We start from the raw sequence: 129,091 nt of genomic DNA, 5'->3' as shown, positions 1-129,091 counted from the left end.
TTTTGAGCTCTGTTATATTTGATTATTATACAACTGTTACTTTTATATTTGTTAAATAAATAGTGTTCAGGTACTTTTAAGCTGAGGAAAAATTTGAGGTTTTCTATATATAAAAATTTTATTAAAGAGGATATAAAGCAGAAAATTCTGGATATTATTTTCAGATGGAATTTTTCAGATTTAGATTTAAAATAAAATTTACTTCACTTTATAATATGATTAAAAATAATTTAATTTATTTAATTTGTTAATTTATCAAATTATCGTTTTTTAATTTCGTCCATTTTTACATTTGGTTAAGATCTTTTGCTTGTATTTGTTTCGACTTTTATTGATAATAATGATATTTCCTGATATTTTAAAAATAAGCTCCTAAGGCTTATCAAAATTTGATCTTATTTCATAAAGAACAAAAAAAATTAAATTCTATATAGTAAATATAGAAGAAAAACAAAAAATCAAACAGGAAACTTTCACCATTTTTCATTGAAAATTTTATTGTATTTTTTTTTCTGTTTTCTTTTTTGCTTTTTATGCTTCCGGGATTTTCTTTATGTCAATGTAACGCATGTTTTTAGTCTTACACTGATGCCATCTTAATTTATTAACAATTCAGGAAAATTTTCCTAAAATTTTATGGTATATTTTCCATTGTCTTTATTTTAATAAGGAAAGGAATGAAAGGAAGAAAGGAAGAAAAAAAAACAAATGTGTATAGCAAGGCGATATTAAAGCAAAAAAGAATGAGAAATATTTCGCAATTTTTTGTGTGTAATATTATATGGACCAGAAAAATAGATGGGAAAATATCAACATGTTTTTTTTTTCTTAATATGCTTTAAACATTTATTTATTTTTCTTTTAACCTATGGTGACCCGATTGAAAACTGTATGGTATTTCAAATTTAATTTCATGTTCGTCATTTTATCACAATTAAGGTCATGTTTATATAAAGCTCATTTTATTCAATCATCGGTATGAGAAATATGTTTGGTATCGCAAAGTTTAAGGAGTTATTAATATTGTCCATGGGTATTTTGAGAAATATTTGTAAATTAATAGTTAAAATAACGATTAAGTAGTAAATTTGATCAGTTCATAACAGAAGAGTCAAAAATTTTGTAATGAATTGATCAAATACATTATTTCTTAAAATTTCAAATTCAGTATTTATTAATAGATGTAGTGGAAAGTAAATGTGACAAAAGTTATTAAACGGATTGTAATTATATAAGAACTATTTTTTACTCTAATCTTAAATTTTTTTATACGTTTTACCGAGTGCATTCTGGGTACGAATATTTCACATTTATCATATAACTCCAATTACCTCAATTAGCAAAGGTTTGTATACACATTTGATTCAACTTGGTACATATATCACATTATACAAATCAAGCATGGTATATAATCCCAAATTCAAAGTATGATAGAATGAATTTCAGGATCACTCGAGCACAACACTTACACTTCTTAGTTGCTATTGCTATCAATATTGAGATGGTATGATTCGTAGCAACAAAATTTTTGATGTTAAAAACATTTTCATGTTAAAATTCATTCACTGATTTTTTTATTTTATTATTCCTTAAATTTTTATACTGTTATGAATGATTCATATCTCCTTCAGGAGTATAGCGAAAACTACATTTTTCTATTTTTTCTTTTTGTGTTTTTTTTTATGTTGCTACATGGTTCCTGTTTTGTGTTGTATTTCGCGTTTTTCAGGTGAAATGTTTTGAATAAAATTGGCACGATTATCATAGCACCATAAGATAGGCAAAAAAAAAACATGTTATATCAAATCATATTGTACACCCAGCATGGAAGAAGAAACGTGAGAACCCTAAAATATTACGCATATAAAACCAAATATAAAAACGATAAAAATAAAAATAGAAAAAATAAACAAGATGAGATAAAAGTATAAAAGAAATAAAATAAAATTCACTTGCTAAAAATGTAAGAACATTAAAATGGAAAATTAAAAAAGAAAATAAAACAAAAAAAGAAAAAAATACGCATTTTTCCTTATTGTAATAAATTTTAGAGTCATAGCATACTGAAATAGAAAAAAAAAAACAAAATTTGAGAGGGAAAAAAGACAAAGGAAACAGAAAATCCATAAAAAATAATATGAAATTTCCCTCTCGAGGATCGTTTCGCATTCTGTTGCAATGTATGACAATATATAATTTTTATTAAAATTTTGAAGAAGGATAAAAACAAAATGTCCGTCCAAGTACTATTTCATTCGAATTAAATCTAATATTTTAGCATATCAGTGGTGTACAGCTATGTGCAAGATACCAAGCTTACAAGGTATGAAATTCAAATTCTTCAAAACATACACGACTGTATTCGAAATTTTCTGCAAAGTTGATTGGTTCTTTTTGTACTTTAGTATAAAAGTGAATTTGGTAAGTCTTTTGCAAATAAGTGATATATGAAATGATTTGGTTAAAATGGCATCCGGTAATTCTGAAATACTTTCAACTGATTTCTTTTAGTTTGAAAAAAATATTATAATAAAATTTTTCCATAGAGTCTTCTTCAAACAGGATTCTTATACGATTTTCAAATAGATTCCGTGCAGAATTTTCCATCTACCGTTGTACGTTTACAACACCTGTATCAAAAGGAAATTGTTCAGATTAACAAATTTTTCTGGTAATTTACCAAAATGTAATTCGGCAAATTTTAAATAATAACTCCTTGAAATTTTTAGAAAAGAAAACACTTTCCAAAGAGCTTATAAAAAATTTCGGTAGAAAATTGCTCTGATTAGATTAAAAATTGTGTAGTACACGATACGGATTCATATTAGTTTACGAATTCCTAACAATATTTAAAATTGAAAAAGTTAAATACGAATCTGGGTCTATAAAAGATATAAGAAAAAAGTTAGGGAAACAAATTAAAATAAAAAAATAGAAATAAAACTTAAAAATTCCCTATAAAATTGAGTTGGAACACTTTATTTTTTTAATTACTCAATTATTTTTCTCATTATTACGGACAAAAAACTTGTTGAAAACATTAATTATATTTTTAATGAAAATTGCATATGTTAAGGGGCAGAATATTTTTTTTCTCACCTAATAGGCAATTAAATTAGGTTTTTAAATTTTTCGCTCATTCGGTAATATTTTTGTTTCCTTCTGTTATTCGTTTTATTATCATACAATTTTTTCACCCTTATTCTATTTCTTTTTTATTGTTATTATGCCAATATACAATAGTCTTATTTTGCATACGCCACATACACAGTTTCTAAATAAGAAACATACACATATATGAATATACGTGAAAACAATAACAATTGTTTCCACTCCCCTAACAGGAAAAAAACAACAGAAAAATACAAATAGAAAACAAAAAAAAAGAAAATGTTAAATATTTATTAAGCTATAAGGCGGAAAACACGAAAAACCAAGTAGGAAAATTTATGTATTTTTATTTCTTTTGTATATATATATATATGTAGAATTAAGTGGCAATATTATTGACTTTTTAATACTACACTGCATGCATTTTTATACGGAAACCTCATTCGAGACGTGGTCGTGAAGAATTTATGTCTGAAAAAACAAATAAACAACATAACAAATAAAATTATTAAAAAAAGCAACTTGTTCTCATTCGCTTCTTAACCATAATTTTAAAATTCTGTAATTCGTGTTTAGTATGAATAACTCACATTTAAATTTTTTTTTTTTTATAAGTTGTTGTTTTTTATTTGAATTGTCGTCATTGTTTTAAATATTCATATATCGTTAAAATGGGGAGGGAGAAAATTTTATTTTCTATTTTGTTTTCCCAACTCGTAATTATTATACAGCTACTATGCATTATGTTGTTGGGAATGATGAAGTATAAAAGGACAAATTTTTCGAATTCCTATTGTACAGAGTGTATGAGGGGAATGTAAGGGCAATGAATGTGGTCTACTTTAACAACAAATATAACATTTTGTATATTTAAATTATTAGATTTTTTTTCATATGTATTTGTTTATTGTATTACCTGTAGATTTGCGATATATTTAAAAAGAGGCAAAAAAAAAAAATAACAATAAAAAAAAATGTGTAAACTCATAAGTGATTAAGGAGATTTATGAAGCGTTAAGCGAAGTATTTAAAAGCTGGTAAAACCGGTTATTTATATTATAATTTTTATTTAGGTTTTATTTTTTTAATTCTTTTTGTTGTTTTTTGTAAAATGGTTTATGTGTGGAAAATAAAATATGTCAAGGTGATTAGCGTGAGTTGTTGACTCAAATAAGGTGTGATTCTTAATTGAATAATTAGTACTCAATATAATAAAACGATAATAAAAATCCGTTGAGAAAAATCATTAAAATGGAAGTGAAATTATTGTAATAAAAAAGTGTTGTGAAAGGCAAAATGAGAGAAAAATAATATGTAAAATATCTCTATTAGTTATATTATGGGGAAAATAAAAAAAAAGGACATAAAATGTAAAAATTTTAATTATTCGGCAAACATTAAAAATATTTTAATTTGATATTCGTGAGACAATATTTTTTGTAAAGTTCAAATTAATTTCCATGGAAATTGGAATAGGTTAATAGTTTTCGAGTTATTTTCATTTAAAAAAAATTATTCACATTAATATGGGTTTTTAGTCAACATGATTAAGGTATTAAATGAATATTTTAGAATAGACAGCACTGTAGGAAATAAAATCAGGAAATGTAAAAAGGATACAAAATTACACATAATCAGAGGATTATTATTCGATTCTTTCGAAAATCAAATCATAAAATGGTAATCAAAAAGTTTGTTTTGGGAAAGCTTATTTTTTTTTTAAAGAAATCAAGGGGAGTAAATTTTTAGAAACAAAATGCAAGTCTATAACGATAAAAGATAGTATTACAACCATAAAACCCATGAAAATGAGTACTACTTCATTTGAAAGAAAGAATCAAATAAATGCCATAAATTCAAATAGGAGCTCCAATGCAATTCATATAGAACTATAAAAAAAACTATAAAAAATATTATGAGCACTCGTAATAATTGTAATCGAATTGCCCACTTTCTATCATTAATCTTTAGAATTGAATTTAAATTTCAATTGATTGTTTTTAAACAGAACTTATTTTTAAGCATTATTAGACTATAGAATTGTTGGTAGAATCAAAATTATTAGACACGTTTTAAATGGTGAAAATTTGAAATAACAACTTCTTTGTTGATTGAAAATCATATTTGATTTCTGTATTAATTTCTTGATAAAAATATGATTCTTCTTGGGATTAGAATTTATCCAAATGTAGAATCAACTTCCTATATACAGAATGCTTAACATTCGTTTATATTATTTTCTTATCTAATTTGTTTATTACATTAACAGTTAACAACTTGGCATTGTAAAAATAATTTCAAATCTATGCGACAGTCTCAACAAAAATAAAAATTTTTTTTTTATACTACAACATTAAGGATATTTACTTTTTGTTAATAAAATATTTTTCTTTCAATAATTTGCCCAGAATATTTGCGAATTTTCAGATTCATAAACTATTTCAATTGTTTTAAAAACTTTACTCAAAATATTAATGTTATTTACATTGTCTACAATAATTATTTACATTTATAAAATATTAATAAAATTTCAAAATTACAAAACTTTCCAACTAAATATTCTTATTTATTTGAATATATAGACTATTAATTAAATTGGAAAATGCCGTCTTAGACACTTTTAAAAATGCTAATTTTTAAATATAAGGCGCCTTTTATTTTATGATTCGAAAATTATTTCACTTCAAATCTTTATTTATGTAAATAACCATTTAGTAATATTAAAAAAAAAAATAGTAAAAAAATAAAAAACAGACAAACTTCAATAATGAACTAAGGATTCATCAAAAACACTCTAAGAGGAAAATATATTTTATCCCCCACTAACTGAATTGGGAATGAATGAAAAGGAACTGAAAAATAAAGAGATATCGAAGAACTAAAATATTCCTTAAACGGGCAGGAGGGGCAGATGGAGGCGTGTAATTTTACCACAAATATTTTTTTTACCGAAATATTACGGTTGAATTTCTTCACAAAGACGTAAGTCTTTGGTAAATATTTAATTTTCTAATAGAAAATCTTTTTACATAAAGAGAGTCGAGAGAGAAAAACAAAAAAAAAAATAAAAGACATAAAACAATTTTTTTTTATTGCGGAAATAAAAACAAGAAAATTTTTGGTGGATTTTTTTTTTCCTTCTCTGAGTTTAGATTTCGTTTTATCTTTTTCTTTGTTTTTCTCTTAAAGTTTTATTTGTCAGAAAATTTTCAAGTTCTTTTATTTTATTTTCTTTTTATGAAATTTATATGCCATGATGATTATTAGATTGCAACAACTAACGAACTAAAATAGCAAAAGGTATAAGAGAATTGTCCGTTCAATACCACAACTTTTGCGAAATTATAAAGGCTGACGGAATATAAAGGTATGATCATAAAAATATACATAACAGGACCGAATAAAGCGTTTCAAATAAATATCTACTCCTCTAATGAGAACATTATAGTTTAATCCTCTACTTTCGCTCGACTCTAAAAAAAAACTTAATTTATAATTGCTCCCATAAGTTTTTCATCTCAATTTTAATTAAAAATTTTCTTTAATATCTAAAAATCTTATAAAAAACATATTAATTACAATAATATTTAATATTAGTAAATAACATTTAAAATCTCATCAACAGTTTTAAGGCAATTTAAGGATTAATTTTGACATTAATAAATTCAAAAAATTTATTTAGCTGAATATTATTCGATATTAATCCACAAGATTAAAATTTTAATATTTCTAATTTATCTAGAGAAAAAATTGAAAAATTTTATTATAATTTTCGTAATTAAAGAATTACGCTCGTGTACACAGTTCCTCTTAATATACTTGTACTATGAGATGTAGAATAATAATTATACAAAAAAAAAGTATTTTATTTTACCTTGCATGCCGTAGATTAGAAGTATTTAATTTAATCTCTATTCTTTTTACATATTAAGAAATAATATTTAATCCTTTTTTCTCATATTAATTAAAATTATATTAATTATATTTTAAGACAAGTGCAAGAAATATTAATGTATTTAGTGAAATACGTTGTAACAGAATCTGATATTGTGTTGAATCTAATTGGGAATAATGTAAAAACCATAATTTTTGTATTTTTATTTCACTATACATGGTTGAGGACTCCTACATACAACATATAAAAGCAAATAACTATTTCACATATACATACATATAAATTACACATAAATTATATTTAAAATTTTAAGCCTAATCACTGCTTAAATTCTTATAGGAAATACAAAATCAGTAACTATAATCTCAAAAAAAAAAAAATCTGATGTGGTCAGCACATAACTAACCTCAATGTGTATTGCCCAGTTTAGTGAAAGTATTACACGAAGTTATGAAAATGCCTTTTGAACGCTTCCAAAAAATTTAAAATGAAGTTAGCAAGGTTTTAGTTAACATACCTGGAAAAGTGTAAATTTAGCTCTTAGGCGAATTTTGTTTTGTACCACCCAAATTCCCTGAAAAGCTTCATATACTAAATTTCAAGAAATTCCACTTCTCTGCTCCGTAGATATAGATTAAAATGTAAAATCAGCCTTCCAGTTTGGTTTCCGTGACCTTATACTCCCAAAAAATTTATAAGTTCATAGTTTTCATTCTTTGAATTCAAATATTAAGTTCAAAAAAATCACTTTCTCGTTATATGCGTAAAAATGTAAATTTGGCCTTGTAGTAAAAATGCAAATCAGTTGCAAGCTTCCGGTTCCTTCCAAAAATTAGGTGATTTCGTGTACTTTCACACAAAACTTATATATAAAATTTCAAGAAAATCTATTGAATAATTTTTAAAAAATCGTCCCGGAAAAAATCATATTCCAAAGACTTGACGTGTTCCAAAAGAGTTTCAACTGAATTTTAGATACACGCGTGCATGCAAAAATCGACAGACCGACATTTTTCTAAAAGTAGTTTATTTACGCTGCGCCACTATGGAGAGGTGTGTTTCTAAATAAAAAACTAAAAATTGATATGCGAAATTTGGTGTGATCCCATAATCTCCCTTATTGTATGAAATGCGGTCAATACAAAACCAAAGAAGGAAGGGAACCAAAATGCATTTTCAAAAAAACCAATTAATTTTGGTAAATCGAAATGTCACTAAAACCGTACAATTAATAGAAAAATTTCTATTCGAAATTCAATTTGTTGTTTAAATGTTTACACTCCCGCATGAGTACAAAAACCATGTGAATAAATTATTTAATTGCAATTAATTTAATCGAAAATTTAATGTTAATGTAGAAAAATTGTTATATAATTTATTATTTATATTCTTTTTCAATAATTATTATTTTATACAGAATTAATAAACATGAAAAAAAATATTTCTAAATACATACAAACTGAATATATGAGTACATAAAATATTAGCAACAACAACAATTATTGTACAAAATTTAAGAATAAAATTTTCATTTAACTTTTCTTTCCTTAATTCATTGTACATGCCACTACACCCCATCCTATATACAAATAACATAATATCGACTTAACATTTTCGATTTGTTAATAAAAAGACTTTTCTGGTGTTTTTTTCTGTTTTCTTTCTTATTTCCTTGTCTCCTTTTTATTTTATCATTATTTTAGTTCAAGGATATTCACAATAAGAGTATGTGAATAATGAAATCCTTTTTCCAATGAAATACTTACTCATACTTAAGTTAAAGAAAGCATAAAATCAATTACATTAATATTATGCTGAAACTTAAAACTGATGAAATGAAAGGTTTTTCGTTTCCATATACCCACCATCACTATTTTATTTCCGTATCACATTTATAAAATTAAAAATAAAATAATATATTATTATGTAGTAATGCAAATATATAGCATAATATATACGTTAATATGTTATACATTAAAAAAAAAATAATGTAAAGGAATATAGAAAGGAAAATTTTATGTACGAGGACAATTTGATACTGAGTTATGACTTAAAAAGAGTTGACACTCCAATTCAATTCATTACTATTATTTACAAAAACATTCCTAATATTTGGAGATGCCCTTTTGGGTATATGCAAATATAATAGATGCAGAAAAATTTTTGCCGCCAAACTGACTTGACGAATGTTCCTACAAATCTATTTTATTTTGTCAGAAGACCATTGCATGACATGTGTCTATGAAAATGACCCATATGAACCACAATTGAACTTAAAAATATTTACTATGAAACTACTGCCTTGATTTTCAGATTAATATAAAAATATATTAAATTTAAACTCAATTTTTTTTTTCATATGTCAATATTAGCACCAGATTTAAAGCTTTTGGATTACTTTTTCGAAGCAGTTTTGTTTCTCATTGAAATCTGGAAAAAAAAAACTGGAATTTAGTGGAAAAAAATTTTTCAACAGCACAGCAACTTCTTCATTGGTTCAATTATCCGTTTACGTTCTACAGACGGTTGATTCATTTTATTTCCCTCACTGCGTTCTCAGCTTACTTATAAATTAATACAAATTAATAACTTTAAATAAAAAATGGAATAAGATTCGCAGCGAAAATATTTTTCCTTTAAAATCTGAGAACATTTGTTTCAGAAATTATTATTTTGACAAGTTTTACGCATTGTAAACTTATGAGACGATTGAAAAACGTAGATGGAAGAAATTATAGCGTATGATGAATGCGGTAATTAACTAAAATGCATTTTGAAATTTCTTTTGTTTTTTTTTCGTTTAACAACCAAGTACTTATCAAACTTCCTACGTACATATATTATTATAAAGGATCGTATATAAAACAGAATTCTAAAATAAATTCACTCATATACAAAAGTATAATATAATTTATATATACAAATACATGTAAACATTTAATTATATATATTGATTCATATGATTCTAGAATTTATAAGCGAAAGTAATGCAATTAGCGAAATTGTTTTAAGTTGTGGAAAATAGCATTGCCTCATCGTCATTTTGTCATCTGTAATAATATTATAAATTATAAGTATGTAAGTATGTATTTTTGTTGTAATAATGTAACGTGTAACTAAGTATATTTGCACAATCATTATATTTTCTGTTCCTTTGGCAATTTAATTTTTTTTTTCCTTACTTTTCACTCATCTCATTCTTTTCATTTTTAAAGGCAGAATTTAGAGTTTTTTGTTAATATTATTTAGGGATGCGAAATGTTTCGCCATTCAACAATATAATATTAAAAATAAAAAAACAAACAATAATACTGACAATATCATCAGTAGCGGCAGCCGGCAATATAACAAATTAAAAGTTTAACAGAAAGAGAAAAATTTAGGGAGAAGAGAAGTAGGAAAACAAAAATTATATCAAAAAATTTGGAAAAAATAAATAGAAGACTTAAATTTTTGTAAATAGAAATGGAAACAAAAACAAAAAATGAGTAAATATGTGTGTATAAAAGGATATACGAAAAAGGATATACTCGCTAGTACTCATGGAGTTTCATAAATTTTTATTTGTATTATAAAATGTTGTGTTGTGATGAGCTTGAAAATTTTTTGTCTTCTTTTTCCATCTTTTTTGTTCTCTTAATCTTAAAAAGAGATTTAAATGGATTTTAACTTTCAGCACATTTAAAAAAAAAAAATTTTTTTTTTGTTTTTTAGGATATTTTTTCTAATGTATCTAGAAATATTTTTATGTATACGAATTAAATTTCTATGTAAATAATAAATTTTTCGTTTAAAGAAATATCTTGTTAAAATTGCTGAAGGCTGTCTATTAATACTTTTTAGTATACATATAAAAAGGAAACAAATTTCTTATTAATGTCTATTTTAAGAAAACGAATCAAGAAAAAAGGAAAAACAATTCTCTTTCTCTTTTTCTCTGTCTGTTTCTCTCGTTTGCTCTACTAGAAAAACACGTCCATGAAATGACTGATTTTTTTTTTCATTTTTCATCACGGTTGAGAAATCATGTAGGATTCACATACTTATTGTATACCTATTATTACCTTTAAACAAGAAAGGTATGAAATATAAAAATAATTTTTTTTTATTTACTAAATTATTCATAATATTACATTTATACTTTCTTTTCTGTTATTACGTCAACTTGCTACAACTATAGTAATAGTTGTACAAATGTATGGACATATTTAAGGTTTTTAAAAGTTTTGTTTATATAAGAATGCTCGAGCTCTATAATCATATTAATTTAAAATTTATATTTTGATGGCACTTGTTTTAATAATTCTATATTTAATTTGAGTTCATAGTCGTGTAATTTTGTACTATTATCATAGATCGTATACAGTATAGGTTCAAATTTATATTAGTTAGGTGAAGTTGCCCATAAAATGAGATGTGTGTGTGTAAAATGGACAAATATAACATTAATTACGCCCTTTTTTTACCAAAATGAAATTTATTAGCAGTATTATATGCATGTCTATATCACAAACTGTTTTTGATGTGTTATAAAAGAAGTGACGAATCCATAAAACCTCTTACGAATATGTGTTCACGCGGAACTATCAGTTGCCGTGTATTACCATATTATACCTTAAGAATTTCTAACATATGACAAAATAACTACTGAAGTTGCATCGTAGCTAATACAAGAAATCAATAAATTCCAATGATATTTATCTCACATAACAGTCCAAAAAATATATTTGCTTGTACGAAATTGTGATATTATAGCTTCTAATAATTTCTAAGAAAATTACCACTGTCTTGATCAAATCCAATTTAAATAGGATACCATCATTTCTATGATAAATTATTTGTGAAAATTTTGGTAAGATTTTAGCTCATTTTTTAGCACTTTTCCAAAAAATTTTTTGAAAAAAGTGCTTATTAGTTTCACTCTGTCCGTCCGTCCGTCCATCCGTCCGTCCGTGTGTTTGTTTACAAAACTTCTACACCCTTGAAGATAGAAAGCTGAAATTTTATATAGATTTTACATAGATCTTTACTGGAAACTTATTTTCGTAGAACAAAATTTTTACCTATCTCCCCCCCTCTAGAAGTTATACCCCCCAAAAACCCTAAAAATGGCCTTTTTTAAATATTTGTTGCAATGAAACCATAAGTATTTTTGAAATTTTGCAAACGCAGAAAGGCAGCGGCTTGCTTCCCCTAGCGCGATATACTATAGTTAAACTTTAGAAAAACAAAATGGCCGTTGAAATTTACCGTTATCTAAAGTCCTTTTTTTCCAAATTTTTGATGTCGTTTTTCTTCTAGATCCTATATTCTAGAACTTTGAAATTTTAGGGGCTTTTAGACATTAACAAATAGTTCATTTCGTTACAAGAAATTTTTTTTCCATCTCCACCCCCTCTCAAGTTATCACCTCTTGAAAATCGTAAAATTTGAATTTTTGACACCCTATATTTCCGAAACCGCAAGCTTTTCCAAATTTTTATAAACGCAAAAAGCTAACGGTAAATTTCGTGACACTAAAAAATATAATTATTTTTCTTAACTCACACAATTAACCCTTAAAATCGAGCATTATGTTAACCCCTCTTTATATTAATTTTTGCTTTATTTCAAAGACTGCATGTATGCATCATCCTAAATATATGCAATCCTAGTAATAGTTTTGTATACGAATGAAAATAATTTTTATAGTGTGATAGGTATACATAGACTGTATTTAAAAGCAGAATTTTCACTTGTTGAAGGGAAAAGTGCTACAATACAAACCATTGGTTTGACCCAACTTTATTTCAATTAAGCTCACCGATATAATTAAACCGACCCGGAATTCGACGCTGACCAAAAACATACGTTTATGACCATATCTGACACTATTATTACGGCTTGCAAGTGTAATATTATTTGAAAATCAATCAGTTTAGCATTTCAATTACTTTTTGATACGACTGGTCTACAATATACTTATATTAACATAATTCGGTTATACGAACCCCTTCTGAAAATGTGACAGAAATATGACAGTGAAAATAATTTTTTCAAGAAATTTTAAGAAAAAGATTATGAAACCGTAATAGCGTTCTTATTCATAAACAACAAGTTTAAAATTATCGAAAACTAAAAATTTTTGTATCATTGTTTTCTCCTAAACATTGTGGTAAACAAGATGCATGTAATAGCACATTTATTTGAAGAGCCATTTCACCGAAGTGGTTTGTGCCAACTGTCAGATAGCAAAGAAAATATTAAAAATCTCGGTAACAAACGGGTTTTTCAAACAAAAGTTTGAAGACATATTCTTCAAAAAGTATTAAAATAGCAGGAGAAGAACCCGTCACTAATATTAAAGAATAATATGTGAATTATTAAAATATCACTTTAAGGTACAAATTTTACGTATTAAACAAATATTTGAGTTGCCTCTGTCAATTCCCTCATGCTATGGGAAATATTACCTGACAAAAAGTCCTTTTCTACTTAATATGACAATATATTTATGTATGTATCAAGAAATTATCAAAATAGAATAATAATTTTAGAAAATTACTCCCACCTTTTCAATGTTATCATGAAATTATGTCCGAGCTATGAATATTAAAAAAAATAAAAAATAAAAACAAAAAATCAATAAAATTTAATATTCAATTTTTCCTTCTTTTCTTTTTCATTAATCTGAAAGGTTTATTTTTGTCTTCAATTCCTTCATTTATCCTCATATGTGTATTCTTAGAACTAAAAGTTATTATTAGAAATGGTAATAATTGTAAATATTTTTTTATGCATATTCACAACAAAACATAAATGTATTGTCAAAAGAATTACTCATGTTATATATTATGTAGGTAGAATACATATAAACATTTAAATAGATAATAATAAAAAAAAACCTAATCTTTATACATAAAAATGTCCTGTTTCTGAAAATAGAAGCAAATTTAATAAATTAAGTAGAAAAATATTATGAAGGTATAATAAACGCTTGGATAAGGTGTTTTTTTTCCTAAGAAAAGGTAAAATTTAGTTTTACATAAAATGATGAAGAAATTGACAGTTAAATAGAATTTTTTTTTGTCAAATACAATTTGTTATCATTTTTGTTCTGAAGTTGTAAACTTTTAATTTGGAATGTCACGTTCAAAGTAATTCCTGAATATAATTTGGATGTAGATGCTTAAACCTAAAGTGTACGGAATATTTATTTAAATTGGCAATATGACTGCTGATAGCAACAAAATGTGTTCATATGGAAACAAAAAGTAAAGTAACTTTGCCATAGGTTTGGGCTATTTAAATCTTTGGCAAATTACCAAAAACTGTTGGTAAGAATGCTTCTAAATTTCCTGCAAAATTATAAAAGAAAAAATATGTTATGAACACATATCAACGCAAATGATATTTCTTTACAAGCAAAAATTTTATCTTACTTTTCCCTCGACGAGTTATTAAAACGCAAGTTTAGGCATTGTCAATATTGTGTCAAATTTAATGCTAATTTTAAATTTTTTAAAAGCAAAAATATCAGGAACCATTTACTAGTTCAGAAAATATTATAAACAAACTTAAGTTGCTTTCGTGTTGTTCACTTAAATTACCCATTATTTCAAAACAGTAAATACCGCGAAAAATAACAGCTTTAAATTTCAATGGTTTTCTACCAAATTTCTTCTCATTTTCGAACTATTGCCGTACAAAATTTGAAAAAAGTAAAATTTTTCAATTAAAACAACATTGTCACCTCCATCAAACTCAATTAATTAGTAGAACAATTCAATTTTTATACATTTACTTGATATAACTAACATTTATGAAAAATATTATTACTCTAAGGTTTCCCCTAAATTTATGCAAATTTATTAAATGGTTCGACCCAAAAACTAAATGTAATATTAACGCCAATTATTTGATATAAATATTTTAAAAACACCCTGTACATCGATAAAATATTCATAAGGAACCACAAAACTTTTAAAACCATACAATTATGTATATAAAAATGACATTTTCAATAAACTCATTTAGATTATATAAATTCCTATCTACTTAGCTATATACTTTGTATGTAGGTGTCCTTAAATAGAATTAAAATAATAAAATAAAATTTGTATACTTTTGTACAGGTAATTTAGTTAACTACATGCAGGTGTTTTATTTATTTACAATAACTATAGGCACTGTACTTTTATGTATATATTTTATTGACATGCAACTAGATATGTCATATTTTATAGGCATGTAGTCTACATAGTATTATTAATGGAAATATTCATTTATCTGAGTCGATCAATTACTTTATTTATATTTCAAATTGACATGTTTTTGCTTTATTGTATGATTATTGGCTCTAATTAATACTTTCAAAGTTGTAAAGGACTTCAATTTAAAAATGGTTATACTTTTAAAGTTATAGTTTTGTTTAATTTTCAATAATTTCATTAGTAATAGTAAGTAGTTTTTTATGTATAGGTATATGCAATTTACCTTTTCAATTTAGCCATTTTGAATTTATAATTTTATATTCAATGCTTTTAATTTGATTCTATTGTTATATATGTTTGTTCAAATATATGCACATAACACTAAATATGTATAGGAAGACAAATATCATTTTAAAATAAATTAATTTTTTCAATTTAAAACCATCACGATTTAAAATGTTGGCCATTCTATGGTTGACTTATATTATGGTCAGTAACATAATTATGATATCTAAATTTTTGATATAAAGTTATTTTAGAAAGATAAAAATATTTGACATAATAAAATTAAAATAATTTTACAGTTTATTCAAAAAAAAAGACAAAACACAGAAAGCATGTCACATTTAATGGAATTTATTTAATTTAAAAATTATTCAACTATTTTTTTTTACTTATATAATTATAGTTATGGAAAATATTAGCGATAAAAATAATTGCGGTTCGGCAATCAGCAATTGATATTGTGGTATACGATTGGTATAATTTCCATAACATATTTCGTTGTACAGGAAAGAAATTAGATCTTTAGATGAAATCTATGGTTTATTAATTGTAAATCTTCCTTAAACAACTATTTGAGTCTCTAAGTTGTACGTGATGTATTCACACAACTGTACTATTACTTGTACGAAAATTTTGCATAATTTTAGGAGAAACAATATTGTTAATACATTTTTGTAATATTATTACGATTTATCGAATAAGAAGACGATTATTGCTATAGAGTTGTTTTTCTTTTTACAGGGATTTGATAAAACTTGCGCCGCTTAAGAAATGGGTGTCCAAAAAATACTACCAATTTGCAAAAAATTCTCGGAGAAATAATTCGCAAAGAAATGTCAATTAATTTAAAGGATTTATTTATTTACTTTGTATTTTCTACGAAATTTTTAATTTGCTTGAAATAACAATCAAACAAATAGTAATTGGTTCTGCTTAAAAAATAAATTAGTATACTAGGATCTTTAAAATGTTAAACTATGTTTATATTTCTTGCTGTCGGAATTAAGAACTGACAGTTTGTAATTTTAATATTAAAAATAGGAATACTAAAATAGGAATACTAAAACTCAAGGATAATTTCCTTTAAGCTACTAGCTATTTATTTTGCTCTTGCAAAGATTGAAACTTACGCCAAATTTCATTTAATATTTTCGTCAATTTTAAAGTTTTCGCCATTTTAAACAAAGTAAAATTTTGAAAAGAAAGTTCTTAATCTAATTTCATGTTGAAACTAAAATTAAATAATTGGGTATACTAAATTTTGCTTTTAAGTACTTCTTTTTTATTATTTTATAAATGAGGAAGAGTCATAAACTGCTTTTCGTTTTTACTTCCTGAAAGTCGTTTAAGATTTATGAAGTGTTTAAAAGCTATTTTCCATTGATATAATTTTTAAACTTTATTTACACAAAATCTCAAATTTTTCTTCTTTTTTTTTACCATAACTCAATTTATATTCTTTGGTTTACACGCATATCCTTTTTCATTTATGAATAATATTGTAAAGCATCGCTGATGGAATTCTAAAAGAAATATTTTTATTTTTTTTTTCTATTTAAATTTTTGTTATTTTGTATTTTTTGTTTTGTTTTTACAGCCTTTAAAATTTTGGAATCATAAAATTTTCTTTTATAATTTTTTTTTTCTTTTTTATTTTTTATTATATTATTTTGTGTAAATTTGTTAGCTGAGTATATCTTTTAACGCGATATTATTTCAAATCATTAAATTGTCTCCGAAAGGACCTTCAAATATTATATCGTTGAATTTTTATTGAATAAAATATTATTTTTCGTTGGTTTGTGTTTTTGTTTTTCAAAGAAAATGTTACTAGAAAATAAATATTTTTATATACACATTATTAAAAAAAAAAATAAAAGGAAACAAACACCTAAAATCCTATTTTAAAATAAATTATATTTTTTTTCCATTAAAGGATGTTACATAACTAAGTACAGTGCAGTGCAATATTAATTTATCTTGTGTTCAAAGTCTTGTATTTTGTAATAATATAATTTTTAAATACTCAGTTAATCGCATATCTAAAACACATATTTTAGTCCTTTTTTCCAAGTATTTAAATGCTCTTAATATTTATCTATATTAAATTATATCCTCTAAAATTTTTGAAAAAACTATGATTTTTGTCTATATGTTGTTATTTTTACAGCAAACGGATATTAGTTAGATAAGTTACTTATATAACTAACCCACATACTCGCCATGTCGACGATATAAAGTATAATTCTTCAAATTTTGTACCCCTGATACATTTACGTTATTTATCCCGCAGGGAATGCTATTCCGCTGCAAGAGTGTGAGACATGAGAAACCCTCTTCTACTTTGGATCAATGCTGCACATATACCCAGAACATCCATCAAACGGAATATTTTCCTATTCTTTATTATGTGCATTTAATTATTTTACAGAAATTTATTTGATTTCGATTTTCTAAAATTTCTTAATTTTCTTGCTTATATATGTTTTATTGAAAAGAGGAAATATTTATGTATATAATATAAGTCATTTAATTCCATATATAAATCATATAATTTTAAAGAAACGGCGTTAATTCATTTAAATCACAAAGTTATACTACATATCCTGTCGGTCTAGAATTATTTAGTCTCCAATTTGTGACTTCTTCATGAATTAATCAAATTGTTACTGATTCATAATTTATAAATATAAATAACAAGCAAATCTTTTTAAATTCTTTGGAAGAAATTTTAACTAATGTGAAACTTTAATTTTTAAAATCACTGTGCACAAAATTTTTAATATATTATAAGGCGCGTATTTTATACATTCACCTCTATTAAATGAATAAAAATATAGGTTTATATTATTCGTTTTCTTAATATTTTCGTTTTTTTTTTTTTAAATTTGATTTCAGTAAAAAATTTGGGAGCCTTATAAACTTAAAGGTCTAAAAAAATGTGGTTATGAAACCACAAAATTTCTTACATTTGTAATTTTTTTATTGCCCTAGCAAAATAAGAAATAAAAATATTGCAAAAAAAAAAAAAGAAAATTGTTATATTAAAAAAAAAATAAACAAGATAAAAAAATAAATTTTTTTCGTTTTATCCTATTTTAGTATTTTTACGGCACAAAAAAAAATAAAATGAGAAAAAAAAAAATTTTAAGTGCTTTCATTTTTATATTGTATATGGACGGTTATGGTTGACGGCGAGTTGATGATGACGATGATGGCAATAGTGGTAGTAACAATGGTTGTATACGAATAGTAATGGTATTGGTTATTATGCTCTAACTTACTTTGCTATACAATCGAAGCAAATATTATTCAATCTTATTCACATAGATTTCATATAGTTTGTCCCATAATTTCTATATATTTTATGTTACGTATATTTCTATAGGTACGGTTCTCATACAGAGTAATGTTTAACTTATAGTTCATATTTTTTTTTCTTGCTTATTTTAACATTATTCAAAAGAGTGTTATTTTAGGTTCAGTTTATGTATTTTTGTTATATGAAGTTTTTTTTTTTATTCCTTTTCAATGTGGTTTTACCTTATAAATTTCAAAGAACTTTTGTTTTTGTTTAGATAGATGTAGGTATCTTATTATATATTTTAATATCTATATAATAGAGTGAATGTATATGTATATTTAAAAGTAAATAAAGTTTAAAATATAAGTATGTATTCGGTTTTGTTATAAACAGTGGCAAAATTTCTATTGAGGTTTATTTTGCAAACCTATAAAATTTTAAATATAATAATATACCTAATTCTATGTTCAATAAATATATAGATGAAAATAAATATTATATACATTAATATATAAGAATATATGGGTTTATTTTTAAAGGATAACATATAATAACCTTTATCAATATGATATTTTGTATAACAACATTAAATTTTTTTTTTCCTCCTAAAACTCGAAATTTTTTTTTCTTTTCCTTTATTCTATTTTCGAAAATAATGTACATTACAATCATATATTTGAAGTATCTATAAGTGAAATATTAATATATACATACACAGTATATCTATACATAAACATAATAATCAAAAGAAACAAAGAGAAAGAAAGAGAGAGAATGAGAGAAAAAAAGGATCTATTTTGTGGTTTTCGGTCGAAAGATTTTTTGATATTTTGTGAAAACATTTTTAATGAAAATACAAAATATAAAAAAAAGAAAAATAATAATAATAATAAAAATAATAAATATACACAATGTGTGTATGTACAACCTCATATACATAGTATATATGTATGTATCTAATATCAAATAAGAGAAACCAATTCACTAGATCAAAAGATTTTCTTAATTTTCTTCCATATTTAATGTTTTATTAACCGAAACCTATATATAAAGCCCAAAATCTCTAAGATTTAATAAAAATTTGGAAAAAAAAAATGAAAACATAGAAAAAAAAAATTAAATAAATATAAAAAGGAAAAAAAAATATAGGTCTATGTATATTTGAGGTTAGGGTAGTCCTTTAATTTGTAGTTGGCGTCACAAAATGATGAAATGAAAATATTTTTGTTTTTAAACTAAGTAAACACCCAGAACCGATCCATATATTTAAGTGTATTTGAACGCAGATACATACAAACATAAATAAGTACATATTATATTTTATATATATACAGTTGAATATAAAAATTAAGGATCCTACACAAATAAAACAAAAAAAAATTAACATCAAAATCATGTAGAAACTACAAAAAATTTATTTGAGTTTCTTACTTGCGTATATTCATGTACGAGTACGTAGATAGAAATTTTGCTTACTGATCTTTTTCTTGTAAAATTCTTAAAATCTAATATGAAAATACAAAGGTAACATATTGTAAAAAATTTTCACTTTTATAATATTTAACACAGTTGTATACAGGTACTGGCAGTTAGATCTTGTGATTCCTAAATTAAGAGTTGATTGTTAAGAGCTATGAAACGTAAAAAAAATCCAAAAGGTTTTAAACAAGTTTTAGCAATCCCTGTGCATTTTTTTATTAAAGGTCAATTTTATAAAGTACAATAAAATTATTTATACAAGGAAGCTTGTAAGAGTAGCGTTATAGAGCTATAAAATTTTGACCTAAAATAAAACAAACAATCCACTTTCGAGATACAATATAGTTAAAGTCAAATTAATGCGAAACACAATATATAATAGTATGGCTATTATGCATTCAGATCGGAAATTTTATTTTTTGACTTCTGTCGTCGTTGTTCTCTCAATGAATAAATACAAAATAATTGTATGAAATATTAATAAGTATTTGTTTGTATGTAGATATTTTATTTTGCTTTCTTTTGTTTTAATATACAATTTTGGATTAAGTCTGGAAGTGATGGACTAAAAAAGAACCTAAAATTATAAAATAGAGAAGATTTTTATTTCATTCATTTTTCTCTTAGTTTTTCTTCAGTTTCTTCTCAAAGTTTTTTATTTCAAAGGATATTTTTTATTACCGCAAAGAAATTTCTTAAGACATAAGGCTCTCAATACATTCATGGTCCATGATTTAATATGTACACACATGATATATACATTATATATAAAGAGATATACACATATAAGTATACAAATATTTTTGATTAATTTGTTTTTATGGTCAAAATTAAATTTCTTATAAAATAAAAACAAGAAAAAATCAAAAATAAAAATAAATTTTTCTCTATTAAACAGAATCAGCGGGAAAATATACAAGTATAGATTGAAGAATACAAAAAACAAATACAAGAGGATATTGAAGAAAATGAAATTCTTTGATTGCTCTCTACTATTATTTTTATGATTATTGTTATATAATTTTAATATTTTGCTAAAAAATATATATACGTATAACAAGGTTTTTATGTACGTGCGAAAAAGTAAATTGAGGGTAAATTTTCAATTGTGTATTGCAATTTAGTTGTACGTGCCTAAGAATATTATGAAATGATAAATAAGATAAAGAACAATAAAAATAAAAAATGAAAAAAAAAAAACCAATTCCTTTTTCCTTTGTAAACTAAACTAATTTTTAAGGAGAATAAATTTTAAAGTTTTTTTTTTGGTTGTTTTTCTTTATTCTAAGAATCCTGTTCTCATTCCAGCGAAATTAAATGAGGAAAAACAAAACGAATTCTTAAAGGACATCATATTTATTTCTTGTTGTTTTTTTATTTTATTTTTTGAGCATTTTAATTATAAAATTTTACTTATTTTTTTTCGGAATTCTCTTGTTGAATTTGTTCCTTCTTTTTATTTTATTCTGTTATTTAATTAAAGGTTGGGACCGCATTTTGAAAACTGGGTTATTTTCTATTTATTTTTGATTTTATTTTTATATTATTTTACATAGAAAAGTTTTTAGAGAATAACATAGGAAAAATCAAGAAAATATTGTGTATAAAATTAATTAGGTGAAAATTTTACGGCACCATTTTTGTATGTCGAATATAACAGTATTTTATATACATACTTATAATGTAATATTTATTTTTAGAATAACAAGAGATTATTTTAAAGATATAGAAATAAAATAATTGAAATCAGAAAATTCTTTAATAGAAAAACAAAAACAAATAAAAAAGGACTAATAAAATAAAAAGAAAACAATTAAATGGTTTTTACTTATCTAAATTATTGTAATGAGGGGTCATCATTATGGTTTTTTAAGAGATTCAAAGCGTTTTAAATGGAATTTTAAATATAGAAATTATAAATTTTTTTTTATTACATTAGAAAAATTGCTATTCCATTTAAATTAAAATTTGAAATTTATTAGGATTTGAAATTTAAATTTATAATTGAAAAGAATTTGTTATTTTGTATATTTTTTTACAAATAAGTTAATTATTGTAGAAATATGCAATAATATTTATGAAGGATTTGAAGGCTTTGATAGAAATTTTGAAAAATTTTGAATATCTGAAATTTCAAATGTTAATCAAACCTTTGGTAGAGACAAATCTCAATACATGCAGGAAAATTAAACAAATGGATAATTTTGTTATAAAATTATTTTCATTTTATATTTTTTGTATAATTTTTAACATTATTGGCTACTAAATTAATTATGTATAATTTCTTGTTATATCAAAAGATTTGAACGCATTTTTTTCTAGTATACATAACAAACTGCGGAAAGTAAGAAGATTTTGAAGAGATTTTTAAAAAATTTCACTGAAATTGCTATACAGAGTTGTTTTAATATGCAAAAGGAATATGTTAATAATAAATATTAAAAATGTTAAAACGTAAAAAGCATGTTAACGAAAACTTTCAAATATAGTTTGATAAGCAATTTTAATACAAACACCTTATGAACTTTGATGAGACAATAGTTCAACGGTATACCATATAATACTCGTACCTTAAATACAAAATTATCTCAAATTATTTTTAAGCACGAAAAACCTTATTAAGTAAAAATTGATATTTTAACAATTTTCTGGTGTTACAGTCATATAATATTAAGCTAATAGAGTGCCCAAATTTTCTAAAAATAAATGCGGAACATTAAATTATTTGTTTCTTAATAAAAAAAGTTCGCATAGAAGAAATAAGTATATCGATTTAAATTAAAGAAAATTCAAGATATCAAAAATTTGTGTGATTATAAAAAACAAAAATATGAAATGAATGTCAAACTACCCATGGAAATTAGTTTTCAAGAACGGTTTTTGTAAGAAAAACCAAAATTTTTAATAAGAATATGAAAATTTTAGTATAATAAAAAATAAGGCTATCATAATATTAAAAAAAGCTTACGCTAACAAACCCTCTAATTTTATGCATATTTTACTTGCATGACTTTGAGATTACTCAAGATTTTGAAAACTAAACCAATATTACTGCGATAATTTTCATGAGAATTTATCAAGATTTAGAAATTCCTTTCTGAAATTTTGCTTAAGAGACCTTATAGTATATGACTGTTTTAGTAATTTGTAGTAGAACCGAGAAGACTTACATAGAATTTATCATCCGAATCAGCCTACGAATGTTGCTGTCTATTCAAACTCCTTTCAAATAGCTATAAAAATCATTTTTTAAACTTTATTCAAGTTATATTACTTAGAACCAAAAAAAAATTTCTAAAAACTGAAAAATGTTTCCAATAAACGGCCTTTTTAAAATGTTGAAAACAAAGGTCATAGATTACTTTAAAATTGAAGCACTCCATCAACACATTTTCAATTGTCTTAATACACTATACAAAGTCATAGTAAGAAGTGTTATAAATTATTATGTACCCATACTTGTAATTTCTTCATTAAATTAAAAAACTTTAATCTTATTCTAAATTAAACGAAGTAAATAATTTTAATATTGACAATATTTTCTTTTTGTACACGGAATACTAAATTGTCCTTCGAAAACTCAATTCAAATGTATAACAGTTTATATTTTGAAGTATAAAAATGTTTTCTGAAGTATATATAGAAAACTCCCACTAAAACTTGTTTGTCTCGAAATGATAAAATCTCAATATGAAATTTAAAAAGTTTTTCGATTTCAAAAATGAAAAATAGAACCATAAACAGAAATGAAGAAAAAATGCATTAAAGAAAAACTTTTCAGGTTGCATTCCAAAAATGAAATTTTTTAAATAAAAAAAAAAATTCTCATTTATCCACAAAAATATTATCTTCGTCCTTCCTATCTCTAAAATTATCTATGTATATATGAAACTTAGTTGTTGTTGTTGCTGTAGCAGCAAAATAAAATGAAATTAAAGTGAAAAAGCGAGTTCACTAACCTTAATACCTTATATAGTTTTATTGAATGGCAGGAGACGGTTGAATTTTGTAATAAAATGTTTTCATTTTATCACTCTAATCCTTGTTCCAAAAAATTTTTCCTTCTTTGGGTTTATCAGAAAATTTATCTATATTCATAAGGAAATTTTAGATTTTTAGTTTAAGGGATGGGTTAAGAAAATTTCAGTTTTTATCTATTTTCCACTTTTATTTTATTATTTAATTTTCTATAGATTCGGAGACTTATGAGAATGTGTGCCCGCCCGAATAAATTGAATTGTTTATGGTTGTGGTATTTTGTGATATGTGATGTCTTATTTTCTTTCTAATTTTTTTTTTAAACTACACTACATTGAGCCATTTAGAAAAGAAATTTTATCTAACGCCACAACGTATGCAAAAAAAAAATAGATTATTTTAATTGAATTGGTATAAATTAAAATGACAAATAAAATTTAGTTCAATTTCTAAAAAAAATAAAATGTAGAAAAAACAAATGTCAAACTTTATATTGACTTCGTTTTCTAACAAGAAAAAATTTTTAGTTATTTAGAAATTTAAAAAATTTTCTTCAACCTTGTGGAAAAACTTAAAACAGAAGTAAGGACAAATTCAGAAAATAAAAGAGAAAAATAAAATTGTTATGCTTATGTAATTCATTGGTTACTGGCATCCTGGTATATTGGTATTAAATTTCTAGTATAAAGTACAACATGCAATACCTACATATACGTTTACGTTATTTCAACAAATTTATTGTTTAGTTTGCAATTTTTATTTCCGAATTCTTGATTTTTGTGTTTTCTTTAATTTTATGCTTCTAGACAAAATAATATTGTGTGGCACACACCAATATATAAAATTACTTTGCATACAAATATTTCAGATCGGTGGAAAATGAAAGAAAGCAACTTTAATTTACATATATATATATATTTGGGTATAGATGATTTTATGTTTGTTATATAGATCTCATCTGCAACACATACTTGTAATACGTTTCTCTATTTATATACGGGTATATAAGTACATAAACAAATATATTCTGTAGCTCTAACTATATATAAAATAAGAAAATATAGAACTTTTAAAATTTATTTTATATTCGTTTTCAAATTAAGCCATAAATAGAGAGGAGTACACAAAATATAGATGAAAAAAGAAAAGAATAAATATCAAAAACGAAAATAAGAAAAAATATATTGAATTCGGTTATTTTGGGAGAGAAAACTCTGAGAAAATTTATTTTTAGAAGAAAATAATGGGGAAGGAACAAAAAAAAATTGTTTCATGTCATTCTAAGTTTATTGTTTTGTATTTGAAAAAATGAAAATGAAAAAAAAAATTTTTCTTCTTCTTTTTACCAGTTTTCAAAGAAAATGCTTTTAATTTCAATCTGCCAGTCTGTTAGTTCGACCGTGTGCCTGTTTACAAAACTTTTCCACTCTTTAAGATAGAAACCCGAAATTTTGTATAAAACGAGAGATTTTTTCTCTATAACAAAAAATTGTTACCTATCTCTTCCACCTCTAAAAGTTATAGCACCTCGAAGTTTTAAAAATGTAATTTTTTAACTCTTTACTCTTTACTCTTAAATTTTCTAAACGCTGAAAAGTTGTGACTCTCTTTTTCTACCAAGGCACGCAATGGTTAACTATGGAAATAAAAAAAATTCTGCTGAAATTAACCGTTGTCTAAATTCGTTTTTTTTTCAAATTTTTGATATCGTTTTTCTTCTTAACAATAAGTTGTAGCACTCTGAAATTTAAGAAAGCTTTAAATATTAGTAAATAGTTTATTTCGGCAAAAGAAAATTTTTTTCTATCTTCAACTTTTTCCAAATTAACACCTTACAAAATTCGCAAAATTTGAATATTCAGTGCCTCCCGAAACTGGAAACTTTTCCAAATTTCTAGATAAAAAAAGATAAAAAAATGTAAATACTTATAGTAACTCATTTACTTAACCGTTGATTTCGACCATTACGTTAAAGCACGCTTTTTTCGATAATATTTTATTTTGCTAATCCTAAATATATGCAATCATTTGAAACACATATTTTAGGTTACAAAAGAGAAGTAATCTAGTAGATTGTGCTTAAAAATAGTATTTTCTCTTATGAAAAAACAAAAGGTGCTACTTTACAAATCATTGGTTTGATTCAACTTTATTTTTAATTTTAAATTTTTTAAGTTTTTTTCCAAAGCAGATATTGTAACAAAACAAAATAAATTTGTATTACATATATATAAAATGAATATTTCAAATAAAGATTAAATTACAAAATATTTGTGAATACTTGAAAATAATTAAATTGTTTAATTGAATTAATTGGATACTTATTAAGAGACCAAGAATAAAAGACAGCATTGCAGAGAATTTTATAATATTAACTATAGTTGAAATATTATTGCAGACTTGAAATAGAAGCATTTAAAAGATTTTTTAAAGTTCCAGACAGTTTTGAATTCTACCTTTACTATATAATTCCAATTTTTTGTTTAAGTCAACGCCATTTATGTGTTTGACTTAATCTTTACTCTAATAATTATATAACCTTCTATTGGTCATTTCTACAATTTAGTCAGACATTAAACGAATTTAATTTGCCATTAATTTTTTCTCAAAAAAAGTATTACCATACAAATTTTATTAAATCGTGCAATCCAACAACTTACAATTTAAGCTGTTTATCTGAAAATATCTTCAGTTGTTACAAAGAGAACATTCGAAGCTTCGAAGTTTTTAAATTTAACTTTTCAAAATTTTCTTCATTCCTATTCCATTTTATTAGAGTACAATTAACATTTTTTTAAAATTTGGTAAACGTACCCTAACATTTTCCGAATAAATTTAAATGTTCATTGTACCAGTTCTAAAATGCAATTTATTTTGTAAATATTTTTGTTACAGGTCATTTGTTAATATAATATCGCGTTTCTTTAACTAGTTATCTAAGTAAGATTCCTACAAGACTACAAGAAATTTCTTTTGCAACCTAATATGAAAAAAAAAACGTTCACTCTTGTATTAAAACCAAAATCCCTACTCCAATATTTATTTTTAATTAAAATCATTGAAGAAGAAAATAAAATTGACAAATATTTGATATTTTAAAATAAAAAATTAATTTTATTACTTGAAAAATTCATTAAAATTTCCAAATTAATAAAATTTTAAAAATTTCATTTAAAATAATATTACCCAAATTACATTATGCTCGTATTTTATGTCCCAATTTTGATTCACTAAACGTTATTAAATTTTAATTAAGTGTAGGGAAATAAGAAAAAGAAATTATTTTAATAATTTCGAAAATAAATTTTCATTTTCATTAAATTTTAAAAATTGTATAGCGAATTCGTATTTTATTTCTCACCTGGCAATTTTTCTTTAACTATTCATCATGAATAAACTCTCAAGAATCTTAATAAAATTTCGATTTTTTCGAAAATGTGGGAAGATGTTTTTCCAATTTTTTTTATTTTTTTTCATTTTTAATAACTTTTTGTTGTATTCATTTTATTTTGCCCTGAAAAAAGAAAAAACTCATAATTTCTTGACCCAATTTTTAATGTTGAAAATCTTTTGATCAGTTTTATATTGAATGATCTTTGTATCCGATTTTATATCCAAGGAAATATTTGGTATTAAGTAAATTTGAGAGATGAAATTTATAGAAATTAAAAAATAAAGTAACAACAACTCATAATAACTTTCTTTTTAAAGTTTTTAATAAAAAAAAAACACATAAATTTGAAATTAAAAACTTATAAACACATTATTGACATATTTTTTATTAATTTATATTCAAAATTATATTTAAGTAGATTTCAAAGTTTTGATTTTAAAAATTATTGGTTCTGAAAATAGGTTAGTGTTAAGAAGATGTATTCAAAGAAAGTTTGTACAACAAATCTATGTTTAAGAAAATTAAAAATTGTATATATTGCAGTAAATATTAATATAAGAGTTTTTAATGTAGTTCAACATAATATACGGTATCCAATTAGCTCCAATTGTCCCATTGTAGCTAAAATTTTTAAGGATATCCCACTATAACAATATGTTGCAATGGAATTCATGAATTTTCGCTAGTATACTGAATACGTGAAAAAAAATTGTGCAAATAATGCAAAATTACATAAATTTTTCACCACAACTTTACAATGACAAAGTATTCTTAATGGCCTATATAATATTATTCTTTTCTTACACTTTCAATTCGTTTCTTCCAAATTTCTTTATTATATACCTACGGTATTCCTGATTACAGACGGAAGAAACTACTTTATTTACTGAAAGAATATGTCAAAAAATAAATATTTTCACGGATAATTATATTGAGTTTATTCAATATAGTGAATCAAGTTATTGCCCCATTTTCGTAAATTTTAGACGTACGCAAAATTAAATTGTTAATTAATATACGCCTACTTGAATATTTATTCGTAAATGACAAAATTTTGCCAGCAGTTATTTGTTTAATGGCCATAAAATATTAAATAAAAACTTACATTTTTTTGTTATCATTGCCATTCAAGCTAAACACGCAAGCTCAAAATTTAGTGTGCACAATTTTTACAATTTTTTCAACGCGCGTAAAGCGTTTTACATTTACGAAGTCTCATTTGACAGCTGGTTGATAACCTGTTCATTGAATGTAGATTCGTAACAGAAAATTGTGCACATTTTAAATTTACGAAATCGGAGCTTTACTTTCGATCATATTTTGAATATATTTTGAAATATACGACAATCAAAAAAATTTTGATTGTCGTTCTTAATTACATTATACAAAAATCGAATTCGTTGAGAAGTACTCGAATTTGAAATCACATCTTCATAAACGTCTAGACAGGTACTAGGTGCATCGATTCCAGATAAAATTACAAATCCAACTCGTTAAATCAAAAAACGCCTACAATATTAATTTTTTGACTAGAATGTTGCATGGCGTAGTTTAAATTTTAATTCTTATTTTTTTTGTGGAGGCAACTATTTTTTCTTCCAAAAAGGTGTAACCAACAATGCATTTTCATTCAATAAAATTCTCCCTTTTCCAATAAATATTTATTATGCATAGAAATTTCATAATATAACTAAATTCCATATGAATAAAATATCTAATTATAAAAATTCCAATTTGATGAAATTTGAAACCCATAACACCCACATAGCATCAATATTTTAATTTAATGAGTTCTCTTTGTATATAAATTAGGTAACGAATGAAATACTTCTTATTATTAAAATTACTTAGTATTCAAATAACAATATTGAAGAAAGATTATATTTCAAGAAAACTATAAATAAAAATACATTATGTTAACATGCATCCCCACTTTTTTGGTATTACGCTGCGGTATTATACAATTTTAATTAAATTTAATTTGATTTTAGCTTATTAGAATGCACCTTTTTCGTTAATTTCAACTTAATGAGCATGAACATGAACAAATGGTTCATGCTTATACGAAATAATTCCTTAAACAATTCTTCAGTTTATCCAAATTGATTCTGTCATACTCGAAGTATCCGTTTCTATTCATTATATGTTTTTAAATATGAAAGAATGTATTAGCTTCTTTCACAAAGACCAAAGCAATAATAATAAAGTTTCGTATATTGAGCAGACGACCGCATTCACCATTTTACCAAATATAATAGTCTGCAATATTATTGTTGAGCTTATGATCTTGTATAGTGCTCTTTCGTCTTTAGACTAACAAAAGACCTTCACAGAACTTTTCGTATTTTCATTTTCGAGAAAATTATTAAAATGGTGAATCAGTAATTAAGATATTTTCAAGTTTGTTAAGTAGCCCAAGTTAACTTTGACCAAAAGGTTGTTAGTTTAATATACAAATTCAATAAACGTAAGTGGAGAAACAAATTTGTAAATTAATCACATTCACAGGTCAAACTCACATACAAAACTTCATAAAAATGTCTTTGATCAAAACTGAGACGTATATAGAATTTCCAGGAGGGACAAACATTGAACTCTTGCCAAAGTGGTTTATTTCCTTCATTCTAATACAGAAAAATACAATTTTGATAGGAAAGCAATTCCTTGCTTATTGCTTCAAATATTTTGATTTTTCACAAATGAAAATTTTGTAAACGAGGGTCCAATTACAAAAGTTTGTTGTAAATCACCATAATTAAGGCATTAAGGAATTTCAAATCTGTTTGTACTTTCGTACTAAAATTTACGCTCTAATTATTTACATAATAATTGTATTCTAACCTCAAAAGGTAAAAATTTTAACAACATTTGATTAAATATAATATTAACCTATCGTAAATAAGAAATTTACAGAGATTTAATTTAAAATTTGTAAAATTAAATATAATTATTTTGGTACAAAATAGATAATATTAAATATAATTAAAGAATTTAAATTAAGAACAATTTCAAATTATTGCTTAATTGTGGTATAATCAAATTTAAAAATGAAATAAAAAAAAATACCTGTGGTAATTTTTAATTTACAATTCTTTAAAACTATTAAATTTTATAGTCTCCTTAATAATAAAAAAATTAATTTTAATACAGCAATATAAAATAAGGTCTTTAACCTTTTAATCAGATTGTTTACCATTTATTATTATAGAAAATATTTATTACACATATAGGAATTAAACTGTCACCATTTTATTCCATAAAATGATAATAAAATTAAAAATTAAATAGTATTAATTTTTATTATTTTTTTAATAAAAAAAAAGGGGAACTACAATAATTTTGAGTGATATTAAAAATAAAAATATTACTATACTTAAACTTACAGACTTATTTAGTTATAATTTTACCTTTATATCACCTTATTGTTAGCAACCCAATGATCCTTTAAATCATGTACATTGGTAGGTTATTTAAAATTTGTTCACCAGCTTGTGATTTTGTATTGCGTTAAGTGACAATATTGTTAGAAACTTGAGTCAGAATTTTTATCACATAACACTAATAAATTAGTTCTTTCACAATAATATTGCATGGTATAGTTCAAATTCTAATTTTTAAATATACTTTCAGTATAGATGCCATTATTGGTAGAATTGGTTTTCTAACAGGAATATCTGTACTGAGCCTATCGAATTGGAAAGACTCCGATGTAAAACTGAAACACAAAAATAGACTATATTTTAATGAAAAATTTGTGAATCTTACAGAGAACAGAAAGAAAGATAAAGTTCAACGAACACACAACACTATTATCTTCGTTCTTGTACTACACCCTTTAGTCGAATAATATATTTTTCATCATTCATTTTTCGTATGTCATATTAGGAGTATGAAATCCCTTGATAAAATGTCTAATATTGGATATTAATTTTGAAGTACCTACATTCTGAAAAATTTAATATTGCAAACATACCAATAATTTCAAGTCAACAATTTGTATTTAAGTTTGAGTATTTTAATATTGTGTCAAAAAAAAATTACATACGTATATAAAATTTAAAAATTTTTATGATTAATTAAATATTTTTTCCCTATGCATTATGTTTTATGACGTTATGGTCCAAAAATGAAAATAAACAAAATATAAGTAATATTTTTAAATTAAAAAAGCAATTTTGTGAAAAAACATGTTTTTAAAACAAATAAAACCATAATGCAATAATAATTTGTATGTATGTATGTGCTGTACCTTTATCATAACAGATGAAAATAAAAAAATAAACAAATCCACTACCGAAAGTCTGTAATAAATTTTAATCCTTTTCAAAAATGACAGATTTTTGACATTATTAAATGATACAAAATACGTATGTGTGTACCTACCCACCATACAATAAAAAAAAATACTTAATAAAATTTAAAAAATAAGTTTTAATTAAATTCAGCGAAATTAAATTTTATAAATTTAATATGTAAATTAAATTTTTCAATTTGTATTATTGGGGAATATATAGTATTACAATTTTTTGAAACTCAAAGTTGATATTATTCGGAACACTGTACAGGAGTGTAGTTCCAGGAAAACTATGAGCAATACGCTCACTTTATAAAAAAATAAAAGTCTTCTCATGAGCAAAAGATAGGAAAACACTTTAAAAATAACTTTTGAATTCGCATAAAACTTCTCAAGCGCAGTACAGCGGAACGTTATTTTTATTTCTCTATTATTATTATCTGACATTACTTTTTCTGATATAATGTAAGTAGGATTATCTTACTTGATTTTAATAGCCTTTAGAGATCATCTTGTTGACTCTTGTTGTAGTCGCATTTTAATAATATGTTGAAAAATATTTCATGATCCAGTAGCGTAAATTTATTTAAAAATTTTAAAAAACGAGAAAAAATAGAGTTTCTAAGATTTAGCTAAATAAGTTTTGAAGTTTGACGGCAGCTTCCATAAGGAGCCAAGTAATTTCAACGACTTTTAATAAACACATTGGTCCTACTAATATATTCGCTTGTACCCAATTTCAATATCACAGCTTTTATAGTTTCTAAGATATAGTCAAATAAATTTTGAAGTTGTATGGCAGCTACCCGAACCGTACTCCGTCCAGTATAATTTTAACTGCTGAATAAATTGTTAATTACAAATCAATTTGCATTTAGGCGAATAGCAGTAGTCTAAACAAAATTATTTATTAAATACTTTTGAAAAGAGATTTACTCCAATTGAATGTTGAACGCGTGTTTTAACATGGCAACAATCAAATAATCTATAAATTTTTTTCTGTAAACTTTACTATAGTTAATAATTTTAGTTTCATTCTCTATCCCAAATTTCTATGATTTGATTTGCTAACAGAAGTATACCAATTTAAATGAAAAGTTACACAAATTGCTCAAATTAGTTTTGCTTATAATCTTTAATAATATTTAATAAAAATTATTTACATAAAAAAGAAATCCGGAAATTTGGATTTAAAATGAGTTTTCTCAATATGCTATGAATATTATAGAAATTTTGTTGCACAAAATCTAAGAAACTAGATATTAGATACACATAAAATGATATAAAATTTATTCTACTCTTATTCAAAAATTAATTTCATATAAAATTTTTAATTCACTCAAATATTTACTTATGGTTACACGAATTTATTTTTCATATTCACAAACAATCTTATGCGTTATTCTTCTAATATTTCTTGATACCATCATTGGTTAAATATAATAAGCAAATAAAGTGTAAATTAATCGAGTTAGTCAAATTTATTCGACAATCTGTCAAATATTTCTCAACGATTAACATAAATTTTATTTTCCGAATTTAAAATGAATTCTTAATAAAAAATTTCCGCAAAAATGAAAATACATATTAAATTATATTAATACGAAAAAAATTGTGTTTTTAAATTTCATTTAAAATTAAATTTATTTCAAAGCTCAAAATAAAATTTCTTAAAATGTTACGAGTGCCATGCTACAATAGGGAATACTCCCATCCTCTTCTGTTCAATTCCATTTACTGTATAGGTAATAAAATAGAAAAAAGATTGACATTTCTTTGACATATCACAACTATGATGACAACGGCAGAAATTTTTTGCAAATTTAATTTGGATTTTTTCTAAAAAAAAAATTGTGACATTCTCTTATTCCTGTATACAATATACATAAATCGGCTTAATATTCTTGCAAGAAAAAAATCTTAGGTGTTTGCAAAATTTTATTTTCTAAAATTATTTTTATTAGATTTTTTGATATTATAATTTAACAAGCATAATACATTCAATCCATTTTTCCTCTACAGAATAATTAGATTTAAATAATTCCAGTCATTGATTTTGTTATTGAAGATTTTTTGACAGGGAAACAAAAAGTAACAGATAAAATGTTATGGAAATTTCAAAATATTCATTAAAAAGATTTCAAAGATGAAATAACAAAATTTTTCTAGTACAAGAAATAAAATTATAAGAAATTCAAAAACTACATGAAAATATAAGGAAAATTCGATTATTAATCGTTAATATCCTTAATTGTAGTCTTAAAATTGTATTATAGTCCAAGAGTTTTACATTATACAAATGTCATTATTGTTTCATTATTGATTCATTTGATCAGTTGTTGTAAGAAGTCTTAAATAGAAAGTTAATGAAGAGCAGTTGACAACCCTCCGCGCCCTCAAAATCTATTAAATTTGTTAAGAAAATTTTAACACCAAATTTTTAATCGACCCTATTAACAAGACAATATTAATAAAATGAAAAACAAAAAAATTTAACAAATTGCTATTTAATTTAAGAAGAAATTCTTGAAAATATGTTTATGTAATATTTCCTTCTACATTTCATTATAAAAAAGAAATTGCATTACTGAAATAAATTATTTGGTCAAAAAACTGAAATGGACTTTTTACTCCCTTCGCTCTTCATTCAGTCTACATAGAAGAAAGAAGATAGATATTCATAAAAACTTCGCTCTCAGGCAAAAATAGTATTTACTTGGCACAAAATTATATAACCAACCCAAAAAAAAAAGAATGTAATATGTTATAATAAAATGAAACCGATAAAAATAGCCAAGCATAGATCAAAATGTAATAATATTAAGTCCTTATAAACATTGTGTACATATGTATAGGATATGCGAGATAAATGAATGAAATTTTATGGGAAATTATGTTTTCCTGTCTTACAAAAAGTAATTTCTTAGATTTGTTATTATCTTCTCCATTTCATTCCAATTGTTTGTGTATTCCTTTTGGAAACAAAAGACTAATGGAAAAAAGAAAATATATTTTCTTATTACCAAATGTTTTGAATAAAATAAGGAAGGTATTGTATTCATTTTCTTCAAGGTATTAATTCGACTAAACCAATTTTAATCAAAATTTTTATTTGACTTTACTTTCGTGTTGTTATAAAGTGATCAACGACCGTATTTAAAGGAAATAACGGAATTCTTGAAATTTAAAACTCCAACTGATCATAACTAATTTTGTGGAAAAAGAGCTTCCAAATGAAGATGATCCTCTACAAAAAACCAAATTAACACACTTTCGGGAAAGTTAACATCATGTTAAGAGGCTAATAATTTTCTTAAAATTTGAAAGAAGAATTGAATACGACGTGTTTTCACAAATATGTGAAAACTTTTCGTTAAAGTAATAAAGAGCTGCACATTCTTGTCATTTATGTGCTGACCCATTAAATCCTTTTCATAATAGGAACAAAAGAACATATAATATTTATTGTAAAGGATGGACGAAGAGTAAAAAAGCTAAATGCAAAAAATAACCAAAAATATTTCCAATTACTTAGACCATAAAAATACAATCACTGTTCAGCGAAATTAATTTTATAAATACAAAAACAAAAATATTAAAATAAATTCTTTTAAAAACATAAAAATTTAATTATCAATAAAGTATTAAAAGTCAAACGACTATCAAATCAAACACACAAATCCATAATATACCATGTGAAATAATTTAAATATTGTGGAATTTTACCCAGATCTCAAAATTTCTAATTAAATTGTTAATAAGTTCAAATATATTTATTCCATATTCTAAAGATGAAAAACTCTTGATATCCTTTTAAAATCCTTTCGTATCATTTTAGTATATAATTTATAAAATCGCTTGCAGCTACTCTTTATTTTTATCTATTTACTATAAGAATGTAAATATATCCACCCCACACATCTTATATAATATGATTCTGTGTGCATACATAAAATATTATATTATTATAATTATTAATATTCCATATAATTACATACATACACATTTTATTATTATTTAAGAAATTCTAATAAAAGTTTGTTCTATACCCAGCAGCTATTAACATTATCATATGTATACAGATATTATTACACAGAACTGATATTAGTATTGTCAACTGTAGCTGTCAAAATGTTTTTGATTTTGGGTTTCAAATTATTATCCTTATTATATAACATACATATAATGTCCTGCTTCTTGCTTTATTATAATGATTTTGCTAAAAGTAATAAAATTTCATTTTACTTTATACAATATTGCTATAATATATAGCATGCATATATATAGGATATGTACGTATGTATGTGTCTCATGTTTCTTTCAATTATAATACACTTTTTATTTTACACTGTTCTAGATATTTTAGTGCTTTATGCCACCTCAGCTTTTATGTCATACAAATTTACTTCTTCATCTGTTTTCTATTTTCTGATTTTTATTTTTATGATTTTATTTTCACCATTCATAATATTATAATATCCTTTTTCAAAATTCAAAAATTTTATGTACTTACAGAAGCTAAAATTACTATGTAATATTGTAAAGGATATGTGGATATTAAATATTTTCCCAGTTATGTTTTGAGTACAAAGTTCAATATAGGTTACGTCAATAATTTTGTTTTTGCTTTCTTTTATTAGGTTTTTGACTTTAAACTGTATATGCTAGAATTATAAAAGTTATTAAATTTTTTAAGTTTGTAAATTTTTTAAGTAATAATTTAAAGAATTAGATTTTGAGTAAAAAGTACTACTTGTATTAGGCACCATTTAAAGTTTTCAATAAGAAAATTTCAATAGCTAGCCCAAGTTTAAACAAAAAACCTTTTAAATTTCTACAAAGGGGTTAACTTATATTTGCATTGTGGCATTTTTTCATTAACAAATTGTAAAACTATTAATTTTTTCTTACTTATCTCCTATGTGCACTGTCAATCTCGTCTTATATTAAGTTTCTAGCTATAAGAGTATAATCACGGTTGAAAATATATAAAAAATTAATGATGTTCTATCCGAAAAGCTCAATTTTCGTCAAAATGTTAGTTAAGCCCTTTGTGCACTTACGTCTTCAATTTCAAAATTTGAGTACATTAAATTGATATTTGTGTTACAATTAAATATAGAGAACAATAAATTTTCTTCTCAACTTAATCTTGTAAAATTTTGTTGACAGAAAAGTAAGGTACGAGGGTCACTATTTATATTTCGGGTCTAGCAATAAAAAACAAACATTTATCATTGGAAATGGTTTATTGTTTTCCAAAATATTCCCCATGAAGATCAATACACTTTTGCATGCGCTGAAACCAATTTTCGTAGCACTTTTTCCACTCCGATTGAGACACCTCCAAAACATGGTTTTTGAACGCATCGACTGCTTCTACAGGTGTTGAAAATCGTTGTCCACGCATTTTGTTTTTGATGTAAGGGAATAAGAAGAAGTCATTGAGTGCTAAATCAGGACTGTACGGCGGATGACCCATCAATTCGACATTTTGAGTGCTCAAATAGTCCATTGTTTCAGCTGATTTGTGAGAGCTTGCATTGTCATGATGAAGAATGATTCGCCGGCGCTTGTTTGTTTTCCTTATTTCTTCGAAAACTTTCGGCAAACAGATGGTGGTGTACCATTCAGAATTGACCGTCCTACGTTCCACTAAAGGTACTGTGGCCACATGACCGGTTATACCAAAAAAAAACGCGATCATTTGCTTCGATGTGCTTCTTCCACGAACAACTTTTGTTGGATTTGGCTCGTCTTGGAACACCCATACGGTCGATTGCTGTTTCGTTTCGGGCTCATATGCATAGATCCATGATTCATCACCTGTGACTATCTTATAAACGTCTTTTGACGCACCGCGATTGAATTTTTTCAACATTTCTTTGCTCCAATCGACACGAGCCTTCTTTTGTGCAATCGTCAAATTTTTTGGGATCCATCGACAACACACCTTTTTCACGGCAAGATGTTCATGCAATATCTTATGTACGCTGGTGGAACTAATGCCCAAGGATGCCTCAATCTCACAGTATGTCACATGCCGGTCCATCATTATCTTTTCGCGCACAGCATCGATGGTTTCCGGCAAAACGACCGAAATTGGCCGACCTTCACGAAATTCATCCTGGAGCGAACGGCGTCCGAAACCAAACTCTTGGTACCAGCGATTTACAGTGGTTTTTGATGACACTCTTGTCTCGATAATCCGCGCCGAAAATCGTAAAAAATCATCGCACGAAAATTTTCACGGGACAATTCCATTTTTTGACCGAGATGAATTTTTCAAGTCACTGTAAACAAAACAATTCGCGCTCGAATGACAAAACGTTCTGAGTGAAGTTGTCCTAAAGAATGTCAAACTTTCCAATGGAAGTGTCAGATTGCACCTGGCAGCACTAGTATTGCCAGGACCCGAAATATAAATAGTGACCCTCGTATTATATGCCACAACAATATGTCTGCCTAACAGTAGACTGGTTCAAATTTAGATTTTTATACCCTGCACTTCGTGAAGGGTATATTAACTTTGGTATGGAGTTTGTAACTACTTGAAGGAGTCATCTGCGGTATGGACATATATATATATTCTTGCTCAGCGTAAAATTCTGCGTCGATTTAGACATGTCCGTCTGTCCGTCCGTCCGTCCGTCCGTCCGTCCGTCCGTCCGTCCGTCCGTTCGCACGATAACTCAAAAACGAATAATGCAATCGACACCAAACTTTCACAAGTTTTTTCTTTTGTGCCAAGGACGAGCCCTATTGTTATTGGACTAATTCGGACAACGGGTTCGGGTAGCTGCCATACAACTCAAAGAGTTTATTTTAAATATTTCAAAAACTAATAAAGCTATAAATATAAAACTTTGTATACATGTGTCCAATTATATTCTACACATGCTCTAAAAATTATAATGGGATAGCTGCACCGGTTCGGGTGGCTGCCATACAACTCCAACAGCAAATTTTTTATATTCGGCAAAATAATAAAGTCAGATTCATGAAACTTGGCAGTCATGTGTCCAATTATAGGTCAAATATACTTCTGAAGTTTTAGAGGAATTGCTTTACAGGTTCGGGTACCTGCCATACAACTCCAGAAGCTAATTTTAAATATTTGGAAAAATAATAAAGTCAGATTCATGAAACTTGGCAGTTGGATGTCCGATTATAGATCAGATATATTTGTGAAGTTTTAGAGGAATTGCTTGACAGGTTCGGGTACCTGCCATACAACTCCAGAAGCTAATTTTAAATATTTGGAAAAATAATAAAGTCAGATTGATGAAACTTGGCAGTTGTGTGTCCAATTATAGGTCAGACATATTTCTAAAGTTTTAATGGGATTGCTTGACAGGTTCGAGTAGCTCCCATACAAGTCTTAAAGCTTATTCTTAATATTTGGAAAAATAATAAAGTCAGATCCATGAAACTTGGCAGTTGTGTGTCCGATTATAGATCATATATATTTGTGAAGTTTTAGTGGAATTGCTTGACAGGTTCGGGGACTTGCCAAACAACTCCAAAAGCATATTTTAAATATTTGGAAAAATAATAAAGTCAGATTCATGATACTTGGCAGTTGTGTGTCCGATTGTAGATCAGATATATTTGTGAAGTTTTGATTTAATTGTTTGACAGGTTCAGGTACTTGCCATACAACCCCAAAAGCTAATTTTAAATATTTGGAAAAATTATAAAGTCAGATTCATGAAACTTGGCAGTCGGATGTCCAATTATAGGTCAAACATATCCGTGAAGTTTCTATAGAATGACTTCACAGGTTCGAGTAATTGCTACACAATAACGAAAGGTGCAGGGTATTATTCAATCGGTTTATACCGACTGAAACGTTTTTACTTGTTTCAATTCATATGGGTTTTGACCCATTAAATAGTAATAACTTCAGAACTACGATCTTAATCAGAGAATTAATTACATTTAGGTGACCAGACCACAAAGGCAATAACTAGAAAATGAATAACGCGATTACACAAATATACGCCAGAGTTATCATTATAACGTATCAAAATAAACTTATACCTATATGTATCAAAATAAATATCGAAGTAACTGAATCATGACAAAATTTTACAACAGAATTTTGTAAGAATACTGAGATAATTGATAAAAACCGATTGAATAATTTAAGAAATTGCCAAAGGTCAAATAATGATATAAAAAAATTTATATTTTTCAGCTCTTATTATTCTTACATTCAATTTCTGTAAGTGGGTTTTTTTTAAATATAAACATTATCTTAAAATTGCATTATGTCAGGGGTGGACTGATAAATAAATAATTTTTGCGATTCGCGTTTACATGTATAGTTACCTAAAATACTATATATAGTAAGTATATAGGTCTGATAAATAAGTTTCAAACAATTTACTGAGCACAAATTTAAACATTGAACCAAATTTTGTACAGTGGATCAAAGTTACATGTATAAATACTCGTATGTCAATACTGTTTGATATATCCACATGACCGCGGTGTATATACTTCTCAATTCTTTGCCGACTTCTGTATGTTTTACCAATTTCTGATATTCTTTTTCTTCCACAAAATTGTAGGAATAGGAAATTTTCAAGTAGTGGTTAGTGAAACTTAAAAATAGCTGAGTGTGTTAGCAAATATTTGTATTCGAGTTAGCATTAGCACACCCCTGCAAAAATATTACAATATTATAAAGTCATTCAAAAACATAAAATAAAAATTTTTTCCTCCGAATTCGAATTGTATCTGGTTTGGTACGTATAATATGACATGATCTTTTATGATAACCGGATTTAAAATGCATTTATTTACAATTTACAGAGAAAAAAGATTTCTGTTTTTTTTTTTTCAAAAAAAAAAACACGTAAAATTTTTTTGGCTTGAGGAAAAAGTCAGGACGAGTATTAATATTATTATTGTATTTCGTAATTAAATACTATAAGGACGAAATGTAATGTTGACATTTTTGTGTGTGTTTTTCTTTGTTTTTATTTCTTGTTCTTGTTTTCGCTGTCTTTCGCTTTGCAAATGACGAATTTAAACAACGAATTTCGAGAAATGAATAATTTATGGTTCCCATTATAATATATATATATGTATATGTATGTGTATGAAAAGGACAAAATAAATTTCCAACAAAATAAAAAATTAAGTAAAGGAAAAGTATAAAAAATTGTATAAAAATGAAGTATGTACATGATATGAAAGATGTGAATGTAGAATATATGATCCTGGATGCAATAAATATTTACTCTTACATAAACTCATTTAATTATCTTCTATATATTATACACATCATATATATAGCAACATATTTAACACAAATATACTCTTATATGCAATATGCACATAGATTTGAAAGATGAAATAATTTACTACCATGGGCTAAATTAAAGCAGGAAGGACTAAAGGATATTAAATTTCAAAATGAAAATTTACGTTGCATCGGTTCATACATACACTGGTTCGGGTGAAATAAAATATTGGATAAGTATATATAGATTTGTTTATGTGTATATTTATAGGTTTAATTTAAAAGGTTTATTATCACATATAGGATAATGTTTGGAAATGTCCTAAAAGAGAAAATAAATTTTTTTTCCACAGTATTTTATGCTTTCGAGCAGAGTGATGGCGATTTTCTAAAAATTTAAGGGAAAGGAAAAATAAAAACAAAAAAAAACATTTTTTTTGTAACATTTTTAAATAGATTTTGGATTTTTTTTTTTTTTGAATTGCGATTCAAAGATTTAGTACAGCTATTTGTTTTTTGGTTTTTTAATATTAGTATAACATATTCAAAGTTACTGTTGCACAAAATGCAAACTGCCTAAGTCAACTTAAAGCAAATTTTAGGTGCTATAACATTTGAATAATCTGGAATAATATTTTTAATGTGACGAGATTTAGTTTAATTGCGTGAGTGGGAGTACAAAACAAATTATATTACTTTTTACGGAAAACTGACATTAAATTTTAGGGATATTTAAAAAAATATGCAATAAAATGTTATACTTAACTTTGATCTTGATCTTTCCGAACCTTAACGGAAAACTTGAATGAGATCGTATATATAAGTAGTGTTAAAATCATTCATTAGTCGTAGAGCTTTCTTTTAACTAAAATATACTTTTGCATTATGAGTTTAGAAATTTTCAATAATTTCTTCAAATACCAAATATTGTAACCGATTTTTTATATTAATTGAATAAATGTTATGTAGGTGAACTTATATGCAAAAAGCAGAAGTTAGAAACCAAACATCTTATAAAATATCTCAGATGACGGAAGAAAAATTAATACAAGAAACCGTATTCCCTATAAAATAATTAAATGATGAATAAGAACTCCTTAAAACTGAGATCAGTTTTTATTTTATTATGAAAACTGTTAAATATTTTAGACTTAACACTTTCACTGTCAGATCAGCAACAAAGGCAACAAAGAAAATGATTAAAATGATTCCCGCTACTGCGATGATTTTTTGTAGTTGCCGCTAGTAAGATAAAACAAAATTAAAAGCACACCATTTTAATAATAATATAAAAATTAGAAACGTCCTATTCCGGCTTCAAAGTATTTCTAGATCTTTCTATAATAATAGCCAGTTTCTCAAAATAATAAAAATATATGCAAAAATTGACTTAATAACTCTTTGTTATGTCTGCCAAAACAATTTTGTAGCTTACTTTTGTGGGACATTTTCGATTCATTTTCGTGTGGTAAAGCTTCGTGGCAGTAAGAGTCTTAATTCATCAAACTCATTTATTAAATAAATTTTTCAATTTGTTGTACGGTCGAACAAAATTGTGTTTTCTCCCTTAGTTTAAGCTCGAATATGAAATGAAAATATTTACATGATGATAATTAATGTACTATATTTATTTTCGAGTTCAAATCTTAAACATGCACCTTATAGCAATTATATATGTTGAAAAAGTGCAATTTTAGTTTTAAATTTTAAGGTAAAAAGAATAGAGTCAATCTTATATTTCATAAAATTTAAATAAACTCTAAACCTTAACATAATTTTTAGTATTTAACAGATATCTAATTTGTACAATACACTTACATTCTTTGAATCGAAAGGACGAAATATAATATCAAAATGTTTAATTCACAAGAGTGGAAAATTAATAATTTATAATTTTCCACTCTTGTGAATTAAACATAAATTAATTAAATCGAATAAAAAAAAAACTTGACATTGATTTCAAAAAGTTTTATACAATTTTTTTTTTTCTTCTTCTTCTTTTGAAAATGAAACAACGTTTCTAATGAACTTTCATTTAAATTAAAAGTCCTTAATTTAATATTTATACTCATGAACATTTTATGTATGATGTCTGCTTGTGTTGTGTGTTTTATATATGTATATAATGTAAATATATATATGGATTTACCTTTCATTTGAGAAAATAAAATATTTACAGAACAATTAATCAAAATGAATTCATTTTGCCCACTTTAATCAATTTTATTTTATTTTTTTATGAAAGGATTTTGTGGTAGAGAGTAGACAGTCTGATATTCCAAGAATTTCGAAAATTTTCATATTTTTTGTTTTTTTTATTTTTTGAGTCATATTTTCATTTAGGTATTTATACGATAACGAACACCATTTTGAATTGTTGAACCCTTTTCAGATGAAAATCAACTATTTATTTATTCATTTTTTCTTCTGATTGTTTTTTCTTTCTAAATATAATTTTATTATTTTGTAATTCCATTGAAATCTCCTGGAAATCTATTAAAAATAAAGTTAAGTTAAATATAAGCGGTTGTTATTTAAACAACAAGTGTCTTAATATTTAAATCTCTTTTTAGAAAGAAACGAGAAGCTTAGACTGCTTAAAATATTATTGTTACAGTAGGTGGGGGTCTTTATACTATAAGATTCTGTCTATCTATTACAATCAATTACACTCCTTCAACGTAATTTTTTGCTTAGAGCCCTCATTTGATTTTATGTGTGTATTTTATATCTGTAGAGAATTTTTTATAATATCACCGTGCTATATTTTTAGTACTTACAGGATATTTACATTAAAATATTAAAATAGATCTAAGTCCATGTCTCTGTACCTTCAAATTTATTCTGAATTTCTAAATAAATTCAAAGATATTTTTTTTTTGCTAATTCCATTTAAAAAGAAATAATGTTATCATTTTCTCAAAAAATACACAAACAAATAAATTGCACCCCAAAACAGGACCCTTTTATTTTTTTTTAAAGTACATAATTTCCGCCGAGCCAAATTGAAATTTTTTTTTTTTTTTGTTTTGAACAGAAAAAAAGACAAATAAAAAATTCTCCCCTTATTATTGGAAACATTTATGACCAGTCGCTTTTAATGAAGGCAGACAGAACTCTTTTTTTTTCAGAAATATTAAAAAAAATTTGCTTAAATAAATGATATGTCCGTTCATTCGTCTCTTGTTTTTCAAAAGAAAATTTTTGATATATCAATGATAAGCTTGCCTCAGTATACTGCACTGAGGGCCAAGAAAACATCGGTAGCTTAATTATTAAATGTGAAATGAATATGAAATAATTTTAGTAGTTAAAGCGGCTCGTTTAATTGAAAGAAGATGTGACAATGCTCTTTAGCTTATATCAAAAATTACGATTGCCATCATGGTACATTTTGCTTTAGTCAAAAGTTGATAAGTGATTAAATGTTATCCTTTGTGGCTCCTGCAGTTTAATCAAGCACAAACCTCTACCAAATGGGCACATAGGCGGAATTTAAATTCCTAACGAAACTCTTTATCAAATATTAACATATTACTTTTCTGAATCAGCTTCTAGTACTATCACTTTACTGTTATCGTTTTTGTAGTAAACTGCAAAGATTAAATTGTATATGTCATTCAAAAAACTTGGTTATGCGTCTTATCCTTTAACCTTTTGTGCTTTTAAAATTACGCGTCGTTTTCTAATTATGAACTAGGCTTTTTTTAAGATGTTTTTGATAAATTAAACTTGATTTTCCATCGTCCTAGAATTTCTTGAAGTATAAGAAATTCTATTTTGTGCATTAAATTTTGCACATTTGATATTGAACTGTGAGAAATGAACACTTAACTTCGTTTTTTTTCTCTCCCAGTGAGAAATGAAGAAAACGTTTAATATGAAATCCGAAATGAGCTACTTTACAAACCATGAATTTTCTCAAAACTTATATAAACCTACAATAACAGGAATAATAAGATAAGAAAAACGAAAAATGAAAAAGGAAAGTGGTAATGTGACGCTATTATCCCACATACTAAATTTATACATTTATCTAATATGAAAACTCTGGCAGTAAAAAAAAAGCAAAATGAAAAAATAGAGCGACATATTCAAAAATTTATTATGGTTTCAATTTCACACTCTAAATCACACTTTCATTTCGCAGGCTATGCCTTTTACATTCATAAAAGACTGGTCCATTTAGTTTTTTTTTTCTTCTCATTTTTGTTACCATTGCTCTTATTCAATTCCGACGTTTTATAACAATAATGAAAACAGAAAAGAAAAAAAAAATAAATAGGATAAAACGCTAAAACTGTTTAGCCATTATACCCTTCGTTTTATGATCTAGCTGACATTTAGTGTTTAAATGATACATTGAATAAGAGGGGTGTAAAATAAAGATATTTTATAGTAATAAATAAAACCGTTATTAAATGTTCTAAGAATTACTATGGCATGATAAAAACCAAATTACATTCAGTTAACAATGAACTTATTTTTTTTTACATTCAAAAAAAAAAATAAAAACTTTAGACCTTCTTTTTATTTGTATATGGGTTCATTGTTATTACTGAAAGAAAAAGAAAAAGGTGTGGAGCATACATAAATGTGAATATATGAAAAAATGGCTGCAAGTCCCTTAAAATTTTATTTTCTTCTGTTAGGCTTATGCTTTATGTGACAAAAATCCATAGCCATGACGGTTTTTAAAAGTCTCTACGTTTAATATTTCATATTTCTATCTTAAATTTTCAAATCAATATAGGAACTATATTCGTGCAATATTATAAATTTGCCACTCAATTTATAATGCTGAGAAATGAAGATCTGTAAGAAATAAAAGGCTTATATGTACGTACCATAACGACCGGAACCATTTGCATTTATATAAAAAACAGTGCTATAAATCGATTGAGATTATGCTTTGATATTTTTATTTTTCTTTTATATTCATTTCATTTCATTACCAAGAAAGATTCATAAAACAAGAAGAAATCTCGGAATTGGCATGTTACACAATAATTACTCGCACCTTGAAAATTGCAGCTATGTAGTTTTAGTTTCTATAATTTTTGACAGAAGACAAACTGCAATTATATGCGCTTTTCTATAATAATTTGCCTCAGGAACTATTATTATCGGTATTGCCGAAATATTAACGAACAAGTTCTAGTTTTCCTTAACAAAATTGCTATGTTTAATGTTTTCTTATTCATATTTCTCCAGTAACTTAGGCAGTATAATCGGGAAAACTTATGTCACAGTAGAGCCAAATCTGAAAAAATCTAATTAATCTTTCAATAAAATATGAAAATAAAGGGAAAAATGGAGTTTTATGCAAAGGAGCCAACTTTTATACTAAACTTTAGAGATGATAAGGGGACTTGCTTTGGTTTTCTGCTTCTAGAGTTATGCAATTTACAATGCACAACCAATTTAATGAAAAAAGCAGGACTTATATAATATATAAACCCTTAATATATAAAAATCTTAACACGTTACATAAGGAAAGTTAAGTAGTTTGGTGGTAATCTCAAAAATATTTTATTGAAGTTGAGTGAATTTCTTCACTAGCTTAATACAATGCCTCAATTTATTTTGTTACTGTTTCGATTTTACAGACTTGTCACCATTTAATTTTAAAATAAGTACTTTAAAAACAAAAACTGTAGTTTTCTATCTTTCTTTAAATGTATAGAAATTGAATATAATATACAGGGTGATTCTAAAAGGTATACAACAATATAATATACTATTGGTTAGAGAATCGAAAATGGGTAAAACTTTTGCTCCGGACTGGCTGTCAAATCTTAAAGATTTCGGAGTTCCAGGGATTTTAACGAATTTCCATGAAATTTTTATTTGTCAAGTTTTTTTAATTACAACTTTGGTGCTGAAAAAGATAGGAACTTCAAACAAACAATTTCAGAAAGGCTTAGTAAAGGACTTAAAATAGAAATGCTGCTTGATTCTGTATTTTATGTACCTTTGGAATACCAAACATTCGAACTTTCGAAAAAACAAAGTTGACATTTTTAAGAACCGTTATCTTGATAACAAATCCGAATTTTAATGTTTTATTGAAATGTAACAAGTAATAATGAAATTGAAACGAAATTTTATACAAACTTTTAATTTTAAAAACAAAAATTGATTTTAAAAAATTTGAAATTTTTTTAAAAAAAAAATAGATTTTTGTATTACAAAAAAAGATCTAGTAATCAAAAAAATTTTTTTCGAAACTTTTCTTGGTAAAGAAAATTGATAGGTTTTTTATTTTTGCCAATTTTTGTAAGAAATGGGACCTATATGGTTTGAAATTTTTAAATGCATTTTTCTGAGATTGGGTGCAATTTAAAAATTTGAAAAAAATATTTTCGAAATGTAGACACCATTTGGCATCTGTTGTTATTAAAATTATCCACCTGGAGCGAATTTTTAAAGATATGCCATACAAATTTTGACATTTATTTTAATTGAAAATAAAAAATTTTTAATAGGAAAATTTACCTTTTTTAAACAAAATGGAGTTTGTACATAATAAGATATTAGCCTTATGAAGTTAATAAATAATTAATAAATAATTTGATGGGATTAATAAATTTTAAACTAATTTCTACAAAAACTTAAATTGATTATTGATGCAACTAAAGAGGTGTTCCAGTAAAGCAATTAGTTTAAAATATGCAATTTAATAGAAGTAGATTTCAAAGAAGAAAAACATAAATTTTTTTCAGAATTTCGTGAATTTCATAGAATTGAGTGTTTGTTTTTAGAAATCTGTAAAATTAAAACAAAAGAATATTAAATTGATAAAGAAATATTAAATTAAATTTAATTTTAGTTTCGTCAATATCAGGTTTGATTTAAATTGAATTTGTTGCTCACAATATTTGTGGTTGTTGTGCTATATCTTCTGTACCGTAAAAAAATTTTGAATGTTTGAGGACTTAAATTAAAGCTTAAACAGATAGTTGGTTTTAAACTGGATTTTTATTTATTCGTCTCACAATTTTCTCATTTTTATTTTTTTTAAATCAAAATAATCCCGAAAATTCTTGAATAATGTAAAACTTCTTTCCATTTTTTTTTTATTTTATGTGAAAATTTTCTCTACAACAGTTGCGTTTTTATAAATTTAAATATTGTATATACATATATACTTTTTTATTATCAAAATGAATTTATTGAGAAAATTCGATTTAAAAAATTGCTTGTTATATTTAATAGTGATAGATTCGCCCCACATCGGGCGCCAGTAAAAAATTTATATAATTCATTGAGATTAAATTACAATAATGAATTGTCGTGAATTCTTTTCGATCAACACAATTGCTCTTGAAATAGCTTCTACTTAATATTTTTGTAGGCGTTTGGATGGAACCTAAAATAATCTTTGAAAATTTCAATTTCGTGTCATACATAGTATAAGTAAATGAAATTCCTGTGCGATTTATTACGAGTATAAAAATTTAAAATGGAATGATTAGTTGTTAAATAACGTAAAGAAATTAGTCATTTAAAGTTACTAAAATAATTTTGATTGAAATTTTTTGTAATCCATATTAAACTAAATAATGTTGAAATTTTAAAGAAATGTTAATTTTTATATATTACAGCCCACCCTCGTCAAAAACTTTATATTGATTAGAATTCTCATTTAAAAGCCCAATTTTTCTTTAGAATCCATTAAGTATTAAATAAAAAAAAAAAATTTTTTTTTTAAAATTTAAGCACATGTATTTAGATACAATGTCATCTTAAGGGATTTATTTTTTCATTTTTCTTTTCGAAAATGAAAGAGAGAGAGGAAGAAAGAAAAAAATAATTGAAACTTCTAAGAAAATATCAAAACGATTATTCCAAGTAAATTTTAAATTACTATGGTAAACTTCCAATTTTATTTTAAATTTATTTTTAAATTTTTGATTGAACTTCTATAAAATATACAAAAAGAAATTCAAGGGCATAAGATTCTCATGTTTTATATAGAAGCATATATTTCCACTTTTAATACATATTTTTTGTGTATCAATGCCTATACCTTAAGATTTATTATCATACATTAAGTATAAAGATACTACTAAAGGTGCTCATGTTAACCTAGGTGGTATTTTTTATTCACGCACCAAAGAACATCAATAAGAATATTGCTTATGATGAAACGTTTTGTGACAAGTTTTTAAGGAAATCATTGAATATCAAACAGAATTATTTTATATTTATTTATTGGAAATTATGATTTTTAATTATAAAGTATATTTTATATTATAAAGTATAATATAAAATTTATTTAAATAGTAAAAATTTTGAGTCAATAATGAAGAAATTTTATGTATATTTTATCGCCATTACAGCAAAATTTTGTTATTACTGAAATATATACTGGAAGGGCTCCAGCTGTTCAACCATTTCTACAAAACCATGCATAGAACCGTATTGAAACAGCAGTGGAATATTGGTTTACGTCAAATACAACACGGTAAAATGCTTTAACAACTATACTATAACCAGTTTTCGGCTTCTCGAGGGTACTATAAAATATTTGTATTATGTGATATTTTATTAAAATCTCACTTAATTTCCAGATATTATAATTTTCAGGGAAAGCAACAAATATTAAAGAATTTGAAATTGAACTAAAAGTTGTTTAAAATTGTAAACAAAACTGTTGTTTTCAATTAAATTTACAATTCTACTTACCTATCTGAAGGTCAATTTGTGATAAATAACGCAAGAAATATTTGAATATTTTTGATTACTCACCTGAAATGAAAAAAAGAAAATTACTTTTTAGAAATTTAATTAAAGTTTAAAATTAATTTTATTGAATTTTTAAAAATATTTTCAATTTTAAAGAAAAACGAGAGAGAAACTCATCAAAAAACATAAGAAGCAAAATTTTAATTAATTGCTATGAATTGAACTAGGACAAAAATAGATGAATGTAATTTTACTTATATGTATGTATTTTGTTTTGAACGCATTTAATGATGAATTACATTCAAGAAAAAGTTTTTGATATCCAATTGAATATTTCAATTTTCAATTATACGCTGGGAAATCATACCGAAAATTTGCGAAAATAAAGTAGAAACTATTAAACAATTAAAAACAAATCATGTAAAATGCTTGGGTTACAACAAAATCCAAAGTTACTTTTAGCATAAACACAATAAATTTTACTAATACACAAACATTTTTTTATTAAAGTGCTTTATTGTAACTCGTATACTATAAGGTAGAATTTTCCTATGAATAACTATGTACAATACACAAATCTTGTATTTATTCTAAATATAAATATATACGCACATACAAATGTTTCACTTATTTAATATTTGAACAAGCACACGTAAATTCATTAAATAAAAATTATTTTCATTTCCGGTCAAATTGAATTCGCAGACATTTTGTCACAAGACTTCTAAATTATAAACATTGAAAAATTTTTTTAAAAATAATGTTCATATTAAACAAATTAAAAATATAAAATAAAATACAAAAAATTTGTTGTGGCCAGCATAAGACCGACCAAGAAGTAATTATACCGCTATTTCCTGAATATTATATACACAACAGTGAATTTTCTAAAGCAAAACTAAGGAAATAATTACAGGAAATTGTAAATATATATAATAAAGTTATAAAGTTAATTTGAACAGAGCACTCTTGATTTCCGAGTTGGAATCGTCTGGGGATAATTTTGGAGTGTTAAAGAAAATCGGATTGAAAAAAATCTTCCAGCTTCAAAGCTGTTAAGGGTACAACAATGTTTTGTTCAAAAGATTTTTTTTCAATTGGTATAGGCCTACACAACGGTATGACAATAGCCAGTGTGAGGCGAGTTGTAGTCGAGTTATAGTCGTATATAAAATTTTGGGTTTTGCAAAAACATTAATTAAACAAAAATACCGTACATTTTTGACATAATTAATACAGAATTCAAAAACTCTACAGAATTCAATACCATCCAAAGGTTAACTTTAAATAAAAACCATTAGGTAAATGAAATTTCAATAAAGTTCTGTTATTATAAAAGCTAAAAGTATAAATGAAAATCAATTTAACGAAAATTGATGACTCACAAACAACCAGATCGACATCTCGCTACAAATATTTTATTTACGTTCTTCAACTAAAAATGTACTTTTGTTAAAAATTTAAGATACACAACTTGATACGATCACAATGCCTCCTTTATTACATGCATTGCGATCAGTAAAAAATGATTTGAAGTCGTAAAGTGTAGCCCTGTAAGAATAACCCGTAATTAATTAAAATGTTACAAGAGGAAAGGTAAGACTGCGAAGACAAGTAAACATTTCAAAAATTTTATCACGTCCAAAAATCAATTTAGATTCTCCTATTTTTTTTCCCATTCTTGGTCTTGTATACATCTAGCTTTACGCAGAATAAGAAAAGGTGGAAAAAGTAATAAATTTTCTAAATTTCAACAATAAAAATTTTCCTGAGAGAAAAAAAAATATTTTTTTTTTCTATTTTTTTTTTTCTATTTTCTATTTCCTTTTAATACATGAAATCTTTTCAAAATGCTTTTATTGATTTTTAAGGAAAATTAAATTTTTATATGGCAAATAAAAAACAAAACAAATTTACACAATGCCCACCTTTTCCATTCTTCTAGAATTTGTGTAATTTGAAGCAAAAATTTTAAAATGATTTTAACCACTAATATAAGTACAATACGCTTAAATTATTTTAGAACAATACACGCTATTCTAACAATTCAAAAATAATTTTCAATTGAAAATAAATAAATGGTTTTTCTATTGATTTCTCTTGATTATTTCAAAAAACAAAAAAAAAGCTCTTATAGCAATTAATTAGGAAACCTGATTAACCAAAAAGTAAAAACCACATAAAATCAAATTCTTAATATTGAATTAATGTTATACAAAAGTATATAAATTAAAAAAATTTCATTAGAATCCTTTATTCTAAAAGACTTAAATAATTATTACAACGAAATTGTAACATTGAAAAAGCTATATAGGAATTGTAACCATTAAAATTGTAATTTCAAAAAGATATTTTTTTTATTTTGATTTTTTTTTGTATAGAAAGAAAGTACTCGTAATTAAACCAGAAATCATTGTTAAAAATTTTCAATGAGATTTTGGTTAATGTGATTCGCCATAATTACTTTTGATATTTTATGCGATGTAATTAATTCTCAAGTTGACTTACTTAATATTTTAGGGTTATTAATTGCGAACTGTAGCTGCAGATGTATATTTTTAGTTAATTAACTTATAAATTATAAATTGGAAATTGGAGTTATTAAAAGAATCTCATTAAAATTTTTAAAGTTAGGTACTTATTGAATTTTGAATTAATAACATAATAGAACAATAAAAACTATGTTTTTAGCTTAAAAATTTAGATTTCGGTATTTTAGAGTATTTTATAACCTTATTTTTAATAAATTAAAACCACTTATTACTTTAATGAAATATTCAGTTTAATTGTTTTTTTTAATGGAATAAAATATTAAATGCTATTTATAATATCGTGCTTACTAGCTATATAACTAATGACCTAAACAATATAGTTCTATAGTTCTGGCCCTGCCATGGTTAGTACACTAAACAAAGCAATGGTCCTATACATTCTCAGGCAATGTGATCCATTAAATTGCCAATTTTTCTAATTTATTTTATCAATCGTTGTTCATAATAAGTGATCATAATTGTTATCATCTACTAACTGAGTTATTCATCATTTGATTTTTATGATATTACATTACAGTATTAAAATAAGATGATAAGATGATAATAGAAATATCGTACATTATGTATGTTATAGGAATTTCAACTAAAAAGACCACACAAAACGTAAAAAACTTTGCATTTTTAAAAATATTTAATAACAAATTTACAATTTTCATAAAAAAGTCTAAAACAATATTAAATTTTTGTATATTTTAACGTTGTATTCCTGAAGTAAATTAAAATTTCAATAACCTTAAATAATATCACAAAATTTTTCTAACTCAGCAAAATAAAAGCTTCCTTTTTTCACTGCGGCATTGCATAGTTAAGAATTTTTCAAATTTTTGATATCTTTTTTTCTTCTAGCCCGTAAAATACATAAGTTTAAAATTTTAGCAACATTTAGAAACTCATAAAGAGTTTACTTTGTTAGAAGAAAATTTTTTTCTACCGCAACCCCCTTTTGAGATATTGTCATTCGTAATTTTTAATACAATTCAATTCCTGAAATTTCAATTTTCGGTGCTCTATATTTGCAAAATTGCCAGTTTTTAGGAAATTCAATTTAAGCAGAAATGTAACGGTAAATATTATGAAATTATAAAATATAATTATTTTACTCAACTCACTTACTGTACCGTTATATTAACGGGTTCACTCATAATCTTAACGCTTTTTCAATATTTTTTTGTTCCCTCATCCTAAATGTATGCAATATTTTTTTATGATTTTGTATATCAATGAAAGTAACTTAAAAAATTTGAAAACAGTATTTTTTTAAGAGAAAAGTGCTACTTTACAAACTATTGGTTGAACCCCACTTTACTTGAAAATATTCCTTTCCATAATGTTATATAGAATCGACTTTATTAATTTTCAATAATATTTTATGGATGAACTCATAAAATTTCATATTCCCTCTTTAATTTTTAAAAATAAAAATTGTCTAAAAATAAATAAGTGTGAAGGTGCTATAAAAATGCAATTTTTAAAAATTTAAATATTGAATTTTAAAAGTTCATTAACATAAAATTTTCAATCATATTTCTGCTATTTTTGGACCAGCATGTTTTTTTTTTTTCATTTTGTTTTTTTAACTTTTAATTTAATTTAAAGGCTGATAACTCTTGTAATTTTATAATTTAATTTTGAAACCCTTCATATCAATGAATTGCCCATATTATATTTTGTATATTCATTTATGCATATACGTATACGAGGCTGGTGAATGGTTAATGTTTTATAATAAACCGCAACTACCTATTTAATGTCTTTTAATAAGGTGTTGGTAATTAAAGTAATGAAAAAAATAATTAAACACCAAAAACGAAAAAAAAGCATAAAATTAATAATACGTTCACCACGAATTGTGGTATTTTTGGAAAAACACCACGAAAAAAAATCTCATTAAAAATCCCCTTCTTTTATTTCAAAATTAAAACCTTAGAAAGAAAAAATCATGTCAACTCATCAATCACATCGTTCATCAATGGCATTACAAAAAAAAAAAGATTTTTTTTTTAATTTTCAAATCTAATTATTGTTGGTTTTAATTTAGCGGTTTTCATTTTTCTTTTCTTTTTTTTTCTTTTCGTATATCTATATTACGTTACTTTTCATGCTTTATATTTAATTTTAGATAGAAAAACATTAAAACGAAATCCTTTAATATTAAATCTATAGCATGACGAAGAAAGAGCAAGAAACACTATGGTATTTTTTAATAAATATAGCATGAATATCATACAAGCACACATACATACATCAAAAATAGAAAAGCAAAACTGTCACTGTCAATGCACTATAATGGAATTCATGACGATTTCTTTTTTTTTTTTAGTTGGAAATCATTACCTATTAATCTAGAAGTTTGTTTAACGCATAGTAATTTAATATGTCTGGCAAAAAGAAATTGAAGAAGAGGGTGTTATACTATTCACAATTTTTATGTAATTATATATATACCAAATGTGTAGCACATGTAACACTTAGCTCAGTAAGATGTATACTTACACATTTACTCCTTATATAAATATTTATATTCGACATGTAAATGTCATGTTTTACATTAATTAAAGAAAACTAAATCAACAATTTTTGAATAAAATGCATGAATATACGAAAGAAACAAAATGAAAGTAACAATGCGATTAATTGAAAAAATTAAAAAAGAAACCACTAAGCTTCATTTGAATAAATAAAATTTGACACATTTATTGTAGGATTGATTAAATGAAACACATGAGGAAAATAAGAAAATCATGCTGAATTAAAAATTTTAAAATGCATAAATACGACAGAGTGAACAAATTCCGATTAATAAAGGAAAATGAAGAAGAGAATGAATATTTTTTAAGAATGAAAATAGCCCGAAGTAAATTAGTAATCACTTCTTAAAAAAATCACTTCTTATTGGTATTCTAGCAACAAATAAAAGTATCTGAGATCTGAAATATCTGAGCTTCTTTCTTTTTGAAATATTTACAATCGAAAGAAACTTTGAATTTCATAACTGCAAATTTCATAACTTATGTTTGTTTAAGACAAGTCCGGAGAGTTTATTTGGTTATCTAAGATGAATGTTGTGTTTTTAAAAACAAGAAAACAATCGTTAAGAACAACCGGTGTAATAAAATTTTATCTTCGATTTTGCTTTATAGTAAAACTATATGTTCTAGAAAAGATTTTCGTAATAAGCCAAAAAACATAACATTTATTTACGAACTACTGATTGCGTTATAGAAATGGAATTGAAAAAAATTTGAGAATATTGTGCTTTTCCGTCAAATATTAAATTTTAACTTAGATTGAATTTGGCAAAAATTTTGAATTTTTAGATTAGTTGTCCAACAATTTTAACAGTTATTTTGAAGAAGCACTTATTATGAATAAAACAGGACATTTTTCATAATTTTTTCAACAGGACTTTTTTGTTTATATTTTGGTTTTTGTACTTTTTCCCAATTTATTTTTTTTTATGAAAATTAAAATTCGCGATGTATGTAGATATATATATCTGTATACAGAATGCATTTTAGTAATTTTAACATTTTTTTTATTTCCCAGTTTTCTCATTAACAATCAAATTAAAAAAAAAAGTTTTTCCAATATTTTCAATTCAATTTTTGTGATTAACTGCCTTTGGCAATTTTAAAAAGTTTTTTTTTTTAAAATTAATTTGAATGTGAATTTTTGTAAATTAATTTGTACATTACGTCATATGCATCTATATACATAATGAAAGTACGTAAATAGGTAGCAGTTTTGTTTTGTTTTTTTGTGGGTATTAATTAATAATTTTATATTTATTTATTAAATAAATTTTTGTTAATTATGTTTTTTTTTTAATTTATTTTTTAAAATATGTAATCCTAATTAGGTTCAATGTTTTTTTTTATTTTTAATTTATAAAATATAATATTTTAAGTTTTAATCTATTCATGAATCTATGATTTATATACTGAAGTTAAAAATTAAAACAGAGTAAGTCGAAATTTTGCAAATTTGCAAATTTATTTTAAAATTGAATTTATATTACTTCTATCTTCATGTTATATTCTGTCAAATTTTTGATTAAGATCGTGTTTCGATTAATTTGAAAGTTACAGTTAAGGAAATAAAAAGTTACGATTTTTTTTTTAAATTAAATTCAACAATTCAAATTTAATTTGTTATGAACTAATAAACTGAAGAAACAAAATTTTGCAAAGGATTCTCTTACTACATAATAAAAGAAACCAAATTGAATGAGGTGAAATAAACACAAAGCGTTATTTTCGTTAAAGACTCATTTCTTTCCATATGAATATGGCGAATCAAAAAATTCTAATATAGTTTGTAATTTTTTTCCTTTAATAAAATTTACCATAGCGTTATAACTTTGTTTTTCCAGTTTCAATAGAACCAACCCAAGATTTATCTTTATCTTGAAATAATAATTGTTATATTAATTGTTTAATTATAAGTGAAATGCTAGTATTGAGCGACAGTTTATTGCAATATTGGAATATTTTCTACTTTCAAATTTTGCCGGTTGATTATAGATTTTGTGTTCACAATTGAGGGCATAGAACTTCATTGAGTAATTTGAACAAAATTTGACACATTTAAAAATTTTTGTTTAGTAGGATTTAAAATTATTCTCGTATAAGTAAATGAAAATTTTTGAACTTAAAATTGTAAAAAATAAGAAAAATTTCATTTATTTAAGAATAATATTCCATGATATTGAACAAAAATTTGTTTTTTTTTAATTGCAAAAAAGTTACATCATTAAACCAATAAAATAAATCAATGTGGAATCATTTGTAATTACTTTAATTTTAATAAATTACAATAAATTTTTTTTTTATTTTTGCATTCTTCTTTATTTCACATAAAATAATTTATTCAATTAATTTGAATTTTATTATTATAATTTTATATATTTATTTTTATTTGATTTTTAACTAAGTAAATGTATGATGGCTATATAACGCTATATACTTATATAAAATGAAATTGCGGTTTCACATTGTTGTTGACATTTAATAAATTTTTAATTACCATTATCCTCCTCCGTCAAATTGAATTTAAATTATATAGAATTAATTTTTTTTTTTGTTTTGGTATTTTCTATTTGCTTTTCTATAATATTTTAATGTTTAATATAGAACATTATTAAATTACAATTTATTGTTATGTATATGTAAGTATGTTTACATATATATAACTTCTATAAACTATAATTTGTATACTATGTTTAGATGTGTGATTTTAACAAAAATTTCAAAATGTATTTTATTTAATTTATTATTATTATATAAATAAAATATATTAGATGTGAGTAACAAAAATTTTTAATAAATATTCAAATATTAAAGATAGGAAATTTTAATTAATCAAAATTATTGATTGTCTTAATTTTATTTTTAAGTTTTATTTAAATATGCAACAGTATAAACAAAGAGATATTGGTAGTTAATTTTTTTGGTAAGTTAATTACGTTAATTACACGAGCTAAATTATACATATAAAATAGATAGACATAAGTTTGTATACATAAATAATATTTTATATTCTAGAAACTTCAAGCAAGTCTGGTTAATTAGTGTTTTTCACAGATTCTTATTTCTTTAAAAATAACATTAAAGATATTTGCCGTCATCGTTATTGAAGAAAATCAAATTTAGAGATTTGTCATGGAAAAGAATGCAGTTTTCCATCAATTAGCTAATAGTATAAAATCTTGTATACGTATATCTGATTTATATAAAATCATCAGCTTATATACCTATAATCATAACATAAAAACAAATAGGGAAGGAGTAAAAATCAATATCGAAATCCTATACAAAATTCAAAAGAATATTCTATAAAATTTTAAGGCAATCTACATATACTTAAGAATTATAAATAAAATATCTTGAAGTTGTAGGTAATAAAAAATACATAATTTGTCTGGAATAATAAAGTTGAAAAATTTTTTGTACAATAAAATATTTGTATATAGGCACTCTTATAACACAATGAGTTTCTACGAGTATAACAATCACATTAAAACTCTTAAAATTCTCCAAAAAAAAAAAGAAATATTCTAAAATTACCGAACCATCTTTATATATCCTATACTATTTTACTATTTTAAACTTAAGCGGTTTTAACGTTATAGGCAAAAGCAGACATGAATTTTCATTTCGTGTCCTCGGTATTAAAAATTTAAATAAATTGGCAATAAATTCTTTTTTTTTCTCTTGTATTTTTTTCCAATTTTAATAACCTTTTCATGTTCATATATAAGTAGAAATTGGAGTGAAAAATGATTATATAGTACACTCTTAAATTTATTATGATGGTTGCTATTTTATTTAGTTGTTACTTAATGCCCTTTTTAACATAAACTATGTCTTTATGTACGTATGTATATTTGTATGTGTTCCATAAACTGCCTAAAATGACAAGTAACAATTCATAAAATATGAACCCCTTTCTTAAAATATGGCTATGTAGAAAATTTTAGTACTCGAAAAAGGATACTTTGTTATAAATACCAAATATATATATATATACATTTTTTTTTTTGTTCCCCTATTTTGAACTTCATTCCAATGCCATGAGTACAAATTTTTTGTATATAAAAATTATTTACAGCACCATAACGAATAACAAAAATAATTTTCAGATGAAAAACATTTCATTTATGTGCTTGTTTTTTTTTTTTGTTTTAATTTTTTTTCTATTTTCTTAAAAAAAAATTCCATTTTTTAACAAGAAATAACAGAATAACCCAAACAACATATTTCATTTTTTATTTTCCTTTTATTTTATTTTTTCAACTTAAAAAGTTTCAAGTGATATTTTGCGTCCTGTTTTTTCCATTTTTTATTTTTACTTTTTATTATTTCAAAATGGTTTTGTTTTTTTCTTTTTTTTTAATTTTGACATTCGTTACAATTAAAAATCACCATCTAAAATATCCAAAATCTCTTACCCATAGTACTTTTTCTCTTCTTCTCTATATTCGAATATTAACTTTTAAAAATTCTAATCCTTTTTTTTTCGAAAATTGCTGTACATACATATTTAATGTGTATGTGTATTTGAAGTTGTTATACCACTAATACTTTTCATATACTCGTTAGTTAAAATGAGATGAAGGAATTTAAAAGTTTTTGCATTAAAAATTGCAAAAAAAAGGATTTTAGTTAATCAGTTTAACTATAAACAAAAATTTTATGCTATAATCAAATTTATAAAAATTTGAATCAATGAATATAAGTACAAAAATCGGCAATTTCAGAAAATTACACTGTTGAGCTAATAGAGCTAGGGTATTGGAATGAAACTGAAATTAAATTGTTTATGTTGAAATTTTTCAAAATTCGTCAATAAACTCTGTAATTGGACATTATACCTAATATTAAAAAATATTTATTTATTAAATAAATCTATGATAATAACGATTTGAATACCTTAAAAATCGATTGGAATACGTAATTTGAATGCCTTAGAATTAACTGCCGCAACTAAGCCAAATTTATTCAACATTTCGTAATAGAATTTTGTTAAAAATTTGTTTAGATCAATCGCGAACAATGAACTAGAGAAAAAAACAAGATTATTGCAAATTATTAACTAAAAAATAATCGAAACTTATCTCCGGCAAAAGAAGTATTACAAATGAACAGCAAATTCTGACAATACATTTCAAAAAAATTCTATTTAATCCGGTTTAGATGCATACTTCATGGCTTTTATGTAACATAAAAAATGTATAATGTTTTAATAATAAATCGTTATCCTGCCAAATAAACAAAAAGCAAATAGAAAAATTTGACAAATAAAAATGTTAGTCTTAACGTGTAAATCGTCCTTTATTTTCCCTATTTTCATTTATTTTCATTACTTACATAAATAAAACTTGAAATTATTGCAAATTTTTCTTATTTTTATTTTTCTAATGGTCATTTTATAGAAAACTTTTATAATTTTTGCTTTCATTGTTTTCAATTCTTGATTTTTTCTTTTTTTTTTGTATTTTTTTAAATTTTATTTTTTTTAACAATATACAAGGATATAGAAAAAAAAAATATTTTGTTTTTCATACTAAAAAATGTGTACTAAAAAACTTTTTTGCCTTTTCTGTTTTTTTTTTACTTTATAATCTCATACATTTCGAAAATTGTGAAAATCCCAATGAAAGTCGCACTTTATTTTGCTATAAAAACTGCGTCCCGTAGCGTACATACATCTGTGTATTATATATGCAAGCGGTTCCATTAAATTTAGCGTTCAATAAAATGTGCACCATCACAAATTGAACGTTCCCTTATGGCAATAAATAATAACTTTTTACCGTATTGTTTTGGGGTTGATTTTTTTGCTCCTGTTTTTCATCGTTATTTTTCATCCATTTTGAAAAAAAAATTTTTTGTTGTTTGCTCTTTTTTTTTGCATTCCATGTTATATGTGAATTCATACATACCATTATAAATGAACAGAACTGTGTATAAAAAGAGAAAATATAACAAATAAAAAAAAAACAGAAAATATTGTGGCTGAATGCAATTTTTCAAAAAATAAACGAACGGACTCCAAACTTATGGAAATTTTTATTTGTTTTTCCAACAATTTTTTATATTTTTGTTTGTATTGCCTTTTTTTGTGTGAGATGGCATAAAAAATATGCTTAAAGCCACTTAAAATCTTTTTGTAACTTTTATCATTTTGTGCATTTTTGCATCCTAAAATATTAATATTCTTGGTGTTTTAAACATAATAACGATTTGGGAAATTTTAACAAAACTTTTTTCATAAAAGTTCAAAATTGAGAAGACTAAATTTACGTTTATAATGTTGTTCTGCATTTTGTAAAAATTAAATTGTGTCTTAATGTAACTACAGTATAGAATTTAAGCTATACTGCATGTCCTGTGCTGAATGTGATCACATTGTTCTGTATATGACATAGTGCATGAATGAAGAAATAAACAAATATTTGCTAATAGTTATAGTCTGATTCAAAATCTGATTTCTTACATTTAAGACACAGCAGCAAATTTAACTCGCGCTATATCGGCGTTTTTTCGCAATAATTATTTTTTGGCAATAAAATTACATTTAGTTCACGGTTTCTATAGAAAGACTCAAATTTCTTTGTAATTGGTTGTAAAATTGTAGTCAAAATTCCTAAAACTTATTGAACTTATAGAATATAAAGAAACTGTTCTTTTAGAGAGAGTGACATTGTTAAAAAAGACAAAGAGTCTGGGAAGATAATTTCATTAACACCAAATATTCATTTTATTTAGGTTAACCTGCCTTTGTTTATGTGTATCTATATATATATATATATATATATATATATATATATATATATATATATATATATAATACATTACATACATATTATGGGTATTATACAATTTTGTACTGAAGCTTATTGTTAATGCAGGTGCAGGAAATTTTATAATTTTCATTTTTATGGACAAATATGAAAACATATTATTCATCATGAAATTTTCAAATTTTATAATATTAAATTTAAAATATACTCACATTACACATATTTGTACATTCATTCGTTAACGAATAATATTATATATTTGGTATTCCATAGTAAAAATAAGAAAAAAATACAATAACTTATTAAAATTACACAAATTAACCAATTAAATAATTTTTCAAATTTCATTATTCCAGTTTTAATTGATCACGTTTACCCTATATAATTTAAATTAATTCCAAATATATTATTCCACTTTTATTTATTTGTGCCAGGGAATAAGCTTTCAATATAAGATTGTATGAACGAACATTGTTTAAAATTTTCACAATTTCTACGTTATTCAAATTCATTTTTTGGCCCATAAAAATATGCAAATAAATTTAAAAATAAATATGATTGAATGCAAATTGAAACTTAATTATTAAAACACAGAATAAATCTGTTACATAAATCAGCTTGGCAGAAAATCAAAATTGTTACAATTTTGATTCTGCGCATTCAAATCTTAGCAAAATTATGTTCTATTGCGAAAATTCTAAAGTGGTAAAATCAAATTGAAAAAGTCTCTCTTAAAAAGTTTAAACAATGTAGTTTATAGAAACCGGCGGCATTGTGTTGCCTTACTTTCCTTTGTATCTTGCGGTAGCCGCGTTAACCTAACCTAGCCTATTTAAATTTAAAAAATATTTTGATAATACTTAGGAGCGAAACCAGACCAAAAAAGAAAAAATATAAAAATATTTTTCTAAAGTTTACGAGCTCCCTAAGAGCTTAATAAGAGTTCAAATTTTGCTAAAAATTACTGAAAATTACCATAATTACTTAAAACTTGATTTACACGAAGCTACTTATTCTAACTTAGGCAGTTTTTACTTAGTACCACAGATATTATTTTAATTCCAAGAAAAAGAAACTGTTTTAGCTAAGTTAAAAATAACTTTTGCAATTTTAATTTTAGCATTTTCACTACCATTTTAAACTGAGTAATCGTACGTTTATAGTGAAGTAGATTTAGAGCTTAACCAATTATAAAGAATTTGTAATGATTAAGAATGTACTTGACTTATAAATTTTTATGGTCATTATTCACTTCTAAAAAAATAAAATATGAATCAAGTTTTAAAAAACTTTAAAACTTTAGTACTTATATAAAAGTATAAAATTCTTAAGTTTCTTTTATTACGCTCAGTTAAATGCAAATGTGTACCTACACACACATATATAAAGATTTAGTTTAGAAAATTCCTTCAAGTCACTTGAATAAATACTATTTTTCTTTTACTTTTTTGCTCAATTCTAGAATAAATTTATTATTTTTATCATCATTGCATCACCATCATCAAAATCAAATACATTGTTTTTGATGGTCCATTAAAATAAGAGTGGCTTTCAAAATACATAGTTGATCATATAATGGAGAGTATGTTTATGTGTACATTTGTTAAAATTATACTTATGAGTTATATTCAAAGAATTTTCATTTAGCTTTAGACAAATATTGTTATAATATTACTGGAAGTTTATGTTTTATTACTTCCGCTGGTTTTTGATATACGTACATAAGTATATACTTATGTTTTGTTTTATCCATGGTTATCAAAATTTCTTGATTTTAAATTGGATTGCAGATTTATAACTTAATATCTATATTGTTGATTTTAATTTGTTTCTTTCCGAAGTTCTGTTTAAAACTTTATGTAGTTACTTCATATGTGCAAGAATTTAGAATAAAAATTTTTCTTTTATTTCTAGAAATAGCGCAAGAGAAATATAAAGATGTTAAAGAAAATTATTTGAACTCATCTAAAATATTTAATTGAGATAAAATGAAATTAAAATAATTTACCGAATATTCCATGTTGCCACGAATTGCCAGATAATCATGAACACCAGTTTGTTACATCAATGAGTTTTACTAGGCAGGTGACGAGCCTATCGTAGTTTTATGTTAAATATTTAAGGTTATTGATATTTACTATTTTATTTTTCTGGTATTTTTAATATTGGATATTATTGAAATATGGCAATTAGTTAATATTGAATATAATTTTTATAGTGACCTAACTGGGCTTTGAACCCGAGACTTTTCTGTTAAAGGACCAGTGCAATAACCACTGCACCATTGGCCAGGCACCACGAAATTAAGAGCAACAAATAGATGCAGCCTTAAGTAATTGCACATTCAAAATTAATTCAAAAGAATTCGAAATGATAGGGCACTAAATTTAATTGAAAACTTTTACTTGTAACAAAAATTTTCATTAATTGTCGTATTAACCCTATTGCAATAATAATTATCACTATTGCAAGGCACTATGCTCATCTCCCATTATACTAATTTATTCATGTATATCACCATATAAAGAAATTTATTACAAGTTTTAGTATCAGCTGATTTCATACAATAATTTTTGAAAAAGTGAGTATGATAATTTAATATAAATGTGGGTATTACCCACAAAATTTTCATTTACAATTTTTTTTTGCTTTTTTAATATAACATTATTCATTACGTTGAATGTCTAATAGATGATGCATAATATATACATAAATATTATAACAAAGACATTTTACACAATTATCTAAAGGTTTCAAATATCGATGGTAACTATTATCATACTAATTATCATGATTATACTATAAATAAATAATTACAAATTCATAAATTACTATAAATAATAAAAAAAATCTTATATTTGTGTATTTGTACACAATTTTTCTTTATGTTTGAATGCATGATACATGGTGTGGTGTATGTATGGTACATGAAAAAGAAAAATTAAAATAATTCAAAACAAGAATACCTTCAATTTATACTAAAGATTTTTTCTTATACTTTTCCTCCAGCTTACTATGTATACAAAACTTCTTAAAACAAAGTGCTATTTTCGCATTTCAAACATCATATTATTATTAGTAAAATACCTGCTGGAATAATTAATTATCTTAATCTAGTAATTTGTCAAGGAATTTTTTCTCTCATTTTCATTTTATGATATACATATAATAAATATACACATACAATGTAATTTCATATAAAGAAAATGTTGATAGTTAGGTATGTATGTATGTAAATGTTTGAAAATACTCGTATGTTCTCTATATTTAAATATAATTTTTACATGCTTGTATTCTTGTATTAAATTCATAATATGTGCGTAATAAAATCAAAAGGAAGTAAAAAAAAATACAACAAAGAAAAATAAACTTTTTTTTTACCTCCTCCAAAAAAAAACCCTTATCTCACCTAATTTCTCATGCTTTTCTTTTATATTCCTTATCACCGAAATTATGGTTTAATACACAGAAAAAAAAAAATATAATTATATTATGTAGATAGATAAAAGTATCAGTATGTAAAGTAATAATATTTCCACACACACACTCAAACGCACATAGTATATAATTTTTACAAGGAAACAAACTTACATACAAAGTATAATAAGAAAATAGTGTAGCTAATTAATGAAAATTCCCTCTGACTGATGAGAAAAACTTTATTTTTTTCGTCTTAAAGGCAAAAAGAAAAACAATTTTTTCTAAACAATTTTTCTTTTCCATATTTCCATTTAGTTTGTAAGTATTATAGCATGCACACATACATACATCAAATATAAAAAATATGCAGAAATTTATTAAGTGAAACTGTGGAAATGATTCAAGTTTTAAAGATTAATCACAAAGAAAAGAAGGAAGTAAAAAGAAAAAAAAGAAATTTTTACCAATTTCCTAACAATATTGTAAGACATTTTTGTGACTTTCGTAATTTTTTACATCATTATATTATATCTAACTTACACAATACACAATTACATACGTTTATATGAGCTTATTTACCATTACGATGCTTTTCATACTTTCTACTATAAATGTAGAAAAGTTGTCAAAAAACATTATGAATTTTACTTTCCCTTTGTTAATGCAATATTTAAGATACAGGTCTTTATCTTCCCAATTGTGTGGATCGAAATTTTTTGAGACACGTTAACCACAAACATTACTTAATAATTTAACGCCTTAACAATAGTAAACTATATATAGTTTACATAAAAACAGCATTAACGTCTAGCAGACCAAATTGTTAGAATTTCCAATTAGATTCTGCATAAAATTTTGAATATAGTGAACTTGTACTTCAAATTACAAAAATGCATCTGATTTTTCAAATAAATATTGCTTTGATTTTTTCGTACAAGATGCATTTTCAGAGAAATTCATCAAAAATTTCCGAGAATAAAATAAACTATTATGATTACATTTTGGATTATTTGTTACATTGTCTAGTCAAACCTTGAATTGATTTAGAAACCAAGTATTTTATCTGGATAAAAAATAATATGCTAGAAACAGAAATTGATTTCTTAAAATAAATTTTTAACGAAATTTCGGAAATGAATTGGTGAAATTTTAATTAAACTGTATGTAAGCTTAGGAAATCTATCAAATTCTTTAATTTTTTTAATGTACTTATGTAAATATGTGATAAGACACTAAAGAATTGAGTGAAGCTTGAAATCCGAAATCAAATAAGTTTTGTTCATAACGCAGAAGCCCGTCAGAACCACAAACAGAAAAAACTACTGCCAAAGAATTAATCGCGAATTTTCATTGCTATTTATTTTTACGTTATGTCACTTTGTTTTTTAAAATGATTGTTTAGACTTTAACAATGTTTGATCTAAAATTGAGAAGAACAACTATATAAACTTCTTAATTATGAATAGTTTTTCTTAAATAAAAACACGAAACTTCTGCCATTATACATACATCACTTTTATATAACATTATTTTTGTACGCACCCACACTGTGCTATAAGATTATTCTCTTATATTATACAGTTGGCAAAATAATATTTTTATATTTTATATACAATATTATATTTATAATATACGAGTAATATAAAAATACGAAAAAGCATATGAGCGTATTATTATGGTTAAACTATTTTTCAATTAAACGATGTTTATCACTCGAAATAAAGTTACACGCCACTGAACACTAAATGTGTTGTTAACATAAAAAAATAAGGAAAAATGAAAAAAAAAATTATGTAATATTTTTATACATATACAAAACATAAAAACAAATAGCAGTAAAAAATTCTTATACAATGTATTTTCACGATCAAATTGTTATACGTTTTCATTTATGGTATGTACGCATAAGTATATACAAAGTGATTTGGTATTAAGATATAAAATTTGATACACAACATTGAATACATTTTTATATTGTTTTTGAAATGAAAAATACTATATAAAATTTCTTGTAAATAAAGAAATAAAATGTAATCGTCAACATAAAAATTGAATTTTCATTTTTATAATCATATGCACTTTTGAATGAATATTTTTTGTTTTTTTTAGAAAATATCCTTTATTCCTGTTATATTGAACAATGGAATGTTAAAAATTTTCATAAAATTTATAAAATCAAATAGGACAATAGAAATACTTAAATAATTATTGCTCAATTTTTAAATGAAACGCAAATAAAGCTCCAAAACCATTATTTTTACTTCAGAAATATTTGAGCAAAATTTTCTTTTTCTTCTTGTTCTAGGCAGAATTGCGCTCTTTGCGAATGTTTAAATCCAGCACTCTCGCCGTCTTTTAGGCTGTCTCCCCTATGGTATTTTAGTATCGGGCCTATCTTAAGAATATTTTATACTAAAATTTTTTGATATTGATAGTATTCTATCTAACTACTTACAATGTAGAAAAATGTCATACAGTTGTATCGCCCAATATTCAGTATGATAAATTCAAAATAAAGCATGTCTTAAAACAAATTTTACTCTAACAATTCAGAATTTTTCAAAAATTATGAAAAATTTACCAATATCACACTTTAAAAATTTTTCTTTTAAATTACTCTGTATCCATAACATTATTAAATTTCATGAAGCATGTTACAATAACTACAGGACTCAGGAGTAACATTGTTAAAAAAAAGTAAGAATAAAAATAAAACAAAAACACATTGGCGTATATAAACGATATTATGTTGATGTCTCAAGTTTATTAAAACATAAAAATGTGCAAAAATTAATTTAATAATCTTATAAAATGAGAAAAACAGAGAAAAAAAACGTTAAAGTTCATTTTTCCATAATTTCGTTGTTCTTTTTTCCTCAAAAATAAAGGAAGAAAAAAAAAACCCCGTAACGTCAATTTGTTTTATTCCTTCTTCCATTTTTAAAACAGACATACTCGCATTACAGGTAAATGTATATATATAAATTTGTTAAATATACTTGTGTGTATCGATATCATTAAACGTAAAATAATAAAAGGAAATAACAAACTTAGCAGTTTTCGCTAACATTTTCCCATAACATCATAATATTTTGCGCCACATATACACATACATATACAAAATCCGATTGTTATAATATTATATACATAAGTGCATATAGTTAAGATTATAAAATTATAAATTATTATTCGCGATGCTAAATGTATAGTCGTTTTTATATATCGAAAAATACCTGCACATAATGTAGACTAACATGTATTTAATAAAGTACGAAAATTTTTAATATATTATAATATAAAGTTTGAGGTAAATTGTGCGGTATACTGAAAAGCCTGCAACATATTCGATTGCGGATAAAAATATTATATGAAACGGAGAGAAAAATTACGTGTGTATATACTCCTATTATATTTTAATACACAAACAATATTACGTTTATACATTTAGAATGCCATATATTATATATTCTAACTACCCTTATAAATATGTATCAAAACACCTCAAATTTACATAGGGAGTGAATATCCTTTTAGAACATTATATAAGTACTAATATACTTATTATATATATATTGTTACTAACAACATCAGTATGTACCTATTATATAATATGAAATAAAAACCACAAAAATTTATGTATGGATATATAGGTAGGTATGTATGGGTGAGTATACATACATACAATATTAAGTGTATTAAATTAAAAATATTTTCATAACTGCAGGAGATCTTTATGTATATACACATATAAATTTAATATAAATTCAAATACCTCTATCGTATCGTATGTATGGGTATATCAACATATCATATTATATTGAAATATCGTAATACAAAATTCAGTAAAATCAAATCATTACTCTGCTCATGTGGAAACTATTTTTTCATAAAATTTTCAGTTTTTAGTGATGCCTGTACATTGTACCATTAAGTCAAGTAAAGATTTAATATAATAAAAAAAGAACAAAAAATTAAAATCAAAATAGAAATAAAAATACAATTTAAGAACAACTAGTCTAGAAAAATTTTGGGTTCCCCCCGAATACAAAAATTTATTATTCTATATGAGTTTGTAGCAAAAAAAAAAAAAATCAAATCGATATGAAAATTTAAATTTTTCGATATTTTTAATAAAAATTTTCAATTTCAATACACTCATATAGCTAATACAAAGTAATATTTAAATTTTTAAGACTTTGCCTACATATACATACATCTATACTTATAAATAATAAAGAATATATTCAATTGCATAATTATTTAAATTTAAATCTGAAAAATTTAAAAGAAGGGGGCCCTTCTGTTCCAAAATTTCATATTCTAAATTTTATTTTCATGATTGCTAATTCACAACTGAGTTTATTTGCAATACATACCTCCAAACTTGTATACTTGATAAGGTATAGTAATACATAATAAATAATAATATTATTGTATTGGAAAGAAAGTATTATTTGAAATAGAATTTCTAAAGAATCTAAATTATACAAAAGCAAATATTTACGATATATGTATATTCGAAGGGTTTAGATTTTTTTATAAAAAATTAAAAATTTAATTGTGACCGCAAATATATGTACAATATGTATCCAATCTTGTAAATTTTTTAAATTTTAAGTATGTGATCGAAAGTAAATTCATCACATTGTTTCGGAAACTACAACAAAATTGCATGTCCTTTTAGATGCTTTTAAAATTATAAATTACTTGTTATTTTTCAAAAACTTTATTTAAATTACAATATTCGAATTTAACTGTTCAAACTAGTTTAGTAACATATTTTAGCTTCATGCAACTTTAAGTTGTGCACCTGTTTGCTTATTTGTGTTATCAGCGCATGCAATTCAGCAATAAAACAATTTGCATGTTTTACAAACAGATTGCAATTTTTAAAAAACGCAATTGATTTGAATTGACGCAATAAATGTCTGCCAGAACCCTAATATATCATAAAATTATAAAAGGCGATTCCATCACTTCCACTAAACAGAATATATATTGCTATATCTATGTAGAAAGTCATATATATAAGAACACATAATTCTTGTTAACATCATGTGAAAAATACTACTACAATATTTTTATCAAAATTAAATGAAAATTTAAGAAAATTTATTGACCTTCAATGATCGCTCTTTACTCGTTCATGGCATTAAAATTTCCATTCTTCTTTTAATTTTTTTTATTTCCTATACTAAAAATGTCATTAATTTGTGTAATTAATTTTGATTATTTGACAGAATTTGTATTCCTCTTATTTTATATTGATTTATAAAACAATAATGTAAAATAAATAAAAAATATTAAACAAATAATCTGTTATATTCATATATGAACATTGGCAAACGTCAAATTAATTACTTATTGCATTTCAAAAGTTCATTTGGGATTTTGATTTTTTTTTCTCATATTCAATTTATTTTTTTTTTTTCGTCAAAAACTGCAATTAATCAAAATAAAAATGCTTAAATAAATAATTTAATATCATAATGGTAATTTAAAAAGCCAGTTAATTATTTTAAATTGTATTTTGGGTACATTTTTAAATAAAAAAGAAAATAACAAAAAATATAAAAATTATTTTAGTGACCAAATGTGTACTTTTTGGATTTTCCACCTAATTAATTATTTTCCATTAATAATTTAAATAAAAAAACCATTAGTAATTTTATTTATTTATTCATTTACGATCAATCAAATTTTTATAATTTTTCAAAAAAAAAATCACTTTTTGTAAACAAACACCAAGCTGTCGTGAAGCATGGTATAAAAATTAAAATCAAAATCAAAAAATTTATTTATTTTTTTTTTGCCATTTTTGCATTTAATTATAATTAAATCATGCGAAAACTGTATAATTTACAAATTCTATGAAATGCATATAGCTAATGACAACAATTTAAAATATTGCAAAAAGTATTATAGTAGAACATAAAAAAGTATAAACGTCCAAAATTAAAGCAAATTTTTAGGGAAGCTCAATGCAATCAAAGCAAATTATATGTGAAATTAAAAATGAACACAAAAGAGGTAATCAAACAATTAACTAAGGCATTATATGTGTATTGGCCTTCTGTATAGCTTTTTCACAGATAATTAGAAAAAGAAAATTTCGGCGAAATCTGAATAGTAGTAGTTATCGTAGCAGTTGCAGTAAAAGTATATACTAGTAGTAGCACTAGTAGTAGTAGTGGTAGCGGTAGTAAAAGTATTCTTAGCAATAATAGTAGTAGTATATTATAATTTTAGTAATATTAGTAGCAGTAATAGCAGTAGTATTAGCAGTTAGTAGCAGTAGCGGTAATAGCAGTAGTACATATATTTTTTCCGATAAACTTTTATATTTTGAAAATTTCAGTAATTTGAAGTTCAAAAATCGAAGCAAAACCAAATAAAAATTTTATGGAGCAAATATTATTTCTTTACAACTACAATTACTTCTTTACGTCTTTTAAGTAATATCATTTATGTTAATTGAAGAACACAATTCCAATCAAAAAAATATATCACTAACTAGCAATCATCTAAACTTGTTAGAACTTGATTTAATGATGATATTCCTTTTAAAAAACCTTAATAAATTTTCATTTTAACTGCACGTACACACTATTATTTTAAATTACATTACTATTAAAATATCTAATTGGATATTACAATGATTTATTTTCTATTTATTTACATACATATTTATGTTAATGATGTATGATATTGGGCATAAAATTCAAAAATAATATGCAAATTTGATAGATTAAGAAAAAATATTCAAAAAAAAAATACAAAATTTATTGAAATGGCGGATTAAATAATTAATCCTAGGAATAAAGGAAAACAATGAGCTCAGGATTTTTCAGATAATTTTTTTATATATATACGCATATATATACATCTCGATGTATGTAAAGTGAAATTTAAATTATATATTATGTATACTATATGGGTTTACGTGTTAGCACTTAAAATTTATGTTAATTTCCATAGCTAATAATTATTTGTGAATTAATTGCAATAAATAGGATTAAAATATTTACAGTGATTTTTATTTCCACAATTAAAGCAAAATACAAAAACAACTCTGCTCTTTATTTATCAAAGTTAAACAAACAAATGATGTTAAAGGGAAATGTTGAAAAGTATAGCTTTATTTAAACGGAATATAGCTTTATTTAAAATGTGATAATTGATATATGTAGTAATAATTACAGCCGTAACAATATTGCTTACTTGTTAAAATTTATTAAAAATTAAAACTGCAGTAATATTCTTAATAAATCGCATCTTAACTAAACAATTGAGTAGCCAAAAAAATGTCACTAAATGACTTAGAACCTCGAGCAAGTATAAATATTATAAATGCACACTATTCGATATTGTAACTGAGTATTATAAATGCAAATGACAACTGGGACAAAAAAATCGAATATTGTTATCATTCTACCTATAAATGATCTGCTTCTATTTTCAATTCAATCTGTTTTTTTAAAGGTATATCTAACTATATACTTCACTTTTTTTCCCAATTTTAAAATCCCATATTTTTCTATACTTTTCCTTTTTTTTTCATTTCCTATCAATTTTTTTTTTTTGTTTTTTCAAATGCATTTTCTGTTTGTGACCTATTTAAAATGAAAAATGACATGAATTTTTGATAGAAAATTTTTATGAATTATGTATTCACATAGATAGAAAACACAGGAGATATGATTAATAATGACAATGAAGGGTTTGTTTGATACTTTTGTGTCATAACAGAACAGAAGATTAAAACAACATGCACTTTAACAGTAAATAGATATAACAAAATATTCCTGTAAAAATCAAAATTGAAAAAAATGCAGAGAGAAAAAGTACAGAGAAATTAAAATTCCAAAACAAACATAAATTGACCTTTTGTTTTTACGTAAGAGTATTTTTTTTTTTGACAGAAATTGGGACATGAGCACCAGAGATTGAAATGAATTTTTAAGTTCTTTCATTGTAAAGTTGTTTTATTTATATATATGAAAATGAAACTATAAAAAAGTTAAAATGACACAATCGTAAAGAATAATGTTCTTCTATACTTTTTTAAAATTTAAAATCCCCTAAGATTTTTTAACATAATTTTTAACAGTTTTATAACTATTTTTATATAAATAATTGTAATAGGAGTCATTGAAACCATTTATACACAATTTAGCAACTGCAAATTTTAATAAAACTAAATTTATATAAGCATTTTTGATTTAAAATTATTTTCGCCGTAAAATATGCAATATGTATTTACTGAAAAATGTAGACTGCAACAAATACTGATTAGATAATTTTCAATATAGAATAAATTTCGTCTATTTTACAATAAAATGATTCCAAAATAGTTTTCCTAAAAATATGCAATTTTTATACCTTGTTTCAAAACTAAGATGATAACGATCCTTCAGCTAATAGATTTTTTCTTTCAATTTAAATGTTTCTCATTCCTTTTGTTTAAATATATCTAAGTAATCACTTCGATAGTAATGTTAACTGTTAAACAAAAAGTCCATCAAATTTTACTGAGAAAACAATTATTGATAATTGGATTTATTATAGAATTCGAAAATCTTTCAAAATTGCAAAACATAAAATATTTTGTTTAGATAAATAAAACTGTCAGGTTTTACCATAAAGAGATATAGACCTGTGGGAAAAGACCCTTATACAAATATTAATACGATTTTTTTGGAATCGTTTCTTAAAAAAGAACAATTCAATAGAATTAAGTATTGCTGATATCAAATTTATGTTTTGATAAATTGGAAGTTTGATTACGACCACACACTTAAATTTGGTTTAATTTAAGAAAGACTACTGTATGAATACTTATATAATCATCCAAATTTGGTCTTCATTATTTAATGGAATTTGCTTCCATATTCTAAGATATCAGTGGCATGAAAATCAAAAATTTACAAAATTAAATTTATTTTATTTACGAATTCCTGTTTCCTACGCAATTCGTCTGTTTTATAAATATTTTAAAATTTTAAATCACAAACAATTGAATAAAATTTTCCTCTAGAGTATTTTTGTTAGGAATACTTACTGAAATAATTTAGTTAAAGCTCTCGAGAGTACATACTTTTATGATTCAAATCAAGTCAATCAACTTTTCATACATGAATATTGTGATGGGTTCTTTTTTTTTCCATGGTTTCTTTACTTTTGTTATTGTTTTTTTTTTGGTAAATTAATAAAAATTTTATGGAAATTTTTAAGTAAATTATGGTTTATTTCGTTATCCTTAAAATTTTTATTAAACACGATGATATTAATGCTTTTATAATCTTAAACACGAATATATGCTAGTGTACACATACACATTTACATAAATTTATAAATGTTATCATGTCTACTATAGTGATGGTGTTATTTTTATTTATTTTATTTTTATTCTCATTGGAATTATATGCTAATAATAACATTACAGATTTCTTAATTTATTTCCTCATTATACCAAACTGGAAAAATATTTAAAAAGAATACAAAATAAATACGACGCAATCCAAAAAAAAAAAAAACGAACCAAGAAAGAAAAAATAATAAATAATATTTTGTATTTTAGTATTTTTACAAAAAAAAATATTTATCCTTAAAATATCCTTTTGGACTTTATTGAAAAGCAACAATAATAACAAGAATCGCATGAATAAATAAATATTCTAGACCATTTCTTTTTTTTTCTCTCTCTCTCTTCTCTTGTTTATTTTATTTATTTTTATTTTTTTTTTATTCAGATGTACATTTTATCGTTCATGTTAGAACCTTTCCAAAAGAATATTACCTTAATCCTGTGGGAATATCGTAAAAAAAAATATATAAATTTTTTTTTTAAAGAAAAATGTATAAAAAAATAAAAAGCACCAAAAAATGTACATTTTGTTCTTTTTGCAGACCATATTGAATACAATGTGAGAAGTATTGTTTACAAACCAAATTCTTATCTGCGGAATTTCCAGCAGAAATGTCTACATTTGTCCTATGTTACAGAAATTGAACACAACATTTTTGTTGAAAAGACTTGTGTTTGGTTCATGGTATCCGTTTCTTTTAATATGTTTCAAACTTAGTAAGTGGATGTGCATGTGCTTTTCATCACAGACTTTAACTTAGAACCAAATTTACAGAAATATGCGAATATATAACAGTGTTGGCGTATAAATAACGAATTTACCTTAAATTTTCAATTTAAACATTGTAAAATGAGCAAGACAATTTACTAGTAAAATTGTATAATTGAAACGAGACGTTTACTAAGATAACTTTTAATTTTTTGGATTTTTGGAATTTAAAGATTTTATATTTGAAATTTCTTTATTAAGTAAACGAATTAACAAAAAGAATTCGAATCCCAGAAATTGACCTTTTTTAAAACCTAATTTTATATTTTAATTGAGTAACACTTAATTTATTGAAACTTGAAATAAGACACAAAAAAACTTTGATCTTAAACATTTAAGATGATTTTATGAACTCATACAAATATTTGTTAGAAAAATCAGGCAGATAGTGTGACGCAAAATAATCGAATCTGTGTTGTTCCCATCATATAACATTTCCTTTATTTTTTTGTTGAGTATCTTTTGTTTATGTCTATTGGAATAATAAGTAGGTATATATGCATAAATATATAGAATTTTCATGTTTCTTAATGATATGTGAATATTATGGGTGGAAGTGATGATCTATCTAGGTTCAATATGAATGTTATACTGCATATATATATATTTATACTTATTATCATAATATTAGGTTTAATAACATAGAAGAGAAGATACAATTTATGGGTGTTATTGCGTAAAAATAAAAAAAAGAGAAGAAAGCCGCATATTTTTGTTATCAGATCCATTTTGGTTTTTATAATATAGAAACCATTTTTATGACATTATATACAATATACAACATTGTTGTTATTATTCTTGTTTATTTTTTCCTTTAATTTTTAAGAGAAAATAAAACTGGTTGATGTAGGTACACATAAGAAAACATTATTATTAAAAATTTTTCTTTTTATTTATTTTCGTTTATGAACTAAATAATCCTAATAAGGAAATATTATTCTTGATTTTTTTTTTACCATTTTCTTAAGGATATAATAAAGAAGGGTATGGGTATATATATCTATATTTATATAAGAATAATATATCCTTTAAATATTATGCGTATGTCTACGTAACATTGTAGATTAATTTTTTTTAAAGCTATTGTATTTTCTTGTTATTCCTTTCTGTTATTCCTTTTTTTTTTATTAAGATGAAAAGTTGCAAGGTGAAAATGCTATAAAATGAATTCTTAGAAAAGACTTTTAATAAGATTTTTCTTTTTTGTTCATTTTTTTTTTCTTAAAATTTATAGTCATAGAATAACGTAAATGTATACTCATAATTATACACAATGTATAAAATATTCATTAATATTATAATATTATATAATAAAGAAAATCTAATACCACACCTAGAGACACACCACACTCTGTATATTTTATAGACATAAAAGAAAATGCCAATATTGAAAAAAAACGCATACAGCGTGTAGAAAATTAATAAAAATGTTTTTAAATTTTTTTATTTTGTATTTATTGACAAAGATTATAGAAAAACATTGAAAATTTTGAATATGTTTTTGGTATATAAAAATATAAGTGAAAATCTCGGCTTTAGTAGCATCAATATTTTATTGAATTTTAAAAAAAAAACAAAAAATTTTTAATATTAATGAAAATAATCTTATTTATACATACACTAGTGACGCTATTATATAAGTGAGTGAATAATATTTTAATATTAATAAGATATTAGTGTCGTATATATAGAAAAGAAACAATGAAGGTTATATCAAGAAAGGATAAATATTATGTATTCTCATTAAAGGATATGAAAATCAAACCACATGTATCGTTTTTATCAAAGGCACGTTTATTGTATAAATTTTTATTAAAAGATTTTGTTTTTTGCAAATTTTTCTTAGATTGACAATTTTAATTTCCTTTTTATTTCTATTGTATCTAAAATTTGATCTTTCATTTCAAACTATTGAAATTTTTTATTATATTTTCCATTATGTACGATATTTTGAAGGTAGAATTAATATATAATATAGTTTTGAACTTGTCATTGATTTCCCAATGACAATTTATTAATGATTTCTTTATTTTTATTTTAAGCAAAATTGTTAAAAATTGGTTTGAAATTTAATAGTCTATAACATAAGTCTATATATTAGCTCGAATTGGCCATTCTTATTCATAATTGAATGATATATTTCACTTTCATTGAAGTAGCCGTAAGTGAAGTAAAAACTGTTTCTAGTTGTAAAAATATTAATCTTTTTGTTACTTAACTCATATGTGCACTGTCAATCTCGTCTTATATTAAGTTTCTAGCTGTAAGAGTAATAAAAGTTGAAAATATACGAAATTTAATGATGTTCTATCCGAGCAGCTCGATTTTCGTCAAAATGTTAGTTAGCCTTTTTCTCCATGTAAAAACCGATTTTAGAGATCTACTTGATTGTTAAATTTCATTAAAAGCCAAAAAAAAAATTAAATTTGTATTTAATTTAAAATTCACAATTCTGACAAATTGGAATAGAATTTTTTGCAATTTTTTGTTTTTCTCTTTTGCCCATACAATTTTAATTTTCAATATCCAAAATAAAATAAAATGTACTCTCTTTAGAACCATACACTTTGATCAGCAATATTTTTAATATTTTCATATTATTTATTATTGAGTTCTTTCAATAATATGCTAACCATAAATTTTCTCAACCAATTTAGACTCTATTTTAATATAAATATATTTGAAATAGATTCATAAATCAAAATTTTATTACAGAAACTTAAGCATTACTTAAATGTAAAAATTCTTTTATTAAATTTTACTTAAATACTTTTAGAATATTTTCTGTCGAACATTTAATAATATCTACACTTACACTTGTTTATTGAATTTTTAAAATTGAAAAGTAACATAACTATATAGTTAAGAAAACATCATGTCCTTCACAGAATAGTACATAATATACAACCTCCTGCACATTCACATTTTATACGTTTTAATATTGCATTTTACAAGTCATCAAAAAAAAACAAATATCGTCAAATATTCTATATATTTTCATCATTCATTTCCGATTTTCTTATCATGATGACTAAAAATGCGGGAATTCCCAATAACATTTAATATTATATGTACATAATATTATATATGTAAAAATATTGTGTATCTATTAAGGTATATAAGTTATACATAATCCTCTATACACAAATGTAAATACAAAATATATATATATATACATATATGTATATATATACATATTCACAGCAGAAAGATTTATATTTACATGCAATATTAACGTTATTTCTAAAGTATTATATTTCTTTATTAGATTAGCCAGAATAAATTGTGAATTTTCATAAAGAATGATGATAGTTGAAAAAAAAAGAATATAAGAAGAAAAAGAAAAACGATAACGAAAAAATTTAGAAGAATTAGAAGACAAGAATTTCAAAATCAGCAATGAAAATTGTGAAAAATAAAATTCAAAAATCATCATTTTTATCGCATACCAGTAGTATTCGATGATGACATAAAAATAAATAAAAGAAAACAAATATTAAGTAAAAAATAAAAAAAAAAAAATGAAGTAAAATCTAATAAAGGAAAAACGTAAAAACAACATATAAAGAGGAGCCATTTTCCCGCGAAATATGGTTTTGGCAATATTTTACCATTATGAATATCCGATTTTTATTTCTCATTTTTGCTTTTTTTTCTACAAAATGATAGAGAAAGAATTATTTAAAATATATTTACATGTATAAAATAAGGATGTAAAATGTTTATATAGGTATATTAATATTTTTGTATATATACATTAATGGTTGTATACCCAATATAACGTTATTTGAAATTTATACATAAAATAGTGTGTATTATAAATTTGATCTCATAGACAGGATCTGAATATAAGGATCTTTTTTTCAAAGGATATATTAGATTTTATTCCTTATTATTATTCTATATGTTTTCTATAATAGTGTAGCTATTATGTATGTATACTAATAAATAGATAAGCATATAATATATCCGTATGGTATATACCATGTATATGTACATTTATAAATTTAGAATATATGTGTAAATTTCATATATACATATTTATATTCTCTTTTTTTGTATTTTTTTCTCAAATTTTTCTCTTGCTCTTTTTTTTCGGATGGATAAATTTAATGTTGATGTATATTGAGTTTTTATCTTCATGTAAATTTATGATAATCTTGTATTATTGATCCCTTTAGGCTTATAAATAAAAAAAATGTATAATATGAAATGTAAATACCGTTGTGTGTTGTACACCGTTAGAAAAAAAAAAGAGAACCAAATGAAAACCAACACCATCATAACAAAAAATAAAAAGAAAAATACAAAAAATTTCGTTTCTTCATCACAGTATTTCATATTTTGTGATTCCTTTTTCTTTTCTTTTATGGGCAATCATATTCGATTATATTAAGGTGTCCTCAAGGAGTAATTAGTTGAAAAAAATAATTCGAGTCCAAAAACAACATTTTTTTTTAAATGTTTTTCCATAAGTTTTACAAATTTATCATGGTAAAGTTAAAATTCCAAAATTTTTGTTGATAATGAGTGTGTAACTCGGCTATTTTTATAGGCTATATACAATATATAATCAGAAACTATGCTACACTCAAATTAATAAAACTTGCAGTTGCATTAAGCTCTTTTATAAACGAAATTTGAATAAACAGAAATTCTGTAGTTTTAACAGGTGAATTACAGATGAATTTTGAATTTTGTATAGCAAATATTTTTGCTATTATGTGGATTTTTAAAATTACTTAAATGAAATTATCGTAACACTATTATGATTAGTTAGAAAAATAATTTAAAATTAAATGAAAAATCATTGATTTTTTTTTATTCACAGTTTACTAGTTATTCGCAATTTAATGAGAATTTTACTTTTATTCATGAACGGTTAAAATTAAATTGAAAAGATTTCGAAAAAAATGTACGGTATATAAAAATTAATTAAGAAAACAAAACTTTTTTGACATTTTTGGAAAACTGCGTTTTAAATGTTGTTTCAAATTTTAAAATGCAAATAAAATAAGCATCCTATTATAGTATGTTATCCACATTGATTAAAAACAATGCATGCTTCAGTAAATATAGTAATAAATTCATACTTGCAAGGATTCGAATTTGTATAAGGATCTACTGATGTATAAGCCATATTATTGATTCATCATAAACTAAAGCATTTTCAAATTACAGAAAATACATAAAATTTTTGTATATAAACTATAGAAATTGTAAAAAATTACAGAAAAGTATATTAATTATACAAAGCCATTTTAAATATGATAGTCGTTCTAAATTTAATATGCAACGAAATAAAACGATTGCTGTTTGTAAAAATACTCTCAAAATATTTAAATTTTTTAATTAATTTTGTAACCCCTATTAATACGCATGATTTTTTTTTAGTGCAACTGAATTTTCTTTGCAATGCTTATATTTTTACTAAGTGGACACACAAAATTACAAATTAAACGAAAAATTCTAACGGAAATATACATTATTATTTATTTCAACTAATTCCTTTTATAAATTGGTGCGGTTGGTGATATTATACGGCTGTGGCGCTATAAGCTTGAAACGAACCTAAGCAATGTTTCAAAATCGCAAGCAATTAAATAAATTCTGATTCAATTACTCCTGTATTAGAATTTTTCGGTTAATATAATCCTAAAACTATTTTCAAATTAGCGAGATCGCTCCTCTCTCCACTTATATAAAAAAAAGTAAAAAGAAACTAAAAATAGAATGAGAGCAACAGAGCAAAAAAAAATTTTTTTATATTTTTTTACTCCTTTTCTTTATTTTCATACATTATTCCTTACTCGTATCTCTTCCAATATATTTTTGGTATTAGCCAGTATTTGGAAATTTTCCTTATTTTCATTATTACCGACCGTATTGTGTAAACAATAGGTAGGTTATGTGATGGCAACAAATTTTGCATATCGAGTTTTCGGTGGGAACGTACTTCTCCATAGTATTGAAGTGTAAATAAACTATTTTTAGCAACCTGTCGGTCTGTCGGTCTGTGTGTGCACTCGTGTATCTCAAGTTCGGCTGAACCGATTTTGATGAAATTTTATATGTAAGTTTATTTCCACCATGGCACGGATTGATCAACTTTTGGTATATACCAGGCCTCGGGAACTGCACTTTTTAGCGGGCCTGTTTTACATTTTTGAACATTTTGAAGAAAATATTCAACCGAACTTGAAATTTCATATATAAGCTCAACTCGACCGTCCGCGAAAATTCATATGTTTTGGAAGAAATCAGGCATCGGCAACTAGACGTTTACTACGGGCCAAATATACACTTTTGTGTGTATAAAGAGAAATAATCAACCGATTTCATTGAAATTTAATATATGAATTCCTCATATTAAAGCAATGAACATATAACTTTTTTGGAAAGATCAGGGCTCGAGAACTGATTTGCGGGCCGATTTTACATTTTTCACCATATCCACAGAACAAATTGATGGAATTTCTTGAAATTTGATATTTGAGTTCTGGTTGTTACCGAAACTAACTGGCGAGCATTTCAGGGAATTCGGGTAGCACAAAGCGAAACTCTACTAAGAGCCAAATTTACATTTTTCTAAGTATGTTAACTATAAGCTTACTAATGTCCTAAAAATTGGAAAGAAGTATTTGACAGACATTTTTATAATATTCTGTAACACTTTCATTTAACTAGACAATACACAATGCGGTCGGTTATGTGCTGACCACATCAGATTTTTTTTTTTTATACTTTCTTATATTAGAATTACGTTGGATATGTTGAACATAAAGATTATACAATTGTTATTTTATAATAGTATATATAAGGAAAATAAAAATTCCTGCGAGATTGAAAAATTAGAATATTGATAATAAATATGTATTGTTAAAAAAATAAAACGAGTAAAAAGGATGCATAGAAATTCAGGAAGGGAAACGAAGAAAAAATTAAATTAAAAAAAAAAGGATTTTGAAAGAAAAAGAGTTTTTTTCTTATATTCTTATACTACTACTAAGTATACTGTTCTAAGGATAAGAAGAAGAAAAAAAATCTTCTTTATTATAAAATAAATATGAAGAATTTTTTATTCGAATAATTTTCAAAAAGTTACTATATTGAAAGGTTTCCTTTAACAAAAAAAAAGAGAAATAAATAAATAAAAATTCATGAATATGATAGAAAATCTGGTGGTAAATATTTAAATTAAATATTAATATTTAATTAGATATTCTAAGATCAGAAAAAAAAAAGAATTCATATTGATTTCAAGAAAATTCAATTTAAAAATTTTGATGAAGGATCTATAAATTTTCGTTTAGTGTTATAATTTTATTAAAATAGAGGAAAAAGGAAAATTTGTAATTTTAAAATTTATATAAGAAAAAGGGTGAAATATTCCTATTAAATATGTATGTATATTATGAAACAATGTGATAAACATTGATGAATAACAATATGTAAATATGGAAATGTATATTTTCTTGTTATTCTAAGTCATGTAAATTTATATAAAAATATGTTGATTATTTTAAATCTTTTCAAATTAAATTTAAGAAATTATTTCTATGGTGGAATAGACTAAGATATACTTAAGGAAAATTAAGAAATAATATGCTTAATATTATTTAATAATATTATTAGTTTTAAATTTACAAAATATTCAGTTCCAAATGATAGAAATGCAAGAGCTAAAAAGCTTCCATATGAGCTAAAGATGAAAATTTTAGAAAATTATTCAATGCATCTTTTACAAATAATTGAAATTCCTTAAAAACGAGCTATATTAAACAAGTGTATGTTATATTATATGTTAATTTTAATAATTAATATTATTGACTAATATTAATAATGGGGCGGAAAACCATATAGTAAAATGAACATTTTTTTATATGTAAAACTATACATGGAATTCGGGATAAAATTATAAAACTTAATATTGAGAAACATAATTAATATGTTAAATTCATATTTCATATGGTTTCCAAATGCTATCGACTAATTATATTTTGTGAAAAAAAAAAGAAAATGAAATTAACCAGTTTAAACTACATAATGTCTTATTAAATAATTTTATGAATTGCGTACAAAAATGTAACGAACTGCAAACTGCGGCCTGAGACACTGATTTTGAGAATATAGATACTTGCATCCAACAAATTTTTCACATTATGCAAATGTTATGTAATATTTGTTAACACATATTCATGTAACTTATTCTGCACACTATAATGTAATTTGATTATATGGTTAATTTTTTCATTGTAGCTGAATATTAATATTATAATTATGTATACTTGATTAATATCATTAAAATTTTGATGGTACATTTTAATTTTAATAACAAAATTAAATTACCGTATGTTGTGAGTAAATAATTTATTATATATAAGTATAACAGACAAAAATTTTAAATTAGATGGGATGGGAATATTTTGTTGAATATACGAAATCGAGTAATAAAATGTAGATACATAATTTGCCAGCAATTAAAATGTAACCTTGAAAATAATAGAATTTATTAAATTTCCAAAAAAATATACTTTAATTTTCATTTTTCTTCAATGACAAAAAAACAAAATTTAAAAGAGCTTTAATAAAATATTTCTGACAAATTAAAATTTGAACCCAAAAAATGACTTGTAGATCTTTAACATTTTATTAATAATGAAATATGCTAACCCGCTTCTTCCTAATCCAAATCTATATATATTTGAGAAAAAAATTTTCCACAATAGTAACAAGTTTCCATCCATTTCGAAAAATTCTAAAAGAAAACAAGAAAGAAAAGAAGTATAAATTGACAGCTGATATTTTTATTCTTAATTCCCACAAGCCTCTTAAAACGGAAACGAGGCTAAAATAAGAAACTTTTCAACATTTATTTTTACTTCCTCTTTCCCTACAATTTTCTTAATTTAGAAAAATGAGAAAAAATTACTGCTGAATCATTCCCACTTCCATTCTAATAAAAAGCAAAACAAAAAAATAAAGAAAAAAATAACCGCCAAAAAACAAATAACCATACGCAAAAACTTTCACATTTACATCTACACATATTTATGTACATATAGTTATAAAATAATAAGTTTATACCTAAATATTATAAAAATTTCTAATGTATATTTGTATGTATTAATATTTTTAAACACAGTGAAGTATATTATGTATTTTTTCACCTCTTTCAAATTGAATTTGCTTTCACTATATAGACATTCCACAAAATTTCCATTAACCGGGTTATGTATATAATGTCGGTGCACCCAAGGAAATCCTAAAAATTATATATTATGTATACAAGTATAAGTAAAGGCAGCAAAGAAAATAAAAAGATTTCGTCAATTTATTTGATCCCTTGAGAAAGGATAAAAAATTATATGTGACATTTACCTTATACACAAACAAACACAAAATATACATAATTATGTACATGTTTGGTAAATATAAAATTCCTTTTCTTAGTCAACATTAAGTGTTAAAATATATGCAAAGGGTTTTAAGAAAAGACAGGGTGAAAATTTTTCTTCATTTCGTTTTTTCCTTTTCTAGTTATTTTTTGTGTTTTTGGGCAAAGAAACAAATTTTAACACATACTTTATGTAATTATATACAAATATACATACATATTTTTAAGACAGTATAACATTTTTAAAAATTATGAACCTTGTGAACTTGGACCGTACATTTAAAAATTTTGTTATTTTTGCTGTTTTGTTACAATGATCGCATTAAAGCTTTTCATGTGATCTTGAAAACAATAGAAATTTTTTAAAATTTGTAAATGAAGTAGGTACTGTGGAAATCAACATATATTATACAAAAAATATTAAATGAACAAGCATGCATACATTTAAAAAATTTTTACATTTAGTCTCTACTTTTGCTTTTGCATATTGTTAGGGTAATATTAAAAATTAATATATTACAATATTAACTGTCCAAAAATTTTTTTACAATAGGTGAGATTGTTCAAGATTTAGTAGTCACTCACTATTATAAACTTAATTAAAATAAAATACTTGGAATATTTCACCATCATTCCCAACACACTTTACAGAATATGGGCTGCATTTTAACAGATACTTTATCTTTACGTCTTGAATCCTACTGCAATGAAAAAAACTATTTTAGAATTAACTGAATTTTCGTGTAAAATTTTCTTTTTTTCTTTTCATGTGTACATTATTTCTTTCGAGAGCTTTATGAACCAACAAACAAATCAACTTTCCCAAACGGTAACTGTATATGATGTTTTACATATGTAACAATATTATAGTAAATTTAACAATAACAAAGTATATTACGGTATCAAAGTAAATATCCTTTTCTTGTGCGAATAATTTTTTATTTTATTTTTCATTTTTTCTTTTCCATTATAAATGCTCCTTTTTTGGCCTTTATTTTAGATTTTTTCTCTTGTTATATATTTTCATTGTTTGCATTATTATGTTATTTGGAATTCGTATGTGCGTGTACGTAAGTGTATCACAAGGATATCAGTTTATAAAGAAGAGAGTAATATAGCGATAGATTTTGTTTTTTTGTTTTTGTTCTGTTTTGTTTTTATTATTAATCTTGAAAAATTATAAGGAGATTCGTAGCATACTGTATAGTGTGTGCCAAGAGCTTTTTTTCTCTGTTTTATTTTTCTTATATTCTTCTCGTTTTTGGGGCCAAATGCCGGGAGGTGAAACTTTTTACGATTAAAAATTTCTCCATCATATGAGAGGTGTTCGTATATGTAATAATATTTATATGTATATATGAAAAAGTATATATTCGTATACAGTGTGAGAAAGAGGTAAAATGGTATGTGATATAAGAGAAGCGTGCAAACAGTATTTATTTTGTGGTATTTATTATTACTTTTTATTGTGATTTTAAGGAGAAAGAGAGAAAGAATGAAAAAAGTTTTGTTCATTTTATTTTTAGTCATATTAGGTTACTGCTCTGCTCTGAGGGTTTCAGTTCAGTTAATAGTGGTTTTTTCTTTTGGAAAATTGTGTTTTATGGTGTGCAATGTATTATAGTTTAACTTAATTTATTTTTTTTCTATCTTTTTTTTGTTGTTATTTATTTTATGATTTTTTTCTACAAAAAGAAACCTCCCTTATGGGATTCTTGGTATACGAAAAAATTCATGTATGCAAAGACATTGCAAAAGGATCTAAAAGTTCAACCATAATATGCGGTATTTTATTTAATATTTTGTTTATTTTCTTTTCTATTTTATTTTTTGGTTTTAACTTTAACATCATATGAGACAAAGTTTATTATACAGATTGTTGTATGTATATAATTTTTTTATAAAAAGAAAAAAGAATGAAGAATTTTAGCAAATTAATTGAATTAGGATAATAATTTTTCTTTCCGTTTCTCTTTCTATTTACATTCTTACACTCACACGCACACTTATTCTTAGCCCTATTAAATTTTCTACGATTTATAAGGAATTCTATACAGAGTGAGTTATTTTCTCTATTATAATATATTTTATTTCATTTTATAATGTAGATAGAAAATCTTAAAACATACGACATTCATATTTATTTATATTAATCAGGGAGTTCGACTCCTCAAGTAAAAGATAATAAGACAAAATAAAAAAATATTAAAGTAAAAGTGAAATATTAAGAAAAACAATAAAGTTTTCATTATTTTTCTTTAATTTTTTTTTGTTGTTATATTTTTAGAAATGCGAAAAATAACAAAAACAGAAATTATCACCCACCTCTTTAACACCAAAAAAAAAAAATGAATAAAAATTACATTAACAAGAAGATAAAATCAAAATAAAAAATAAAAGTTTGAGGGTGTTAAAGGGATCAGCCTCTGAATTTTAATGTTATCTACACAAAAGAAGAAAAAAATGCTTGATCATTATTGGCGTTAACAGAAAAAATGTTTAAAAGAGTCAATCGCGCGGAAAGTGTTACATTCTTTTCTCTTGTATGTTGTAAACAAATAATTTATGTTGCGGTTGTAAATTTTCCTCAAAATATTTATGATAATTGTCATGTGGTGTAGGAAAATTTTTCTTAAAAAATATTATGATAAATGGTATTTTCTCCAAATTTTGTTTGGTTTATTAAAAAAAAAAAAAAAGAGAAAATATAAAAGGAATTCGAGTAAATTTAAAAATTATTTTTTAATATTTTTTAAAATAAATCTAAAAAATTAAAATAAATTTAAAATATTAAAATAAATTTAACTTTAAAGAAATGTTAAATAAATCAATGGGAACAACTTAGATATGTTATTGAACTGGGAAATACAAAATTAATTCATATTTGTGTAAGTGTTTGTGTTGTTTATATTAGTCGGACAATATTATTCTAAGAAATAGTTATGGCCTTGCAACAAACTCTGTTTATTTTTAATTTATTATTAAAATTTTTAATAGTCTTTATAATCACTTATGATTTTATCAGTCAAACTTTGCCTATCTCAAATTTAGTACATGAATTTAGCAATGTATAATAATTTGAGCTTTATATCGGCACTTTATCATATTCTAAAGTCTTAGCAAATTGTGAAATTTAAATATTCAGAATAGAAGGTTTATCTACTTAAAATAAATTAAATTCTTTAATATAATGTAGATATTTTCTTTGAATGTATTCTTTAATTTCAAGATTATTTGAATATTAATGGTGACGTTATTTTTACAACCGTCAAACGTAAAACGCGAATTGAGAAATTTGAAACATATATTCTTTAATATTTAAAGCTATATTACATCTCTATTACCGACGACATTGCATACAATGTATATGAGGTTATGTGATAACACCAAATTTCACATGTTGAGATATTTTTCGGTATGCCTGCCTATCTGTCTATCTTTTAGTCTGACCATGCAGATAAGTATCTCAAGTTCAACTGCACTGATTTTCACGAAAATTAATATCTGAATTTTAATCGAGGATGAAATAGTTTAATTAACGCTTGGGATATGTCACGTCTCGGGAACTGGACATTTATTACGAGCTGATTTTACGTTTTTGCCTCTATCTAAGGAAATAATCAGCGTATTTTTCTGAAATTTTATATAATATAAGCTTACTCTGAAAGCACAGAAACTATCAAAATTTTGTTGAAATTTAATATTTACATTCTGTTCGCTATCGGCAATAACTGACGAATTTTTCAGGGAATAAAGAAAGGCATGTTAGCTAAAAGATTACTAGTGTCCCCAAAATTTTGACGAAACATTTAAAGGAAATTTTCGTAATATTTTTTAGAGTTTTCTGTACACTAAGCAATACACCTTGATGATTGGTCACGTGCTTACCACATCAGGTTTTTTCAAACCAATTTAAACTTAAATTTTTATACATAATAATCTTGAAAATTTCCACAGTTTTGTATTTTAAATGAATTTTTTTCGAATATCAGCAACATTCATAAAGAGTAAATATAAATTAAGAATTTAATATTTAAATACCTAATATTTGCTTTTCTAATTCCAAATTTAATTTTAAACAAATTTAAGTTTTTTTTTCTATTCGATATTATAGTCAATGCATATAATATGAAAAATAATTTATTCCATATTTTCTATTTCAAAAAATTTCAATTACCTACATGTCTACATGTGATTTTTTTACTTTCTCTTGCATGTAGATCCTAATTTTAAATTTCATTTCTATTGACAAATCTAATATGTATTGAAAAGGAAACAAAAAGAATTTTTATCACTAATATTTTTTCTTATTTTTTATGAAATTAGAGCTGAAAATCAACAAAAATGTAGGTGGCAGAATTCTAGAGGATGAAAAATTTTCAGATTATTCAATTTATGATTTTTTTTTTTGTAGAAATTTTTTCTTTCCCTTAAAAATAAAACAAGAAAAATGACTAAAATTCTATTTAATAAAGCAACGTAAATCCTTTGCGAAAAAATCAAACCTCGTAATGCGACTAAGAAATACTAATACGAATTACGTATATTTGTATTTGCGTACATAGTCGACTATGTGTATATTGTTCAGTTATATAATTAATCTCACCTTAAAAATAGCAAAAAATGAAATAGCAAATGAGTTGGGTTTGTTAATTTTAGGATATTCATAATTCAATTCCATATTCAAAATTGTCTTTCACTAGTATATTTTATTGCATACACCTTGGAGGACCATTAAGAATAACTCGGAATGAAAGTTTACAGAAAAAAGTTTACTTAATTTTTGAGTTTTTTCAGGCTGCAATCGAAGATGGAAATGAGCTTAAGATAAGTATTGATATGTAGGTTCATGTTAGGATACATGAACCTACATATTACTTGAAATAAAGGAATGAAACGTCACCTTTTTGCTTTTATGAAACTTCTAAAAGCCTAACAACGTGTATAAAATGCGTTTCTGACGAGCTTGATGCAATAGATTGTAAAATTAGTTCATATTCCTAAAAGTATAACAATCTGCAATAATACACCAATTATAAATTGAAAAATTTCATCGATGGAATGAAAATTTTATAACATTAATTTTAAAATACATATGTATACGAATAACACAGAAAGTCTTAAAAATAGAAGAAAATTCCATGTCCTAGGAAAATATTTGGTATAAAAATAAAAAGTCAAAACTGAGAAAAGGTAGAATTTTCACATCATCATTATTCAATCATCAAATATGGTGCGTAGGTAGACTAATTTTTCATTCCACTATCCTCAAAGATTTTGTTTTTTACTTTTTATGTTATACAGCTATCTGAAATTCTAGACATTTTTTTCAAAGGATAAGATTTGCCTCTTCATTCCTTTTTCTATTCATGTTATACAGCAACGATTTTTCTGTACTAAGAAAATCTGAGAAAAATACTACAAATGTGATTCGAATATTAGAATTTACGATAATGTATGTTGATTTGGGATCCGTTACAAATAAATGAAGAACGAAACGTTACCAAGAATAATTTCCTTTACCAAGAGTTTGTATAACTCTTTCTGAATAAATAATTAGTTTGTAATTCATTCCAAAAAATTGGGAGTCCAACTCAAATATTTCATTTGGAGTTCAAAAAAATAAATTTGATTATTTGATGTTGATATGTTTAAATTTATTTTTAATATTTTTGGTTGGTTAAACTGCATTAGAGCTGCCTAAGTATAAAATGGATAATACTTCAAAAAATTTTAACCAGTAATTAATAAAAATCGAAAACTTAATATATATTTAACCACAACCGCGTTATAAATGAGAATCTGCCGGGTTGAAGCTTGGAATATCACCAGGATTTTTAGTTATGAATTCAGAAAAAAATTTCAGAAAAACTCTAAATGAATAATTGATTCACAATAAACCAATTTAAGTAATCCAAATAAAGGTGATCTCAATAAGCCTTTACAGATTCAATATTAAATATTGTAATTGCTAGTTTGCATCAAAAATTTCTCCATGAAACACATTTTGAAAGTAATCTTATCTTATGATATCAGTTGTCAGCTAGAGATTTCTTTTTTTCATTTCATTGCACGTATAAGTATTTTTTTGTGCGTAAATTTCCAAATTTTCTTTCGCACCTACTCAACATTTCTTTCGTTCCCTATGTTGAAACATGACAATCTGAAATGATGAAAGCAATAAACAAGGAAGACGGAAAAAGAGAAATAAGAACATATAAAAGGATATTCACGTACATGGAAATCCTTGTATTTATCAAGTTTCAAGGATATTATTTTTTTTCTGATTCAGACTGAATATGTTGTATTCAGAATATGTAAAAAATTCAGGTGAATTAGCTTTGATCAACTTAAGATTTCAATCAATTCTTCAAGAACAATAAAAGTATATATTTTAGAAGTTGTTACAGTTTGATGTTTTATAAACGAATAGATGAATTCATACCAAAACTAATCGAATATTTAAAATTTACGATCCCAATAATTTGCCAACGGTATTATTTTTTAAGATGCTTTTGCTAACTTAAGTTTTTCTATATAGTAAACACTTAAATAAACTTCTGAAATAAAGTATACTTTTATTATAATAAACTTTAAATTAAATTCAACAATCAAATCAACCTAAATTATTTCACTAAAAATGGGTGGGAAACCATGTATGTTTAGTTGATAGAATCCTTTTAACAGCAAACTTTTGACATTGGCAACAAGATGAGTTAGATAGTGATTCCTTTCTTCTTAATTTAACAAAATAATTCAATTAATAAATTACGTTGGTAAATTTAAAGAAATCAAAAAGAAAAAATGTTAAAATCCTTGACAAAATTTATGATGGCCAAGTCGTTGGTATTATAAGTCTATTTAATAAATTATCTTATAAGTAATTAAAAAGATTTCAAAAGGGAAAATTTTGTTTGAACAATGAAGAAATGTTATCCCGTAAACATTGTTTAACCTCTGCAATCACTGTCTATTCCAAGTTGTAATTCCAAAAAATCTTCAAATTTAATTTTCGATTTAATTTAAAATTTTGAAATTGAAACTTTAAATTCCTTGAATTTATAGAAAAAGTTTTTCAATTTTAACTCATTTAATGAATTTTATTTTCCTTTCTTTGCATTTTGACTTTTTCTAGATTTGCTTTATTTGCAATCCAGGTTATTTTCACATGCCTTAAATTTGTTTCTGAAAATTGGAAAAAATTGAGCGATAGGTTGAAATCGTTCATTCCCCTTCTAAGTGTTTTATAAAATTGTTTTTCAATTTTTGTGATACACTTCGGTTTCCTATATACTTTTAATAATTGTTGAAAGCGGTGGCTATTATTTTTAATGGTATTTGGAAAAGTGATATGAGTGTAAGGTTTAGAGTCTATGTACACTAGTAAGCGAACCTGTTTTGTAAGCGAGTAATTTGATTCCTCCTAACTCTTTGATTTTTACAATTATTGTATGAAAAAATCTTTCCTTAAATGATATTATAAAAGTACAACACAAATTCAAATATCCTATATAGTTCATTTGATCAACGATAAAATTTCTCAGTCTTGTTATAATTAGTTTTCAATATACGTATTCCAATATTTTCGATTGATTTACACAAAAACTTTCATTTTGTTAATAATACATTCAGATTGCAAAACAAAGAAGAAGAAAAAACAAGAATTTTGAATTTTTGCTTTAAATTCTGATGAATCCTTTAGAATAGAAAAAAAATCGCCTTTAGTTCTCTAACCAAATACTGTTTACAAAATATTACATGAATAACACATAAACACAAAGAATTAAAAAAGCACTAGCAAAACACACAAAAGATTACAAATAAAGGGTAGATATGGGTCAGAAGTCCTCTATACATCGTTAGAAATAATTTCTAGTGAATTATTGAAAAGCAATATTTATGAAGGATATTTTAATAGAATTTTCTGTTTATTTTAAAACCAATATTAAATAAATACTGATACGAGTGTATATAAATACATTGTATATGTAAGGAATTCGATTGAAATCGATTTTCCCTGTTTTTTTTTGGTTTTGGAAAAAAAGATGAATATTTTGTTAAAACACTTTTGGTATATAGTTTTTGGTTTTCAATATTATTATTCAGTGAGATAAAAAAAAATATTTGAAGAGAATTTTGTTTATTTTTATCCTGGAAAAATTTTTTGGGTTCGACTGATACATTTTGATAAGCTTATAAAAATTGTAAAACAATTTTTGCTATCGTGTACAAATTGCATGTATATATATACATTTATTTCGTTATTTTTGTACAGGGTGGTCCCATTTAAGTGTTATAGCTTTCGGGAGGTGATTCGCTGGAGTTTTTAAAACAAAAAAACCCGCATGAATGGGAGGGGGGGCGATTTGATTTGACGAACTAAATTTAGGTGCTTTTATATCGTTGCAGCTCGCATTCAGGTAAAAATCAGACTCAAGACCCATTTATTTATGCATCAGACCCATTTACTTGTATTTTTCAATTGGTATAATCATCTTTTTTAAAAGTATCGAAAAAATTTTTTACATTACTCATTAATTCGCCGGTGAAACGGCTGGTGCACCATGAAGTTTATGTATTGAAAACATTTAAAGGATAATGTAGCTCATCGAGAAAAAAAAATGCTGGCCTTTTTTGAGATAATTAGCGTTTTTTAAAAATCTTTCAATTTTCAATTGGAAATTTTCAGTTTGCGGTGCTATTACTTGATTACTTGATGAGTCTGACATCGAACAGGAAAACATGAGTCTGAAAAAATCTTTTAACATCTTTAAAGCTATAATGAATATTTGCTGGACAGAACCAGCCCGATTTTTTAACTCTCCGAAACTATCCCCAGATGACATAATACGGGAATTAACCCCGCATAAGGTGGTCAATAACACTCTTATGCGATAACTCCATATGACATGAATTTAGAGTTTCAGTCAAATATGAATAAAAAAAATAAACAGTAAGTAATAGAGTAAATAAAAAATGGGAAAATTACTAAGGATATGCTTCAATTAAAATTCAAGAAATTAAAATAAACAAGCTTACAATGGTATCGCAACATTATTAAAAACTTATTATCAAAAAGGGTCTTCAAATTGACAACTACAATTAATAATAATTTTAATGGGATCAAAAGATTACCTACGATCCTGTGACTACCCAAAAATCACACAATTGAGAGGAAGCTTTTTCTGTAACTTTTCTCATATGACGAAATTTAAAAATTGCATATTCTTTTTTCATAGCCATGAAAACTTACTGAAAAATCAAGAAATTCAATTTGTGAAAGCATTGTAATTGATTTCAGGAAATTTTGGTTGGAAAACTAAAAATGATGTATGAAAAAATAAGGTAATCCTGGTTGATGGTTGCCACGATTAAGAATTTAAAACTCAAGTATAGTATATTACACAACTATGACAACTAAAAATTACATTGTATTAATGGTGCATAATGACTATACATTGTAAACAAAATAAAACTTTACTGAACGTAAGTAGCAGCCCGCCACAACCCCAAAACAAATGTCAACTAATTCAAAAATTCTATAACTCAGTAAAATTTATTTTCATTCAGCTATGTCTGAACTAATTTCAAGCATATATGCATATTTAAGAAATATGTTTACATATTATTGCAAAAACGCCTTCCTTTTTCCATAATTTAAAATTCCCCTGAAGAGCTAGAATAATTTTTATTACTTATTGTCAGCGGCGAATCTACAAACATTGCAAAACAAAAAGCTGAAAATTCTAGGCTTTAAGTATATGAGTAATCTTGCACTCAGTTGAGTAGAATCGGTTTTTTGGAAACCGTGTAGGGCACTGAATAAGTCAGAATCGAGTCTACTTATTGTTTCACTATCAAAAGTTGTTAGTTGGAAATTAAATTGTTTTGAAACCATACTAATGTACTTCAACCAATCTACTTTTACAAACTAATCATATATATACTTAAATCGATTTAAAATAAACTTTCAGATTTCTATTAAATTGAAAATTATTTGAAAATTTTTAATTACCCACTTTGAAATCGTGGTACGTACCGATAGAAATTATATGTTATATAGCAAGTTAATGTCAATAAAAGGATAAATGTAAAATTTACTTTGAAATTTAAATATTTAAATTCTCACTTTAAATATTTATAAAAACTAAATAAAAACAAAAATGAAAAACTATTAATTAGTTTTCGGATTTAACGGAAAAAGTATAAAAAAACTCCTACATAAAAATTACATTACATGACAAATTGAAAGCGAACGTTATTTATTTTATTTAATTAATCAGATATTCGAAAAGCCCCAAAGGCATTAAAAAATTGCACTGTATCAAGCGACATTACTATAGCTATATTTACATACGCACTAACAACATTTATTTTTATATTTAAAAATAAAAAAATACTCAATTCCTCCTATTCGAAATGGTGTTTTCATGCACAAAAAAAAATTTATAAAATAAAAATACTGACCAAAGAAAAGTTTTGCTAAAAAGCTAAAAGGCTTTGATATCCTTTGAACTAACAAACTACAACTATACATACTCAACAACTTTTTTTTAATTAATTACATCGAAATGAAAATTGTAAAAAAGAAAAACACAAACATAGTTGAGTTTTTTTCCCTCATTTTCACTAGGATATTCCGTTCTGACCTTTTCCCCATTGAAACTTTTCCATAGTAAATAATTCAAAAAGTTTGAAATTTCACATTTTCACATATACAAATATGTGAACATTGCGAATATCCTATTACAAAAATGTGGGAAAAAATTTGTTGTGGACTGCCATTATCCATTGCCGTTTTAAAAATAAAACGATAAAAAAAATTCCGAGCAATACTAACGATAAAATTGAAAATGATAGTTAAAATGGTTTTCTTCGTATTTATTTTTTTTTTTGTGTGTATTCCTAAAAGAGTTTCCACTGCTTTAAATGAAATATAAAACAAATTGATTGATTTTAATTTAATTATTTACCATTTGAGATCGTTAAATTTTCCTCCTGCATTCCTCCTATATAGAATGTACTTATATTTGTATTATAATTGAGGATTCCATTTGAATTTTTATATTTGCTTAACATTATGATGCTTTGTAAATATTTTTGTTATCTTAGTGCTGCATTGCAAAAATTAATTTACCTTTTAAACTCATTTATGCATTATTCTATGCGTGTGTAATAGGAAAAAAGGTTAAAGCTCATTAGTGATTCATATTGCAACACTACAATCAAATTCAGAAAGTAAAAGTAAATAATGAATCGCCGAATCGAAAAGAATAGTCTTAAATTATTTTGAAAAAGGACTCATTGTTTTAATAATATATTTTCATAGTTCAAAAATGGAAAATATAAATTCATGAATTGATTGTGAGAAAACAATAAAAACCAAAGCGATGTTTTGGGTTTTAATGTTTTTCTAACATGCCAAAAATCTATTTTAAAAATTGTTTCAGCACATTTTACAATATTATTTATACGCAACCCATTATAAATTTAGACTTAACTGTAAAGGTTAATCACAGGGTGATTCAAAAAGGTATAGAACAACATATACCATTGAACAGCATCGAAAATGGGTAAAATTTTTGTGCCGAGCTATGTGCGAAATCTCAAGGGTTTTCGATTTATAGGGATTTTCACGAAATTTTTACTTATCCAAGTTTTTTTTTATTATGACTTGCATTCTAAATAGGATAGGGATTTCAAACAAACAGTTTTTCAAAGGCCTAGCAAAAGGGTTTAAAATAAATAGGTTACTCGATTCTGTATTTTATGTACCTGTGCAATACCAAGCATTCGAACTTTAGAGAAAATCAAGTTTTTCACTTGTTTTATTTTTTTAGTTTTTTCTAACCAGATAACTTCGTAAGGTATTTTATGAACCTTGAAATTTTTTTTATAGAATGTTGCCCTGCTGCTTAAACTTTAATTTAAGTCCTCAAATATTAAAAAATTCCTTTTGGTATCTTCTAAAGACCCAAAATTCTGTAAGCCACAAATTCAATTAAAATCAAACCAGATGTTGCTAAAACTAAAATTAAATTCAATTTAATATTCCTTTATTCAATAATTTTACAAATTTCTCAAAACAAACACAAAAAATTTTTTATGAAATTTACCTATGTAATTCGGCAAATATTTATGTTTTCCTTCTATCAAATCCATTTCTATTCAATCGCATATTTGAATTTTTTGCTTACATGGAACACCTCTTTAATTGGATTAACCGTATACCAATTTTTTTAGAATCAAGATAGCTTTTGTAGAAATATGTTTGAAATTTATTAATTCCATTAAACTATTTATTAATAATTCATTAGCTTCATAATGTTAATATCATATTATTTACAAACTCCATTTTGCTAAAAAAAGTCAATTTTCCTATTAAAAAAAATTTCTTTTCAATTAAAATAAATGTCAAAATTTGTATGGCATGTCTTTAAAAATTCGCTCCAGGTGGATAATTTTAATAACAACAGATGCCAAATGGTGTGTACATTTCGAAAGTATTTTTTTCAAATTTTTAAATTGCACCCAATCTCAGAAAAATGCATTTAAAAATTTCAAACCATATAGGTACCATTTCTTACAAAAATTGGCAAAAATAAAAAACCTATCAATTTTCTTTACCAAGAAAAGTTTCGAAAAAAATTTTTTTGATTACTAGATTTTTTTTGTAATTCAAAATTCTAGTTTTTCTTTTCAAAAATTTCAAATTTTTTTAAATCAATTTTTATTCTTCAAATTAAAAGTTTGTATAAAATTTTCGTTTCAATTTTATTTTTATTTGTTCTTTTTGATAAAAACATTAAAATTCGAATTTTTTTTGTCAAAATAACGGTTCTTAAAAATCTCAAGTGTGTTTTTTCGAGTGACTCTTGTCATCAAAGATTAATTATAGTCGATAATTATAGAGCTTAAAATCAATAAAAATACTGCCTCTAAAATCTTAACATAGAAATGGTTTTTTGTGCAACATCTTCTGTACCATTTAAAATTTTTTATGTTTGAAGTCTTAAATTAAAGCTTAAGCAGCCGGGCAAAATTCTATAAAAAAAAAATTTAAGGTGTTAAAAAAATTTCTTACGAAACTAACTGTTAGAAAAAACTGAAAAAATAAAACAAGTGAAAAACTTTCTAAAAAAAATGTTCTCTAAAGTTCGAATGCTTGTTATTGCGCAGGTATATAAAATACAGAATTGAGCAACATGTCTATTTTAAGCCCTTTACTAGGCATTTCAAAAACTGTGTTTGAAGTTCCTATCTTTTTCAGAATGGAAGTTATACTTATAATCAAAAAAACTTGGACAAATAAAAATTTCATCGAAATTCGTTAAAATCCCTGTACTTAACTCCAAATTCCTTGAGATTTCCCACCTAGTCCGGAGTAAAAGTTTTACCCATTTTCGATCCTCTAACCAATGGTATATGTTGTTGTATACCTTTGTGAATCACTCTAAATATAGACATATGTAATATGATGCAATAAATTTAGGAACATTGCCATTATAAAGTTTCCACATGAAGGGAAAGTATAATTTGTTCACACAAAACAGAAAAATTTCTCTTATTTAGCGCTAATTACCTTTACTTAATTGAAAAGTATTGTTGATATGTTAAAATTATAGGCCCTTTACAAGGTGAAACATTTTTTAACATATTCGAGGCCCAAAAAAATATTATTTTTCTTTTTTAATGCTATTAGCTTTAAACCATTTTGAATAATTTTTTAATGAGAAAACCAAATAAAATATAATTACAACCCTAATTTTGAAGAAAAACTCATCATTATTTTACTTGTTAATTTTAACATAAAAATGTTATAAGTATTAAAGTTTTAAAAAACTTTAATTTCAAAAATTTTGCGATTCCCTTTTTTCGCAAGTACAATATAAAACAAAAAGGAAGTAACAAAAAATAAAAAACAAAAAGATCTCATGTAACATAAAAACACAACCTTTTTTTTAATGCTACAAAAACACCACAAAATGTCCTTTTCAAAAATTTATGCTTACCCCGAGTCCTGATAACCTTAATATGCAACACAAAACAAGAAAAGAAAAAACAAGCAAATGTTAAAAAAAAACAACAAGGCAATAACCAAAAACTACACAGTTTTCATTTAACCTTAACCAGACTCAACTCTCTAGAACCGAATTAAAATCGTTCCTTTCCCCTCCTTACATTTTTCCATAAAACATGAAGATGAAGTTAAAAGTATCCTGTCCAGCAAGAACACAAAAAATACGAAAAAAATATACATATAACAAAAATGACAAAGATTTTAATATTCCAAATTCAAAATAATTTTGTATTCTGTGGTTTCAAGTGTAATGGAAATTTTTCCTTTTCCTCCATTTTTTCGGTACATTAAAATTCCTAAAAAAATTGTATATTCCAATGCAATTTGCAAATGCGCTTATTATACCACCCCGTAAAACTCTTTATCTACAATAAATTTAAAACCATTGAAAACTATTCTGCCAGCCACTCTACAATAATAAAAACAAAATAATAAAAAACAGTACCAGAAGGAGAAATAAAACATTTGTAAAACTACAGTACAAATAATTTTCATTCAGTCTATTGTCCTTTACCACAATAAAACATAAAAAAAAGCCAAATAAAAAGAAAAATTTTAAATTAAAATTTGAGCAAGAAACAAAACTGGGTGTCATTTTCCCACACATTTAAACATAAAAAAAAAAATTATTATAATATTCGAGAATTTATAAATATAGAATATAAACGGCAGGATAAATTTCTTCATACACTGTAAAAGTTAAGGACTTAAAAATTAAGGCTGCCTTGAATTTTTTGCTGCTATCTGAAGAAGTAACATCAAAATAAATATGTATTGAGTTTTATATACGAATCTTAATATTACAGCTGTAAATATTGTTCAAAATCGGAAACATAAATATTGGGATTATGCAGTAGACTTTATAAAATGCAAAAGTAGCATAACAAGAGATTCCGCCAACTGAAATCAAAAATTGTGCATTTGCACGTATAATTGTTAATACGCTAAAAGAACTATGCATATATAAATATGCATGAATGTAGTATTAAAGAAGAGCATAATTATACAATAATAAAATTAAAAATAATTATTGAATTATTTAAATTGTCTTTAAAAGGACACTGCCAATAAGAAGATTGTTGTAAATGTACGTAACCAACAAGGGGATACTAATTAAGTTGTACTTATTATGATAGCGAATTATAAATTGTGTGTATAAACAGTGAATCGCTATAAAGTGTTAAAAAAAATAAGAAAATAATATAAGTATATGGTAATTAAAAATTTACGAACTTTTCCTTTGATGTTAACAAGATTCAACTTTTTTATACCGAATAATTTATTTTAAGTCATTTATTCGCGCGCCAAACTTGCTTTTACGTTTAACTAAAACCATAGTTCATAAAAATACTAACATTTTGATCTTTGGAAATTATTTGATCTTCGGAGAAAACTTCATTAAAATCAATTGAATTGAACATTAACAAAACTGGCATGAAATTGTTAGATTATGCCAAAATTTAAAAATTCAGATGTAAATTATATTTTAAGAAAATATAGTAATTCATGCGGCATTGTTTGCTCATTTTATGCCGAAACCTTAGAAAGCATTCTTGTTTTCTTCAGGTTACTCAACTGAAGTGTTTAAAAAAATGGAATTAAATAAAACTTAAATATATCATGAAAAAAATTTATGGAGAGCAACCCTTTCAGACAAAAAAATTATTCATTCTAAACTAGTTACCAATTAGAAATTTGTTAAAGATTTATTATATTTTATTCTAAGCGCGATTTCCAAGATCAATGAAAAATTTTTCTTAATTCTTCTTGATTTTAAAAAACAAGGTAGGTTTCAAAGTCAAAAACATCTTCTCTTACAGAATTCAGGTAATTGAAGTTTTTCTGATTTTTTTTTACTTTTCTTGTTCGGAATCACCTTGTAAAAGCAATGTGGAGAAAGTATACATATTCAACTACATATATATATGACCAAATTATAACTATATATCACTATACATACATATATTTTCTCTTCTATTATACCCTTTTCGTTAGTCCGTGTTACATTGACGACATTTAACTTTTTGTGAAAAATTTTATACAATAATATACATTATATATACAAGTATGTATAAAATGAACTCATATTATATACTTACATACATACTATTCAAACAAAAATATATTATTGTTATATAAGCTAATATAATACTTTAGAACAGTATAATGTATTTACTTATACACATAATATATATCCATAAATATATAAAAAATAAAATACACTTACCAATTGTTTTTGTCCATTGGGCTTGTGGCCGCCAATCTGGATAATGTTTTGGAAATAAATTTCGTGTCCAATATGTATGCAGTACAACCTTATAAACCACTAGACGGTCCGGTGAACAATCACTTAAACTTTGTATATTTATATTATCATTATTATTATTATTATTATTGTAATTATTGTTATTGTAATTGTTATTATTGTAATAATTATTATTTTCAAAATATTTTGTATAATTAAAATTTACATTATTATTGTTATTGTTATTATTATTTGAATTTATATCATTATTAAATTGTAATGGATATGTTGATATTTTGGCATCGTTGCTACCACTACCAATATTATTATTATTAATTTCATCAAATGATAATGATGATGTTCCATGATTATAAGTTGCTGCTACAACTGATAAACTTATTGGAGAATTAATATGACAGTTAAATAATAGAAATGATAAAATCAATAAATTTGAAGGGGAATTTTTTAGCCAAAACATTTTTATTTCTAATTTATTTTTAGATTTCTTCATAATTCTTTTATTTTTTAATTTTTGGTTTTTAATAATTTTGTACTTCCTGCAATATTATTATTTATTTTTTTTTATTTTTATTAAATTATTTTCAAAATTTTTCATATATTTTTTTCTTTTTCAGTTTTAAATTATAATAAAGTGGCAATAATTTTCTTTTAAATTCTTAATAATTTTGAATTTATATTAATTTTTGTTTTTAGTTTTCCTGGAATCCCCAAAAAAAATTTTTGTTTTTCTTTTCACTATAAATTATATTTTTATTTTGGGGGAAAAATTTTTAGTTTTCATGTTGTTGACAAATGAAAAACGAGAAAATATGTACGATAGAAGTGGCAAAATGAAAAAATCACGTTCTTGTTGTTGTTTTTTGTTTTTTTTTTATGTTATTTTGAGTCAATTCTTAGAAAGTTCATTAAAAATAATAGCATTATTTAGTTAAAGTTTATAATTTATTTTAAAAATTAGAACAAATTTTAGAATGAGTCACTAAGTATATATACATATGTATTCCAGGAGGTCCTCTAAATTTATAACAAGCAAATGATAGAACAAAAGAAAAATAAGATTCAAAAATAAAAAAAATTTTTAAAAATTAAAAAAAAAAAATAATAAAATGGAAAAAAAACAAGTCAATTATTTAATTAAAAGTAAAAATATATACAATATGCAATTCATAATTCATTTTACGAATATTTTTTAAACTAATTAAATAATTTAAGTTTTGTATGGAATAAATAGCGAAGAAATTCACTCCACCTAATTACATACGACTATCAAATTTTGGACATTTATTTGAAAATTAAGGGAACATGATTAAATATTCTATAAAGAATTTTATACCCTCATGATAAATGTTCATTGAAAAATATGTTGCTTTAATAAGAAAATTTTGTTTAATTGTTATGGCAACTACCATTAAAAATGCATGGTCTTATCTGCTTTAAATTTACTCCGAAATCCTTTACTTTACATAGTTGGTTTTATTATTATTGGGTTATAAATTCATTTTGATTATACTTAAGCTTAAAAATTTAGATTCGTACACATAATTCAGGAAGAGATTTGCATGCGGAAATTTATTAGACGTATTGAATCTTCGATAACCGAAATTTGAAATCGTATTTCTAAATAATATAATTAGAGTTAAAAGTAAAACCAAAACAAGACGAGCTACTTTAGCTATATATATTTATGTGTCAAAACTCTTGTTTTGCATATAAAACTTAATTAGTAGACATTCAAGAACTACAAGATTTTCATTAAAACTTTACTTTTAACGGAACTGTTGCAAAATTAAAAAATGACCTAAAATGTAATGACTTATTACGCACTTATTACGTGATGCAATCGAAATCTACTGTAATCTACGTACTCCAAATTCTTTGATGTGTGATCAGCTGAGATAAATTACAACACTCTTTGCCAAAAAAGGACAAAAATTTTTAAAGTTAATCTAGAAGATTAATTAATTTTCTGCTTAGTCGATTCGAATCATTGCTAGATTAAAAAATCAATGTTTAAAGTATTTAAGTTCGTCTTAATAATTGAAATATAAAAAAAATCAAATATCCACCACATATTATACGTCAATTTCTAATAATATCCAAACCACAGCTCTAATTACAATTCAACTCGGATCACATGAAATTTCCATAATACTAATTATTATTTTGTATAATACAAAGATCAAAATTATTCTTAATCTAGCAAATTTATTTTAATAATTAAGTTGGGTACATGACTACCATTAACTTTCAGCCGAAATAATTCAATTAATATTTTTTCATCATCTACTTTCTTAATCTCAAAAGTATATTTAACTTAATTAAGTTTTATAAGAAAAATATTTTTTTTTTCTCTTTTTATTGAACAATTATATTTCACCTACATATTGTTATTATACCAAAATATTTCGTTTACATAAATTAATACTCATATTATGTACATATACCTACATACAAGTATAAGAATTTTTTTCATTTAAATATACATATTTGAAAAGCAAAGAAAGAAAAATTTTTCATATATGTAGATAATTTTTACCTGCTAAAACCTTGACAAATCATGAAAGAACAAAACATTAACACACAAAAAAAATTTTCTTTTATATTTTCAATTTTCTCAAAAATTAAAGATTCATGAGAAAAAGAAATTAAGGATACAAAAGAATTTTAATTCTCTAAGGAATCGTTAAAAATCTATACATTTTTGAAATTGAGCAATCTTCCAAATGTCAATTATTAAAATTATAATAACTAATAACATATTTATAATATTTTTTAATAATGTACAAAAATTAGGAATACCTGTACTACAGAACTCAATTTACTACTGAAATTTTTGTTTTTTATGCGTGAAATGCAGTAACAGTTATTGTTTCCTGATTTAAAAACATCTCAAAGCAAATTTCCTAAAATATACAAAATTAAACAAAAAATAATTGAATAATTTAATTAAAAAGCATAAATAATTAAGAGAAACTTGTGCTATACTTATAAGAAATATTTTAAATTTTTACACAAAAATTACTGATTAATTAAGTATAATTTAAAAAAAAAAATTGCCGGTCAACAAACTTGTTTTCATTTACTTCATGAATTTTCAATTTAAGTAATTAAGCAAAAAAAAAATTTTTTCTGTACATTTTTAACCACCTTAAAAGTCTCTATAAGCATATAAATCGAAATTCGGATAAATATTTCACTTAAAATTAACCACAAATTTTAAATTTTCCAAATATGTATTTTAAATTCCATTTTATGAAATTTTTTTATTTTTAAGTTTTAATTTTTTATATATTCTTGGCCGTCTTTTCTCTTTGATTATTTAACAGTTTTTATTAATTTAATTTTCACCACAGTATACATATTATATTAAAAATATTTGAAATTTCTTTTTTTTTTCAAAAATTTAAAAAAGAAAAAAAATCACGCAAATCACGTTCCTATGTACACCACATACAAAATAACGAACGAGTTTGAACAACGAGTCGAAAGCAACTGTTCTATATTTAGAAATTTGAGTTCTATTTCAACGATACAATAATATGAAATTTTCCTCTCTCACTCTTCTTTCCCCTTAATCAAACAACAATATTATTCTATTTTTCTCACATATAAAATATTTTTCTCTTTCCTCTCTATTTATAAAAATATCAGTGAGTGTGAAAAATAAGAGTTTTTAAAATTCCAAAAGAAATTAATTTTTTTTTGTTTTATTCATAAATGATATACAAAAATATTTTTCCATATGTTTTTTTTACAAATTTCACTCTTTCTCTACCATACAGCCATCACTAGTACACTGTTGTTTTTCTACTCAAATTATTAATAAATAAATCCTTTGTTTATAATTTGCAGATTACACAAAATGAATTTTTGTTTTTTTGTTTTAAATAAAATAATAAGTAGAACTTTCCATACCTCATTGAGTAAATGTGTGGAATGATTTAGTTCTGCGCAATTGAGAAAATTTCTCATTATATTTTACGATGAGAAAAAAAATTATTTGTACATACATTTAATTTAAATAGCATACATGTATGTATTTTAACCTCTCCTTGAGTGAAATGAATTAAAAATATTTTCGAAAATAAATGAGAAAAATGAATTGTTTTTTTGGTATAGCGGGAAAATTAACAAAACAAAAACTAAAGAGAAAATAACATGTGCGTTTTTTTAATGTTTATTATATACATACATCTATATATGTATATACAATCAGATTATATATGTACATACAAAACATTAAATTCATAATATATGAATATTTTTCGGAAGTGTATTAAAGTGGAAATTGAGTGTATCGTATATGGTTGATTTTTTTTTTTAAATTTTTCATGAAAATTCTTTCCAGTAAATCATAGAAATGTGAAAAGTAAAAGAAATAAATTTACAAAATGTGCAACTAATGATCTGGAAATGTTATGAAAAAATTTTTCAACTTTATTTTTGTTTTTCGTTGTTCTTTTTTTTAAACTTATGCTACAGTGAATTTAATTATATGAGATTTTCAATGTTCTTTCTGTTGTTTTAGGAAGCATTTGAACATTTATATTTTGTTTTAGTTCCTGTAGGAATTGATTAAGTTATCAACAGAGTAAGAAAAAAAAAGTTTTTTCTTTCGCTTTTATTTTTTACATATTATACCTTTCACTTTATGATTTTGTTTCTACATTATATGAACATTATTTATAAAAGTTGACATATTTTACAAGAAGTAAAGTTAAAAAAGAATTTTCCTACATAAGTTAAAGATTATTAAAATGTTTTTTAGTAAAACGTGGATCGTTAGATTAAAATTAATTATAAAAGTTTGATACTTATTAATATTTCTATTATATAAGATGTTATTTTAAACTACAACTATTTACTGTTCCTCTGATTTGACTTACCAACAATATCGCCTCTGAATTGCTTTATTATTATTAAAATTTAAATAAACTATTATTAATTTATTAAGTTTTAATAATTCATAGTATTATATTTGACTACTTTTTATTCGAAATTTGAGCAAGAAAAATCGATTCTTTCAAAAGTTTATTGGTTGTTTTTTCATTTAGAATTATAAATGCACGGTATTGTCATAGACATCCTTGTAGTAAAATGTTTTATTTAGTTTTCATCTCATTTCAAAAGAAATGCAACACAGGAAATTTCATTCTGTCCCAATACCTTCCCTTTTGTACTGAATGCAGTTGATAATAATTTCATTTGATTCCTTTCAAATCGTTCATCTTATTTTTTTTCAAATGGTAATAGAATATAGTTTAATTATATTAAACTTTATATATTGATCTTCCGCAGCGAAAATTTTGCACAGGTTATTGCATACATTATTTTAAGTAAAATATGTACTTTTAAATGAGAATTTAGTGTCAAATAGACAGGCGCCCAATTTAAAGATAATTACAAGTTAGCTGTCTCGAACGAAAAACCTAATATTTAAGAAAGTTTCAAAGCTTCATATTTTTTAAATCATGCATATCTTTCAATATATTCAAAATTCAACATCACATTGCTTAGAACTTTTTCAAATCAAATTCGGAAATCTCAAATGCTAATATGAGATGCTAATACCAAAAATATCTTTTGAATATTTTTATTTAATACAATACGGTATAGTTGTAGTGATTACAAGGTAAGTATAAAACGCAACTTCACAAATGTGATATAACAATAGTAAAGCATTAAAACTAAGTTAAATTCTATTTCATCCGCTTTGTCATAATCCGCTTTCATCCGCTCTCACTGTGTCATAAAGGTTTTGAAAAATTTAAAATATCGAAAAATAAAATCATTTTTATTTTATTAGAAAAAATTTAAAAAATCAAATAAAATTTCACCTGTCTTTAAAATTTTTAAAATAAAACCTACTGTCCAAAAGCTTTTACAATAAATCTCATATACAGTACAGAACTTGATTTAAATTAAACACGATGCCTTTTCTAGGAAAAATCAGCTGAAAAATTTTACAGAAATCGTAAACTAAAAAATAAATAATCTGCAAAGTGACATAATTATATTCTCACCTTACACGCATGCCTCATTTAAAATCATCTGATTTCATAACAGCAGAATATGCAATAAAATGAGAATAAGAATATATGTAGAATCTGCAAATCCTAAATATATGCAACAAAATTATTATTCTCTTTATTTCTTTTCACCCTTTTTGTTTTTTAAATATTTCTGTTCAAGTAGCTAGCTAGCTATAAGTTTGTTTTATATTATAAATATAAGATGATGAATTTTGAATAAAAAAGAATAAAAAAAAAAGTAAAAGGAGAAAAAGAACAAAAATAAATAACAAAAACTATAACTTTTCCTCTCTCCCAACACAAAACAGAAAAAAAAAACATTATAATTTAAGGATCATAATGTAAGAATATTAAATTTCTTTTTGGTTAAAAGAACATTAAATATTCAAGGTCATTTACACAAAATTCTATAATAATATAATTAGATAAAATTTATACATAGGATATACCTAGTTTATTTTAAATTAAAATTTATTTTTGTAATTTTATATTGCCCAATATTTTTTTAAGTATCCGTATTAAACAAAAAATTAAATGAAAAGAACATCCGTTTTTTTGTACCTTTTTGTTTTTTTATTAAAGGATTATAAAAAAATTTTATTTAAATAAGGAAATTTTTAATAATTTTTTCGTTTTTTAGTTTTTTTACTATATCTAATTAAAAGTCTTTTTAATTATCTAATATTTTTGAAGAGTCCTTATAGAATACTGCTGTGAATTTATAAAAAAAAAATTTAGTACTTATATACATATTTCGCTTTGTAACTTTGGAAAATTATATTTGAAAAGGAAAAGCGTAAAAATGATGCAAATTCATTTTTAATAATTATTTGTGTGCAATAATATAGAAATTTGAAAAATAGTAAATAAAATATTAATTTTAAAAATTTTAATATGTAAATACTCTTTGATATCAAAAGCAAGTTTTTGTAATTTGATTGCAATTTTAGAACTAATTTTAAGGCTTACCGAATCCTAAATAAACGAATTCCTAGATTTTCAGTTGGATTTTTAAAAGTATTGTAAAAAATACCAGAATTGAGGAAGCTACTCGTATTAATCTATTAAGGACATCTTCATATCTATGTTTCATTAGTAATTCCTATAGTTTAGCTTTTTGGTTTTGTTCAAGCATTTGCCCATTATGATTTTATCTCTTTTCATTTTAGAAAGCTATCAAAACCATGTTACCTAGATAACTGAATTACTTTCACTTGTTTTTATTAAAATTTTTAGAATTTTTATCTTTCAATACTGAAATTTTTGTTAAAAAATGAAATTCGAATTGTTGCTAATACAATTTTAATAATAAAGTAATATAGCAATAAAAAGCCTGTAAAAAATAATTCAAAAAATTTTACTATACAAATGTAGAAATATGATATATGTAAGTGTACAAAACCCCTTACTACATCCCTGTTAAATTCAGTTATAGATTAGATTGTAGAATATTGATACAGCCATGAATTATTGTAGTCCTCCCATATATCCTGTTTATAGTACCTCGGTTTCAAACAAATATCCGGAGATATTTTCAGAGTTATTTGGACGTGAGCTCCCCAACACTGAGAAAGCCCAGCCCAAACAGTATACACCTCCTGACGGCGAGAGCAGAATAAAAAAGGGAGTTCGATTTACCCAGTTTGTGAAGGCTATATTTCACCGGACAATGCCCAATGAAGAAGCCAGTAATAGCTCGAACCCGATTTTGATCCATCACCAGAAGCTCTAAAAAGATATTATTTGAAAAAGATGGAAGGAACAGGTTCGCAAATCAAAATTTACTTATAATTTTCAAACTCGATTTTATGAAAAACAAACAACTACAAATAAGCACTGAACTGCCATGAATCGACTTAAAATTTTATTTAAAAAAGAAGAAACAAAAAAATTAATAATATTTTAAATATTTTTCAATTCCCTTAACAAAATTCAACTTAAACTTCCTTTAATATTTTTAACTTTTAAAATAACAAAACATTTTAATTACATTATAAACACCTACGCAGATGCACAATTTATAAAAGGACGTCAAATAAAAAATTTCATTTAAATTCTTTTGTCTTACGATCTTTCTCTTCTTTCACCTTTTTTTTTCCTTTTCTGTATGTGCTGTCTGAACCTTGGTCTTTTCACCGTAATCTAATTAAAAATTATCGTTTCTTCTTTTTATTTTATGTATAGCTAGCTACTATTTAAATATTTCGAATAGAGAAAATTTTCTTTTTTTTAAATTTAAGTAACTTTTTTCATTTTCTTTCCACAAAGAAGAAAAAAAAAGTAAAATCATTTAAAATAAATATTTGAATTACAGAAAAGGGGTTTTAATTTTATCAAAAATGAAAAAATAATAATATCGGTTAGCCAAAAAGTCATAACCACATTCAAAAGATAGTTAATATATAAGATAGAATAGAATAAATTTTAACAAGTCATCTAATTTGCATATTTATATATTATATATATATTGATATTAATCTAGTTTAAGTACATTTAAATGTGTATTTAAACATTATTAAAATTTATACATAGGATATGCCTATACACACAAAAATATAGGAAATACTTTAGACTCAAAAGTCCTTTTTGAGTATATAACAACTATACATAAATTGCAACAAATAAAAAGTAAGAGAGAAAAGTATAAAATAAAAGAAATCAAAAAGAAAGGAATATAAAAAAGAAAAATAAAGAAAAAACTATTTAGGATATATCTAGGACATATCTAGGACAATTCATCCAAATAAACTTTATAAAATATGTCGTAGGATATAACAATTTTCCTGTTGGTTATTGTTTTGATAACTTTCCTCATATTATGTCATTATAAATATATACATATACATACTTATAATAAATGTATATAATACAAATAAATAAGCCTAACTAAAAGAATATTTTATTTTAACAATATAAATTTGGTACAATATTGAAGTAATAGAAGTAATAAAAAGACTTTTAGGGCAAAGTATGTAAGAGTTGCCAGCTATATCTTCTTATTTTATAATTTAAATAATTTATTGTAACGATCTAATTTTATTATTTCTAAACGTGCCTATAATTTTAGGTCATGATACAATTGAAAACTATTTTCAAATAAAAAATTTTTGAGACGAATCAATCGATTGACATAATGTTACTGGAAAACAAAAACTTTATTTAATTCAAATGCTTTACAATTATCATCCTATTAAATTATTTATTGCGTATTTATGGGGACAGAACATTAAACTAATAAAAATATTAAGATATCAGCAAAATTAAGAAGTTAATTAGATCATTTGAAATATCTTACAGTTTAAGTTACTCGTTTGCTTTCACAGAAAATATTAATAAGCAATACAGTTTCAACAAAACGTAAAACTTACACTCTTTGTAACTAACTTAGAACCGAAACTTAATAGAATTTTAATATGAAACTTAATAGAATTAATAGAATTTTTTTTCTTATAAAATTGACAGTAATTATAGAACGTTTCCTAACTTTTTTGAGAATTTCAATCATTCACAGTTTTTTGTCTTATTACTTCAATAATTAAAAAAAAATTGGTAGACATTTGTTTAATAAGAACTAATGAAAAGATGTTATTTTTTCCATTTAATTCAAAAGGAACAAGTTATCTCAAAATACTCTGAGACAGTTGCAATACTTTATATTAAATTATTTATTAAGGAAAAAGATTTTTTTTTAGGATACCATATTAAATAAATTAAAATATTTCCTGAACCAATTTATTCACCTTTCTATAACATTTCAATTTTTATTCACAGAAATTCTGTAGCTCTCATTTCAAGTTTTATCAAAATGCAGCTTATCAAAACAGCTGCATTTTTATAAAACTTGCTTTATCAAAATGAAAAACCCAAATGTTGTAAGTTCTCTAAAGATTAATTATAATTAATATATTTAAATTTTCAAAAACTTCATAGCGAAATTGTTAACGTATAAGTAATCATATTTCATTCGAACTGTTGCTCAACATTTTTTATCCTCGTTTAGATAACTTTCCCCTTAGCGCAACAGGAGTAACTACATAACTCAACATTAGCAACATTAGTGCATGTATAATAAATATTCTTGTAATTTTACCAGGTCTTTCAATTCTAATATAATAAAATTTTCAATAATTAAGAAGATTGTTATTAATTTTAATATTTTCTTATATTCTAGAATTTTTTAAAATTTTTATTAAACTAAAATTATGATTTTCAATTAAAGTCTAATTTAATTTCAGTTAAAGACTAAATTACATTAATTTTGTGCTATACTACCCCTTATAAATCCTTAAATCCTTAATCACATGAATCCTAAGCTCTGAATATTGTGTAATATCGCAACAGAATTGCAATTCGAATATCAAAATTTAAATCAAAGTAAGTGTAAATTTTTTTTAATTTTGTAATCTTTCAAAAACAAATAAAAATTTATTCTTCTTTGTGCCCTTTCCTATTTTCTTTTTCTTTGTAATTGAAATAAATTGAATAATTTTATAATTCACTTTTTAACATTCTCATTCAATTTCATTCACTTGCATGGCTTGGCTATCAAAACTTTATTAATTTTTCTATTTGTCTTTTATAATACCCATTGGCTATCCCAAATTAAAATTCTAAAAAAGTAAATCATTTTTGTTGGGCTATGTGAATTATCTGAGAAAAAAGAAAGAAAAAAAACAAAAATATTTATAAAGTATTTTCGAATCAGGTTTCTCCTATTTGACAAGATTCCTTAAACAAAAAAAAAGCAAAACAAAAAATATATATTATTATGCGTTAGGGATAACCAACAAAAATGATTTTGTCTTTTAATTTTATTCTGTCTTTCATTTATGCAAATTAAATCAAATAAGGATTCGAAAATATTTATTTGTTCTGTATCTTCTTTTTTGTTCTTTTTTTTTCTCTTTTTCATCTATAGCTATATAAATTCCTTTTTGAATAATTTTGTAATATTTTTGGTTATCTAAGAATATACAAGTACAAATACAAATGTTTTTTATATAGACAAAGTTGACTTGTTAAGTTTAATGTGATTATCCATAGCCTAGACAGTAAGGAACCCAAACTAAATTTTTTAACAAAATAACAACAAAAATATGAGAAAAATTGGTTATTATTCCAGAAAGCAAAAGTATAAAGAAATAGTCTGATTTGAATTATTTAAAATATTCCTTGGTATAGGTGTACTATTTTAAGGATATATAAAAGAACAAAAATAAAAAGATAAAATTCATAAAAATGATCCTGATCATTTTCTTTGATTATATATTTTGTTGTTGTTTTACTAATAAAATACTAAGTAATAGAAGGAATACAGAATAAGAAATGAAAATATAACGACAATTTATAGAAAAATAAAATAAAAAGAAAAAAAAATCCTGTGGAGAAGAAAATGTCATCTAAAAGAATTTTCATTTAATTGAAATAGGGTTCATCAGGTTATTGCTGGCTTTTCTTTTTCTATTTTTATATTTTCTGTTAAAAGGTAGCTATGGGAATTATAGGGAAATTTCGGATACTTTTTCTTACAGAGAACAACACTTCTTGTAAAAATATACTAAATTAATAATAAACAAAAAAAAATTGAAGAAATGAAAACAAAAAAAGGAACCAAAAAAAAGGAATTAAAATTATAATTTTCTTAATTAAATTTTACTAAAAAAGATGAAATGAAAAAAATAAAGTTCGATCAAACCAAAGGTTTGTAATGTAGCACTTTTCCCTTCAAAAAGTGAAAATACTGCTTTTAAAACAATCTAGCTATGCACTATGCTACTAAAATTGTTTTCATTTATATACGAAAAAATTTCAAAAATTGCATACCTTTCGGGTGAATAATGCGAACAATCTTTGAAATAAAACAAAAAAAGAATGTTGAAAAAGGTGTTAACATAATGCCCGACTTAAGAGTTACGTACGTAATTAAAGAAAAATAATTATATTTTTTGATGACATAGCATTCACCTTTAGCCTTCTACATTTATAGAAATTTGGAAAAGCTTCCAGTTTAGGATATATAAGGTGTCAAAAATTCAAATTTTCGAAATTACAAGAGGCGATAACTTTAGAATGGTTGAAGGTGCGAAAAAAATTTCTTCTAATGAAATAAACTACTTATCAAAATCTAAAAGCTTCTTAATTTCAAACTCCTAAAACGTACGGTTTAGAAGAAAAACAATATCAAAAATTCAAAAAAAAAATAGCGGGCTTAAAATAGCGATTAATTTTAGTAGTCATTTTGTTTTTCTAATATTTTTCTAATATTTATGCTAAGCCGCGGTACAAAAAGCCCCATACTACTTTCCTGCGTTAACAAAATTTGAAAAATATTGATGGTTTCCTTAAAATAAGCAGTCAAAAAATGGAATTTTTTAGATTTTTTAAGGGCTATAACTTTTAGAAGGGAGGAGATAGGTAAAAATTTTGTTCTACGGAAATAAGTTTCTAGTAAAATTTTATGTATGTATGAAATTTCAGTTTTCCATCTGTAAGGGTGTAAAAGTTTTGTAAGCAGACACACGGACGGACAGAATGAAACTATGAAGAATTTTTTTTCAAAAATTTTTTTGGAAAAATGCTAAAAATAAACGGAATAATATAAGAATTTAATGAATCGTTATCTCGGTTGGTCTACACTTACTATGTGGTAGCGCCTATGAATATACTGTTATTATTGTACCCTAAATATTATGATGTCCTTAAACTAATTAAAGTTTAAATGAATTTTTGTTTTTTTCTTTTTTTTATTTTAAGCAAATAATTTTTAAATATGATTTTGAATAATTTCTTAAGTATAAAATATTAATGGGAATGGGATTTAAATATTTAGTCACTTCGGTATTAATTTAAATTTAATAATAAAGTTGATAAAGAATTTTGTTTTTTCTTCCATTTTTTTCATTTTGGTGTTATATGTACAGAATATTTTATAATGACAAAGAGACCTTGAAAAGTTTTTCCTTCTGAAAAATGTAAAAAATAAAAATAAATAAATAATTTCTTTTTTGCAAAAATATTTTCGTTTTCACTTCGTTTTTTTGTTTTTATTTTACCAATTTTCTTTAAATTGCAACAAACTTTTAAACACAATAATTTTTATTTCAGAGTAATTAAAGTGCAATTAAAAAAATTTTCAAAAAGTTTTTATTTTTTTAAATTTTTTTATTTTTGCTTGCGTTTTTTCACTTTAATTACAAAAAATATATTTTTCGTATTTTTAATTATTTATTTGTAAAATTTAAAATTGATGAAAATCAAGGACGAAATCAATTTTTTTTTATTCATTATAACTAAAATTATTTTCGATTTATCGAACGTATCAATTAAAAAAAAAACTTGGATTTTTTAATTTATTTTGAGAGTAATGTTTTCGAAAACAGAAATGACTGTGAAAACGCAGCAGCAGAAAATTAAAATTTTTATTAACAAAAGTCATTTGATAGAAATTTGTTATAGTCCCCGCAAATCACAACTTATTCAATTATTTAAAGGCACAATTAATTTCGGTTTTGGTTATTCAATGAAATTTTGGAATATGTGTGAAACTTAAAGAAAGTTTTTCATACAAAATTATTTTTAGTAATTGGAACGATTGTCATTAAAGTATCCCAGTCGAGGATCATATTTCTGCTTCGAAACAAAAATATTTGATAAATCGTTACATTTTTGCTTAAAATAGAAATAAATTTTATCTTTCTATAACACTAGCATATTGTAATAGTAAAATGCGCTAAAATTATTTCAATTTTTTAGGCAAAATAAAACTTAAATGGACACAATCTATAGGCTTTTGGTAGATTATCCAATTTTGATATAGGAATGTTGCAATAAGGGTATATAAATAACTCTTTTGACAATGACCTCTTTTTGTGTTTTTCGAAATAAAACCTAGCTGAATAAAAAATATTTTGATGGGCACAAGTTTATCGGTATACAAATAGAAACTTGGAATGATGGAACCAAATGGGAAAGAATGTATTTGTAATATTTTATAAACTTATAAATATTTCTCAATTCCTCGGAAAATATATTGAATTTAGCTTATTTATTTGTACAAAATTATTGTATGTCTATCCAAAAATTATTTTATTCTAACTAGATAATTTATTTTCATAAACGGGTCAAAAGTATAACTAATTTGAAAAGAGTATATTTGTAAAACTGCTTTGAATTATATTCAAAAAAAAATGAAGGAGTAGGAAATACATTTGAGGATTTCGGATAAAGATTGTATCGTTCTCTCTTAAAAAAATATCGAATATTAATACAATTTTTCACAGTGTTGAAAATAAACTGAAAATAAAATGTTCTAAAATGTATTCGAAGGACCTTATTATAGTTTATTATTTATTATTTCAATTACAGTTAGTGTTGGTTGAAACAGCTGATAAATATTTCATCAGTACGAGAAATAAGTCAAACTACATTGTTTGTAAATTAAAATTATAGAAGAAAAGGCATTAAATAGCCTTTGCCTACAACTATTTTCGAAATAACTACTGGTTTAGTCAATTTATTTTAATTCACAGTGAAAGAATTCTAAAATAACAATAATTTTTCAAAAAATACAGTAAAGGCCTCTCTCACAATGTTAACTGTTAACTCCAAAACTCTGCCACAATTTATTTGTAGAATACAATTTGTAACCAATTGTTCTTATAAACTTAAACATCATTGATTTAATTAAAAAACAATATAGAGAATAATATTTAATTTGTAAGAAAAAATATTATTTTTTACTTTAAAAGAATAAAATAAATTTTTCAAATAAATTTTAAAAAATAAAATTTTTACATAGTGCGAAAGAAACATAAAAATTTTCATAGGACTTTGATGAAATGTGAACTTTTCCTTTAATTTTTTTTGACTTCTGAAGATAAATTTGATTCAAATTTAATATTTATAAATTTTGAGGAAGGCAAATATTGAATGCACAATTTCCATGTAGATAGATAAATAAATATATACATTGTACATGGTACTCATAAGTCATACCCATCTTGTATAAAAAACAAAAAAATAAATCCAACAATAATAGAAAATGAAAAATAGCAATCAATAAAATAAAAAAAATCAATTTTCCGAACTATTTTTTAATTTCAAAAATACTCACATATATATGTGTATGTTTGAATGTGTAAGGATATGTAAGTGCATATTATTTACCCAAATCCTTAATATTAAAATTATTTTGTTTTTTTTTTATTTTATTTAACTCTTATTTGAAATTTTTCACATTTTCATGTTGTGAAGAGTAGATACTTCAATACAAAATTTGTATAACAAAAATTGGTTACAAATTGATATTTTAAAGTGCATTCGAATGAAACACTTCAATGTAGACTAAACATTAAAAGGAGTTAAAAATAAAATACGTGTACAAGTGTGTGTATATATAGAGGCATAAAACAACATAAACAACATTAAAATTATGTTTACAAAAATTTATTTAAGAATCCATTGTAAAATCCATAAAATTTCTTGTTAAAAAATTCCATTTGAGACGTCATTGTATAGACAAATATGCAATAAATATAAAATTTTCTATTTTCTATCTTTTTTTTTTATTATCAGAGTTAAAATCTCAACAAATATAACATTTTCATGTATAAATATTTAGTTAATAAAGAGTTTGATAAGAAAACTTTTTTCATTTAAATTTAAAAATTTATAAAATTTAAGAATGTAATTTATTCAACTTCAGTAGCCTATAGTCATCTGTCTAGAAAGTGAGGCAACTCCTATGATGTCTTGCAATAGCTCTAAAGCCCTCCTACAGGTGAAAAAGGAAAAAAAAATAAAATTTATTTAATGTGAATAATTATTTGTTATGATTGTAATATGAGAAAATTTATAGCAATAAAAATAAATTACAGCACAATAATTTTAACGAACTCTTCTGTGTTGATGCTAAAAATTACATTACAGCATATACACTAGACTTATATTTTTACATTTATGATTAAAATTAGTTTGGTTACCTAACTGAAATAAGAAAATTTTTGCTAAAAATATTTTCATATAAAATATCAGCAAGATGCGATTGCACTACCCGCATTGTTCTGTAAAGCGTTGTAACAAATATTTTGAAATTATACAACAATTTAATAATAAATTTCAGACCCATACTGTTAAAAAGTTAATAGATCTCATATATATAGAGTCATGCTTCTAACTTTACCAACTCTAACACAACAAGGCTCAAATATCATAAAATGAAAACACAATTATTTTAAAATTAATCAAATTTTATTCTATCATGAAATTTACCAAGAACTTTGATATTTTTATTTGCATTGTGTCAGAAATTAGGACATTAAGATACTTGAAGCAATTCTTAATAATACAAAACAATATTAATTTTTTATTTGAAACTCAATTTTTCTTTTATTTAAAACAAAATATTATAATCAAACATATGTGGTTTTTCTTTCAAAAGAGAAGATCAAATAAATAGAATTTATAAAAATAAGAGTTTAAAATAACAAACAACATACCACAATATTCCCATTCTTTCTCTTTCTATATTATTACGAGTATATTATTTTTGTCTCTATGAAATTTGAAAAAAAAAGAGGAAACGCAAGTAAAAAAAACAAAAATATTGCCAAACAATAATAAATAATCTTTTATAAACTTTAAACTCTTTCAATAATACAAAAATAAAATACACAAGATATTAAAAAAAAAAAAATAAACACAATAATAACAAAACAAGTATAAGCGGATAAATATAAAAATTTCGATACTCGAAATATACCACATACAGAATAATAACAAGGGAAAAACAAAACTATCAAAGCAATGAAAAATAGCACTATTCTAACAAAACCATAATTCCTCTTTATTTATTATACATACATTATTATATATTGTTTACAATAAGCAGGACATTCAGGACATTCTGAATGAATTCCAAATACTCATATTATTCTTTTATATACACATATATATAAAATATACTGTTAAATATTAAAGGGAAAATAAATAAAAAAACAAAAGTACAATACAATTGACAGAAAAACCAACAATCTACAATTGTAGTTAGCTAAAAAGACAATAATATAACAGTAACATCAACAGTATAACAAGGATAACGCCAAAAAGAATAATATATGTGTATGAAAAAGAAAAAACAATAGTAAAAATATGGAAGGAATAGAAAAATAAAATATATACAATAAAAAAAAAAATAAGAAGAAAAATAAGAAAAATAAAAAGTTAAAATAAACGTTTTTAAAGCTTTTGTTGTAGCTAAGCAATTTGCTAAGGATAACAATGAAATCCAAGCAATTTTTATTTCCTTTTTTTTCCAAATTCGTTTTTTTTTTTCAAAATTCTCTATTATTTTTATTTTACATATATGTACATATGTATATATAAGAGCGTTATATATGTATATATATGAGCGTTCTACATGCTCATATATTTTTGGTTATTTTTTCTTTCTCCCACGTTCATAAAGAAGCACAAATGTGACACACATTTGTACATACATACGCTTGTTTATGTTTTCACAATTTATTTCTAGAAAGGATTTTTGTTTTGCTTTCATTTTGTTCGTTTTTTTTTACTTTTTCTGCTCTTTTTTAATATGATTGTAAAACGAAAATCTTTTTATAAGTTTGCAGTTTGCCATAATAATGATCTATTTTTGCTAAATTTATTCACCTGACATAGTGTGTCAGTTAAATAGTATTAAAATAGTAAAAAAAATCATACGACGTCTATTTCTTTTAAATATAATTGTACTACACGTTGTTGCATCCCTTTTTAAAGAAGAAAACAAAAAGATTTCATATTTAAAATTTGGAAAGAATTGTCAAGCAAAACTAAGTGTTTTGATATTTTCGCAATTTGCTACAATAATTAATAAAATGTATTCCAATTAATTTGAGAAATTAAATGTTTTTTTAAACTCCTACAACATTTATATAGTCTTATATTACAGTTTTTTAGTACTTTTTCAACAAATCCTCCAAATAATTGTATACAATATTGTGTTATTCCATTACATCACATATCACATACGAGTATATTACAGAAAATAATAATGTAAATAAAATAAAAAGTTTAATTGAGTGATATGGAGTTACCAGTTTTCGTGGTAACTCCATATCACTCAATTAAACTTTTATTTGGTTAATAAATTTTGCGGTATGGCATTTTGAAATTTACCAAAGCACCTGCTAGAGATTTACTTGAATATTTGAAGCCAAATTACTTGAATATTTTGCGAATTCCCCGTGAAATTTCATCTTCGATTTTTATACTCATATGAACTATAAATTCGATTTGCCTTTATTTTATTAAATTGCAAAAAATAAAGAATTTTTCAAACACTATTCATATGTTAAAACATATTTACAATAGGAAAAGCATTGATGGAATTTGAATCATTTTTTTAGTACTAGTGATTATTTAAAACAGCTGGCATTTGTAAGGATCCTCAGATTAACATTTCGAAGATCAAATCGAAAAAAACCTCTACTTAAATATGTTTAACATTCTATTTATTGCTTCTATTAATTGTTATGCTATTATAATTTTTCAGGAAAATTCCAATGAATTTAGAACATCTTATTAAAATAAAAAGAATATATACATACATATACTACTTTTTATTTTAATTGGAACTGATATCGAAGCACTAGTTTGTTTATTGTTTAAAAATTCAGCGAAGTTGAAAACAATACATTGTTCAACTGGAAACAAAGCTTTAAGAAATAGGATTATAGGATGCAAATATTAAATTTTCTTTTAAAGAAAATCAAAATGGCCTATATTTATATATATACACATTTAATTTAAGAACATTATATAAAGGATACTATCTATATATATATGATTGCAGTTCACTTAACTTCAAAGTAAAATTTATTATTTAAAAGACGTTTCAAATACCGCAACACATGCTAAAATTTTCCAATAATACGAATATATATATATATATATATATATGCTATTAGAAGGTATATAATATGGCAATATTAAGAAAACGTTCATATATGTATATACATGTCATTTTATTTAATATATAAAACTATCTACATTTTAAGTATTAGTGAAATGAACCGAAACTGTTTCCGAAAATAATCTCTAATATACCAATTTTGTGATAAATCTGTATATATATACATACAACAATATGTATACAAAATATAAAATGCATGTATATGCAAGTATTACCCTCCCGCTGTGTGTTGTAGTGAAAAATAGTGTGCACCAAATAAGTTCCATTATATTCCATTCCTTTTGAATATTTATACATAATGTTATCCTTTTTTTTATAAAATAATAACGTTGCACTTTAAAGTGCTTTCAGTGTGTTCCACCATTTTTATATTTTTTTTCTTTATATTTTATTTAATTTTCTATTTTTTATTTTATATCTTTCTTCTATTATATTAGATGAAATCCCCATTTGATTATGTGAGTTATCTTAGGGCAAACCATTTATTGGCATATAAGAAGTGTAAAAATGTATGTGCACATTATTTCAATTTTATAAAACCATATCATGTAATAAATCGTAAAACCAGATAAGGAATAGAGAGAGAAAAAATAAAATACCATTATATAAAAAATAAATTCACAAATACTTGTAGTTCAAAGAAGATTTTAGATTATCGAATTTTATAATATAGTATAGAGTGGGCTAATTTATTTTTCTTTTATTTATGACTAAATTAATAAATAGAAATTATTTGTTTAAGTGAAAATATTATGATTTGCAATTATGCTTCTCTACAAAGAAGTAAAAATAGTTTACGAACGAATTGCCAACATTAAATTTTGACGGAAGTTATATTTTATACATATATGAAACATCTTAATATTACCAGACGCAACTCCAAGCGTAAAATTTTTTGTAATATTTCACCTTCTACAAATGGAGTTTTTACATTTGCTCGTTATTCCATGAGAATTTTTTCTTTTACTTAAATACTAACGACGTGGGGTTAAAAATTATCTAAAGTAGGTGCAGTCTCTTGGAGGCAGAAAGATGGGACAATTTCATGGAAAAAATGTTCTTGCGGGGGAGTTTTCCCTATAGAAACGTTCAGTTTACAACCGAATTATCTCGGAAACGGGGCATCGCATAAAAACAATTACTAACAGGTAATTTGGAAATCAACTCAAAATCTTTCCAATTATGAAAAAAAATTGAATAGCATAAATTTTTTTATTAATTGGGCACTTTGTAAAAAATTGGACAATTTTAATTATTTCCTAAATTACTTTTTAAGTAATGCCTCAAATGACACATTGTTCTTTTTAAAATAAAGAATTCAGCTATCCAGCTTTTCATTATTTATTAATTTTTTTAGATCGATTAATAATTATAGAAGTTATAACCATTTAAGTCGATACCCCTTTTTGTCGAAACCAAAAATTCAACTGTGATTTTGGTTGTTAAATATTGATTTAGAATCCGCCTTCCACAAACGGGGGGAAATCTTTTTTATGAAATCGTCCGACATTTCTGCCTCCGAGGAATTATACCAGATTTAACTATACAGATTTAATTATACAGATTTAACCTCTATGTCAAATAGTTCTCAATTCAAGTGAAATTAATGTGTTAAAGTGAAATTAAAAAAAAATTAGAGTAATTATAAGTAATAGCAAATTGCTCTCATTTTTTATCAAATTATTACAAATTTCTGAATTTAATATATCTTTGTTCCAGAAATGTGAGAAAAAATAATCAAGATTTAATCAGTCAATTTTAAGAGATGGTAAGTTAAAGGTAAAATGGTAAGATATAAGTCAATATAAAATTTGCGTTTAGCACAGTCAATAAAACATATTTTGTGATAGTGAAATTTTTTTGAATAAATAAAAGTTAAATTGGCAAATCGAATTGAGAAAAAAAGTGAATATTTTTATTTAAGTGTAGGTACTTTAACTAAAATCCGAAATCAAAAATTCAATATCTTCAATAACTATAAAGGAATAGAGTTTATGATCCACTCTAAGTAGAAAAACTAGATTACAAAATTGATTTTTGTTTTTATTTTAAAAAAAAATTCTAAATCTTAAATATTTTTTTCTTAAATTTTGGAATATACATAGAGAAAGAGAAACTGCGGTAGAGGAAATGAAAAAAAAACATTTCTTTGAATTTATTTCCTTTATGATAAATCAACAGAAAAGGATAACATATTGTGACGCGTTCTTGATACAAAGATACCAATTTTTTTTTTGTGAATTTTTTTTTGTTTATTTTGAAAAAAAAAATCTTCTCTTTACTTATTTTTTCTATAACACTATATTTCTATTTGTTCCTACAATATCCTTAAGACACAAATCAAAACAAAAAAAAAAAAAATTTGTTTGTATATTCGTTTTTGTTCCTTCCTCCCAAGAAATATTTTGAATCTGATTTTCTTTTCTTTATTCTTCAATGGTAAGATGTCATTATTTCAGCTAGCTTATACCATCTTCAGCTCACTTCTTGTATCTTTTGCAATTTTGAACATTTTTATTGAATTGAAAGCTATTTGAAGTAGAAAATTTCAATTCTCTGGAATTGTTATGCGGTTTTATATTTTCATTTCATTTAGTACTCGTATTTTATCCATCCTCTCTCGTTCAATATCCCGTTTATTCTATATAATTCATCAATTTCTATAATATATAATTAATTGAAGGTCATCATATTGGTAAATATTAATAATATATGTATATGTGTATGTATGTAAATAATATGCTGTTTAGATGAATATATAAATGTATGTATATATGATATGATAATAATGTAGATTCCTTTATGTATATTGTATATAAATAAAAGATTCTTTGTATCTATTAATATGTATAGAAAGTTTATTGGAATCCTCGAAAACATTTAACTTAAAATAAATAAAAAAAAAATAAAAATAATCGTATATTAGAGTTTTACTATATGTATATAGCTGCCAATATTAAAAACGAAATGAAAATCTTAACATGAAAAATCTTGATCCTTAATGTTGTTGACATTGTAATTTCCAGGATATTCATCTTTATATGAAATGCATGTGGAATAATCTATGTATGCTATAATACACAACTATAATATATGAAATAGTTATGTATACTATACACATTATTATATAATGAAATTTCTACAATATATACATACATAATAATAGTATATCAATAGTGGAATTTGTTATGGTATTATGCTGTTTATTATTCCATTACAATTGTACCATATTATAAGTTTTGTTTGATTTCTATATTTATAGTAATAGACACGTATATGTATAATAAAATCTTATACACTTTCACATACATAGAATAACATTTAATAATATATATTTGGACGATTTTCGATTGACTTACGATTTGAAGGACATACAAATGAATTATACGAAATGGATTTATTTTATTTTTTTGATAAATTTTTCAATCCTTGATCTTAGAATATTATTTTCGAAAAATATATATATATAAATAGTATACCAAAATTTTGTATCTTTGAAGGAGGACAACAAATTTTTCGATTTTATTGCGTTACATACATTTATACTTTATTATTATGTTTATATAATTGACTTTATGTTATTGGATATTATTATAGAGAGTATAAAGAATTTTCAATTGTATATTATGTACATAATATAATACGTATTATGAATTTGATTGATTTGAAATTTATTATTGAATTGTGATTGAATTTTGTGATTTCTACAGAAAATTAAGATAATTTATTAGCTAATATATATTTGAAAAAAAAAAAAAACAATTTATACAAGTACGAGTACAAGAGATCTATGCAAAAACAAAAAGCAAACAAAATGAAAAATTTGAAAATTGTTCGTTTATTGGAAATCACAAAAGGTACAAAACAAAACGAAAGCAAAGAAGAAAAAAACTAAAATATCCTGATTGATATTTTATTAACTGAAATGTTGGTTTGTACATAGAAATTCTTTACATACATTTTTATTTAAATTTAGAATTGAAGCATGAAATTAAATTTTGAAATAAAATAAATGAAAAAGGTTTTATATTACATTAAAAATAATGATAAATATCTAGAGTTAAAACATTTAAATAAAAGTTATATAAGAGAATTGTGTAAAATATACACTGAAAAAAATGTATTGTGAAAAGTTGTTAAACTAAAAAGAAGTTTCTTTGTAATAGAGTTTTCACTTTAGTTGAGTATGTAAATTTTACCTGATTTAGTATGGTTTTTGCAGTTCATATGAATAAAAAAATGGTAAGGTCAAGATAAATTATTTACGGCTTTTTCCTCGATATTACCTTGACTCCTCCCCGAAACTAACCAAATTAATTGAATTTGATAAGGTTTTTGAAATTTCTTTTATTAAGAAAACATTTTAAGGTCAAGAAAAATTACTCACAACTGCAGATTTTATTAAACAGAAAAATCACGCAACTTAAAATGAAATTTCCTTTACGGAGGTGATATTATTCCTTAACAATAATTTTCTGGAATAATTTTCTTTGACAAATATAATTTTTACATTCGGATGAACGTATATTTGTCTGTTCGTCTCGGCGAAAACTCAAAAACTAATTGAGCTAAGCTCATAGAATTTTCACAAAAGATTTATAACAGTAAATGACGGAGCCCTATTTAAATTGTTTGAGGTAGTGTTTGAAGTGGGGTATTTGACTGTCTTTCAGTAGATAAAATGTGAGATAAAAATTATTGAAATTCCTTAAATTCTTGTAATAGCTGCCATACAATTTTAATTATTATTTGCTCATATCTTAGAAACTATTTAAATTAGAGTATTGAAATTAACATTGTATAAACAAATGTGGTGACATGACCACTGTTTTCGGAGAAAACCATTGAGACATCATGATCGCTTACTATAGTTGGTCATACAATTTCAAAAGTTATTTGCAATTATCTTAAAAATTATTGAAACACTGACATAGAAATTTCGAGCAAACAAGTATGTTGATTGAGGCTATTATATATGTGATAAAAATATGTAGTTGAATACAACTCTCATTCGTACAGGTATCACAAAGTTGACAGGGCTACCTCTATCTATTTGCCTTTGTTAAAAATTCACTTAACATTTTAATAAAAAATCTAAACCAATTTTTTGAGTCCGCTGTCTATATCTCGTTGATTTTTACTCTCATCGATTTTTTCCTACTATTATTCAAAATATTTAAATATTCGATTTTTCTATTATTACAATCATTTTGTACGACAATTTTTTACAGTGTCAGATTTTCTATATAAAAATTTTGTTCATTAAAAAGCACAAAATCGAATAAATTCATCAATCTGTGTCATTGTTTTGAGCAAAGAAATGAATTGTACAGATTTATTAAGAGAAAATTTCACATATTTCAATGAGGTATTGTTTTTGAATTTCATTTAAAGTAATATACCGCTAAGAAGTGTTTCTCACTTTTATCTTAATTAGAAAAATTTTGAATAATGCACTTACATACATCACTTTTTGATCAACTTAAATTGGTTTTTAGAAAATCGTGTTGTTGAAAATTTTTTAATTTTTAATGTGAGTAAAACATAAAGAATTTGATATCAGTCTTAATGACACTTTATTTATAATTTTGATTCTTTCTATGATTTCGACTTGGGTTTAAAGTTATATATAAGCTCTGGACTTAAAAACTAAAGGTAAAATGAGCTATTTTATAAATCACCCATGTGATTGACTATATTTTTTTGACAATTGTTCTATAATGCATTAAAATATACGTATATTGCGTATGAAATTGAAATTGAAAATTTATTCTATTTTCCAAGAACAATAATTTTAACATCCTGCGAACAACATTTGAAAAACCTTGCACTGATAACACAAATTCTAAATTCAACTGAATTCTTAGATTAGATTTGGCACCAATCTTTATTATGTTTTTAAACTGACCAATGTCTAAAGTTATTTATAATTCAATAATAAAATATTATGCCCAAAACTTAATGTAAACTTTTCTATATTTGTAAAATAAAATTATGTAAAATAAAATTGTTTCATATTCTAGCAAGAAATTGCAAAATTATTCAAGAGAAATTTTCTTAAATAAGCAAATCACTCATTCTATCATATTACATTCCAATTTCATCTTTCGAAATATTCTCATAACTTTACTTGGTGTTTCTTTCGCTAGAAGACATATCACATAATTACAAAACGAGGTTAAAATAAAAAAATGAATGTTACTATATGATATTTAAGTAATTATACTCGTCGTCAAATTTCATTTAGCTTAACGTCGCCTTGTATCTCATCCTTTGTGTGTGTTTTTTTTTTTCAATTTTTTTCATTTATTTTTCTTTCCAATATTATCATGTGCTGTGCACCCCAAGTTTTCTTTGTTTTTTGTTTTTGAAACACTTAATTGTTTTTACATTATTGTGTTTATGTCTTGTGCAATTGCTTAAGAAGAAGATAAAGAAAAGATATAGAAAAAATATCATTAACAAAAACATTAGTGGAATGAAAAAGAAGAATAAACCACAATTTACCTACCAGCCACCCCTTAATCTATTTTAGTTGATAAAATTTTCTTTGAACTTTTATTGTTTAAGAAAAAACAACAACACTCTATGTACACATAAAAAAATCGTACATCTTTCAAAATATAATTAAAGAAAAAGAAAAAAAATAGAAAAAAAAGAAATAAATTTAAGTCTGTTATTTTATTGTCTTTTTCCTACCCTTTCTTATTATAACCATAAGGTACAATGTACTTGATATATGTACATTCTATATACATATACGTTATAGTATACACACGTATGTTTATATGGGAAGATCATGCAGTAAAAGTCAATCTTTTCCACACAATTGTCTTAATTGCTTACTGCTTATTACATTATACATAGTTTTCTTTATTGTTTTTCTTGTTTAATTTAAAGAAAAAATGAAGGATTCATTTTAAGATTCATTTAACAGAATAACGTACGTTGCACTCTCTTCTTTTAATAAGCTGTTTTTTTTTTTCTTAATAAAATTAAGTTATCACTCTCAATTATAGGAATCCATTAATACATCACGATTATAATCGATAAAATTTGATCAAATTTGAAATATTTAGAAATAATTACGTAACTGATGTTATAGAATCGTAAAATTTTCTATATTTTGCTGCATTGATAAAATTGCTTATATTTCAAATTTATTTTCAAATGTTGCATAGAACATGAATAAACTTCCAATTAATTCCATTTAGGACATGCTAAGAAATAAAATATCTTGTAATTCAAATGTTCCATAGAGTAAATTTGAATTTATAAAAGTATTTTTCAAATTAATTCAAAAGAATATTTCTATATTATTCGGATTGGAATTAAAAAATTCCCAAAAATTTATTTATCTCAGAAAGAAGGTTGTACAAATTTTAAAAAAATATAAGATGTCCTTCTTGGTAATTTTAAATATAGACACATGATTTTCGCAACTTACTTGTTCCTTACTGTTTTCCTGACACAATTTCTCCGATAAAACGCCTTCAACTATCAGAAAAATTTGAAACATATTAAATAATTGCAATTTTAAGAACATATTGAATTTCTAGACTTCACAATAAATAAAGTTATTCGCCTTATATTTTTGTTCTAGAGTTTTCGCTATAATACAGTTTCAAGAGTTGATTAAGAAAAAATTGTGATCCCAAATATTATTAATGTAGATAATTTCAAAACGCTTCAATAATATATATATTGTCCTATATCGTTTTGATTAGCTTGCCTAATTTATGCATATATTTTATCATATATTTAATCTGTAAAATTCTGCAATTCAAATCTATAATATCTTTCTGGATTCATTTTTCTTAAATATTAATTACATTTCTACAAAAACAAAAAAATTCTAAAGGTTCACAAAATTTCTATAATAAGAACAAAGTTTTCTTCTTTGTCTTACATAGGTATTGGATCTTCTACTCCATACATAAATTATAAATTTCTTATGTTTTCTTAACACGATTCCCATTCCATAATATTGTTCTTAAAGTTTCTCATATAAAAACACATAGATACAAACTTTCTTATTTTTAAATTTTTAACACTTTTATTATTTTTTGTGGGCTTTAGTTTTTGGCCGCAACAACGATAAGAAAAATATCTTTAAAAATTTCCTTTCTCCTATTTTCTTTAAAAAATTTATTTTATGTTTTTTATATTACAGTCGTTTTTTTTTTCATGTTATTTTCAAATAAAGCTACTTTCTCTAATGAATTTTAAATTAACAATATTATAATGTTGGTGTTGTGATTCAGAACAAACATTTCATCTCAGAATTCATCAACCCCTTCGTTTCTCTTTCGCATATCATTCAAAATGAATTAAATTTGTCAACAACCTATAATAATAGCAACAAATATTTGAACAAAAGAGAATTTTAAAGGACACAACAAAACTAGAAGAGAAATTTAGAGTAATAGGAGAGGGTTGAAAAACTTTTCGTTCCGTTCTTTTTTGTTTTTTATATATTTTCTTTTTAAATTATTAGATTTTACTGTTTACCCTCACACCTACATATACTACAAAATTATTCTATTATAAATATTATGTGTACATGTTTATTTTTGTATTTATGTTCACATATAATATGACTTTATTTTTATACATTTATATGTATAATAAAATATGTTTAACAACATTTAAAGTTCATAAAAAATTATGAGAAATTACATTGTGGGTGTTTCTTTTTGAGGTCTCTAGCAGATTTTCTATGTATTTATTTATTTATTTTCATTGTAATGATATTGTTTAATATCAGTTAAAAATCCAATTGTTCTTTTACTCTTTTTATTGTATTTTACAGACATTTTTTTTATAAGTGTTATATGGTAGCTACAGTAAATTCTATTCTTATAAAATTTTAAATTTAAAAAAATTATTTGCTAAATTTATATTTTGTGCATAAGTATATCATATTTTCGGACCTTTTTTAGTCATTTTAAAATCAAAATTCTCTTCAAGAGGGTTAAGCATTCTTTAACATTCTAATAACTCTTTTTGGTCATTTGTTCTCAATGTATTATGTAAAAATTTTAAAATATCATCC

General features: G+C 24.2%; 1 protein-coding gene across 5 annotated transcripts; it reads right to left on the bottom strand.

Annotated features, from left to right (window-relative positions):
• Nucleotides 1-49,813: 49,813 nt before the first annotated feature.
• LOC129606348 (GATA zinc finger domain-containing protein 13-like) lies at nt 49,814-104,795 on the bottom strand. Of its 5 annotated transcripts, none has more exons than XM_055516630.1 (4): nt 104,115-104,795; nt 103,831-103,934; nt 100,993-102,045; nt 49,814-49,939 (listed from the first exon to the last, which is right to left on the bottom strand). In XM_055516630.1, the coding sequence occupies exons 3-4, from the start codon at nt 101,519-101,521 to the stop codon at nt 49,932-49,934; spliced, it is 537 nt and encodes a 178-aa protein (XP_055372605.1). In that variant the 5' UTR covers nt 101,522-102,045; nt 103,831-103,934; nt 104,115-104,795; the 3' UTR covers nt 49,814-49,931. The 5 variants fall into 5 exon arrangements, with proteins under 5 accessions (XP_055372605.1, XP_055372606.1, XP_055372607.1 ...); XM_055516631.1 differs by having other exon boundaries at nt 104,179-104,795; XM_055516632.1 differs by lacking the exon at nt 104,115-104,795 and adding an exon at nt 104,043-104,109.
• Between the last annotated feature and the right edge of the window lie 24,296 nt (nt 104,796-129,091).

Source organism: Condylostylus longicornis, unplaced genomic scaffold (genome assembly GCF_029603195.1).
Source record: "Condylostylus longicornis isolate FDR11 unplaced genomic scaffold, ASM2960319v2 ptg000018l, whole genome shotgun sequence".
Classification (NCBI taxonomy): domain Eukaryota; kingdom Metazoa; phylum Arthropoda; class Insecta; order Diptera; family Dolichopodidae; genus Condylostylus; species Condylostylus longicornis.
The sequence above is the reverse complement of the archived record's forward strand: the minus strand, read 5'-3'. Positions and strand labels throughout refer to the sequence as shown.

Excerpts from the sequence above, each read along its gene's own strand:
- LOC129606348 (XM_055516630.1), bottom strand. The coding sequence starts at position 101,521 with ATGAAGAAATCTAAAAATAAATTAGAAATAAAAATGTTTTGGCTAAAA.